The sequence below is a fragment of the Nerophis lumbriciformis genome, linkage group LG14, assembly GCF_033978685.3.
Source record: "Nerophis lumbriciformis linkage group LG14, RoL_Nlum_v2.1, whole genome shotgun sequence".
Classification (NCBI taxonomy): domain Eukaryota; kingdom Metazoa; phylum Chordata; class Actinopteri; order Syngnathiformes; family Syngnathidae; genus Nerophis; species Nerophis lumbriciformis.
Window position 1 is genome coordinate 42,261,643 of NC_084561.2, and position 144,179 is coordinate 42,405,821.

Sequence of the window (144,179 nt, forward strand, 5' to 3'; positions counted from 1 at the left end):
GCTTGTCAAGACTTTCCAAAACAAGTAAAATTAGCTAACCTTAATGAACCCCAAAATACCTTAAAATAAGTATATTCTCACTAAGTCATACTTGCCAACCTTGAGACCTCCGATTTCGGGAGGTGGGGGTGGGGGGCGTGGTCGGGGGTGGGGGGGGGGGGGGTCGTGGTTGGGGGCGTGGTTAAGATATATATACAGTGCCGGCCCAAGCCTCCATGGGGCCCTAAGCAAAATTTGATTTTGGGGCCCTCTATTTCTGCCAATAATATATAAATAATATATAAACTCATTGCGGCTCTGGCAGTGTTGTTTACATTATCCTATAGTCAGCCTGGCATGTCTTTACAAATGACATGTCATTTATAAAGATATGGGGGTGGCCCAGTTAAGAACATAAATAATACCAATGAATGAACGAATGATGTCCAGAGTGCCACATATGGTTCCTAATCTTAAAATGTAGAAAACATTCAGCTACAAGAGTGGCCTGGGGTTGAACAGTCCAAGTGATAAAGCTTTGTATTTACAGTAAAAGTGTCATCTTGTCTCATCAGTCTTGTACTTATTAGTCTTTAATTACTAGTTTATATTTTTAGTTAATTGTTCATATTTAATGTTTACTTTGTACTAAGAGAGCGCAGTCTACTGAAGTTAAATTCCATGTGTGTTAAACATAACTGGACAATAAAGCTGATTCTGATTCACTTTATTATTTTTGCTAACAAAAACCTGAAACAGCAAAGTGCAAAAATGTTGACCTAAAATTGTGTTTTTGTACAATAATATATCTTTGATCATTTAGAAATCATCAGTCAGACTCGTACATGCAAAAAATAATAATTTTTTGTTAATTGCTTTTGGGGGCCCCCTGGTGGCCGCGGGGCCCTAAGCAAGCGCTTAGTACACTTATACCTTGGGCCGGCTCTGTATATATATATATATATATATATATATATATATATATATATATCCATCCATCCATCCATTTTCTACCGCTTATTCCCTTTGGGGTCGCGGGGGGCGCTGGAGCCTATCTCAGCTACAATCGGGCGGAAGGCGGGGTACACCCTGGACAAGTCGCCACCTCATCGCAGGTGGCGACTTGAAAAAAAAAAATATATATATATATAAGAAATACTTGACTTTCAGTGAATTCTAGCTATATATATATATATATATATATATATATATATATTTATTTATTTTTTATTTATTTTTTTTTCATTATATATATACATATATATAAATAAATAAAATAAATACTTGCATTTCAGTGTTCATTTATTTACACATATACACACATATAACACTCCTCTACTCATTGTTGAGTTAAGAGTTGAATTGTCCATCCTTGTTCTATTCTCTGTCACTATTTCAGAACACACACATTATACAAATATACATTATACAATCAATAAGAAAACGGGAGCTCTAATTTGGGAGTCTGAATTAGGATCAGAAGTTCCTATATAAACATTGCGTACTCACGTCGCCATTTTGTATTGATTACTGCAGCTGTACACTGGATTCATTCACAAATACAAACTACAACTCACAAACACTTTAGATTTAGGCTCCACCATCAGAATGTGTACTTAAACTTATAAAGATCACATGGATATTATTCAGTGAGTTGATTCACCAAAACTAACCTGTTATACAGGAGGAAAAAGCACACAGGACGTTTCAGTTGTTCACAGACTGGTCGCGCTCATCAGAATGACAAGAAACTTCCGGTCTGCAGGTGATAGCATTCAATTGGGAAGAAACGCCCTACTGCCCCCTACTGACCAATGTGAAAACTGATAAATGTTTACGTTTACGGCAGACGAACTGCTTTACGTAGACGAAAACTTGACTGCTGTTGTTGTGTGTTGTTACCGCGCTTGGAGGACGTTAATGAAACTGCCTAACAATAAACCCACATAAGAAACCAAGAACTCGCCCTCGATCATTCTACAGTTATAACGTGATTGGGCAGGCATGCTGTTTATATTGTGGGAAAGCAGACATGAGAACAGGCTGTCAACACGTCACTCAGGTCCGCATGGAGCTGGAGGGGGCGTGGCCTCCAGCTCCGCCTGAATTTCGGGAGATTTTCGGGAGAAAATTTGTCCCGGGAGGTTTTCGGGAGAGGCACTGAATTTCGGGAGTCTCCCGGAAAATCCGGGAGGGTTGGCAAGTATGCACTAAGTGCACTTTTCTTGGTAGAAAAAAATAGACATTTTTTGCTCAATATGTTGAAAAATATTCTTAAATGAAGTAAATGCTAGTGCCATTATCTTGACATAATGATATGCGCTCGGCATTATTTCTAGAAACCAGCAAACTTATACTAAAAACTAATTTATTATTCTTAATGGAAAGGCAACAAGTCAACATCTTGTTACTCTCGGGGTCTCCTCGCCGCTCAGGCAAATCATATTGTCTAAAAATGCATTTTTCCATCGACAACATGACATCATCGCGCCAAGGGCGTGCTCTTTCAGTCAATTAGTGTGCATATATACAGCAGGGCACCAGCCAAAAAAGTTTTAATTGTAATTTTGAGGAATTTATCTGAATGTGCATGAACTATTTCTGTTCAAAATTGTTTGAAATGTCACATTTTAAATATTTAAGTATTAACTGTCAGCAGGGGCGCTGCTAGGGATTTTGGGCCCCATTAAAATAATCTTTACAGGGTCCTCAACACCATACTTGCCAACCCTCCCGAATTTTCCGGGAGACTCCCGAAATTCAGCGCCTCTCCCGAAAACCTGCCGGGACAAATATTCTCCCGAAAATCTTCCGATTTTCAACCGGAGCTGGAAGCCACGCCCCCTCCAGCTCCATGCGGACCTGAGTGAGGACAGCCTTTTTTCATGACAGGAGGACAACAGGGTGACAAGAACTAAATCATCCAGACTGGAGATAAATTGTATTATTATGGGATCTTTCTGTGTGGAATTTGCATGTTCTCCCCGTGACTGCGTGGGTTCCCTCCGGGTACTCCGGCTTCCCCCCACCTCCAAAGACATGCACCTGGGGATAGGTTGATTGGCAACACTAAATTGGCCCTAGTGTGTGAATGTGAGTGTGAATGTTGTCTGTCTATCTGTGTTGGCCCTGTGATGAGGTGGCGACTTGTCCAGGGTGTACCCCGCCTTCCGCCCGATTGTAGCTGAGATAGGCTCCAGCGCCCCCCGCGACCCCGAAGGGACTAAGCGGTAGAAAATGGATGGATGGATGGATGTTTATCTTACCTAAAAATATATATATTTATTAATTTACAAAAAAAACAACTAAATACATGTTTACTATATTTTGCTAAAAACATCAAAATTAATTGTATTTTTATTTGTATTTTTTCCTGACTCCTTATTACATCCAGCCATAGAATTATACATTAAAATAAACATATTTGAAATAATTGATTTTAAATTATCATAATAATTCATTTAAAATGACCATATTTAATTATTAAAATAATTGCTTGTTTATCAACAACTTTAGCATTTTATTTATTACATTTTGAAACTCTCAGAAGCCAAATTATGTTATATTCCGTAATATTTATTTATGCAAATTTGAAGTATCAATTATCTAAACACAGTTTTGTTTGCATATTTTCAGGATGTAGATATGTATGTATATATATATATATATATATATATATATATATATATATATATATATATATATATATATATATATGTATGTATGTATGAAGTACTTGACTTGGTGAATTCTAGCTGTCAATATACTCCTCCCCTCTTAACCACGCCCCCAACCACGCTCCGCCCCAACCCGACCACGCCCCCACCCCCCTCTTCCCGAAATCGGAGGTCTCAAGGTTGGCAAGTATGCCCAACACAGTGTCATTATTTTTTCTGTATTATAATTTCATCATCATTAGGAGCCTCTCTGGGCCCCCTCCATCACGGGCCCCTAGAATCCGTCTCCTTTACACCCCCCTTTTCGGCGCCCCTGACTGTCAGTTTACTGTACTGTGCCAACTGTACTACTATATGAGTACGTATGTTCTATTGTTTCGTTGAAAATGAAACTGCAAAGTCCATTTGGCTGTCATCTGTTTTAATTATGAGACACAATTGTGTCAAAATCATGATTTTTTTTTTTTTCACGCTTGAAGTAAGAAATTATTTCTTTAAAAAATTAGTTTTATACTTGTGAGTGTTGATGACACAGCTTTGCAACAGTTGATATTCTAGTTTCAAGCATGTTTTACTCAATATAGGTCATCAAATCTCAGCAACAAGCTGTAATATCTTACTGAGATCATTTAGGACCAAAACCCTTAAAACAAGTAAAACACTCTAACATAAAATCTGCTTAATGAGAATAATTATCGTATTAGACAGAAAATAAGCAAATATCACCCTTATTTGAGATATTTAATCTTAGATTTCAGTTTTTGTAGTGTATGTTTACCCTGCTGTTTTGTCTCATAAGATTTCTGATAATCCCCAGGTCTTTCCCCATCAAAATCCAACTCATTTTTGTGATTATTAACAATAAAAATGGTTAAATGAACTAAAGATATCAATATTACAAGTAGTATTGGCCACTAGTTTACACCAGAATACCAAACCAATTAAAGCACGCTGCCAATGGAACTGCTGCTTTACAGAGAGTAAATGGGACAATGAAAAAGGAGGATTACCTCCAAATTCTTCAGGAGAAGCTAAAATCATCAGCCCGGAGGTTGGGTCTTGGGCGCAGTTGGGTGTTCCAACAGGACAATGACCCCAAACACACCTCAAAAGTGGTAAAGGAATGGCTAAATCAGGCTAGAATGAAGGTTTTAGAATGGCCTTCCCAAAGTCCTGACTTAAACGTGTGGACAATGCTGAAGAAACAAGTCCATGTTAGAAAACCAACAAATTTAGCTGAACTGCACCAATTTTGTCAAGAGGAGTGGTCAAGTGGTCAAGCAGAAGCTTGTGGATGGCTACCAAAAGCGCCTTATTGCAGGTAAACTTGCCAAGGGACATGTAAGCAAATATTAGCATTGCTGTATGTATACTTTTGACTTGTGCTCACATTTTCAGTAGACCCATAATAAATTCATAAAAGAAGCAAACTTCATGAATGTTTTTTGTGACCAACAAGTATGTGCTCCAATCACTACATCACAAAAAAATAAGACTTGTAGAAATGATTGGAAACTCAAGACAGCCATGACATGATGTTCTTTACAAGTGTATGTACACTTTTGACCATGACTATGTGTGTGTATATATATATATATATATATATATATATATATATATATATATATATATATATATATATATATATATATATATATATATATATATATATATATATATATATATATGTATGTGTGGGGAAAAAAATCACAAGACTATTTCATCTCTACAGGCCTGTTTCATGAGGGGGGGTTCCCTCAATCATCAGGAGATTTTAATGGGAGCATTCACATACCATGGTTTATATAGGGCACAGAGTGGGTGGGTACAGGCTGGCGTAGGGGCGTGGTGATTGGCTCATGTGTTACCTAGGAGGTGTTTCCGTCTGTGGCGGCATGCTGTTACAATTTCGCTGCGCTTGTTGAGGGATGACAGGTCTGGACGGTAAATAATAAACAGTTTCTCTTTCAAGCATAGGTTGCATCTTTTATTACCACTATTGTAAGGTGTGCTGGATGCAAGAATTTGCCATGTTATTGAATATTCAACATTATTGTCTTTGAGGTCCCAAATGTGTTTGCTGAGTTCTGTGGTATTCCGCAGGTTTTGGTTCCTGAAAGAAGCCTTGTGATTGTTCCATCTGGTTTTGAATTCTCCCTCGGTTAATCCTACATATGTGTCGGATGTGTTAATGTCCTTGCGTGTTACCTTAGATTGGTAGACAACTGATGTTTGTAAGCACCCCCCGTTGAGAGGGCAATCAGGTTTCTTTCGACAGTTGCAGCCTTTGTTGGTTTTGGAGTCGCTCTGTCCGGGGGCCGACGGCTCATTTGCATTTGTTTTGTTGTGGTTTGAGATAATAACAGCATGCCGCCACAGACGGAAACACCTCCTAGGTAACACATGAGCCAATCACCACGCCCCTACGCCAGCCTGTACCCACCCACTCTGTGCCCTATATAAACCATGGTATGTGAATGCTCCCATTAAAATCTCCTGATGATTGAGGGAACCCCCCCTCATGAAACAGGCCTGTAGAGATGAAATAGTCTTGTGATTTTTTTTCCCACACATACATATATTGCGCTCTACTACGGTATCGAGCACTATTTTTTGGATAACCTTATTAAGACATATATATATATATATATATATACACTACCGTTCAAAAGTTTGGGGTCACATTGAAAAGCACTGTACTTTTCAATGAAGATAACGTTAAACTAGTCTTAACTTTAAAGAAATACACTCCATACATTGCTAATGTGGTAAATGACTATTCTAGCTGCAAATGTCTGGTTTTTGGTGCAATATCTACATAGGTGTATAGAGGCCCATTTCCAGCAACTATCACTCCAGTGTTCTAATGGTACAATGTGTTTGCTCATTGGCTCAGAAGGCTAATTGATGGTTAGAAAACCCTTGTGCAATCATGTTCACACATCTGAAAACAGTTTAGCTCGTTACAGAAGCTACAAAACTGACCTTCCTTTGAGCAGATTGAGTTTCTGGAGCATCACATTTGTGGGGTCAATTAAACGCTCAAAATGGCCAGAAAAAGAGAACTCTCATCTGAAACTCGACAGTCTATTCTTGTTCTTAGAAATGAAGGCTATTCCATGCGAGAAATTGCTAAGAAATTGAAGATTTCCTACAACGGTGTGTACTACTCCCTTCAGAGGACAGCACAAACAGGCTCTAACCAGAGTAGAAAAAGAAGTGGGAGGCCGCGTTGCACAACTGAGCAAGAAGATAAGTACATTAGAGTCTCTAGTTTGAGAAACAGACGCCTCACAGGTCCCCAACTGGCATCTTCATTAAATAGTACTAGCAAAACACCAGTGTCAACATCTACAGTGAAGAGGCGGCTGCAGTATTCTGGGCTTCTGGGACTGGCCAATAAAAGAAAAAGATTAAGATGGGCAAAAGAACACAGACATTGGACAGAGGAAGACTGGAAAAAAGTGTTGTGGACGGATGAATCCAAGTTTGAGGTGTTTGGATCACAAAGAAGAACGTTTGTGAGACGCAGAACAACTGAAAAGATGCTGGAAGAATGCCTGACGCCATCTGTTAAGCATGGTGGAGGTCATGTGATGGTCTGGGGTTGCTTTGGTGCTGGTAAGGTGGGAGATTTGTACAGGGTAAAAGGGATTCTGAATAAGGAAGGCTATCACTCCATTTTGCAACGCCATGCCATACCCAGTGGACAGCGCTTGATTGGAGCCAATTTCATCCCACAACAGGACAATGACCCAAAACACACCTCCAAATTGTGCAAGAACTATTTAGAGAAGAAGCAGGCAGCTGGTATTCTATCGGTAATGGAGTGGCCAGCGCAGTCACCATGCAGATCTGAACCCCATTGAGCTGTTGTGGGAGCAGCTTGACCGTATGGTACGCAAGAAGTGCCCATCCAACCAATCCAACTTGTGGGAGCTGCTTCTAGAAGCGTGGGGTGCAATTTCTCCAGATTACCTCAACAAATTAACAGCTAGAATGCCAAAGATCTGCAATGCTGTAATTGCTGCAAATGGAGGATTCTTTGACGAAAGCAAAGTTTAAAGTAAAAAAAAAATCTTATTTCAAATACAAATCATTATTTCTAACCTTGTCAATGTCTTGACTCTATTTTCTATTCATTTCACAACGTATGGTGGTGAATAAGTGTGACTTTTCATGGAAAACACAAAATTGTTTGGGTGACCCCAAACATTTGAACGGTAGTAATATATATATATATATATAATAATATATATATATATATATATATATATATATATATAAATAATAAATGGGTTATACATCTATAGCGCTTTTCTACCTTCAAGGTACTCAAAGTGCTTTGACAGTATTTCCACATTCACCCATTCACACACACATTCACACACTGATGGCGGGAGCTGCCATGCAAGGCGCTAACCAGCAGCCATCAGGAGCAAGGGTGAAGTGTCTTGCCCAAGGACACAACGGAAACCAGCAACCCTCCGATTACTGGCACGGCCACTCTACCAACTTCGCCACGCCGTCCCTATATATATATATATATATATATATACATATATATATATATTAGAGATGCGCGGATAGGCAATTATTTCATCCGCAACCGCATCAGAAAGTCGTCAACCATCCGCAATCCACCCGATCTAACATTTGATCAGAACCGCATCCGCCCGCCATCCGCCCGCACCCGCCCGTTGTTATATATCTAATATAGACGATGCAAGGCATTAGTGAGGTTATAAAGCTTTTGCCTGTTAAAGAAAGGAGACTGATCCAATGCAGCACATACATTCGCGTGCCACGCTGTCACGACCCAGATGCACACCAGTGCGCAATCATATGGGAGCCGCGCTGAGCGCACCTCCAAGCGCATGTCGCTGCCGGCGACGGCCGAGTATATGGGCCCGACGCTCCAGCGCCATCCATTTTCAGGGCTAGTTGATTCGGCAGGTGGGTTGTTACACACTCCTTAGTGGGTTCCGACTTCCATGGCCACCGTCCTAGCTGCTGTCTATATCAACCAGGGTGAGCCCCACCCCTTTCGTGAGCGCACTGCGCGCGGAGTGACCCCTGTTACGCGCCCCCGGCAACAGGGGTGGCGGGCAGGTAAGCTGCGCGGGCGGAGCGCGCGGAGTGACCCCTGTTACGAGCCCCCGGCCACGGGGGTGGCGGGCAGGTAAGCTGCTTACCTGCTGCGCGAAGGCGGACGAGGCGGGGTGTCGGTGCGGTGGGCGCGGTGGTGACCCTGGACGTGCGTCGGGCCCTTCTCGCGGATCGCCTCAGCTACGGCTCCCGGTGGGGCCCTCTCGGGGGAAGGGGCCTCGGTCCCGGACCCCGGCGAGGAGTCCCTTCTCCGCTCCGTAAAAGTGTCCATCTCTTTTTCTTTTTTTTCTTCTGTTGTGGCATATGCAGCAGGTGCCTGCTCGTTTTTCGTATGTGGGTAACAACATTTAACTATGTATATATATTTCCCAATTGGTTTAACTGCCACCCGCCTGAATCTATTTAAAATCAAATTTTTTTTTATTTCAATCACCCGACCCGACCCGACCCGCGGATAAAATCTAATTTTTTTTAATTTCATCCGCCCGATCCGCGGATAATCCGCGGACTCCGCGGTTGTGCCCGCAAACCGCGCATCTCTAAAATATATATATATATATATATATATATATATATACATATAGATGGATACTAGGGCTGTGAATCTTTGGGTGTCCCACGATTCGATTCAATATCGATTCTTGGGGTCACGATTCGATTCAAAATCGATTTTTTTTTTCAATTCAAAACGATTCTCGATTCAAAAACGATATTTTCCCGATTCAAAAGGATTCTCTGTTCATTCAACACGTAGGATTTCAGCAGGATCTACCCCAGTCTGCTGACATGCAAGCAGAGTAAAAAGCTTTTATAATTGTAAAGGACAATGTTTTATCAACTGATTGCAATAATGTAAATTTGTTTGAACTATTAAATGAACCAAAAATATGACTTGTTTTATCTTTGTGAAAATATTGGACACAGTGTGTTGTCAAGCTTATGAGATGCGATGCAAGTGTAAGCCACTGTGACAATATTGTTCTTTTTTTAATTTTTTATAAATGTCTAATGATAATGTCAATGAGGGATTTTTAATCACTGCTATGTTGAAATTGTAACTAATATTGATACTGTTGTTGATAATATTCATTTTTGTTTCACTACTTTTGCTTTGTTCTGTGTGGTGTTTGTGTCTCCTCTCAATTGCTCTGTTTATTGCAGTTCTGAGTGTTGCTTAGTTGGGTTGAGTTGAGTTGAGTTTGAGTTTATTTGGAACATGCAAGTATACAACATGATACATCACAATCTCCAGTTTCTCTTTTCAACATGTTCGAAAAGGAGTAGGAAGAAGCAGAGCTTATTTAATCCTACCCCTTTTCTTTTACATAACAGTTGCTAAAACTTTTGTTCACTTCCTGTTCTCAATTTATTCACAATATACTCCATAAGTAATCACAATAAAAATAAGTAAATAAATAATAATTGGTGAAGTAAGTTACATTTCATATGTTGAGATAAGTAAGATTATTTTGTGAGTGAAAGAATGAAAGAATGGATGAGTTAAATAAATTCAGAATGTTTATCTTCTTCTTTGTACTTTGTAAACACTTTAAGTTTGAAGAGTTTCTTGAAGTGGATCATATTAGTACATTGTTTGATTGCTTTGCTTAATCCATTCCATCATTTAATTCCACATACTGATATACTGAAGGTCTTAAGTGTTGTACGTGCATACAAATGTTTTTAAATTACATTTCTCCCTAAGATTATATTTCTCCTCTTTTTTTGAGAAGAATTGTTGTATATTCTTGGCTAGCAGGTTATAGTTTGCTTTGTGTATCATTTTAGCTGTTTGCAAATTCACTATGTCGTAGAATTTCAGAATCTTTGATTCAATAAATAAAGGATTTGTGTGTTCTCTATATCCAACATTATGTATTATTCTAACTGATCTTTTTTGTAACACCGTTAATGAATGAAGTGTACTTTTGTAATTATTTCCCCATATTTCTGCACAATAAGTCAGATATGGTAACACTAGTGAGCAGTAGAGAATATGAAGTGATTTTTTGTCTAGAACATGTTTTGCTTTATTCATTATTGACGTGTTTCTTGCTACTTTATGTTGTATATTTTTTACGTTGAGATTTCCAGTTCAATTTATCATCAATCATTATACCTAGAAATGTGGTTTCATTTACTCTTTCAATTTCTATTCCGTCTATTTGTATTTGTGTTTGACTTTCTCTTCTACTGTTACCAAATAGCATTATTTTAGTTTTACTGAGATTCAACGATAGTCTGTTTTTGTCAAACCATCTTTTTAATTTGTTCATTTCTTCTGTTATTATTTGTAGTATCTTCTGTGTGTTCTCTCCTGAACAAAACGCTGTTGTATCATCCGCAAATAATACTAACTTTAAATCTTTTGTACCTTTACAAATGTCATTTATATATAGATTGAATAATTTAGGTCCTAGTATTGATCCCTGAGGTACACCACAGGGATGGGTTTGCTTTTGGAATTGGTTTGCATTGTTATGGTATTGTTGTGTGTTTTGATTGATTCATTCCAGCATCGCGTGGACATCGGGGGCGGTACCTCTGGATTGGCAGACCGGGGTGGTGGTTCCTCTCTTTAAGAAGGGGAACCGGAGGGTGTGTTCTAACTATCGTGGGATCACACTCCTCAGCCTTCCCGGTAAGGTCTATTCAGGTGTACTGGAGAGGAGGCTACGCCGGATAGTCGAACCTCGGATTCAGGAGGAACAGTGTGGTTTTCGTCCTGGTCGTGGAACTGTGGACCAGCTCTATACTCTCGGCAGGGTCCTTGAGGGTGCATGGGAGTTTGCCCAACCAGTCTACATGTGTTTTGTGGACTTGGAGAAGGCATTCAACCGTGTCCCTCGGGAAGTCCTGTGGGGAGTGCTCAGAGAGTATGGGGTATCGGACTGTCTGATTTTGGCGGTCCGCTCCCTGTATGATCAGTGCCAGAGCTTGGTCCGCATTGCCGGCAGTAAGTCGGACACGTTTCCAGTGAGGGTTGGACTCCGCCAAGGCTGCCCTTTGTCACCGATTCTGTTCATAACTTTTATGGACAGAATTTCTAGGCGCAGTCAAGGCGTTGAGGGGATCCGGTTTGGTGGCTGCAGGATTAGGTCTCTGCTTTTTGCAGATGATGTGGTCCTGATGGCTTCATCTGGCCAGGATCTTCAGCTCTCGCTGGATCGGTTCGCAGCCGAGTGTGAAGCGACTGGGATGAGAATCAGCACCTCCAAGTCCGAGTCCATGGTTCTCGCCCGGAAAAGGGTGGAATGCCATCTTCGGGTTGGGGAGGAGACCCTGCCCCAAGTGGAGGAGTTCAAGTACCTCGGAGTCTTGTTCACGAGTGAGGGAAGAGTGGATGGTGAGATCGACAGGCGGATCGGTGCGGCGTCTTCAGTAATGCGGACGCTGTATCGATCCGTTGTGGTGAAGAAGGAGCTGAGCCGGAAGGCAAAGCTCTCAATTTACCGGTCGATCTACGTTCCCATCCTCACCTATGGTCATGAGCTTTGGGTTATGACCGAAAGGACAAGATCACGGGTACAAGCGGCCCAAATGAGTTTCCTCCGCCGGGTGGCGGGGCTCTCCCTTAGAGATAGGGTGAGAAGCTCTGTCATTCGGGGGGAGCTCAAAGTAAAGCCGCTGCTCCTCCACATAGAGAGGAGCCAGATGAGGTGGTTCGGGCATCTGGTCAGGATGCCACCCGATCGCCTCCCTCGGGAGGTGTTTAGGGCACGTCCGACCGGTAGGAGGCCACGGGGAAGACCCAGGACACGCTGGGAAGACTATGTCTTCCCGGCTGGCCTGGGAACGCCTCGGGATCCCCCGGGAGGAGCTGGACGAAGTGGCTGGGGAGAGGGAAGTCTGGGCTTCCCTGCTTAGGCTGCTGCCCCCGCGACCCGACCTCGGATAAGCGGAAGAAGATGGATGGATGGATGGCATTTAAAAATAAAAAAAATAATTAAAAAAAAATAAAAATAAAAAAATATATTTTTTAAAAATGAGAATCGATTCTGAATCGCACAACGTGAGAATTGCGTTTCGAATTCGAATCGATTTTTTTCCCACACCCCTAATATATATGTATATATGATGATCTTAAAAATGTTGAAAAAAAAGTATCTGCATCGACGCTGTATGTGTCATTGCCGCCCATGCACATTAACAGCAGTGGTATCGGTAATAGACTATACCATTATATACGAAAGGGGGTGCTGGTTCATTATCGACCGCGCGCGTCTCCGCTTTCCACCCGCATGCTGTCGTTTTTTTTAATGGACCCACCAACATGACCACGCGATGTTTGTTCCTTCCTCCCCGAGTGGACCCCTCCTCTCTCCCCTCAAGTCCCTCCGCCGGAGACTGCGACCCCTGCCGTGAACGCCGCCGTCTGTGAGGGAGTGGTGGCGGCTGTCAGACTTCGCCATCCCGCCCAGGTTTGTGGTGGACGAGAGCGGGGCCGCTGCTGCTGCCATGACGCTGCAGCTGAGGAACCAGGACGCAGCCTACTATCAGACTGCACACTATCGCAGGAATATTACCGGTGTCAGCAGCCATTATCTTCCCCCTTTGCCAGGTAAGGAGACCTCTTTTCTGCACCGCAGTGCACATCTATCTGTGGATGCTATGCAAGCATATGCATGATTGGTTTTTGTTGACATAAGTGCAACAAAATGTGCATGATTGGCTTTTGTTGACATACTAGGTGCAACAAAATGTGAATTATTGGCTTTTGTTGACATACTAGGTGCAACAAAATGTGAATTATTGGCTTTTGTTGACATACTAGGTGCAACAAAATGTGCATGATTGGCTTTTGTTGACATACTAGGTGGAACAAAATGTGCATAATTGGCTTTTGTTGACATACTAGGCGGAAAAACGAGTCTTTACTGACATGCAGCAGTCACACAGTACAGTACAGTACAGTAGAGAAGGTGTTCATGCATCATAGACCCCAGTCTCACACCAGTGTGCTGCAGCAAAAAAAAAAAAAAAAAAAAAAAAGGATGCATTGTCACATCAGCTGTTGTGAGAGAAATTGCAATCCCATCCGAACTCGCTGCTGCACGTCTGACATGTTTTATAACGCGGATTGGACATAACACGGCATATCATAGCAACCCCCCCGCCCCCCCACGGGAGACCATGCAATTTGCCACCGTATTCTTATCAATGGCAGAGCAGGAATGGGCTAGGGCATGGGTCGGCAACCCAAAAATGTTGAAAGAGCCACGTTGGACCCAAAAATACAAACAGCAAAAAAAAAAATCTGCCTGGAGCCGCAAAAAATTAAAAGCCTGATGTAAGTGTTATAATGAAGCCAACACGTGATGTGTCTATATTAGCCTACTATCAAAATGACTTTAAAAGCTTTACATAAGTGTTATAATGAAGCCAACACGTGATATGTCTATATTAGCCTACTATCAAAATGACTTATATAAGTGTTATAATGATAGCCTACTATCAAAATGACTTTAAAAGCCTTATATAAGTGTTACAATGATAGCCTACTATCAAAATGACTTTAAAAGCCTTATATAAGTGCTACAATGATAGCCTACTATCAAAATGACTTTAAAAGCCTTATATAAGTGTTATAATGATAGCCTACTATCAAAATGGCTTTAAAAGCCTTATACAAGTGCTATAATGATAGCCTACTATCAAAATGACTTTAAAAGCCTTATATAAGTGCTATAACGATAGCCTACTATCAAAATGACTTTAAAAGCCTTATACAAGTGCTATAATGATAGCCTACTATCAAAATGACTTTAAAAGCTTTATATAAGTGCTATAATGATATATATATATGTTTCTATGTTAGCCTACTATCAAAAATGACTTTTAATGTCTTATATATGTGTTATAATGAAGGCAACACATGATGTAAGTGTCTATATTAGCCTACTATCAAAATGACTTTAAAATCCCTATATAAGTGTTATAATGAAGGCAACACATGATGTGTCTATATTAGCCTACTATCAAAATGACTTTAAAAGCCTTATATAAGTGTTATAATGAAGGCAACACATGATGTATGTGTCTATATTAGCCTACTATCAAAATGACTTTAAAAGCCTTATATAAGTGTTATAATGAAGGCAACACATGATGTGTCTATATTAGCCTACTATCAAAATGACTTTAGAAGCCTTATATAAGTGTTATAATGAAGGCAGCACATGATGTAAGTGTCTATATTAGCCTACTATCAAAATGACTTTAAAATCCTTATATACGTGTTATAATGAAGACAACACATGATGTAAGTGTCTATATTAGCCTACTATCAAAATGACTTTAAAAGCCTTATATAAGTGTTATAATGAAGACAACACATGATGTAAGTGTCTATATTAGCCTACTATCAAAATGACTTTAGAAGCCTTATATAAGTGTTATAATGAAGACAACACATGATGTAAGTGTCTATATTAGCCTACTATCAAAATGACTTTAAAAGCCTTATATAAGTGTTATAATGAAGACAACACATGATGTAAGTGTCTATATTAGCCTACTATCAAAATGACTTTAAAAGCCTTATATACGTGTTATAATGATAGCCTACTATCAAAATTACTTTAAAAGTCTTTTATAAGTGTTATAATGTTTACAATATGAAATGTTGTCTGAATAAATGTTTGTAAACACTTCTTTAATTTGTCTTGGGCTGTTGGTTGCTTAACAGTCAACAAAGCATTAAATATACATCTACAGTGGGCATATTATTATATTTGATCTTACCAAGCAAAAGGCTTGAAAAACTCCACTGTGTACGATGGGAAGCGATGGGAAGCGACGTGAAGGCGCCAGTTTCTTTGATGTATTGTAATCCACAGAAAGATTTTGTCTTGACCCGAGATTTACAAAGCGGAGAGGAGGTAGGGCCTGACCTCCCTCCAGGCACCTTTTCTTCGAATTGTTCTATGACCGAGGACAACGGCTGTTTACGACCCCCCTCCCTTAGAAACAGCTGTTGCCATGTAATCAGGGAAAGTCCAAATAAAAGAGGAGGCGTACAATCTTTCGTCAGAGCGTGGTGGAACTGTACAAAGACTACAGTCCAGACGTTTCTCCTCAATCGAGCCAAATTGAATTCTGTCTCTTGTTTAATTCCTTGCTTCTTGTCTCGTTTAATAAATGTCATCAGCGTTTGAACCTGACAATGTTGTGTACAAGGTGTATTTATAATATGTTGTGCAAAGGAAATTTCATATTTTTCGGGAGCTCATCTTGTATTTGACATTGTTTATAGGGTTAGGCGCAATAAGTGTTCAACTTCAGCCTAAACCCTTTCGGTCTGCAACATTTTCAATTTATGAATGTACAACTGTTTGTCCATGTAAAACTATTTGTTTATTTTTTTGACCACTGACCGAAGAAACAAATAATAAACTAAACATATCAATTGCTTAAGTGAATACATTACTCATCCATTCACAATAAACTTCTTATTGAGTATTAATAAAAACTGCTAAAAAATAATTGTCATGCCATGAAAATGGTTGAAGAAACATGTAGAGACATTGAAATAACAATAAAATGGTAAAGTACATGTTAGGTTGTACAAAGCTGTAGTGCAGTAAGTGTAGCGTAAAGAGACATGTTTTGTCCATGATGCTTTCTCGGCTTTTTTTTCTCTTTTTTATTGCCCAGTGAAGCAGAATGAAGAAGCGCATGATGCATGTGCTTCTCATTGCTCCATAATTGATTGGAACTGTAGAAAAAAAAAGACACTTGGCCTATTTAGAGATCCTCAGTGGATCCCGGGCTCCCAAGAATGGAAGGAGGTTTTGTATGCTTGGTTTTCAAACTAAAAACAAGAGTTCAAAACAAGCAATGAAAACCAATTACAATTGAATCGGAATCACAACTGTCAGAATAATTGTATCTGAGTTCTCACAAAACGTTGTGCTTCAATGAGTTCCTGGCGAGCAGACAAAAGCTGTCTTTGATCTTACCAATCAAAAGGCTTGTAAAACTCCACTGTGTAGGATGGGAAGCGACATGAAGGTGTCGGTTTCTTTGATGTATTGTAATCCACGGGAAGATTTTGTCTTGACCCGAGATCTACAAAGCGGAGAGGAAGCAGGACCTGACCCCTCCTCCAGGCACATTTTCTTTGAACTGTTTTGTAACCAAAGGCAGCGGCTGTTTACGACCCCCCGCCCCTTTAGAAAAACAGCTGTTGCCATGTAATCATGAGAAGTCCAAATAAAAGGAGGCGTGCGACCTTTCGTCAGAGCGTGGTGGAAGACTGCCCAGATGTTTCTTCTCAATGAGCTAAATTGAATTCTGTCTCGGTTCAATTCCTTGCTTCTTGTCTGTTTAATAAATGCCATCAGTGTTTGAACGTGACAACAACACTAGGACGTTCTTCGGTTTTTAAGATCACAGTTTGGTCCTTTTTCAGGACAGTAATGAAATAAAAATACACCACGACAAACAATGTAGCTTTTTGTGTCAACAGCTGTAATGATTTTTAAAATGGAATATAAAATAATTGCAAACTGCTGGCAGGCAAAAAAGAAATCTATATACAGTATAGGCCAAAAGTGAGGACACACCTTCTCATTAAATGCATTTTCCTTATTTCATGACTTTTTACATTGTAGATTGTCACTGAAGGCATCAAAACTATGAATTAAACATGTGGAGTTATATACTTAAGAAACAAAGTTGAAATAACTGAAAACATGTTTTATACAGGTAAAAGCCAGTAAATTAGAATATTTTGAAAAACTTGATTTATTTCAGTAATTGCATTCAAAAGGTGTAACTTGTACATTATATTTATTCATTGCACACAGACTGATGCATTCAAATGTTTATTTCATTTAATTTTGATGATTTGAAGTGGCAACAAATGAAAATCCAAAATTCCGTGTGTCACAAAATTAGAATATTACTTAAGGCTAATACAAAAAAGAGATTTTTAGAAATGTTGGCCAACTGAAAAGTATGAAAATGAAAAATATGAGCATGTACAATACTCAATACTTGGTTGGAGCTCCTTTTGCCTCAATTACTGCGTTAATGCGGCGTGGCATGGAGTCGATGAGTTTCTGGCACTGCTCAGGTGTTATGAGAGCCCAGGTTGCTCTGATAGTGGCCTTCAACTCTTCTGCGTTTTTGGGTCTGGCATTCTGCATCTTCCTTTTCACAATACCCCACAGATTTTCTATGGGGCTAAGGTCAGGGGAGTTGGCGGGCCAATTTAGAACAGAAATACCATCACCAGCAGATGACATGGCACCCCAAACCATCACTGATGGTTTGGGTTGGTTTGGTTTGCATTTCCTTTGGAAATCGAGGTCCCAGAGTCTGGAGGAAGACAGGAGAGGCACAGGATCCACGTTGCCTGAAGTCTACTGTAAAGTTTCCACCATCAGTGATGGTTTGGGGTGCCATGTCATCTGCTGGTGTCGGTCCACTCTGTTTCCTGAGATCCAGGGTCAACGCAGCCGTCTACCAGCAAGTTTTAGAGCACTTCATGCTTCCTGCTGCTGACCTGCTCTATGGAGATGGAGATTTCAAGTTCCAACAGGACTTGGCGCCTGCACACAGCGCAAAATCTACCCGTGCCTGGTTTACGGACCATGGTATTTCTGTTCTAAATTGGCCCGCCAACTCCCCTGACCTTAGCCCCATAGAAAATCTGTGGGGTATTGTGAAAAGGAAGATGCAGAATGCCAGACCCAAAAACGCAGAAGAGTTGAAGGCCACTATCAGAGCAACCTGGGCTCTCATAACACCTGAGCAGTGCCAGAAACTCATCGACTCCATGCCACGCCGCATTAACGCAGTAATTGAGGCAAAAGGAGCTCCAACCAAGTATTGAGTATTGTACATGCTCATATTTTTTCTTTTTCATACTTTTCAGTTGGCCAACATTTCTAAAAATCCCTTTTTTGTATTAGCCTTAAGTAATATTCTAATTTTGTGACACACGGAATTTTGGATTTTCATTTGTTGCCACTTCAAATCATCAAAATTAAATGAAATAAACATTTGAATGCATCAGTCTGTGTGCAATGAATAAATATAATGTACAAGTTACACCTTTTGAATGCAATTACTGAAATAAATCAAGTTTTTCAAAATATTCTAATTTATTGGCTTTTACCTGTATTCTAGTTTCTTCAAAATAGCCACCCTTTGCTCTGATGACTGCTTTAAGTTAAGTACCACTGATAGTCACACACACACACACACACACACACACACACACACACACACACTAGGTGTGGTGAACACATTCTTGGCATTCTCTGGATGAGCTTCAAGCACACCTGTGAAATGAAAACCATTTGAGGTGACTACCTTTTGAAGCTCATCCAGAGAATGCCGAGAGTGTGCGAAAAAGTAATCAGAGCAAAGGGTGGCTATTTTGAAGAAACGAGAATACAAAACGTGTTTTCAGTTATTTCACCTTTTTTTCTTAAGTACATAACTCCACATGCGTTCATTGAATGAACACCAAAAACTATGTCACACCAAAACTATGAATGAACTTCATTCATAGTTTTGATGTGACAATCTACAATGTAAATAGTCATGAAAATAAAGAAAACACATTGAATGAGAAAGTGATTCCAAACTTTTGGCCTGTACTGTATAAAAAAATTGAAGAATGCAGAGGGCCCACTTTGATACCTTTTGCGCATTGAGGACGCTAAAATTAATAAAAAGTAGGTCAAAACATCAACTTCGTAGCTTTGTGTTATAGATCAGTGCTTCTCAACCATAGGACCAGGGCTGCAACCAAAACATAAAAGTTTTTCCAGTTGTAATATACTTTTCCAACACTTGTGGTAGTAATATAACAATATAATAATATAACTAGGTGAGGCAATCCCTGAAGGATTTGCGTGTGGATGCTCCAATTCTGAAGTTGAACTGAAATGCTGACAGAATGTAGTATGAATGTAAGAATAGTTTGAATGTTGGAATGGTTTGAATGTTGAAAAGCTGACGCTGAACTGAAATGCTAATGGAACATAGGATGAATGTAGAAACGGTTAAATGTTGAAATCGTTTAAACGCTGAAATAGTTTGAATGTGGGAATGGTTTGAACGTTGAAGAGTTTGAATTTCCAGGGAAACCGGAATTTGGTTCGGAACTTGGGAAAGTGTTAGTTTGAATGTCCAGGATGAGTGAAATGTGTTGATGTTGGAATGGTTTGAATACGTCGAAAAATGTGGGAATTGTGCAACTTGGAAAAATGCCCCATTCATTTCAATGGGATAATCCGGGAAATTTTGGAATTTTGGGAAACGCGGGATTTTTAAAAAATCATTAGGAGCATGAATGTCTTGAATGAGCTGAATTGGTTGGTGTTGGAATTGTTTAAATCGGGCAAGAAATGTTGAAATAGTAAGAGTTTTTAGTTGAAAAATTCCTGAAATTTCGGGAAAACAGGAAATTTTTCTTGTATCTTAACCAACTTGGTTTTTGTCCTGAATATGAGCAGTGTTTTGACGGTGGAACGGTTGGTATGGGTTGAAAAATGTTAAAGGAGTAGTCGAATTTAAGAAGGGTGGAAATAGGTTACCAAAAAACAGGAATTCCTGGAAATGTGTTGAATGCGGAAAATGGTAGTTGGAATGTCTAGGATGAGTTGAATGTGTTAAAGGTGGAATGGTTTGAATGGGTTGAAGAATGTGGGAATTGTGGAAGTTTGAAAAATAAATAGCCAATTCATTTTGAATGGGGAAAATTCCCAAAAAAAAAAAAAAAAAGGAATTACGGGAAATCCGGGAATTTATTTTAGAATTGTTGAAGTAGAGCACACCATTCCTGAAGAGGCTGAACATTTTGAAGTTGGAACGGTTTGAAACAGATGAAAAATGTGGGAATTGTGCAACTTGGAAAAATGTCCCATTCATTTCAATGGGAACTTCCTGGAAATTTGGGAATATTGGGAAAAGCGGGATTTTTAAAAAAAATAATTAGGAGCATGAATGTCCTGAATGAGCTGAATTGGTTGGTGTTGGAATTGTTTAAATTAGTCAACAAATGTTGAATTAGTAAGTTTTTAATTGAGAATTTCCTGAAATTTCGGGAAAACCGGGAATTTTTGTAGTTTCTTAACCAACTTGGTTTTTATCCTGAATATGAGGAGTGTTTTGACGGTGGAACGGTTTAAATGGGTTGAAAAATGTGAAAGGAGTAGTCGAACTTAAGAAGGGAAGGAATAGGTTACCAAAGAACGGGAATTCCTGGAAATGTGTTGAATGTGGAAAATTTGTAGTTTTAATGTTCAGGATGGGTTGAATGTGTTGATGTTGGAACGGTTTGAATAGTTTGAAAAATGTGGAAATTGTGCATCTTGGAAAAATGCCCCATTCATTTCAATGGGAAAATCCGGAAAATTTTGGAATTTGGGGAAACGCGGGATTTAAAAAAAAAAGATTAGAAGCATGAATGTCCTGAAAGAGCTGAATTGGTTGGTGTTGGAATTGTTTAAATCGGGGAAGAAATGTTGAATTAGTAAGAGTTTTTAATTGAGAAATTCCTGAAATTTCGTGAAAACCGGGAATTTTTCTAGTTCTTAACCAATTTGGTTTTTATCCTGAATATGAGGAGTGTTTTGACGGTGGAACGGTTTAAATGGGTTGAAAAATGTGAAAGGAGTAGTCGAACTTAAGAAGGGAGGAAATAGGTTACCAAAGAACGGGAATTCCTGGAAATGTGTTGAATGTGGAAAATTTTTAGTTTTAATGTTCAGGATGGGTTGAATGTGTTGATGTTGGAATGGTTTGAATGGGTTGAAAATTTGGAAATTGTGCAACTTGGAAAAATGTCCCATTCATTTCAATGGGAAAATCCGGGAAATTTTGGAATTTTGGGAAACGCGGGATTTAAAAAAAAAAAAAGATTAGGATTAGAATGTCCTGAAAGAGCTGAATTGGTTGGTGTTGGAATTGTTTAAATCGGTCAAGAAATGTTGAATTAGTGACAGTTTTTAATTGAGAAATTCCTGAAATTTCAGGAAAACCAGGAATTTTTCTAGTTCCTTAACCAACTTGGTTTTTGTCCTGAATATGAGGAGTGTTTTGACGGTGGAATGGTTGAAATGGGTTGAAAAATGTGAAAGGAGTAGTCGAACTTAAGTAGGGAAGAAATAGGTTACCAAAGAACGGGAATTCCTGGAAATGTGTTGAATGTGGAAAAATTGTAGTTTGAATGTTGAGGATAGGTTGAATGTGTTGATTTTGGAACGGTTTGAATAGGTTGAAAAATGTGGAAATTGTGCAACTTGGAAAAATGTCCCATTCATTTCAATGGGAACTTCCTGGAAATTTGGGAATATTGGGAAAAGCGGGATTTAAAAAAAAAAAATCATTAGGAGCATGAATGTCCTGAATGAGCTGAATTGGTTGGTGTTGGAATTGTTTAAAACGGTCAACAAATGTTGAATTAGTAAGGGTTTTTAATTGAGAAATTTCTGAAATTTCAGGAAAACCGGGAATTTTTCTAGTTTCTTAACCAACTTGGTTTTTGTCCTGGATATGAGGAGTGTTTTGACGGTGGAACGGTTGAAATGGGTTGAAAAATGTGAAAGGAGTAGTCGAACTTAAGAAGGGAGGAAATAGGTTACCAAAGAACGGGAATTCCTGGAAATGTGTTGAATGTGGAAACATTGTAGTTTGAATGTTGAGGATGGGTTGAATGTGTTGATGTTGGAATGGTTTGAATAGGTTGAAAAATGTGGAAATTGTGCAACTTGGAAAAATGTCCCATTCATTTCAATGGGAAAATCCGGGACATTTTGGAATTTTGGGAAACGCGGGATTTAAAAAAAAAAATGATTAGGAGCATGAATGTCCTGAATGAGCTGCATTGGTTGGTGTTGGAATTGTTTAAATCGGTCAACAAATGTTGAATTAGTAACAGTTTTTAATTAAGACATTTCTGAAATTTCAGGAAAACCGGGAATTTTTCTAGTTTCTTAACCAACTTGGTTTTTGTCCTGGATATGAGGAGTGTTTTGACGGTGGAACGGTTGAAATGGGTTGAAAAATGTGAAAGGAGTAGTCGAACTTAAGAAGAGAGGAAATAGGTTACCAAAGAACGGGAATTCCTGGAAATGTGTTGAATGTGGAAAAATGGTAGTTTGAATGTCTAGGCTGAGTTGAATGTGTTAAAGGTGGAATGGTTTGAATGGGTTGAAGAATGTGGGAATTGTGGAAGTTTGAAAAATGGCCAATTCATTTTGAATGGGGAAAATGCAAAAAAAAAAAAAAAAAAAGGAATTATGGGAAATCCGGGAATTTATTTTTGAATTGTTGAAGTAGAGCACACCATTCCTGAAGAGGCTGAATATTTTGAAGTTGGAACGGTTTGAAACAGATGAAAAATGTGGGAATTGTGCAACTTGGAAAAATGTCCCATTCATTTCAATGGGAACTTCCTGGAAATTTGGGAATATTGGGAAAAGCGGTATTTTAAAAAAAGAATCATTAGGAGCATGAATGTCCTGAATGAGCTGAATTGGTTGGTGTTGGAATTGTTTAAATCGGGCAAGAAATGTTGAATTAGTAACAGTTTTTAATTGATAATTTCCTGAAATTTCGGGAAAATCGGGAATTTTTGTAGTTCCTTAACCAACTTGGTTTTTGTCCTGAGTATGAGGAGTGTTTTGACGGTGGAACGGTTTAAATGGGTTGGAAAATGTGAAAGGAGTAGTCGAACTTAAGAAGGGAGGAAATAGGTTACCAAAGAACGGGAATTCCTGGAAATGTGTTGAATGTGGAAAATTTGTAGTTTTAATGTTCAGGATGGGTTGAATGTGTTGATTTTGGAATGGTTTGAATAGGTTGAAAAATGTGGAAATTGTGCAACTTGGAAAAATGCCCCATTCATTTCAATGGGAACTTCCTGGAAATTTGGGAATATTGGGAAAAGCGGGATTAAAAAAAAAAATCATTAGGAGCATGAATGTCCTGAATGAGCTGAATTGGTTGGTGTTGGAATTGTTTAAATCGGGCAAGAAATGTTGAATTAGTAACAGTTTTTAATTGAGAAATTCCTGAAATTTCGGGAAAATCGGGAATTTTTGTAGTTCCTTAACCAACTTGGTTTTTGTCCTGAGTATGAGGAGTGTTTTGACGGTGGAACGGTTGAAATGGGTTGAAAAATGTGAAAGGAGTAGTCAAACTTAAGAAGGGAAGAAATAGGTTACCAAAGAACGGGAATTCCTGGAAATGTGTTGAATGTGGAAAATTTGTAGTTTTAATGTTCAGGATGGGTTGAATGTGTTGATGTTGGAACGGTTTGAATAGGTTGAAAAATGTGGAAATTGTGCATCTTGGAAAAATGTCCCATTCATTTCAATGGGAACTTCCTGGAAATTTGGGAATATTGGGAAAAGCGGGATTTTAAAAAAAAAATCATTAGGAGCATGAATGTCCTGAATGAGCTGAATTGGTTGGTGTTGGAATTGTTTAAATCGGGCAAGAAATGTTGAATTAGTAACAGTTTTTAATTGAGAAATTCCTGAAATTTCGGGAAAATCGGGAATTTTTGTAGTTCCTTAACCAACTTGGTTTTTGTCCTGAATATGAGGAGTGTTTTGACGGTGGAACGGTTGAAATGGGTTGAAAAATGTGAAAGGAGTAGTCGAACTTAAGAAGGGAAGAAAAAGGTTACCAAAGAACGGGAATTCCTGGAAATGTGTTGAAATGTGGAAACATTGTAGTTTGAATGTTCAGGATGGGTTGAATGTGTTGATTTTGGAATGGTTTGAATAGGTTGAAAAATGTGGAAATTGTGCAACTTGGAAAAATGTCCCATTCATTTCAATGGGAAAATCCGGGAAATTTTGGAATTTTGGGAAACGCGGGATTTAAAAAAAAATGATTAGGAGCCTTAATGTCCTGAATGAGCTGAATTGGTTGGTGTTGGAATTGTTTAAATCGGGCAAGAAATGTTGAATTAGTAAGAGTTTTTAGTTGAGAAATTACTGAAATTTCGGGAAAATCGGGAATTTTTGTAGTTCCTTAACCAACTTGGTTTTTGTCCTGAGTATGAGCAGTGTTTTGACGGTGGAACGGTTTAAATGGGTTGAAAAATGTGAAAGGAGTAGTCAAACTTAAGAAGGGAGGAAATAGGTTACCAAAGAACGGGAATTCCTGGAAATGTGTTGAATGTGGAAAAATGGTAGTTTGAATGTTGAGGATGGGTTGAATGTGTTGATTTTGGAATGGTTTGAATAGGTTGAAAAATGTGGAAATTGTGCAACTTGGAAAAATGTCCCATTCATTTCAATGGGAACTTCCTGGAAATTTGGGAATATTGGGAAAAGCGGGATTTAAAAAAAAAATGATTAGGAGCATGAATGTCCTGAATGAACTGAATTGGTTGGTGTTGGAATTGTTTAAATCAGGCAAGAAATGTTGAATTAGTAACAGTTTTTAATTGAGAAATTCCTGAAATTTCGGGAAAACCGGGAATTTTTGTAGTTCCTTAACCAACTTGGTTTTTGTCCTGAATATGAGGAGTGTTTTGACGGTGGAACGGTTGAAATGGGTTGAAAAATGTGAAAGGAGTAGTCGAATTTAAGAAGGGAGGAAATAGGTTACCAAAGAACGGGAATTCCTGGAAATGTGTTGAATGTGGAAAAATTGTAGTTTGAATGTTGAGGATGGGTTGAATGTGTTGATTTTGGAATGGTTTGAATAGGTTGAAAAATGTGGAAATTGTGCAACTTGGAAAAATGTCACATTCATTTCAATGGGAACTTCCTGGAAATATGGGAATATTGGGAAAAGCGGTATTTAAAAAAAAAAATCATTAGGAGCATGAATGTCCTGAATGAGCTGAATTGGTTGGTGTTGGAATTGTTTAAATCGGTCAAGAAATGTTGAATTAGTAACAGTTTTTAATTGAGAAATTCCTGAAATTTCGGGAAAATCTGGAATTTTTGTAGTTCCTTAACCAACTTGGTTTTTATCCTGAATATGAGGAGTGTTTTGACAGTGGAACGGTTTAAATGGGTTGAAAAATGTGAAAGGAGTAGTCGAACTTAAGAAGGGAAGAAATAGGTTACCAAAGAACGAGAATTCCTGGAAATGTGTTGAATGTGGAAAATTGTAGTTTGAATGTTGAGGATGGGTTGAATGTGTTGATGTTGGAATGGTTTGAATGGGTTGAAAATTTGGAAATTGTGCAACTTGGAAAAATGTCCCATTCATTTCAATGGGAACTTCCTGGAAATTTGGGAATATTGGGAAAAGCGGGATTTTAAAAAAAATGATTAGGAACATGAATGTCCTGAATGAGCTGAATTGGTTGGTGTTGGAATTGTTTAAATCGGGCAAGAAATGTTGAATTAGTAACAGTTTTTAATTGAGAATTTCCTGAAATTTCGGGAAAACCGGGAATTTTTGTAGTTCCTTAACCAACTTGGTTTTTGTCCTGAGTATGAGAAGTGTTTTGACGGTGGAACGGTTTAAATGGGTTGAAAAATGTGAAAGGAGTAGTCGAACTTAAGAAGGGAAGAAATAGGTTACCAAAGAACGGGAATTCCTGGAAATGTGTTGAATGTGGAAAAATTTTAGTTTGAATGTTGAGGATGGGTTGAATGTGTTGATGTTGGAATGGTTTGAATAGGTTGAAAAATGTGGAAATTGTGCAACTTGGAAAAATGTCCCATTCATTTAAATGGGAAAATCCGGGAAATTTTTGAATTTTGGGAAACGCGGGATTTAAAAGAAAAAAAAAAGATTAGGATTAGAATGTCCTGAATGAGCTGAATTGGTTGGTGTTGGAATTGTTTAAATCGGGCAAGAAATGTTGAATTAGTAACAGTTTTCAATTGAGAATTTCCTGAAATTTCAGGAAAACCGGGAATTTTTCTAGTTCTTAACCAACTTGGTTTTTATCCTGAATATGAGGAGTGTTTTGACGGTGGAACGGTTGAAATGGGTTGAAAAATGTTAAAGGAGTAGTCGAACTTAAGAAGGGAGGAAATAGGTTACCAAAGAACAAGAATTCCTGGAAATGTGTTGAATGTGGAAAAATTGTAGTTTGAATGTTCAGGATGGGTTGAATGTGTTGATGTTGGAATGGTTTGAATGGGTTGAAAATTTGGAAATTGTGCAACTTGGAAAAATGTCCCATTCATTTCAATGGGAACTTCCTGGAAATTTGGGAATATTGGGAAAAGCGGGATTTAAAAAAAAAAATGATTAGGAGCATGAATGTCCTGAATGAGCTGAATTGGTTGGTGTTGGAATTGTTTAAATCGGGCAAGAAATGTTGAATTAGTAACAGTTTTTAATTGAGAAATTCCTGAAATTTCGGGAAAATCGGGAATTTTTGTAGTTCCTTAACCAACTTGGTTTTTGTCCTGAATATGAGGAGTGTTTTGACGGTGGAACGGTTGAAATGGGTTGAAAAATGTGAAAGGAGTAGTCGAACTTAAGAAGGGAAGAAAAAGGTTACCAAAGAACGGGAATTCCTGGAAATGTGTTGAAATGTGGAAACATTGTAGTTTGAATGTTCAGGATGGGTTGAATGTGTTGATTTTGGAATGGTTTGAATAGGTTGAAAAATGTGGAAATTGTGCAACTTGGAAAAATGTCCCATTCATTTCAATGGGAACTTCCTGGAAATTTGGGAATATTGGGAAAAGCGGTATTTAAAAAAAAATCATTAGGAGTATGAATGTCCTGAAAGAGCTGAATTGGTTGGTGTTGGAATTGTTTAAATTAGTCAAAAAATGTTGAATTAGTAACAGTTTTTAATTGAGAAATTCCTGAAATTTCGGGAAAACCAGGGATTTTTGTAGTTTCTTAACCAACTTGGTTTTTGTCCTGAGCATGAGCAGTGTTTTGACGGTGGAACGGTTGAAATGGGTTGAAAAATGTGAAAGGAGTAGTCGAACTTAAGAAGGGAGGAAATAGGTTACCAAAGAACGGGAATTCCTGGAAATGTGTTGAATGTGGAAACATTTTAGTTTTAATGTTCAGGATGGGTTGAATGTGTTGATGTTGGAATGGTTTGAATGGGTTGAAAAATGTGGAAATTGTGCAACTTGGAAAAATGTCCCAATCATTTAAATGGGAAAATCCGGGAAATTTTGGAATTTTGGGAAATGCGGGATTTAAAAAAAAATCATTAGGAACATGAATGTCCTGAATGAGCTGAATTGGTTGGTGTTGGAATTGTTTAAATCGGGGAAGAAATGTTGAATTAGTAACAGTTTTTAATTGAGAAATTCCTGAAATTTCGGGAAAATCAGGAATTTTTGTAGTTCCTTAACCAACATGGTTTTTGTCCTGAGTATGAGGAGTGTTTTGACGGTGGAACGGTTGAAATGGGTTGAAAAATGTGAAAGGAGTAGTCGAACTTAAGAAGGGAAGAAAAAGGTTACCAAAGAACGGGAATTCCTGGAAATGTGTTGAATGTGGAAAAATGGTAGTTTGAATGTTGAGGATGGGTTGAATGTGTTGATGTTGGAATGGTTTGAATAGGTTGAAAAATGTGGAAATTGTGCAACTTGGAAAAATGTCCCATTCATTTCAATGGGAAAATCCGGGAAATTTTGGAATTTTGGGAAAAGCGGGATTAAAAAAAAAAAAATCATTAGGAGCATGAATGTCCTGAATGAACTGAATTGGTTGGTGTTGGAATTGTTTAAATCAGGCAAGAAATGTTGAATTAGTAACAGTTTTTAATTGAGAAATTTCGTGAAAACCGGGAATTTTTCTAGTTCTTAACCAACTTGGTTTTTATCCTGAATATGAGGAGTGTTTTGACGGTGGAACGGTTGAAATGGGTTGAAAAATGTGAAAGGAGTAGTCGAACTTAAGAAGAGAGGAAATAGGTTACCAAAGAACGGGAATTCCTGGAAATGTGTTGAATGTGGAAAAATTGTAGTTTTAATGTTGAGGATGGGTTGAATGTGTTGATGTTGGAACGGTTTGAATAGGTTGAAAAATGTGGAAATTTTGCAACTTGGAAAAATGCCCCATTCATTTCAATGGGAAAATCCGGGAAATTTTGGAATTTTGGGAAACGCGGGATTTAAAAAAAAAAAAAAGATTAGGATTAGAATGTCCTGAAAGAGCTGAATTGGTTGGTGTTGGAATTGTTTAAATAGGTCAAGAAATGTTGAATTAGTAGCAGATTTTAATTGAGAAATTCCTGAAATTTCAGGAAAACCGGGAATTTTTCTGGTTCCTTAACCAACTTGGTTTTTGTCCTGAGTATGAGCAGTGTTTTGACGGTGGAACGGTTTAAATGGGTTGAAAAATGTGAAAGGAGTAGTCGAACTTAAGAAGGGAAGAAATAGGTTACCAAAGAACGGGAATTCCTGGAAATGTGTTGAATGTGGAAACATTTTAGTTTTAATTTTCAGGATGGGTTGAATGTGTTGATGTTGGAATGGTTTGAATAGGTTGAAAAATGTGGAAATTGTGCAACTTGGAAAAATGTCCCAATCATTTAAATGGGAAAATCCGGGAAATTTTGGAATTTTGGGAAATGCGGGATTTAAAAAAAAATCATTAGGAACATGAATGTCCTGAATGAGCTGAATTGGTTGGTGTTGGAATTGTTTAAATCGGGGAAGAAATGTTGAATTAGTAACAGTTTTTAATTGAGAAATTCCTGAAATTTCGGGAAAATCAGGAATTTTTGTAGTTCCTTAACCAACTTGGTTTTTGTCCTGAATATGAGGAGTGTTTTGACGGTGGAACTGTTGAAATGGGTTGAAAAATGTGAAAGGAGTAGTCGAACTTAAGTAGGGAAGAAATAGGTTACCAAAGAACGGGAATTCCTGGAAATGTGTTGAATGTGGAAACATTGTAGTTTGAATGTTCAGGATGGGTTGAATGTGTTGATTTTGGAATGGTTTGAATAGGTTGAAAAATGTGGAAATTGTGCAACTTGGAAAAATGTCCCATTCATTTCAATGGGAAAATCCGGGAAATTTTGGAATTTTGGGAAACGCGGGATTTAAAAAAAAAAAAAAGATTAGGATTAGAATGTCCTGAAAGAGCTGAATTGGTTGGTGTTGGAATTGTTTAAATCGGGCAAGAAATGTTGAATTAGTAACAGTTTTTAATTGAGAATTTCCTGAAATTTCGGGAAAATCGGGAATTTTTGTAGTTCCTTAACCAACTTGGTTTTTGTCCTGATGAGTATGAGGAGTGTTTTGACGGTGGAACGGTTTAAATGGGTTGGAAAATGGGAAAGGAGTAGTCGAACTTAAGAAGGGAAGAAATAGGTTACCAAAGAACGGGAATTCCTGGAAATGTGTTGAATGTGGAAACATTGTAGTTTGAATGTTCAGGATGGGTTGAATGTGTTGATGTTGGAATGGTTTGAATAGGTTGAAAAATGTGGAAATTGTGCAACTTGGAAAAATGTCCCATTCATTTCAATGGGAACTTCCTGGAAATTTGGGAATATTGGGAAAAGCGGGATTTAAAAAAAAAAATCATTAGGAGCATGAATGTCCTGAATGAGCTGAATTGGTTGGTGTTGGAATTGTTTAAATCGGGCAAGAAATGTTGAATTAGTAACAGTTTTTAATTGAGAATTTCCTGAAATTTCGGGAAAACCGGGAATTTTTGTAGTTCCTTAACCAACTTGGTTTTTGTCCTGAGTATGAGAAGTGTTTTGACGGTGGAACGGTTTAAATGGGTTGAAAAATGTGAAAGGAGTAGTCGAACTTAAGAAAGGAAGAAATAGGTTACCAAAGAACGAGAATTCCTGGAAATGTGTTGAATGTGGAAAATTGTAGTTTGAATGTTGAGGATGGGTTGAATGTGTTGATGTTGGAATGGTTTGAATAGGTTGAAAAATGTGGAAATTGTGCAACTTGGAAAAATGTCCCATTCATTTCAATGGGAACTTCCTGGAAATTTGGGAATATTGGGAAAAGCGGGATTTAAAAAAAAAAATCATTAGGAGCATGAATGTCCTGAATGAACTGAATTGGTTGGTGATGGAATTGTTTAAATCGGGCAAGAAATGTTGAATTAGTAACAGTTTTTAATTGAGAAATTTCGGGAAAATCGGGAATTTTTGTAGTTCCTTAACCAACTTGGTTTTTGTCCTGAGTATGAGGAGTGTTTTGACGGTGGAACGGTTTAAATGGGTTGAAAAATATGAAAGGAGTAGTCGAACTTAAGAAAGGAAGAAATAGGTTACCAAAGTACGGGAATTCCTGGAAATGTGTTGAATGTGGAAAAATTTTAGTTTTAATGTTCAGGATGGGTTGAATGTGTTGATGTTGGAATGGGTTGAATAGTTTGAAAAATGTGGAAATTGTGCAACTTGGAAAAATGTCCCATTCATTTCAATGGGAACTTCCTGGAAATTTGGGAATATTGGGAAAAGCGGGATTTAAAAAAGAAATCATTAGGAGCATGAATGTCCTGAATGAGCTGAATTGGTTGGTGTTGGAATTGTTTAAATTAGTCAAGAAATGTTGAATTAGTAACAGTTTTTAATTGAGAATTTCCTGAAATTTCAGGAAAACCGGGAATTTTTCTAGTTTCTTAACCAACTTGGTTTTTGTCCTGAGTATGAGGAGTGTTTTGACGGTGGAACGGTTTAAATGGGTTGAAAAATGTGAAAGGAGTAGTCGAACTTAAGAAGGGAGGAAATAGGTTACCAAAGTACGGGAATTCCTGGAAATGTGTTGAATGTGGAAAAATTTTAGTTTTAATGTTCAGGATGGGTTGAATGTGTTGATGTTGGAATGGGTTGAATAGTTTGAAAAATGTGGAAATTGTGCAACTTGGAAAAATGTCCCATTCATTTCAATGGGAACTTCCTGGAAATTTGGGAATATTGGGAAAAGCGGGATTTAAAAAAAAAATCATTAGGAGCATGAATGTCCTGAATGAACTGAATTGGTTGGTGTTGGAATTGTTTAAAACGGTCAACAAATGTTGAATTAGTAACAGTTTTTAATTGAGAAATTTCTGAAATTTCAGGAAAACCGGGAATTTTTCTAGTTTCTTAACCAACTTGGTTTTTGTCCTGGATATGAGGAGTGTTTTGACGGTGGAACGGTTGAAATGGGTTGAAAAATGTGAAAGGAGTAGTCGAACTTAAGAAGAGAGGAAATAGGTTACCAAAGAACGGGAATTCCTGGAAATGTGTTGAATGTGGAAAATTGTAGTTTGAATGTTGAGGACGGGTTGAATGTGTTGATGTTGGAATGGTTTGAATGGGTTGAAAATTTGGAAATTGTGCAACTTGGAAAAATGTCCCATTCATTTCAATGGGAACTTCCTGGAAATTTGGGAATATTGGGAAAAGCGGGATTTAAAAAAAAAAATGATTAGGAGCATGAATGTCCTGAATGAGCTGAATTGGTTGGTGTTGGAATTGTTTAAATCGGGCAAGAAATGTTGAATTAGTAACAGTTTTTAATTGAGAAATTCCTGAAATTTCGGGAAAATCGGGAATTTTTGTAGTTCCTTAACCAACTTGGTTTTTGTCCTGAGTATGAGAAGTGTTTTGACGGTGGAACGGTTTAAATGGGTTGAAAAATGTGAAAGGAGTAGTCGAACTTAAGAAAGGAAGAAATAGGTTACCAAAGAACGAGAATTCCTGGAAATGTGTTGAATGTGGAAAATTGTAGTTTGAATGTTGAGGATGGGTTGAATGTGTTGATGTTGGAATGGTTTGAATAGGTTGAAAAATGTGGAAATTGTGCAACTTGGAAAAATGTCCCATTCATTTCAATGGGAACTTCCTGGAAATTTGGGAATATTGGGAAAAGCGGGATTTAAAAAAAAAAAATCATTAGGAGCATGAATGTCCTGAATGAACTGAATTGGTTGGTGATGGAATTGTTTAAATCGGGCAAGAAATGTTGAATTAGTAACAGTTTTTAATTGAGAAATTTCGGGAAAATCGGGAATTTTTGTAGTTCCTTAACCAACTTGGTTTTTGTCCTGAGTATGAGGAGTGTTTTGACGGTGGAACGGTTTAAATGGGTTGAAAAATATGAAAGGAGTAGTCGAACTTAAGAAAGGAAGAAATAGGTTACCAAAGTACGGGAATTCCTGGAAATGTGTTGAATGTGGAAAAATTTTAGTTTTAATGTTCAGGATGGGTTGAATGTGTTGATGTTGGAATGGGTTGAATAGTTTGAAAAATGTGGAAATTGTGCAACTTGGAAAAATGTCCCATTCATTTCAATGGGAACTTCCTGGAAATTTGGGAATATTGGGAAAAGCGGGATTTAAAAAAGAAATCATTAGGAGCATGAATGTCCTGAATGAGCTGAATTGGTTGGTGTTGGAATTGTTTAAATTAGTCAAGAAATGTTGAATTAGTAACAGTTTTTAATTGAGAATTTCCTGAAATTTCAGGAAAACCGGGAATTTTTCTAGTTTCTTAACCAACTTGGTTTTTGTCCTGAGTATGAGGAGTGTTTTGACGGTGGAACGGTTTAAATGGGTTGAAAAATGTGAAAGGAGTAGTCGAACTTAAGAAGGGAGGAAATAGGTTACCAAAGTACGGGAATTCCTGGAAATGTGTTGAATGTGGAAAAATTTTAGTTTTAATGTTCAGGATGGGTTGAATGTGTTGATGTTGGAATGGTTTGAATAGGTTGAAAAATGTGGAAATTGTGCAACTTGGAAAAATGTCCCATTCATTTCAATGGGAAAATCCGGGAAATTTTGGAATTTGGGGAAACGCGGGATTTAAAAAAAAAAGATTAGGAGCATTAATGTCCTGAATGAGCTGAATTGGTTGGTGTTGGAATTGTTTAAATCGGGCAAGAAATGTTGAATTAGTAAGAGTTTTTAATTGAGAAATTCCTGAAATTTCGTGAAAAACGGGAATTTTTCTAGTTCCTTAACCAACTTGGTTTTTATCCTGAATATGAGGAGTGTTTTGACGGTGGAACGGTTGAAATGGGTTGAAAAATGTGAAAGGAGTAGTCGAACTTAAGAAGGGAGGAAATAGGTTACCAAAGAACGGGAATTCCTGGAAATGTGTTGAATGTGGAAAATTTGTAGTTTTAATGTTGAGGATGGGTTGAATGTGTTGATGTTGGAACGGTTTGAATAGGTTGAAAAATGTGGAAATTGTGCAACTTGGAAAAATGTCCCATTCATTTCAATGGGAACTTCCTGGAAATTTGGGAATATTGGGAAAAGCGGGATTTAAAAAAAAAATCATTAGGAGCATGAATGTCCTGAATGAGCTGAATTGGTTGGTGTTGGAATTGTTTAAATTAGTCAAAAAATGTTGAATTAGTAACAGTTTTTAATTGAGAAATTCCTGAAATTTCGGGAAAACCGGGAATTTTTCTAGTTCTTAACCAACTTGGTTTTTATCCTGAATATGAGGAGTGTTTTGACGGTGGAATGGTTGAAATGGGTTGAAAAATGTGAAAGGAGTAGTCAAACTTAAGAAGGGAGGAAATAGGTTACCAAAGAACGGGAATTCCTGGAAATGTGTTGAATGTGGAAACATGGTAGTTTGAATGTTGAGGATGGGTTGAATGTGTTGATTTTGGAATGGTTTGAATAGGTTGAAAAATGTGGAAATTGTGCAACTTGGAAAAATGTCCCATTCATTTCAATGGGAACTTCCTGGAAATTTGGGAATATTGGGAAAAGCGGGATTTAAAAAAAAAAATCATTAGGAGCATGAATGTCCTGAATGAGCTGAATTGGTTGGTGTTGGAATTGTTTAAATTAGTCAAGAAATGTTGAATTAGTAAGAGTTTTTAATTAAGAAATTCCTGAAATTTCGTGAAAACCGGGAATTTTTCTAGTTCTTAACCAACTTGGTTTTTATCCTGAATATGAGGAGTGTTTTGACGGTGTAACGGTTGAAATGGGTTGAAAAATGTGAAAGGAGTAGTCGAACTTAAGAAGGGAGGAAATAGGTTACCAAAGAACGGGAATTCCTGGAAATGTGTTGAATGTGGAAAAATGGTAGTTTGAATGTTGAGGATGGGTTGAATGTGTTGATTTTGGAATGGTTTGAATAGGTTGAAAAATGTGGAAATTGTGCAACTTGGAAAAATGTCCCATTCATTTCAATGGGAACTTCCTGGAAATTTGGGAATATTGGGAAAAGCGGGATTTAAAAAAAAAAAAATCATTAGGAGCATGAATGTCCTGAATGAGCTGAATTGGTTGGTGTTGGAATTGTTTAAATCAGGCAAGAAATGTTGAATTAGTAACAGTTTTTAATTGAGAAATTCCTGAAATTTCGGGAAAATCTGGAATTTTTGTAGTTCCTTAACCAACTCGGTTTTTGTCCTGAGTATGAGGAGTGTTTTGACGGTGGAACGGTTTAAATGGGTTGAAAAATGTGAAAGGAGTAGTCGAACTTAAGAAGAGAGGAAATAGGTTACCAAAGAACGGGAATTCCTGGAAATGTGTTGAATGTGGAAACATTGTAGTTTGAATTTTGAGGATGGGTTGAATGTGTTGATGTTGGAATGGTTTGAATAGGTTGAAAAATGTGGAAATTTTGCAACTTGGAAAAATGTCCCATTCATTTCAATGGGAAAATCCGGGAAATTTTGGAATATTGGGAAAAGTGGGATTTAAAAAAAAAAATCATTAGGAGCATGAATGTCCTGAATGAGCTGAATTGGTTGGTGTTGGAATTGTTTAAATTGGGCAAGAAATGTTGAATTAGTAACAGTTTTTAATTGAGAAATTCCTGAAATTTCGGGAAAATCGGGAATTTTTGTAGTTCCTTAACCAACTTGGTTTTTGTCCTGAATATGAGGAGTGTTTTGACCGTGGAACGGTTGAAATGGGTTGAAAAATGTGAAAGGAGTAGTCGAACTTAAGAAGGGAAGAAAAAGGTTACCAAAGAACGGGAATTCCTGGAAATGTGTTGAAATGTGGAAACATTGTAGTTTGAATGTTGAGGATGGGTTGAATGTGTTGATTTTGGAATGGTTTGAATAGGTTGAAAAATGTGGAAATTGTGCAACTTGGAAAAATGTCCCATTCATTTCAATGGGAAAATCCGGGAAATTTGGGAAACGCGGGATTTTTAAAAAAATTATTAGGAACTTGAATGTCCTGAATGAGCTGAATTGGTTGGTGTTGGAATTGTTTAAATCGGGCAAGAAATGTTGAATTAGTAACAGTTTTTAATTGAAAAATTCCTGAAATTTCGGGAAAATCGGGAATTTTTGTAGTTCCTTAACCAACTTGGTTTTTGTCCTGGATATGAGGAGTGTTTTGACGGTGGAACGGTTTAAATGGGTTGAAAAATGTGAAAGGAGTAGTCGAACTTAAGAAGGGAAGAAATAGGTTACCAAAGAACGAGAATTCCTGGAAATGTGTTGAATGTGGAAACATTGTAGTTTGAATGTTCAGGATGGGTTGAATGTGTTGATGTTGGAATGGTTTGAATAGGTTGAAAAATGTGGAAATTGTGCATCTTGGAAAAATGTCCCATTCATTTCAATGGGAAAATCCGGGAAATTTTGGAATTTTGGGAAACGCGGGATTTAAAAAAAAAAAAAGATTAGGATTAGAATGTCCTGAAAGAGCTGAATTGGTTGGTGTTGGAATTGTTTAAATCGGTCAAGAAATGTTGAATTAGTGACAGTTTTTAATTGAGAAATTCCTGAAATTTCAGGAAAACCGGGAATTTTTCTAGTTTCTTAACCAACTTGGTTTTTGTCCTGAATATGAGGAGTGTTTTGACGGTGGAACGGTTTAAATGGGTTGAAAAATGTGAAAGGAGTAGTCGAACTTAAGAAGGGAGGAAATAGGTTACCAAAGAACGGGAATTCCTGGAAATGTGTTGAATGTGGAAAAATTGTAGTTTGAATGTTGAGGATGGGTTGAATGTGTTGATTTTGGAATGGTTTGAATAGGTTGAAAAATGTGGAAATTGTGCAACTTGGAAAAATGTCCCATTCATTTCAATGGGAACTTCCTGGAAATTTGGGAATATTGGGAAACGCGGGATTAAAAAAAAAAAAAAGATTAGGATTAGAATGTCCTGAAAGAGCTGAATTGGTTGGTGTTGGAATTGCTTAAATCGGGCAAGAAATGTTGAATTAGTAACAGTTTTTAATTGAGAAATTCCTGAAATTTCAGGAAAACCGGGAATTTTTCTAGTTCCTTAACCAACTTGGTTTTTGTCCTGAGTATGAGGAGGTTTGTTTACCTCATGCTTTGGAGGTAATCCTCCTTTTTCATTGTCCCATTTACTTTCTGTAAAGCACCAGTTCCATTGGCAGCAAAACAGGTCCAGAGCATAATACTACCACCATGCTTGACGGTGGGTGTGGTGTTCCTGGGATTAAAGGCCTCACCTTTTCTCCTCCAAACATATTGCTGGGAGATGATCTAATTTCACCTAATTGGGCTATAATTATGTTTTGCAAACCAGTAATTATAGTCTGCAAATGATGTGTTGTTGTTGAGTGTCGGTGCTGTCTAGAGCTCGGCAGAGTAACCGTGTAATACTCTTCCATATCAGTAGGTGGCAGCAGGTAGCTAATTGTTTTGTAGATGTGGGAAATAGAGGTGTCTAATGCTTAAACCAAAAATAAACAAAAGGTGAGTGGCCCTAAGAAAAGGCATTGAAGCTTAGGGAAGGCTATGCAAAACGTAACTGGCTACAAATTAAACAAAAACAGAATGCTGGACGACAGCAAAGACTTACTGCGGAGCAAAGACGGCGTCCACAAAGTGCATCCCAACATGACATGACAATCAACAATGTCCCCACAAAGAAGGATAAAAACTACTGAAATATTCTTGATTGCTAAAACAAAGTAGATGCGGGAAATGTCGCTCAAAGGAAGACATGAAACTGCTACAGGAAAATACCAAAAAAAAGAGAAAAAGCCACCAAAATAGGAGCGCAAGACAAGAAGTAAAACACTACATACAGAAAAACAGCAAAAAAGTCCAAATAAGTCAGGGTGTGATGTGACAGGTGGTGACAGCACACCTACTTTGAGACAAGAGCTATATTGATGCATGTTTGGTTATGCTTTAAAGTCATATCCAACAATTGCGACAACGACTTTTTACTGTCAACTGAGTTTCGTTTTTTTTAATGATTTCTGCTGGAGGTGTGCCTCCGCATTTTTTCAACGCAAAAGTAGGTGGCAGCCGGCAGCTAATTGTTTTGTAGATGTCGGAAACAGCGGGAGGCAGGGTGCAGGTAAAAAGGTGTCTAATGCTTAAACCAAAAATAAACAAAAGGTGAGTGTCCCTAAGAAAAGGCATTGAAGCTTAGGGAAGGCTATGCAAAACGTAACTGGCTACAAAGTAAACAAAAACAGAATGCTGGACGACAGCAAAGACTTACTGCGGAGCAAAGACGGCGTCCACAAAGTACATCCCAACATGACATGACAATCAACAATGTCCCCACAAAGAAGGATAAAAACAACTGAAATATTCTTGATTGCTAAAACAAAGTAGATGCGGGAAATATCGCTCAAAAGAAGACATGAAACTGCTACAGGAAAATACCAAAAAAAGAGAAAAAGCCACCAAAATAGGAGCGCAAGACAAGAAGTAAAACACTACATACAGGAAAATAGCAAAAAAGTCCAAATAAGTCAGGGTGTGATGTGACAGGTGGTGACAGTACATCTACGGTACTTTGAGACAAGAGCTATAATGATGCATGCTTTGTTATTGTTCAAAGTCATATCCAACAATTGCGACAACGACTTTTTACTGTCAACTGAGTTTCGTTTTTTTAATGATTCCTGCTGGAGGTGTGCCTCCGCATTTTTTCAACACAAAAGTAGGTGGCAGCCGGCAGCTAATTGTTTTGTAGATGTCGGAAACAGCGTGCAGGTAAAAAGGTGTGTAATGCTTAAACCAAAAATAAACAAAAGGTGAGTGGCCCTAAGAAAAGGCATTGAAGCTTAGGGAAGGCTATGCAAAACGTAGCTGACTACAAAGTAAACAAAAACAGAATGCTGGACGACAGCAAAGACTTACTGTGGAGCAAAGACGGCGTCCACAAAGTACATCCAAATATGACTTGACAATCAACAATGTCCCCACAAAGAAGAATAAAAACAAGTGAAATATTCTTGATTGCTAAAACAAAGTAGATGCGGGAAATATCGCTCAAAGGAAGACATGAAACTGCTACAGGAAAATACCAAAAAAAAGACGAAAAACACCAAAATAGGAGCGCAAGACAAGAACTAAAACACTACATACAGGAAAACAGCAAAAAAAGTCCAAATAAGTCAGGGTGTGATGTGACAGGTGGTGACAGTACACCTACTTTGAGACAAGAGCTATATTGATGCATGTTTGGTTATGGTTTAAAGTCATACCCAACAATTGCGACAACGACTTTTTACTGTCAACTGAGTTTCGTTTTTTTTAATGATTTCTGCTGGAGGTGTGCCTCCGCATTTTTTCAACACAAAAGTAGTTGGCAGCCGGCAGCTAATTGCTTTGTAGATGTCGGAAACAGAGGGAGGCAGGGTGAAGGTAAAAAGGTGTCTAATGCTTAAACCAAAAATAAACAAAAGGTGAGTGGCCCTAAGAAAAGGCATTGAAGCTTAGGGAAGGCTATGCAAAACGTAACTGGCTACAAAGTAAACAAAAACAGAATGCTGGACGACAGCAAAGACTTACTGCGGAGCAAAGACGGCGTCCACAATGAACATGACATGACAATCAACAATGTCCCCACAAAGAAGGATAAAAACAACTGAAATATTCTTGATTGCTAAAACAAAGTAGATGCGGGAAATGTCGCTCAAAGGAAGACATGAAACTGCTACAGGAAAATACCAAAAAAAAGACGAAAAACACCAAAATAGGAGCGCAAGACAAGAACTAAAACACTACATACAGGAAAACAGCAAAAAAAGTCCAAATAAGTCAGGGTGTGATGTGACAGGTGGTGACAGTACACCTACTTTGAGACAAGAGCTATATTGATGCATGTTTGGTTATGGTTTAAAGTCATACCCAACAATTGCGACAACGACTTTTTACTGTCAACTGAGTTTCGTTTTTTTTAATGATTTCTGCTGGAGGTGTGCCTCCGCATTTTTTCAACACAAAAGTAGTTGGCAGCCGGCAGCTAATTGCTTTGTAGATGTCGGAAACAGAGGGAGGCAGGGTGAAGGTAAAAAGGTGTCTAATGCTTAAACCAAAAATAAACAAAAGGTGAGTGGCCCTAAGAATAGGCATTGAAGCTTAGGGAAGGCTATGCAAAACGTAACTGGCTACAAAGTAAACAAAAACAGAATGCTGGACGACAGCAAAGACTTACTGCGGAGCAAAGACGGCGTCCACAATGAACATGACATGACAATCAACAATGTCCCCACAAAGAAGGATAAATACAGCTGAAATATTCTTGATTGCTAAAACAAAGTAGATGCGGGAAATATCGCTCAAAGGAAGACATGAAACTGCTACAGGAAAATACCAAAAAAAAAGAGAAAAAGCCACCAAAATAGGAGCGCAAGACAAGAACTAAAACACTACATACAGGAAAACAGCAAAAAAGTCCAAATAAGTCAGGGTGTGATGTGACAGGTGGTGACAGTACACCTACTTTGAGACAAGAGCTATATTGATGCATGCTTGGTTATGCTTTAAAGTCATATCCAACAATTGCGACAACGACTTTTTACTGTCAACTGAGTTTCGTTTTTTTAATGATTTCTGCTGGAGGTGTGCCTCCGCATTTTTTCAACACAAAAGTAGGTGGCAGCCGGCAGCTAATTGCTTTGTAGATGTCGAAAACAGTGTGCAGGTAAAAATGTGTCTAATGCTTAAACCAAAAATAAACAAAAGGTGAGTGTCCCTAAGAAAAGGCATTGAAGCTTAGGGAAGGCTATGCAAAACGTAACTGGCTACAAAGTAAACAAAAACAGAATGCTGGACGACAGCAAAGACTTACTGCGGAGCAAAGACGGCGTCCACAATGAACATGACATGACAATCAACAATGTCCCCACAAAGAAGGATAAAAACAAGTGAAATATTCTTGATTGCTAAAACAAAGTAGATGCGGGAAATATCGCTCAAAGGAAGACATGAAACTGCTACAGGAAAATACCAAAAAAAAGAGAAAAAGCCACCAAAATAGGAGCGCAAGACAAGAACTAAAACACTACACACAGGAAAACAGCAAAAAAGTCCAAATAAGTCAGGGTGTGATGTGACAGGTGGTGACAGTACACCTACTTTGAGACAAGAGCTATATTGATGCATGCTTGGTTATGCTTTAAAGTCATATCCAACAATTGCGACAACGAACGAACGAACTAAAACACTACAACTGAGTTTCGTTTTTAATTATTTCTGCTGGTGGTGTGCCTCTGGATTTTTTCAATGTAAAAAATGTGCCTTGGCTCAAAAAAAGGTTGAAAAACACTGCACTAGGCTTATGTTTGTTTGAGAGACCAGACAACTGTACCAGAAAATGTCAACGTTGGTAAAAAAAAAAAAAAAGACACAAAGGAACATTTGGCCTTCAAGTAGTGCAATTCTCTGCACCTGGATACCAAAATACAGCCTGAAAGCACATCAGATAACAGTACCGTATTTTCCGCACTATTAGCCGCACCGAAAAACCACAAATTTACTCAAAAGCTGACAGTGCGGCTTATAACCCGGTGCGCTTTATATATGGATTAATATTAAGATTCATTTTCATAAAGTTTAGGTCTCGCAACTACGGTAAACAGCCGCCATCTTTTTTCCCCGTAGAACAGGAAGCGCTTCTTCTTCTACGCAAGCAACCGCCAAGGTAAGCACCCGCCCCCATAGAACAGGAAGCGCTTCTTCTTCTACTGTAAGCAACCACCCGCCCCCGTAGAAGAAGAAGAAGCGCGCGGATATTACGTTTCATTTCCTTTGTGTGTTTACATCTGTAAAGACCACAAAATGGCTCCTACTAAGCGACAGGTTTCCGGTTCATGAAAAGACGCAATCTCTCCATCCGCACACGGACTACTATTTCACAGCAACTGCCTAAAGACTTTCAAGAAAAGCTGGCTACTTTCCGTGCATATTGTAAAAACAAGATAGCTGAAAAAAAGATCCGGCCAGAGAACATTATCAACATGGACGAGGTTCCACTGACTTTTGATATTCCTGTGAACCGCACTGTGGATACAACGGGAGCACGTACGGTGAATATTCGCACCACAGGGAATGAGAAGTCATCCTTCACTGTGGTTCTAGCTTGCCATGCTAATGGCCAGAAACTTCCACCCATGGTGATATTCAAAAGGAAGACCTTGCCAAAAGAGACCTTTCCAGCCGGCGTCATCATAAAAGCTAACTCGAAGGGATGGATGGATGAAGAAAAGATGAGCGAGTGGTTAAGGGAAGTTTACGCGAAGAGGCCGGGTGGCTTTTTTCACGCAGCTCCGTCCATGTTGATATACGACTCCATGCACGCCCACATCACGCTGGTTTTTAATATATTATTAAAGTTTGACTGACCTATCTGACTGTTTCTTTGACATTCCCTTTAGCGCAGTTAGATGCGGCTTATAACACGGGGCGGCTTATAGGTGGACAAAGTTTTGAAATATGCCGTTCATTGAAGGCGCGGCTTATAACGTTCAAGTGAGACATTTCAAAACATTCCTGGATGACATCCTGACAATAAAATTGCACTGACGTAGAAATATTAGGCTCTTCTATTAAGCCTATTTCCATTATGCTAGCGAGTATTCACCCGTGATTAATCCAAAATGTGATGATGAGACATGGAGAAACGCTGTTGTTACATGTTAGTTACATAAGTATTCTTGCCTTTCTTTTGAGCGAAAAGTAGTACTGGTACTTCCAGTTTGAGAACATTTCGTTTGAATTTGTTGTGTCAGTCAAAGCGTGCGGTACGAAGCGTTTGCGAGGGCGTCATCGTGCCCACGCCTTCTCTCTGCGGGCACGCTCATGTACGCCGCAAACCCGTTCAACCAAACTGCACTTCACATTCTTACGAACTTGCAAACGGCGTTGCAACAATGACAACATTAATTACTTAGATCACTCAGAGTTGTTACAACTAGAGATGTCCGATAATGGCTTTTTTTGCCGATATCCGATATTGTCCAACTCTTAATTACCGATTCCGATATCAATCGATACCGATATATACAGCTAAAAGCCAGTAAATTAGAATATTTTGAAAAACTTGATTTATTTCAGTAATTGCATTCAAAAGGTGTAACTTGTACATTATATTTATTCATTGCACACAGACTGATGCATTCAAATGTTTATTTCATTTAATTTTGATGATTTGAAGTGGCAACAAATGAAAATCCAAAATTCCGTGTGTCACAAAATTAGAATATTACTTAAGGCTAATACAAAAAAGGGATTTTTAGAAATGTTGGCCAACTGAAAAGTATGAAAATGAAAAATATGAGCATGTACAATACTCAATACTTGGTTGGAGCTCCTTTTGCCTCAATTACTGCGTTAATGCGGCGTGGCATGGAGTCGATGAGTTTCTGGCACTGCTCAGGTGTTATGAGAGCCCAGGTTGCTCTGATAGTGGCCTTCAACTCTTCTGCGTTTTTGGGTCTGGCATTCTGCATCTTCCTTTTCACAATACCCCACAGATTTTCCATGGGGCTAAGGTCAGGGGAGTTGGCGGGCCAATTTAGAACAGAAATACCATGGTCCGTAAACCAGGCATGGGTAGATTTTGCGCTGTGTGAAGGCGCCAAGTCCTGTTGAAACTTGAAATCTCCATCTCCATAGAGCAGGTCAGCAGCAGGAAGCATGAAGTGCTCTAAAACTTGCTGGTAGACGGCTGCGTTGACCCTGGATCTCAGGAAACAGAGTGGACCGACACCAGCTGGACTGCTGCTGAGTGGTCCAAAGTCATGTTTTCTGACGAAAGCAAATTTTGCATTTCCTTTGGAAATCGAGGTCCCAGAGTCTGGAGGAAGACAGGAGAGGCACAGGATCCACGTTGCCTGAAGTCTAGTGTAAAGTTTCCACCATCAGTGATGGTTTGGGGTGCCATGTCATCTGCTGGTGTCGGTCCACTCTGTTTCCTGAGATCCAGGGTCAACGCAGCCGTCTACCAGCAAGTTTTAGAGCACTTCATGCTTCCTGCTGCTGACCTGCTCTATGGAGATGGAGATTTCAAGTTCCAACAGGACTTGGCGCCTGCACACAGCGCAAAATCTACCCGTGCCTGGTTTACGGACCATGGTATTTCTGTTCTAAATTGGCCCGCCAACTCCCCTGACCTTAGCCCCATAGAAAATCTGTGGGGTATTGTGAAAAGGAAGATGCAGAATGCCAGACCCAAAAACGCAGAAGAGTTGAAGGCCACTATCAGAGCAACCTGGGCTCTCATAACACCTGAGCAGTGCCAGAAACTCATCGACTCCATGCCACGCCGCATTAACGCAGTAATTGAGGCAAAAGGAGCTCCAACCAAGTATTGAGTATTGTACATGCTCATATTTTTCATTTTCATACTTTTCAGTTGGCCAACATTTCTAAAAATCCCTTTTTTGTATTAGCCTTAAGTAATATTCTAATTTTGTGACACACGGAATTTTGAATTTTCATTTGTTGCCACTTCAAATCATCAAAATTAAATGAAATAAACATTTGAATGCATCAGTCTGTGTGCAATGAATAAATATAATGTACAAGTTACACCTTTTGAATGCAATTACTGAAATAAATCAAGTTTTTCAAAATATTCTAATTTACTGGCTTTTACCTGTACAGTCGTGGAATTAAAGGCCTACTGAAATGAATTTTTTTTATTTAAACGGGGATAGCAGATCCATTCTATGTGTCATACTTGATCATTTCGCGATATTGCCATATTTTTGCTGAAAGGATTTAGTATAGAACAGGGGTCGGCAACCCGCGGCTCCGGAGGCGCATGCGGCTCTTTGATCACTCTGATGCGGCTCAGCGGCTTACTTGCCAGACCCCCATATTTTCCCGGGAAACTTCCAGATTTCCGTGCATCTCGCAGTAAACTCCCGGGATTAATATCCGCCGATTATCACCCTTGAAGTTATACTAAGGGTGCACCATGATGGTATAGCATTTGGCGCCCTTTACAATCTGCATTAACAGAGTGCCAGCTCAACCACTTGTTATGCAGTAGGCACTCGTACGTAACAGCAAGGCATACTTGGTCAACAGCCACACAGGTTACACTGACGGTGACCATATAAAACAACTTTAACACTCTTACTAATAATGCGCCACACTTTGAACCAAAACCAAACAAGAATGACAAACACATTTCGGGAGAACATCTGCACCTTAACACAACATAAACACAACAGAACAAATACCCAGAATCCCATGCAGCCCTGACTCTTCCGGGGTACATTATACACCCCTGCTACCACCAAACCCCGCCCCCACCCCAACCCTGGTCCCTCACACATCAACATGCCTCAAAACAGCAGCTTGGAATTTGGGAGAGAGCATGGGGAGGTTGAGGTGGGGCGGGTAACGGGGGGTGTATATTGTAGCGTCCCGGAAGGGTTAGTGCTGCAAGGGGTTCTGGGTATTTGTTCTGTTGTGTTATGGTGCGGATGTTCTCCCGAAATGTGTTTGTCATTCTTGTTTGGTGTGGGTTCACAGTGTGGCGCTTATTTGTAACAGTGTTAAAGTTGTTTATACGGCCACCGTCAGTGTGACCTGTATGGCTGTTGACCAAGTATGCCTTGCATTCACTTGTGTGTGTGAAAAGCCGTAGATATTATGTGATTGGGCAGTGCCTTTAAGGTTTATTGGCGCTCTGAACTTCTCCCTACGTCCGTGTACACAGCGGCGTTTTAGAAAGTCATACTGTTGGAATAATTGTTTGTAAGTTATCACAAAAGAAACGTTGTATTATGAATGCTGTCTTTCGAGGCCTAACAAGAGGAAGAATGCTTGTGAAACGCCACTGTGATTTCAACACGGACAGATGGCAGGATCTGCTCAACTCCCAGAGGAACTCTCTTTGAAGTGTTAAACGAACTCTCTCTGAAGTATTTCACAAACTCTCTTCCAACTATTTGGTAACCGAGGTCAACGCTATTTACGACCCGCTGCCCTCTTGAAGTCGCTGTGGTCAGGAGACGGGAGGGGTTATCCATTGTCCTCCAACACCTGCCCCAGCTGGATCCAGGAAGAGCCCAAGCCCGAGAAATCCTCTTCTTGGTCTTCAAAGCGACCGAAAACAATGACTGTTTTACATACTTCCCATTCCTGCTGTGACATGTGTTGGTGCGTGAACATTGAACATCTGAATAAATGAGGAGACGAAAACCTTCTTCGTCAGAGCGTGGTTCAGGACTGTACAGAGAGTGCAGTGGCCATGTCTCTCCTCAATATTGAGTCCAAATTGAATTCTGTCTCTGTTTGATTCCTTGCCTTTTGTCTTGTTTAATAGATGTCCTCAGTGTTTGAACGTGACACACACATTTTACTTTTTGAAACCGATACCGATAATTTCCGATACTACATTTTAAAGCATTTATCGGCCGATAATATCGACAGTCCGTTATTACCAACACGGGCAACTGAATGCTTTCTAATACGCTAAAAGCCTTGGAGACTCCGTATATGTAAGTACTATGCAACTACCGTATTTTTCGGACTATAATTCGCAGTTTTTTTCATAGTTTAGCCGGGCTCCAGTGCGACTTATATATGTTTTTTTCCTTCTTTATTATGCATTTTCGGCAGGTGCGACTTATACTCCGGTGCGACTTATACTCCGAAAAATACGGTACAATTATTTATATTGACAACTGTTGTGTTTAAGACTGCAATCTTGTTCAATTAAGGACATTTATTACAAAACCGAAAACCAGTGAAGTTGTCACGTTGTGCAAATGGTAAATAAAAAGAGAATACAATGATTTGCAAATTATTTTTAACTTATATTCAACTGAATAGTGTCATGTCTGTGTGATCATGTTTTGTTTTAGTAATGTTCGGTTTAAATTTTGGACTTTTTGTGCACTTTTGTTTTGTTTTGTCACCATAGCAACCATTAGTTTCACCTGTCACGTCACGCACCTGTTCCACGTTTGGACTCATTGTGCACTCTTGTCACCATAGCAACCATTAGTTTTCACCTGTCACGTCACGCACCTGTTTCACGTTTTGAGTCACGCACCTGCTTTCACTAATCATGTCCATAGTATTTAAGTTCATTCATTTTCTGTTGTTCGTCCTGACGACATCCCCGCATTTATGCTCCTGCACTCTCTCCACACCCTGATGACCCTTGCTACTCTTTTTTTCATGCCGGTTCCATGCCAAGTAAGTTATTGTTTGTTAAGCCACAGTTAGTGTTTTGTTTGATTGTTCCTAGTTTCTGCCAATGTGCAAGTTTTGTGTTTAAAGTCTAGTTTTGTACCTCCGACCCTGTGCGCGCTTTTCGTTTATTCCTTTTTTTTGATAGTTTAAATAAATCATGTATTTACCTTCACGCCATGACCAGTCCAGTTCATTTGCACCACGGGAGAACAAACCAAGCCAAAGTCCAAGTCGTGACAAATAGACTGCAAAGACAAGATATTTAATGTTAGAACTGGAAAACGTTATTTTTTGCAAATGTGAGCTCATTTGGAATTTGATGCCTGCGACAAGTTTAAAAAAAGCTGGCACAAGTGGCAAAAAAGACTGGGAAAGTTGAGGAACGCTCATCAAAGACTTATTTGGAACATCCCACAGGTGAACAGGCTAATTGGGAACAGGTGGGTGCCATGATTGGGTATAAAAGCAGCTTCCATGAAATGCTCAGTCGTTCACCAACAAGGACGGGGCGAGGGTCACTACTTTGTCAACAAATGTGTGAGCAAATTGTTTAAAAACAACGTTTTTCAACCAACTATTGCAAGGAATTTAGGGATTTCACCATCTACGCTCCGTAATATCAGAATCAGAATCAGCTTTATTGTCATTACGCAGGGTAACGAGATTGAGGCCGTTCCATACAGTGCGATGTGTGCATGCTAGAAAAACAATGTGTAAATATATAAAAATATAGAAGTGCAATGAATATAGGGTGAAATGAATATATACATGAAAAAAAAACAGGGTGGTTGGTGAAATGGGTTATTGCACCGAAGAGAAGGCAGTTATGAGGGACAATGGGGCAGTCCAGGGTGGGTGTTGTCCTTGATGATGGCACTGGCTCTGTTGAGGCAGCGGGAGGTGTAGATGTCCGTCAGAGAGGGGAAAGGTTCAGAGAATCTGGAGAAATCACTGCATGTAAGCGATGATATTACAGACCTTCAATCCCTCAGGCGGGTACTGCATCGAAAAGCGACATCAGTGTGTAAAGGATATCACCACGTGGGCTCAGGAACACTTCAGAAACCCACTGCATACCTGCCAACTACTCCGGTTTTCCCGTAATTCGTACGGTTTTCATCAACCTATTCCGGGTTACGGTTGCAGTGATAAAAAATACGGTTTTTCATTAATTAAAAAAAAAAAGGGTGAAAACTACGCGAATTGCACCTTGTGCAGACAAGATTTTTCGATCGGACACGGAGGAATTAGCGATGTAAAAGACCACGTTGGGACAAAAAAACACAAGTCTAATGCCGTTGCTAGCGATACAAGTGGAAAACTTTCAACGTTTTTCGTCGCCCAAACAGATTCTTTGGATGTGATAAATGCCGAAGTTTTATTTACGGAGGCAATAATTGAGCATGGATTTCCAATCGCACTGGCTGATCACATGGGACAGTTAAATGTTTGTAATGCAACCTTTAAAAATCATTACGCGGTGATCGCGGTCCCAAAAATAAACTTTTCTTGCATGATAATGTCCAGACAAATTCGCTTTATATTACTATAGAGTCCTTTTAACGAATGAGTTTGATGGTTTATCACAAACCTTAAATGAAAGAAGTCCTTTGTTCTCCTGCACCATGCATGCGCTTTGGCCTTGCTTCGTGTTTGGTGCGCAATCCTGTCGGCTGTATTTCACAGCACGACATACTGTTAAAAGTGTTTATACTATTTATGCTTTCAAGTCCAAGTTGAAGAAATCTTGTTAAATGTTGACAGCATAACTACCAAAATACAGAAGTATGTCCTTAATATTTTTGCAGTGCTATTTCTGTTGAAAAGTTCAAATGATTACATTAGAGATGTGATGTGCCACTTTTCAAGTGTCTGATGGCTTAAATTAATTTTCATTAATTTTTCATATTTTGAATTCTTTTGAAAGGCTTACAAAAAAACTACATTTGAATTGTAATTCCATGCTATTGACAGGACTATTAATTTTAATGAAGTTAGCTTACCATGTTTACAGTATGATAATTGTGATAGAAATGTGAATTTTAGGCACAGAATATTTTTTACAATTGAACAAGGCAGTAGATTATACAAGCTTGGACAGAAAGTTAATAATGACACCAATTTTTTTTTTAATGGAATTGTTTAGTACTGTTTTACCATTTGTTTACTGTAAAAAGTGTTTATACTGTTTATACTTTCAATTAACAAATTGAAGTCTTGTGAAAGGTTGACAGGATGACTGGCATTAACTGTCAAAATAATTTCAAACTATTGAAGTTAGCTTACAGAATAAACATGTCAATCAACCCATATGATTTTTGCTGTAATATTTTTGTTTTGAAAAGTCACTGTGACTGATAGAAAAGTGATGGTTTTAGCAACATTTTAACCTGTCTGAATGCAATCAATCATTTTGCGTCGGGGGGCGAAGCCCTGAACCCTCCACCAGGACTTTGTCCTGGACCTACCGGGGCCTGCGGCCCTTGGACCCTGGCTACTAGGTTTTTCTGATTTCAAAAGTATGCCACTGTCAGTAACTACAGTTGGTCGCTACATCTGTAGGTGCAAGTTAAAACTCTCCTATGCAAAGCAAAAGCTATTTATCAACAACACCCAGAAACGCCGCCGGCTTTGCGGGGTTCGAGCTCATCTCAGATGGACTGATGCAAAGTGGAAAAGTGTTCTTCGGTCTGACGAGTCCACATTTCAAATTGTTTTTGGAAATGGTGGACACGTCCGGACCAAAGAGGAAAAAAAAACATCCGGAGTGCAGGTACTAGACTGGCCTGTCTGTAGTCCAGACCTGTCTCCCATTGCACCCAAGATGATGATTTTAGCTTGTCCTGAAGAATTTGGAGGTAATCCTCCTTTTTTATTGTCCCATTTACTCTCTGTAAAGCACCAGTTCCATTGGCAGCAAAACAGGCCCAGAGCATAATACTACCACCACCATGCTTGACGGTAGGAATGGTGTTCCTGGGATTAAAGGCCTCATCTTTTCTCCTCCAAACATATTGCTGGGTATTGTGGTCAAACAGCTCCATTTTTGTTTCATCTGACCACAGAACTTTCCTCCAGAAGGTCTTATCTTTGTTCATGTGATGTCAGATGAAACAAAAATTGGGCTGTTTTGCCACATCATACCAACAAGCCTCTATCACAAAAAAATAAGAGTTGTAGAAATGATTGGAAACTCAAGACAGCCATGACATGATGTTCTTTACAAGTGTATGTAAACTTTGGACCACGACTGTATATTTTGGATGTGTTGTGTATTAAATCCCCTAATCTTCCACTTTGGAAGCCAGAACATTTTCCTCCACCTAAATGTTGCTGCTAAAAGAGGCTGGCAAATAAAATGGAAATAATGTTCTGATGCAAAAGGAGAGGCTTATGTCAGCGTACGAATGGACCGGACTATGTTTCGGGTTCAACTCCAGCATAGCTTCCTCCTGAGGTCAGGCGGGCCAGGTGACCACACACTGACAACACAAACAGCCCAGTGTGTTATTTTGGGTGCATGAAATGCTGCCATTGGGCACCCGATAGGATTCCAGATGAAAGCTACGACACAGCTGTTGGCTTATTACCAACATACACTATATTGCCAAAAGTATTTGGCCACCTGCCTTGACTCACATATGAACTTGAAGTGCCATCCCATTCCTAACCCATAGGGTTCTATATGACCTTTTGCGGCTATTACAGCTTCAACTCTTCTGGGAAGGCTGTCCACAAGGTTGCGGAGTGTGTTTATAGGAATTTCCCACCATTCTTCCAAAAGCGCATTGGTGAGGTCACACACTGATGTTGGTGAAGAAGGCCTGGCTCTCAGTCTCCAATCTAATTCATCCCAAAGGTGTTCTATCGGGTTCAGGTCAGGACTCTGTGCAGGCCAGTCAAGTTCATCCACACCGGACTCTGCCATCCATGTCTTTATGGACCTTGCTTTGTGCACTGGTGCACAGTCATGTTGGAAGAGGAAGGGGCCCGCTCCAAACTGTTCCCACAAGGTTGGGAGCGTGGAATTGTCCAAAATGTTTTGGTATCCTGGAGCATTCAAAGTTCCTTTCACTGGAACTAAGGGGCCAAGCCCAACTCCTAAAAAAAAACAACCCCACACCATAATTCCTCCTCCACCAAATTTCACACTCGGCACAATGCAATCCGAAATGTCCCGTTCTCCTGGCAACCTCCAAACCCAGACTGGTCCATCAGATTTCCAGATGGAAAAGCGTGATTCATCACTCCAGAGAAGGCGTCTCCACTGCTCTAGAGTCCAGTGGCGACGTGCTTTACACCACTGCATCCCACGCTTTGCATTGGACTTGGTTATGCATGGCTTAGATGCAGCTGCTCGGCCATGGAAACCCATTCCACGAAGCTCTCTGCGTACTGTACGTGGGCTAATTGGAAGGTCACATGAAGTTTGGAGCTCGGTAGCAACTGACTGTGCAGAAAGTCTTTGCACTATGTTAAAGTTAAAGTTAAAGTACCAATGATTGTCACACACACACTAGGTGTGGCGAGATTATTCTCTGCATTTAACCCATCACCCTTGATCACCCCCTGGGAGGTGAGGGGAGCAGTGGGCAGCAGCGGTGGCCGCGCCCGGGAATCATTTTTTGGTGATTTAACCCCCAATTCCAACCCTTGATACTGAGTGCCAAGCAGGGAGGTAATGGGTCCCATTTTTATAGTCTTTGGTATGACTCGGCCGGGGTTTGAACCCACAACCTACCGATCTCAGGGCGGACACTCTAACCACTAGGCCACTGAGTAGGTATGCTGACCCCTCTCTGTCAGTTTAGGGTTGGCTGAGTTGCTGTTGTTCCCAAACTCTTCCATCTTCTTATAATAAAGCCGACAGTTGACTTTGGAATATTTTGTAGCAAGGACATTTCACGACTGGATTTGTTGCATAGGTGGCATCCTATGACAGTTTCACGCTGGAAATCACTGAAAGTGGCCCATTCTTTCACTAATGTTTGTAGAAACAGTCTCCATGCCTAAGTGCTTGATTTGATACACCGGGCCAAGTGATTAGGACACCTGATTGTCATCATTTGGATGGGTGGCCAAATACTTTTGGCAATATAGTGTATGTGCACGAACACAATGCAGCGCTGAGTGTATGAATGCACTACTCCTTCTTTTCATGCATTTCCCTTCACTATCTCTCTCCAGCACTCACGCGCGACCTATTTGTGTAACACCCATCTTCAGCCGGTCATCTCCGTACGACGCAGGCTCGTCGCTATCTTTCCAATCCCCATTGGAGTGTGAAGTTGTGCGGGAATGTGCAACCATGTGCCCACATCATCACATGCTTACTGCCTCTGGGCTTTCTCCGTGCGTAATAGACACTGGTCTTAAAGCCAGGTTGGTTAGACTACGTAAAAAACTAGTCACTGTTACTACAAGCTGACTTACTTCAGCGTCAAAATTATGTATTATGTGTGCGTGTGTCTGATAGAAGAACCCTTGTATGTACCTTCTCATTCAATGCATTTTTCTATTTACATTGTAGATTGTCACTGAAGGCATCAAAACTATGAATGATCACATGTGGAGTTATGTACTTAACAAAAAAAAAAGGTGAAATAACTGAAAACATGTTTTATATTCAGCCTTCCCGGTAAGGTCTATTCAGGTGTACTGGAGAGGAGGCTACGCCGGATAGTCGAACCTCGGATTCAGGAGGAACAGTGTGGTTTTCGTCCTGGTCGTGGAACTGTGGACCAGCTCTATACTCTCGGCAGGGTCCTTGAGGGTGCATGGGAGTTTGCCCAACCAGTCTACATGTGTTTTGTGGACTTGGAGAAGGCATTCGACCGTGTCCCTCGGGAAGTCCTGTGGGGAGTGCTCGGAGAGTATGGGGTAACGGACTGTCTTATTGTGGCAGTTCGCTCCCTGTATGATCAGTGTCAGAGCTTGGTCCGCATTGCCGGCAGTAAGTCGGACACGTTTCCAGTGAGGGTTGGACTCCGCCAAGGCTGCCCTTTGTCACCGATTCTGTTCATAACCTTTATGGACAGAATTTCTAGGCGCAGTCAGGGCGTTGAGGGGATCTGGTTTGGTGGCTGCAGGATTAGGTCTCTGCTATTTGCAGATGATGTGGTCCTGATGGCTTCCTCCGGCCAAGATCTTCAGCTCTCACTGGATCGGTTCGCAGCCGAGTGTGAAGCGACTGGGATGGGAATCAGCACCTCCAAGTCCGAGTCCATGGTTCTCTCCCGGAAAAGGGTGGAGTGCCATCTCCGGGTTGGGGAGGAGATCTTGCCCCAAGTAGAGGAGTTCAAGTACCTTGGAGTCTTGTTCACGAGTGGGGGAAGAGTGGATCGTGAGATCGACAGGCGGATCGGTGCGGCGTCTTCAGTAATGCGGACGCTGTATCGATCCGTTGTGGTGAAGAAGGAGCTGAGCCGGAAGGCAAAGCTCTCGATTTACCGGTCGATCTACGTTCCCATCCTCACCTATGGTCATGAGCTTTGGGTTATGACCGAAAGGACAAGATCACGGGTACAAGCGGCCCAAATGAGTTTCCTCCGCTGGGTGGCGGGGCTCTCCCTTAGAGATAGGGTGAGAAGCTCTGTCATCCGGGAGCAGCTCAAAGTAAAGCCGCTGCTCCTCCACATGGAGAGGAGCCAGATGAGGTGGTTTGGGCATCTAATCAGGATGCCACCCGAACGCCTCCCTAGGGAGGTGTTTAGGGCACGTCCGACCGGTAGGAGGCCACGGGGAAGACCCAGGACACGTTGGGAAGACTATATATCCCGGCTGGCCTGGGAACGCCTCGGGATCCCCCGGGAGGAGCTGGACGAAGTGGCTGGGGAGAGGGAAGTCTGGGCTTTCCTGCTTAGGCTGCTGCCCCCGTGACCCGACCTCGGATAAACGGAAGAAGATGGATGGATGGATGAACTCGAAAAAAACAAGAGTTCTTAACAACTCTCAATCAGCCTCTTAGGTGACTGAACATGTCTCTTAGGTCTAGACAGTCTCTCAACAGCAGGTGACGCGGACACTGCTGTCAGTCCTTGGTCAGTAAGGTCAGGCTCCGTGTCAGCAAGTTCTGCAGGTCCAGCTGAGTCCTGTTGAGCCTTTTCCTGAGTAATAGCTGTAGTTAGTATGTTCCAATAGCTGTCGTTAGTATGTTCCAATAGCTGTCGTTAGTATGTACCAATAGCTGTAGTTACTATGTTCCAATAGCTGTAGTTAGTATGTTCCAATAGCTGTCGTTAGTATGTTCCAATAGCTGTCGTTAGTATGTTCCAATAGCTGTAGTTACTATGTTCCAATAGCTGTCGTTAGTATGTTCCAATAGCTGTAGTTAGTATGTTCCAATAGCTTTCGTTAGTATGTTCCAATAGCTGTCGTTACTATGTTCCAATAGCTGTAGTTAGTATGTTCCAATAGCTGTCGTTAGTATGTTCCAATAGCTGTAGTTAGTATGTTCCAATAGCTGTAGTTAGTATGTTCCAATAGCTGTAGTTAGTATGTTCCAATAGCTGTCGTTAGTATGTTCCAATAGCTGTAGTTAGTATGTTCCAATAGCTGTCGTTAGTATGTTCCAATAGCTGTCGTTAGTATGTTCCAATAGCTGTCGTTAGTATGTTCCAATAGCTGTCGTTAGTATGTTCCAATAGCTGTCGTTAGTATGTTTCAATAGCTGTCGTTAGTATGTTCCAATAGCTGTCGTTAGTATGTTCCAATAGCTGTCGTTAGTATGTTCCAATAGCTGTAGTTAGTATGTTCCAATAGCTGTCGTTAGTATGTTCCAATAGCTGTCGTTAGTATGTTCCAATAGCTGTCGTTAGTATGTTCCAATAGCTGTCGTTAGTATGTTCCAATAGCTGTCGTTAGTATGTTTCAATAGCTGTCGTTAGTATGTTCCAATAGCTGTAGTTAGTATGTTCCAATAGCTGTAGTTAGTATGTTCCAATAGCTGTAGTTAGTATGTTCCAATAGCTGTCGTTAGTATGTTCCAATAACTGTCGTTAGTCTGTTCCAATAGCTGTCGTTAGTATGTTCCAATAGCTGTCGTTAGTATGTTCCAATAGCTGTCGTTAGTATGTTCCAATAGCTGTAGTTAGTATGTTCCAATAGCTGTAGTTAGTATGTTCCAATAACTGTCGTTAGTCTGTTCCAATAGCTGTCGTTAGTATGTTCCAATAGCTGTCGTTAGTATGTTCCAATAGCTGTCGTTAGTATGTTCCAATAGCTGTCGTTAGTATGTTCCAATAGCTGTAGTTAGTATGTTCCAATAGCTGTAGTTAGTATGTTCCAATAGCTGTCGTTAGTATGTTCCAATAGCTGTCGTTAGTATGTTCCAATAGCTGTAGTTAGTATGTTCCAATAGCTGTCGTTAGTATGTTCCAATAGCTGTCGTTAGTATGTTCCAATAGCTGTAGTTAGTATGTTCCAATAGCTGTAGTTAGTATGTTCCAATAGCTGTCGTTAGTATGTTCCAATAGCTGTAGTTAGTATGTTTCAATAGCTGTCGTTAGTATGTTCCAATAGCTGTCGTTAGTATGTTCCAATAGCTGTCGTTAGTATATTCCAATAGCTGTAGTTAGTATGTTCCAATAGCTGTCGTTAGTATGTTCCAATAGCTGTCGTTAGTATGTTCCAATAGCTGTAGTTAGTATGTTCCAATAGCTGTAGTTAGTATGTTCCAATAGCTGTAGTTAGTATGTTCCAATAGCTGTAGTTAATATGTTCCAATAGCTGTAGTTAGTATGTTCCAATAGCTGTAGTTAGTATGTTCCAATAGCTGTCGTTAGTATGTTCCAATAGCTGTCGTTAGTATGTTCCAATAGCTGTCGTTAGTATGTACCAATAGCTGTAGTTAGTATGTTCCAATAGCTGTCGTTAGTATGTTCCAATAGCTGTCGTTAGTATGTTCCAATAGCAGCAGAAGTGCACTTTTTGGAGAGCTTAATTATTTTCTGTTTTGTGCCCAAGGGACTGATTTTATTTGACACTATATTATTATTTATACACCTTTAGTGATCACAGAGACGGGTTGTTTTTGTGTTACTGTATATATTTGTTTTTCTGAAAAATCCCACTTAATATACTTTGGGTAACAGTCAATATATATATATATATATATTTTTTTTTTTACTTTTTAGGGGGGTAACAGTCAATATTTATTTATTTATTAGATTTTATTGTTTTCTTATATAATAAAAGTGAGCTTTTGTTAAACCAAATATTGTGTGGTTTTTTTCCATATACAACAACCTATCTGGACTCGATAAGAGAATCGATAAGGAATCGGTTCGATAAGAGGATTCGATAATAGGCGGGGAGACGAGACGCACATCTCGTCACGCGGGAACTAGGGATGATACTCGAAACCGGTTTTCCCGGTTGTTCGATAAGAAAAGAAGGACTCGGATCCCTTTTTGAGAACGGGTACCCGTTATCGAGACCACTATAGTAAAGAAAAAGAGTTGGTTCTTTATTCGAATCCCTCGGAACGTATACCGTCCCGACCAGAAATGCCCCGTGGGACCATACTTGCCAACCTTGAGACCTCCGATTTCGGGAGGTGGGGGTTGGGGGCGGGTTAGGGCGTGGTTGGGGACGTGGTTAAGAGGGGAGGAGTATATTTACAGCTAGAATTCACCAAGTCAAGTATTTTATGTATATATATATATATATATATATATATATATATATATATATATATATATATATATATATATATATATATATAGGTATATATATATATATATATATATATATATATATATATATATAAATGTATATATATATATATATATATATATATATATATGTACATATATAAGTTAGTATGTTCCAATAGCTGTCGTTAGTATGTTCCAATAGCTGTTGTTAGTCTGTTCCAATAGCTGTCGTTAGTATGTTCCAATAGCTGTCGTTAGTATGTTCCAATAGCTGTAGTTAGTATGTTCCAATAGTTGTCGTTAGTATGTTCCAATAGCTGTAGTTAGTATGTTCCAATAGCAGCAGAAGTGCACTTTTTGGAGAGCTTAATTATTTTCTGTTTTGTGCCCAAGGGACTGATTTTATTTGACACTATATTATTATTTATACACCTTTAGTGATCACAGAGACGGGTTGTTTTTGTGTTACTGTATATATTTGTTTTTCTGAAAAATCCCACTTAATATACTTTGGGTAACAGTCAATATATATATATATATATTTTTTTTTTTTTACTTTTTAGGGGGGTAACAGTCAATATTTATTTATTTATTAGATTTTATTGTTTTCTTATATAATAAAAGTGAGCTTTTGTTAAACCAAATATTGTGTGGTTTTTTTCCATATACAACAACCTATCTGGACTCGATAAGAGAATCGATAAGGAATCGGTTCGATAAGAGGATTCGATAATAGGCGGGGAGACGAGACGCACATCTCGTCACGCGGGAACTAGGGATGATACTCGAAACCGGTTTTCCCGGTTGTTCGATAAGAAAAGAAGGACTCGGATCCCTTTTTGAGAACGGGTACCCGTTATCGAGACCACTATAGTAAAGAAAAAGAGTTGGTTCTTTATTCGAATCCCTCGGAACGTATACCGTCCCGACCAGAAATGCCCCGTGGGACCATACTTGCCAACCTTGAGACCTCCGATTTCGGGAGGTGGGGGTTGGGGGCGGGTTAGGGCGTGGTTGGGGACGTGGTTAAGAGGGGAGGAGTATATTTACAGCTAGAATTCACCAAGTCAAGTATTTTATGTATATATATATATATATATATATATATATATATATATATATATATATATATATATATATATATAGGTATATATATATATATATATAAATGTATATATATATATATATATATGTACATATATAAGTTAGTATGTTCCAATAGCTGTCGTTAGTATGTTCCAATAGCTGTTGTTAGTCTGTTCCAATAGCTGTCGTTAGTATGTTCCAATAGCAGCAGAAGTGCACTTTTTGGAGAGCTTAATTATTTTCTGTTTTGTGCCCAAGGGACTGATTTTATTTGACACTATATTATTATTTATACACCTTTAGTGATCACAGAGACGGGTTGTTTTTGTGTTACTGTATATATTTGTTTTTCTGAAAAATCCCACTTAATATACTTTGGGTAACAACAGTCAATATTTATTTATTTTATTTTATTTCTTTAGGTGGGTAACAGTCAATATTTATTTATTTATTAGATTTTATTGTTTTCTTATATAATAAAAGTGAGCTTTTGTTAAACCAAATATTGTGTGTTTTTTTCCATATACAACAACCTATCTGGACTCGATAAGAGAATCGATAAGGAATCGGTTCGATAAGAGGATTCGATAATAGGCGGGGAGACGAGACGCACATCTCGTCACGCGGGAACTAGGGATGATACTCGAAACCGGTTTTCCCGGTTGTTCGATAAGAAAAGAAGGACTCGGATCCCTTTTTGAGAACGGGTACCCGTTATCGAGACCACTATAGTAAAGAAAAAGAGTTGGTTCTTTATTCGAATCCCTCGGAACGTATACCGTCCCGACCAGAAATGCCCCGTGGGACCATACTTGCCAACCTTGAGACCTCCGATTTCGGGAGGTGGGGGTTGGGGGCGGGTTAGGGCGTGGTTGGGGACGTGGTTAAGAGGGGAGGAGTATATTTACAGCTAGAATTCACCAAGTCAAGTATTTTATGTATATATATATATATATATATATATATATATATATATATATATATATATATATATATATATATATATATATATATATATAGGTATATATATATATATATATATATATATATATATATATATAAATGTATATATATATATATATATATATATATATATATGTACATATATAAGTTAGTATGTTCCAATAGCTGTCGTTAGTATGTTCCAATAGCTGTTGTTAGTCTGTTCCAATAGCTGTCGTTAGTATGTTCCAATAGCTGTCGTTAGTATGTTCCAATAGCTGTAGTTAGTATGTTCCAATAGTTGTCGTTAGTATGTTCCAATAGCTGTAGTTAGTATGTTCCAATAGCAGCAGAAGTGCACTTTTTGGAGAGCTTAATTATTTTCTGTTTTGTGCCCAAGGGACTGATTTTATTTGACACTATATTATTATTTATACACCTTTAGTGATCACAGAGACGGGTTGTTTTTGTGTTACTGTATATATTTGTTTTTCTGAAAAATCCCACTTAATATACTTTGGGTAACAGTCAATATATATATATATATATTTTTTTTTTTTTACTTTTTAGGGGGGTAACAGTCAATATTTATTTATTTATTAGATTTTATTGTTTTCTTATATAATAAAAGTGAGCTTTTGTTAAACCAAATATTGTGTGGTTTTTTTCCATATACAACAACCTATCTGGACTCGATAAGAGAATCGATAAGGAATCGGTTCGATAAGAGGATTCGATAATAGGCGGGGAGACGAGACGCACATCTCGTCACGCGGGAACTAGGGATGATACTCGAAACCGGTTTTCCCGGTTGTTCGATAAGAAAAGAAGGACTCGGATCCCTTTTTGAGAACGGGTACCCGTTATCGAGACCACTATAGTAAAGAAAAAGAGTTGGTTCTTTATTCGAATCCCTCGGAACGTATACCGTCCCGACCAGAAATGCCCCGTGGGACCATACTTGCCAACCTTGAGACCTCCGATTTCGGGAGGTGGGGGTTGGGGGCGGGTTAGGGCGTGGTTGGGGACGTGGTTAAGAGGGGAGGAGTATATTTACAGCTAGAATTCACCAAGTCAAGTATTTTATGTATATATATATATATATATATATATATATATATATATATATATATATATATATATATATATAGGTATATATATATATATATATAAATGTATATATATATATATATATATATGTACATATATAAGTTAGTATGTTCCAATAGCTGTCGTTAGTATGTTCCAATAGCTGTTGTTAGTCTGTTCCAATAGCTGTCGTTAGTATGTTCCAATAGCAGCAGAAGTGCACTTTTTGGAGAGCTTAATTATTTTCTGTTTTGTGCCCAAGGGACTGATTTTATTTGACACTATATTATTATTTATACACCTTTAGTGATCACAGAGACGGGTTGTTTTTGTGTTACTGTATATATTTGTTTTTCTGAAAAATCCCACTTAATATACTTTGGGTAACAACAGTCAATATTTATTTATTTTATTTTATTTCTTTAGGTGGGTAACAGTCAATATTTATTTATTTATTAGATTTTATTGTTTTCTTATATAATAAAAGTGAGCTTTTGTTAAACCAAATATTGTGTGTTTTTTTCCATATACAACAACCTATCTGGACTCGATAAGAGAATCGATAAGGAATCGGTTCGATAAGAGGATTCGATAATAGGCTCAAACTGGATCATTTCTTATCAAACATCCTCCCTAGCGGGAACAAAAGGTGTAGCTGCCAGGACCGACAAGGGTAGAACACAAGACCAATCAACACGGAGAGAGAAATGCATAGAGCTTCGTTAGTTGGATAGCAGGTTGTGCAGGTTTATGAAGGCGGGTCCTCTGATCAGCCACAGGTGCGCTGATGGCTGGCGACTGATTGCAGCTGTGCAGTGGCACGCGCAGGTGCGCTCTTGGAGGCGCCATCAGCAGAGCGCACGGATGAGTGCACATTGGAATGCGCCCTGGCCGTGACGCCGCAAATGCCTTTGTTCATGCAACCAACCATTATTTCTGTTTTTTTCTGACCAAAAAAAATATACATTTATCGAACGCATTTTATATTGATATTGATTACATGTCTGTCACGATATATATTGATATCGTTTTACTGGCCCAGCCCTGGATTAGCTGCACCTTTGTGCAAGACGCAGGGTTCAAAGTTTGGGGAAAAAAAGTAGTGGCTGATATGTGACGATCCGTCACTTCACGTCTTGTTATGCTTCCTTACTTTGTGTTTATTTCCTGTGTAGCGCTCTTATTTTGGGTTCCTTTTTTCCTGCATGTCTCCCTAAGCGCTCTTTGCACTCACCTGGCGCTGATTGGCAGCCTGGCCACACCTGGTAGTGGTTGGCAATCAGCTGGCTTATATTAATGCCTGCATCTTGGGGTTTCCATATGAGTTGGGAAATTGTGTTAGATGTAAATATAAACGGAATACAATGATTTGCAAATCATTTTCAACCCATATTCAGTTGAATATGCTACAAAGACAACATATTTGATGTTCAAACTGATAAAGTTTTTTTTTTTTTTGCAAATAATCATTAACTTTAGAATTTGATGCCAGCAACACGTGACAAAGAAGTTGGGAAAGGTGGCAATAAATACTGATAAAGTGGAGGAATGCTCATCAAACACTTATTTGGAACATCCCACAGGTGAACAGGCAAATTGGGAACAGGTGGGTGCCATGATTGGGTATAAAAGTAGATTCCATGAAAATGCTCAGTTATTCACAAACAATTGTTGAACAGTTTAAGAAAAACCTTTCTCAACCAGCTATTGCAAGGAATTTAGGGATTTCACCATCTACGGTCCGTAATATCATCAACGGGTTCAGAGAATCTGGAGACATCACCGCACGTAAGCAGCTAAGCCCGTGACCTTCGATCCCTCAGGCTGTACTGCATCAACAAGCGACATCAGTGTGTAAAGGATATCACCACATGGGCTCAGGAACACTTCAGAAACCCACTGTCAGTAACTACAGTTGGTCGCTACATCTGTAAGTGCAAGTTAAAACTCTCCGATGCAAGGCGAAAACCGTTTATCAACAACACCCAGAAACGCCGTCGGCTTCCCTGGGCCTGAGCTCATCTAAGATGGACTGATACAAAGTGGAAAAGTGTTCTGTGGTCTGACGAGTCCACATTTCAAATTGTTTTTGGAAAACTATGGACGTCGTGTCCTCCGGAACAAAGAGGAAAAGAACCATCCGGATTGTTATAGGCGCAAAGTATAAAAGGCAGCATGTGTGATGGTATGGGGGTGTATTAGTGCCCAAGACATGGGTAACTTACACATCTGTGAAGGCACCATTAATGTTGAAAGGTACATACAGGTTTTGGAGCAACATATGTTGCCATCAAAGCAACGTTACCATGGACGCCCCTGCTTATTTCAGCAAGACAATGCCAAGTCACGTGTTACATCAACGTGGCTTCATAGTAAAAGAGTGCGGGTACTAGACTGGCCTGCCTGTAGTCCAGACCTGTCTCCCATTGAAAATGTGTGGCGCATTATGAAGCCTAAAATAGCACAACGGAGACCCCCGGACTGTTGAACGACTTAAGCTGTACATCAAGCAAGAATGGGAAAGAATTCCACCTGAGATGCTTCAAAAATGTGTCTCCTCAGTTCCCAAACGTTTACTGAGTGTTGTTAAAAGGAAAGGCCATGTAACACAGTGGTGAACATGCCCTTTCCCAACTACTTTGGCACGTGTTGCAGCCTTGAAATTCTAAGTTAATTATTTGCAAATAAAAAATAAAGTTTATGAGTTTGAACATCAAATATGTTGTCTTTGTAGTGTATTCAATTGAATATGGGTTGAAAAGGATTTGCAAATCATTGTATTCCGTTTATATTTACATCTAACACAATTTCCCAACTCATATGGAAACGGGGTTTGTACCTCAGCCGTGCTAGTCCGTGACATTATAGTAAAAATATCTTCTCCAAGTCAACAATAATCTCCTCTTTTATGGCAAGTAAAGTGCATTTCTTAATATCTTGGTTATGATTATGAAGTATCATTATCAATCTTTCCCGTTATTTAGTATTATTGACTTTGTTTTTCTCAAATAATTGTATGAAACAAAACATCATAAGAGCTAGTTAAAAAATATTGTTCTGATATTTTTAAACAGTCAGTAAATACATTGGAAAATGTAGTTAATACCTGTGATCGGTATCAGTATTGCTATCGGTCGATCTCACTTGTGGACGATCGGAATCGGTAGCATAAAACCTTATCGAAACATCACTAATTACTAATACTACATTTACTACAATTACTAATACCGACAAACATCAGACTGTATAATGCATACGTTCCTTTTGACTGTACATGTACTGTAAATGTATAATGTATTTATGTTATTCACATGTGAATAATGCTGTATAATAGACTGTATTTGTTATTCACACGTGAATAATGCTGTATAATATACTGTATTTATATTATTCACATGTTAATAATGCTGTATAATAGACTGTATTTATATTATTCACATGTGAATAATGCTGTATAATAGATTGTTTTTATATTATTCACATGTGAATAATGCTGTATAAGACTGTATTTATGTTATTCACATGTGAATAATGCTGTATAATTAACTGTATTTATGTTATTCACATGTGAATAATGCTGTGTAATAGACTGCATTTATATTATTCACATGTGAATAATGCTGTGTAATAGACTGCATTTATATTATTCACATGTGAATAATGCTGTGTAATAGACTGTATTTATATTATTCACATGTGAATAATGCTGTATAATTAACTGTATTTATGTTATTCACATGTGAATATTGCTGTATAATAGACTGCATTTATATTATTCACATGTGAATAATGCTGTATAATAGACTGTATTTATATTATTCACATGTGATTAATCCTGTATAATAGACTGTATTTATGTTATTCACATGTGAATAATGCTGTATAATAGACTGCATTTATATTATTCACATGTGAATAATGCTGTATAATAGACTGTGTTTATGTTATTCACATGTGAATAATGCTGTATAATAGACTGCATTTATGTTATTCACATGTGAATAATGCTGTATAATAGACTGTATTTATGTTATTCACATGTGAATAATGCTGTATAATAGACTGAATTTATATTATTCACATGTGAATAATCCTGTATAATAGATTTTATTTATATTATTCCACATGTGAATAATGCTGTATAATAGACTGTATTTATATTATTCACATGTGAATAATGCTGTATAATAGACTGTATTTATATTATTCACATGTGAATAATGCTGTATAATAGATTGTTTTTATATTATTCACATGTGAATAATGCTGTATAATAGATTGTTTTTATATTATTCACATGTGAATAATGCTGTATAAGACTGTATTTATGTTATTCACATGTGAATAATGCTGTATAATAGACTGTATTTATGTTATTCACATGTGAATAATGCTGTATAATAGACTGTATTTATATTATTCACATGTGAATAATGCTGTATAATAGACTGTATTTATATTATTCACATGTGAATAATGCTGTATAATAGATTGTTTTTATATTATTCACATGTGAATAATGCTGTATAAGACTGTATTTATGTTATTCACATGTGAATAATGCTGTATAATAGACTGTATTTATGTTATTCACATGTGAATAATGCTGTATAATAGACTGTATTTATATTATTCACATGTGAATAATGCTGTATAATAGACTGTATTTATGTTATTCACATGTGAATAATGCTGTATAATAGACTGTATTTATGTTATTCACATGTGAATAATGCTGTATTATAGACTGTATTTATGTTATTCACATGTGAAAAATGCTGTATAATAGACTGTATTTATATTATTCACATGTGAATAATGCTGTATAATATACTGTATTTATGTTATTCACATGTGAATAATGCTGTATAATATACTGTATTTATGTTATTCACATGTGAATAATGCTGTATAATAGACTGTATTTATGTTATTCACATGTGAATAATGCTGTGTAATAGACTGTATTTATATTATTCACATGTGAATAATGCTGTATTATAGACTGTATTTATGTTATTCACATGTGAATAATGCTGTATAATAGACTGCATTTATATTATTCACATGTGAATAATGCTGTATAATAGACTGCATTTATATTATTCACATGTGAATAATGCTGTATAATAGATTGTATTTGTATTATTCACATGTGATTAATCCTGTATAATAGACTGTATTTATGGTATTCACATGTGAATAATGCTGTGTAATAGACTGTATTTATGTTATTCACATGTGAATAATGTTGTGTAATAGACTGTATTTATATTATTCACATGTGAATAATGCTGTATAATAGACTGTATTTATGTTATTCACATGTGAATAATGCTATATAATAGATTGTATTTATATTATTCACATGTGATTAATCCTGTATAATAGACTGTGTTTATGTTATTCACATGTGAATAATGCTGTATAATAGACTGCATTTATATTATTCACATGTGAATAATGCTGTATAATAGACTGTATTTATATTATTCACATGTGAATAATGCTGTATTATAGACTGTATTTATATTATTCACATGTGAATAATGCTGTATAATAGACTGTATTTATATTATTCACATGTGAATAATGCTGTATTATAGACTGTATTTATGTTATTCACATGTGAAAAATGCTGTATAATAGACTGTATTTATATTATTCACATGTGAATAATGCTGTATTATAGACTGTATTTATATTATTCACATGTGAATAATGCTGTATAATAGACTGTATTTATGTTATTCACATGTGAATAATGTTGCGTAATAGACTGTATTTATATTATTCACATGTGAATAATGCTGTATAATAGACTGTATTTATGGTATTCACATGTGAATAATGCTGTATAATAGACTGCATTCATATTATTCACATGTGAATAATGCTGTATAATAGACTGTATTTATGTTATTCACATGTGAATAATGCTGTATATTAGACTGCGTTTATGTTATTCACATGTGAATAATGCTGTATAATAGATTGTATTTATATTATTCACATGTGAATAATGCTGTATAATAGACTGCATTTATATTATTCACATGTAAAAATACCCAAGTGTTTATTGTCTATTGTGAGCGAACTGTGGTGCTGAATTTCCCCCAGAGATCAATAAAGTACTTTCTATTCTATTTTATTCTAGATGTACTTGCAAGCCACATTATTTATTATTCGTCAGGACAGACCACCAATCATTGGTATCAAATGATTGTGAACGTGTTTTAAAAGTGCATGTTCTCCTCTATCCAGGTCCAGAGACCATGTTGAAGCCTGCCCTCCGCCTCTTTAGCCATCCACAGCAGCCTTTTCAACACATGGACTCTTTGCACCAGCTGGGACCTCCACCAATGTTGCCTACACAGACTCTCTGCCCTCCACCAGTCGGCCCTACCCCTGCAATTGGACCGCCAAATATCCCTCCCAACCAGACTCTGGGGCCCCCTCTCATCACTGCTACTCACACCTTGAGGCCTCCTGCACACAGCCTAGTGGTTCCTGCTCAGCCACTGGGGCCCCTTTCTATGATGCAAAACTTGGGTCCTCTGTGTCTGGACCATGCAATGGTGCCTCCCTCCTTAGAGCTCACACAACCACCTCTGAACAATGCACATGCATTGGTGACCCCAGTGCCTGCTGGAGCTAACAGATTCCCCTTGCCCTCCCCTCTTACTTCTAGCCCAGAATCCACACAACTGCACCTAAGATCTGGACCTCCGCTGATCCCATCCCCCGTGTGCGGCCTTATTCAATGCCCTCCTCGGGGTCAGACGGCCCCAGACTGCGAGCAGTCCCAGGATGAGGGCTCTCCTCTGGCTGGGGAAGAACAGGAAGACACTTTTGGCCTGGAAGAACTTTGTAAACCATTGTACTGTAAACTTTGCAATGTTACCCTCAACTCAGCTCAGCAGGCACAGGCTCACTACCAGGTTAGCAACACTCAAAATTTGCACATTTGTGTAGCATCGACACTGTCAATAATCGGCCGTCAATCGATTGTTGGGGGGTTGAATCATTTGGAACTGCAATGCTCTTTTCTCCCTGCAGGGGAAGAACCACAGTAAGAAGTTGCGGAATTTCTACGCCGGCAGCCAACAGCCTCCAGCCATCAGGATCCCAGAGGTCCTGGAGGTGGCTGGCCAGACAAACCTCATCTCAGGATCCAATGAGAGCGATACCGCAAGGCTGGTAAGACACGATAACAACGTACCGAGTGACCCACTTTTGAAGTAGACAATCTGCCAACAGAAGTTAGATTTCTCTGAGGAGGCGGTTAGGTAATAACACTGTCAGTGGACCATATACAGTACCTGCCTGATGGCATTCTAGAAATAGCACTATAGAACAGGGATTCTCCAACTTTGGTACGGGCTTCATCTAGTGCAGGGGTCAGCAACACCAAACTGTTCAAAGAGCCATATTGGACCAAAAATACAAAAAAATAAATCTGTCTGGAGCCGGGATGAGAATCAGCACCTCCAAGTCCGAGTCCATGGTTCTCGCCCGGAAAAGGGTGGAGTGCCATCTCCGGGTTGGGGAGGAGATCTTGCCCCAAGTGGAGGAGTTCAAGTACCTCGGAGTCTTGTTCACGAGTGAGGGAAGAGTGGATCGTGAGATCGACAGGCGGATCGGTGCGGCGTCTTCAGTAATGCGGACGCTGTATCGATCCGTTGTCTTGAAGAAGGAGCTGAGCCGGAAGGCAAAGCTCTCAATTTACCGGTCGATCTACGTTCCCATCCTCACCTATGGTCATGAGCTTTGGGTTATGACCGAAAGGACAAGATCACGGGTACAAGCGGCCCAAATGAGTTTCCTCCGCCGGGTGGCGGGTCTCTCCCTTAGAGATAGGGTGAGAAGCTCTGTCATCCGGGGGGAGCTCAAAGTAAAGCCGCTGCTCCTCCACATCGAGAGGAGCCAGATGAGGTGGTTCAGGATGCCACCCGAGCGCCTCCCTAGGGAGGTGTTTAGGGCACGTCCGACCGGTAGGAGGCCACGAGGAAGACCCAGGACACGTTGGGAAGACTATGTCTCCCGCCTGGCCTGGGAACGCCTCGGGATCCCCCGGGAGGAGCTGGACGAAGTGGCTGGGGAGAGGAAAGTCTGGGCTTCCCTGCTTAGGCTGCTGCCCCCGCGACCCGACCTCGGATAAGCGGATGAAGATGGATGGATGGATGGATGGATGGATGGATGTCTGGAGCCGCTAAAAATAAAAGCCTAATATAAGTGTTATAATGAAGGCAACACATGATGTAAGTATCTATCCATCCATCCATCCATCCATTATATGACCTATAATAGCCTACTATCAAAATGACTGTGTCGAAGGCTGACTGAAGACTTACGTTGACAGAAATGTTGGAATGTAATATTTATTCTACACGTTTTTTTTTACAACATTGGAAAACATTAGTAAAACGGAGGCTTCTCAAGAGGAAATCAATCAATCAATCAATCAATGTTTATTTATATAGCCCTAAATCACAAGTGTCTCAAAGGGCTGCACAAGCCACAACGACATCCTCGGTACAAAGCCCACATAAGGGCAAGGAAAAACTCACCCCAGTGGGACGTCGATGTGAATGACTATGAGAAACCTTGGAGAGGACCGCATATGTGGGTAACCCCCCCCCCCCCCTCTAGGGGAGACCGAAAGCAATGGATGTCGAGTGGGTCTGACATAATATTGTGAGAGTCCAGTCCATAGTGGATCCAACATAATAGTAAGAGTCCAGTCCATAGTGGATCTAACATAATAGTGTGAGAGTCCAGTCCATAGTGGATCTAACATAATAGTGAGAGTCCAGTCCATAGTGGATCTAACATAATAGTGAGAGTCCAGTCCATAGTGGATCTAACATAATAGTGTGAGAGTCCAGTCCATAGTGGATCTAACATAATAGTGAGAGTCCAGTCCATAGTGGATCTAACATAGTAGTGAGAGTCCAGTCCATAGTGGATCTAACATAATAGTGAGAGTCCAGTCCATAGTGGATCTAACATAATAGTAAGAGTCCAGTCCATAGTGGATCTAACATAAGAGTGAGAGTCCAGTCCATAGTGGATCCAACATAATAGTGAGAGTCCAGTCCATAGTGGATCTAACATAATAGTGAGAGTCCAGTCCATAGTGGATCTAACATAAGAGTGAGAGTCCAGTCCATAGTGGATCTAACATAGTAGTGAGAGTCCAGTCCATAGTGGATCTAACATAAGAGTGAGAGTCCAGTCCATAGTGGATCTAACATAATAGTGTGAGAGTCCAGTCCATAGTGGATCTAACATAATAGTGAGAGTCCAGTCCATAGTGGATCTAACATAATAGTGAGAGTCCAGTCCATAGTGGATCTAACATAAGAGTGAGAGTCCAGTCCATAGTGGATCTAACATAATAGTGTGAGAGTCCAGTCCATAGTGGATCTAACATAATAGTGAGAGTCCAGTCCATAGTGGATCTAACATAATAGTGAGAGTCCAGTCCATAGTGGATCTAACATAAGAGTGAGAGTCCAGTCCATAGTGGATCTAACATAATAGTGTGAGAGTCCAGTCCATAGTGGATCTAACATAATAGTGAGAGTCCAGTCCATAGTGGATCTAACATAAGAGTGAGAGTCCAGTCCATAGTGGATCTAACATAATAGTGTGAGAGTCCAGTCCATAGTGGATCTAACATAATAGTGAGAGTCCAGTCCATAGTGGATCTAACATAATAGTGAGAGTCCAGTCCATAGTGGATCTAACATAAGAGTGAGAGTCCAGTCCATAGTGGATCTAACATAATAGTGAGAGTCCAGTCCATAGTGGGGCCAGCAGGACACCATCCCGAGCGGAGACGGGTCAGCAGCGTAGAGATGTTCCCAGCCGATGCACAGGCGAGCGGTCCACCCCGGGTCCCGACTCTGGACAGCCAGCACTTCATCCATGGCCACCGGACCTGTGCCCCCCCCCCCCCCCCCTCCACAAGGAAAAGGGGAGCAGAGGAGAAAAGAAAAGAAACGGCAGATCAACTGGTCTAACAGGGGGGTCTATTTAAAGGCTAGAGTATACAAATGAGTTTTAAGATGGGACTTAAATGCTTCTACTGAGGTAGCATCTCTAATTGTTACCGGGAGGGCATTCCATAGTACTGGAGCCCCAATAGAAAACGCTCTATAGCCCGCAGACTTTTTTTGGGCTCTGGGAATCACTAATAAGCCGGAGTTCTTTGAAGGCTGATTTCTTGCCGGGACATATGGTACAATACAATCGACAAGATAGGACGGAGCTAGACCGTGTAGTATTTTATACGTAAGTAGTAAAATCTTAAAGTCACATCTTAAGTGCACAGGAAGCCAGTGCAGGTGAGCCAGTATAGGTATATATATAAGTATATATGCATGTAAAGGTATATACAGTATAGGCGTAATATGATCAAACTTTCTTGTTCTTGTCAAAAGTCTAGCAGCAGCATTTTGTACCAATTGTAGTCTTTTAATGCTAGACATAGGGAGACCCGAAAATAATACGTTACAGTAGTCGAGACGAGACGTAACGAACGCATGAATAATGATCTCAGCGTCGCTAGTGGATAAAATAGAACGAATTTTAGCGATATTACGGAGATGAAAGAAGGCCGTTTTAGTAACACTCTTAATGTGTGATTCAAAGGAGAGAGTTGGGTGGAAGATAATACCCAGATTCTTTACTGATTCGCCTTGTGTAATTGTTTGGTTGTCAAATGTTAAGGTGGTATTATTAAATAAATGTCGGTGTTTAGCAGGACCGATAATCAGCATTTCCGTTTTCTTGGCGTTGAGTTGCAAGAAGTTAGTGGACATCCATTGTTTAAAATCGAAAATGATTGGCTTAGACTGGCAAAAGTTATAAATGTGTGTGTCCAAGTTAAAGGGGAACATTATCACCAGACTAGGGATGTCCCGATCCAGGTTTTTGCACTTCCGATCCGATACCGATACTGACCGATACTGGCCTATCCGAGCATGTATTAAAGTTTAAAGTTATTTAGCCTACTTAGTTGTCAGAATCATGTTGAAAAGGGTTTTAGTACTCTTGATAACAACTAGCCAGCTGAATTAGGGGAGTTTGAATAATACACAATGGTTGGTAACAAGAAACTGACCTGTTTATTCAAGGATAAACACAAAATAGACAAAATTATACATGACAAACAGAAATGGCATCATTGAACTAGGGCTGGGCGATACGGCCTTTTTTAAATTTTGCGATATTTTAAGGCCATATTGCGATACACGATATATATCTCGATATTTTGCCTTAGCCTTGAATGAACACTTGATGCATATAATCACAGCAGTATGATGATTCTATGTGTTTTGATTGATTGATTGAGACTTTTATTAGTAGGTTGCACAGTGAAGTACATATTCCGTACAATTGACCACTAAATGGTAACACCCCAATAAGTTTTTCAACTTGTTTAAGTCGGGGTCCACTTAAATTGATTCATGATACAGATATATACTATCAGATATATACTATCATCATAATACAGTCATCACACAAGATAATCACATTGAATTATTTACATTATTTATAATCCAGGGTGTGGAGGGGGGCGCCGGATGTAAGTGTCAAAAAGACAGCCAAAAGAGTTTGATATGAGAATAAATCTAAAGTTAAAATATAGGGTAGAAATGCACCCATTTGCAGGAAATGTAGTCTTGATTTTCAACATTTTCTTTCAAGGCTTGCATGTCTACATTAAAACATTCTTCTTCATACTGCATTAATATATGCTACTTTTAAACTTTCATGCAGAGAAGGAAATCACAACTAAAAAAATCACTAATTTTTTCATACGGTGTTGATGTGGAAATGTTTGCCTCGGCATTTTGATGGTGTGGACGTGTGGCACCGAATGGAGATAAGCGTCTCGACAGACGTCACAATATTTGAACAATGATGACGAAAACGGTTTTCTCTGTCGTGTCCGTGTGTCAAAAATTGTTATGCGCTTATTTTTTTTATTTGATTTCGTGCGTGGCATATAATTGCTATGCGCACAGGTGCGCACCTTAGAGGGAACATTGGTCACACGGCTGCGCTAGCATCACAGCTAACGTTAGCCATGCTGCTACCTCTCTGCTCGGGGAGGACGTATACGTATGTGACGTATGACGTGACAGTATGTGACGTATGACGTGACAGTATGTGACGTGTGTAAGAAGGTGCGCTTGCTGTCTGTGAGAGGGAGACACAGAAAAGAGTGAGAAGAGCCTGTCGTGTAATGCCAGCAGCTAAAAGCAACTGCGTGAGAATCCACAGACCTGTGGATGTGTTGAAGGTGTGCTGGAAAATGCGGAACGGAAATTAGGGAGCAGCAGAAAAGTGGTATGTATTATTTAAATCGGTGCATTAGAAAACACGGACCGGAGTTTTTTTTTTAAACTGGATCTGGATCGGCATTTTCCCATGCCTTGCCAATACGCATTTTTTGGCAAATATCAGCGGACATCCCTACACCAGACCTATGTAAGCGTCAATATATACCTTGATGTTGCAGAAAAAAGACCATATATTTTTTTAACCGATTTCCGAACTCTAAATGGGTGAATTTTGGCGAATTAAACGCCTTTCTATTATTCGCTCTCGGAGCGATGACGTCACGTTGTGGCGTCACATCGGGAAGCAATCCGCCATTTTCTCAAACACCGAGTCAAATCAGCTCTGTTATTTTCCGTTTTTTTCGACTGTTTTCCGTACCTTGGAGACATCATGCCTCGTCGGTGTGTTGTCGGAGGGTGTAACAACACGAACAGGGACGGATTCAAGTTGCACCAGTGGCCCAAAGATGCGAAAGTGGCAAGAAATTGGACGTTTGTTCCGCACACTTTACCGACGAAAGCTATGCTACGACAGAGATGGCAAGAATGTGTGGATATCCTGCGACACTCAAAGCAGATGCATTTCCAACCATAAAGTCAAAGAAATCTGCCGCCAGACCCCCATTGAATCTGCCGGAGTGTGTGAGCAATTCAGGGACAAAGGACCTCGCTAGCACGGCAAGCAATGGCGGCAGTTTGTTCCCGCAGACGAGCGAGCTAAACCCCCTGGATGTCTTGGCTCACACCGTCCCTTATGCCACCGAAGATGATCAAGAGAAGAATATCGACCCTAGCATCCTTGGCCTGCTGACATCAACTCCAAAACTGGACAAATCAGCTTTCAGGAAAAGAGAGCGGATGAGGGTATGTCTACAGAATATATTAATTGATGAAAATTGGGCTGTCTGCACTCTCAAAGTGCATGTTGTTGCCAAATGTATTTCATATGCTGTAAACCTAGTTCATAGTTGTTAGTTTCCTTTAATGCCAAACAAACACATACCAATCGTTGGTTAGAAGGCGATCGCCGAATTCGTCCTCGCTTTCTCCCGTGTCGCTGGCTGTCGTGTCGTTTTCGTCGGTTTCGCTTGCATACGGTTCAAACCCATCCATCCATCCATCCATCTTCTTCCGCTTATCCGAGGTGGGGTCGCGGGGGCAGCAGCCTAAGCAGGGAAGCCCAGACTTCCCTCTCCCCAGCCACTTCGTCCAGCTCCTCCCGAGGGATCCCGAGGCGTTCCCAGGCCAGCCGGGAGACATAGTCTTCCCAACGTGTCCTGGGTCTTCCCCGTGGCCTCCTACCGGTCGGACGTGCCCTAAACACCTCCCGAGGGAGGCGATCGGGTGGCATCCTGACCAGATGCCCGAACCACCTCATCTGGCTCCTCTCCATGTGGAGGAGCAGCGGCTTTACTTTGAGCTCCCCCCGGATGACAGAGCTTCTCACCCTATCTCTAGGGGAGAGACCCGCCACCCATAGGTGAGGATGGGAACGTAGATCGACCGGTAAATTGAGAGCTTTGCCTTCCGGCTTAGCTCCTTCTTCACCACAACGGATCGATACAGCGTCCGCATTACTGAAGATGCCGCACCGATCCGCCTGTCGATCTCACGATCCACTCTTCCCTCACTCATGAACTCCTCTACTTGGGGCAGGGTATCCTCCCCAACCCGGAGATGGCACTCCACCCTTTTCCGGGCGAGAACCATGGACTCGGACTTGGAGGTGCTGATTCTCATCCCAGTCGCTTCACACTCGGCTGCGAACCGATCCAGTGAGAGCTGAAGATCCTGGCCAGATGAAGCCATCAGGACCACATCATCTGCAAAAAGCAGAGACCTAATCCTGCAGCCACCAAACCAGATCCCCTCAACGCCTTGACTGCGCCTAGAAATTCTGTCCATAAAAGTTATGAACAGAATGGGTGACAAAGGGCAGCCTTGGCGGAGTCCAACCCTCACTGGAAACGTGTCCGACTTACTGCCGGCAATGCGGACCAAGCTCTGACACTGATCATACAGGGAGCGGACCGCCACAATCAGACAGTCCGATACCCCATACTCTCTGAGCACTCCCCACAGGACTTCCCAAGGGACACGGTCGAATGCCTTCTCCAAGTCCACAAAACACATGTAGACTGGTTGGGCAAACTCCCATGCACCCTCAAGGACCCTGCCGAGAGTATAGAGCTGGTCCACAGTTCCACGACCAGGACGAAAACCACACTGTTCCTCCTGAATCCGAGGTTCGACTATCCGGCGTAGCCTCCTCTCCAGTACACCTGAATAGACCTTACCGGGAAGGCTGAGGAGTGTGATCCCACGATAATTAGAACACACCCTCCGGTTCCCCTTCTTAAAGAGAGGAACCACCACCCCGGTCTGCCAATCCAGAGGTACCGCCCCCGATGTCCACGCGATGCTGCAGAGTCTTGTCAACCAGACAGGTTCAAACCGATATGGCTCAATAGCTTCAGTTTCTTCTTCAATTTTGTTTTCGCTACCTGCCTCCACACTACAACCATCCGTTTCAATGCATGCGTAATCTGTTGAATCGCTTAAGCCGCTGAAATCCGAGTCTGAATCCGAGCTAATGTCGCTATAGCTTGCTGTTCTATGCGCCATGTTTGTTTGTGTTGGCATCACTATGTGACGTCACAGGAAAATGGACGGGTGTATATAACGATGGTTAAAATCAGGCACTTTGAAGCTTTTTTTTAGGGATATTGCGTGATGGGTAAAATTTTGAAAAAAACTTCGAAAAATAAAATAAGCCACTGGGAACTGATTTTTAATGGTTTTAACCCTTCTGAAATTGTGATAATGTTCCCCTTTAAAGTAAACCACAGGCTTCTTCTAACGAGCTGGGTAACGTTTGCTGTGGTCTGGAACAACTTGGGCACACAAACAACCATCAGACATGCAGCCAATATTACATACAGATAATGTGTCATGAGACATGCAAATTTAAATGAAATACACAGAGGACATTCATCCATCCATCCATTTTCTACCTATCTCAGCTGCATTTGGGCGGAAGGCGGGGTACACCCCGGACAAGTCGCCACCTCATCGCAGGGCCAAAACAGCATTCACACACTAGGGCCAATTTAGTGTTGCCAATAAGTAAATGAAATTAAATTATCTCAAATATACCTACAAAATGATGCCATATGTACATACAGCTAGCCTAGATGGCATGTGGGTGAGTTTTTCCTTGCCCTTATGTGGGCTCTGTACCGAGGATGTCGTTGTGGCTGGTGCAGCCCTTTGAGACACTTCTGATTTAGGGCTATATAAATAAACATTGATTGATTGATGTTAGCATCGAATATGCCTGATTAGCACTCCAACAAGTCAATAACAGTAACAAAGCTCACCTTTGTGCAATCACGCACAGCATAAAAAGTTTGGTGGGCAAAATGAGACAACGGAGTGGCTTAAAAGACGTCTTTCTGTGGCAGCGTCGGAGAAAGTTGTACATGTAAACAAACTACGATGAGTTCAAGGTCCGTCGAAATTAGTAGGACATAGCATTTTTAATTCAAACAGTGGGATTTCTAACAATTAGGAAGGTTTGTGTCATGTTTGTCCTCCTACAGAAATAATTTTAAAACAAAAAACATATATTTTCCCCTATCTTCTTCCATTTTAACCCTTTTTTTAAACAAAAAAAGCTCCAGGGAGCTACTATGGCGGCGCTAAAGAGCCGCATGCGGTTGCCGAACCCGGATCTAGCGGTTTGCCAAAGAATCACTTCATTAAATATTCAAACACAGTGTTACCGTTCAAACTGTGTGTAATGTCAATGTGGCCAAAACATTCAATATACTGTACTGGTTGACATAGGGCTTGAAAGTGTGATGTGGAAGTGTAAAGCAGCAGTTCCATTGGCAGCAAAACAGGCCCAGAGCATAATACTACCACCACCATGCTTGACGGTGGGGATGGTGTTCCTGGGATTAAAGGCCTCACCTTTTCTCCTCCAAACAAATTGCTGGGTGTTGTGGCCAAACAGCTAAACTTTTGTTTTAATTGACCTCCAGAAGGTCTTATCTTTGTCCATGTGATGTCAGATGAAACAATATTTGGTCACAATACCCAGCAACATGTTTGGAGGAGAAAAGGTGAGGCCTTTAATCCCAGGAACACCATCCCTACCGTCAAGCATAGTGGTGGTAGTATTATAATCTGGGCCTGTTTTGCTGCCAATGGAACTGCTGCTTTACAGAGAGTAAATGGGACAATGAAAAAGGAGGATTACCTCCAAATTCTTCAGGACAAGCTAAAATCATCAGCCCGGAGGTTGGGTCTTGGGCGCAGTTGGGTGTTCCAACAGGACAATGACCCCAAACACACCTCAAAAGTGGTAAAGGAATGGCTAAATCTGTCAAGACTTGGTCCGGGGTGTGTGCTTTTCCAGGATGCAACGGAAAGTTGGCACGGGCGAGACGGGAATTAAGGTACATGATTGATTTATTAACTATAAATACAAAAAAAAAGGATCAAACAAAAGGCGCGCACAGTGGCGGAGAATAAACTATGAACAATTAAACAAAACTTGCAAATTATGGCTTGAATAAAGAAAACTTACTTGGCATGGACAAAAAAGGAGCAGCGTGAACATGGACATGAAACAATGGACAGAGCATAAATGTGGTGTGAGGTCGTCAGGACGAACAACAGAAAATGAATGAACTTAAATACTATGGACATGATTAGTGAAAGCAGGTGCGTGACTCAAAAACGTGAAACAGGTGCGTGACGTGACAGGTGAAAACTAATGGTTGCTATGGTGACCAGACAAGGGAGTGAAAAGACAGAAACTAAACAAAACATGACTTAAAACAAAACGTGATAATACAGACGTGACAAAATCAGGCTAGAATGAAGGTTTTAGAATGGCCTTCCCAAAGACCAGACTTAAATGTGTGGACAATGCTGAAGAAACAAGTCCATGTCAGAAAAGCAACACATTTAGCTGAACTGCACCAATTTTGTCGAGAAGAGTGGTCAACAATTCAAGCAGAAGCTTGTGGATGGCTACCAAAAGCGCCTTATTGCAGGTAAACTTGCCAAGGGACATGAAAGAAAATATTAACATTGCTGTATGTATACTTTTGACCCATTTTCAGTAGAGCCATAATAAATTCGTAAAAGAACTAAACTTCATGAATGTATTTTGTGACCAACAAGTATGTGCTCCAATCACTCTATCACAAAAAAATAAGAGTTGTAGACATACTTGCCAACCCTCCCGGATTTTCCGGGAGACTCCCGAAATTCGGCGCCCCTCCCGAAAACCTCCCGGGACAAATTTTCTCCCGAAAATCTCCCGAAATTCCGGCGGAGCTGGGGGCCACGCCCCCTCCAGCTCCATGCGGACCTGAGTCCGCTTTCCCACAATATAAAGAACGTCTACAATAAAGCAGCCCCGTCTGCTGTAAACAGCAATGTTGTGACACTCTTAAACAGGACAATACTGCCATCTAGTGCATTTGATGAAAGCACTTTTGTGCGTGCCACACAGCAATGCATCATCAGAGAGGGTGTTCAGCATGGTTAGAAAAATAGTGACAGAGAATAGAACAAGGATGGACAATTCAACCCTTAACTCAACAATGAGTAGATGAGTGTTATGTGTGTGTATATGTGTAAATAAATGAACACTGAAATAAAAGTATTTATTTTATATATATATATAGCTACAATTCACTGAAAGTCAATTATTTCTTATATATATATATATATATATATATATATATATATATATATATAAGAAATAATTGACTTTCAGTGAATTGTAGCTATATATATATATATATATATATATATATATATATATATATACATAAATCCATCCATCCATCCATTTTCTACCGCTTATTCCCTTCGGGGTCGCGGGGATGGATATATATATATATATATATATATATATATATATATATATATATATATATATATATATATATATATATATATATATGAAATACTTGACTTGGTGAATTCTAGCTGTAAATATACTCCTCCCCTCTTAATCACGCCCCCGCCCCAACCACGTCCCCCGCACCCACCCCCCAACCCCCACCTCCCGAAATTGGAGGTCTCAAGGTTGGCAAGTATGGTTGTAGAAATGATTGGAAACTCAAGACAGCCATGACATTATGTTCTTTACAAGTGTATGTAAACCTTTGAATTGGTTTTGACAATTAAAAATGTAAAAATGGCCCCCGAAAAAGCTTGGCCACCCCTGCTCTATGGAGTAGTCTGACTCATTGCATTTGTGTCACGTCATCTGTCTTCTAGATTGTTCTTCCTGCAGTTTTAGTTTGCTCTGTCCCGTGTCTGCAGGCTCTGTACAAGGGGCCCACCCGGGTCATTTTGGCCACAGAGAATGATTACTGCAAGCTGTGTGACGCCTCCTTCAGCTCGCAGTCCGTCGCGCAGGCTCACTACCAGGGCAAGAACCATGCAAAGAAACTGCGTCTCGCCGAGGCTCAGCAGAGCATCAACATGTACGTCCACACTATGCTGTTTTGTTCGTGACGGACAATAACGGGGCGTGTTTACACCACGGACATTGGCAGGTCTGCAATGGGGATGTGACGATGAGAACATTTCATAACACAACTATCTTCACACACATTCAACGCGGTATTGTTGAATGTGTTCAAAATGTGTCAGAGCTTGGTTTCCAGTGAGGGTTGGACTCCGCCAAGGCTGCCCTTTGTCACCGATTCTGTTCATAACTTTTATGGACAGAATTTCTAGGCGCAGTCAAGGCGTTGAGGGGATCTGGTTTGGTGGCTGCAGGATTAGGTCTCTGCTTTTTGCAGATGATGTGGTCCTGATGGCTTCATCTGGCCAGGATCTTCAGCTCTCACTGGATCGGTTCGCAGCCGAGTGTGAAGCGACTGGGATGAGAATCAGCACCTCCAAGTCCGAGTCCATGGTTCTCGCCCGGAAAAGGGTGGAATGCCATCTCCGGGTTGGGGAGGAGATCTTTCCCCAAGTGGAGGAGTTCAAGTACCTCGGAGTCTTGTTCACGAGTGAGGGAAGAGTGGATGGTGAGATCGACAGGCGGATCGGTGCCGCGTCTTCAGTAATGCGGACGCTGTATCGATCCGTTGTGGTGAAGAAGGAGCTGAGCCGGAAGGCAAAGCTCTCAATTTACCGGTCGATCTACGTTCCCATCCTCACCTATGGTCATGAGCTTTGGGTTATGACCGAAAGGACAAGATCACGGGTACAAGCGGCTGAATTGAGTTTCCTCCGCCGGGTGGCGGGTCTCTCCCTTAGAGATAGGGTGAGAAGCTCTGTCATCCGAGAGGAGCCAGATGAGGTGGTTCGGGCATCTGGTCAGGATGCCACCCGAGCGCCTCCCTAGGGAGGTGTTTAGGGCACGTCCGACCGGTAGGAGGCCACGGGGAAGACCCAGGACACGTTGGGAAGACTATGTCTCCCGGCTGGCCTGGGAACGCCTCGGGATCCCCCGGGAGGAGCTGGACGAAGTGGCTGGGGAGAGGGAAGTCTGGGCTTCCCTGCTTAGGCTGCTGCCCCCGCGACCCGACCTCGGATAAGCGGAAGAAGATGGATGGATACACTGGGAACCGGTTCTGAACAGGAACAGGTTTTCGATTCCCATCCCTACTTGTGCATCAAAAATGGAGAATTACGTCACTGCTGGCAACACATTTTATGGGTTTTTTTTCCCCCCTTCGACAGTCGACTCAAGAGACCGAACTCGAAACCGAAAGCGGCCAAATGCAACAAATTGAGTACAGGGTATGAAAAATGCGTCTGCCGTGGGGTTTTGGTACATGCATCGATGTACCACTCCCACCATAACTCCTTTCATTTGTATCTTGTCATGTCCACGGGACGGCTAAAGCATCACTATGGATGTTTTGTTTTTAGGGACGGGAGTAGCGAAGTGACCCCAAGACGGAACAGGAAAGACAGCAGCGAGTACCGACTGGTGAAAAGTCGTCGTAGCCCTCAGCTTCTTACCTCCTTGCAAGGTAAAAACCCACCACTGCCTCTCGCCATGACTCGGTCATATGTTCCATGCTTTGTATTCCATCCAACTGTTGACTATTGAACTCCTGAGACTGCTGTATGACAATATTGACCATGCAAGAACACATCTTTCTGTGTGGAGTTTGCATGTTCTCCCCGTGACTGCGTGGGTTCCCTCCGGGTTCTCCGGCTTCCTCCCACCTCCAAAGACATGCACCTGGGGATAGGTTGATTGGCAACACTAAATTGGCCCTAGTGTGTGAATGTGAGTGTGAATGTTGTCTGTCTATCTGTGTTGGCTCTGTGATGAGGTGGTGACTTGCAGAGGTGGGACCAAGTCATTGTTTTGCAAGTCACAAGTAAGTCTCAAGTCTTTGCCCTCAAGTCCGAGTCAAGTCCCGAGTCAAGACAGGCAAGCCCCGAGTCAAGTCCAAAGTCAAGACTGGAAAGTCTCAAGTCAAGTCCTAAGTCCTGCATTTTGAGTTTCGAGTTCTTTCAAGTCCTTTTAACCACAGACTAATATATTAACACAGATTGTGTATGCTTTTCAAACGCTGTATTTATTTATTAAAACAAGTGCATTTTAAATTGCAGGAAAGAAAATTGTGCTGACATTGCACTTTATAATAGCACTATTAACCAGTCATTTTAAACATTAACTCATTCCTTTACAGAACAAACACATTGAAAAATAAAGTGCAAATGTACTTATTTGTACAAAAGTGTTAACATTGAAAAAACATGACATATACGTGAACATAACAAAAAAGTTGTACTTTTTATATGTCAGGGCCCTATGCTGCATTGCATTTGCAAAAGACCAAATTAGCCAAGAGTCTGTCAGTCATTTGTGCACGATGGGGGCGTAGTATGATGCCACCATGGCTGAAAACTCGCTCCACTGGAGCACTGGAGGCAGGCACTGCCAAGACTCTCATGGCCACTCGGAACAGTGAAGGAAGAGTCTTCATGTTCAATGCCCAGAACAAAAGGGGGGAGAGAGTTGTTTTGGGTTGGTGCACTACTTGTAAGTGTATCTTGTGTTTTTTATGTTGATTTAATTAAAAAAAGAAAAGAAAAAAAAAATATTTCTTGTGCGGCCCGATACCAATCGATCCACGGACCAGTACCGGGCTGCGGCCCGGTGGTTGGGGACCACTGAGGTAAACAACCAACAGTATGTCAGAAAGCTAGCTAAAACGGTACACATATTCATAATATAGTATACATTTTAACTGACCTTTATTTTACTATTTTTGTCTTTTTTTAGGTGGCTAAAATACGCGGTGCTGCTGACCGCCGTCTAACGTTACGTGTGATATATTGACTAACGTAACCCTGCTTGAAAAAAATCACTGAACAAAAAGTATGAATAAGGTAGTGAACTGCAACAGATTCCCGTGTTTGCAATAACGTTATAACGTTAGCAGTGAGTTTACAGCCTCACTGATTTAACTACACAGCAAATAAAAGTCACGTTACTTAGCCAATAAACGTTATCTTACATTCAAAACTTACCGTTCTTTGTGCAACTTCAAATGCCGGACGAAGTTGGAAGTTGTTGCCTCTCCATCAGTAATTTTGGAACCGCATGTGTTGCATACTGCAAACCGTTTTGTGTTGACCACCTCGTAATTTTTATACCCAAACAAAATTATTTTAGGTATCATTTTTTGTTCACTGGCGTGTGGTTTGGACATGTCTTCTTCGTTGGTTGTCCTGCAATTTGATTGGATGAATGCTGTGTGATGAAAACAAAGTAGATCTAATTTGATTGGCTGTTGTACTGAGACCACACCAGCTGACACACGCAACGCTGATAGACAAGTACACAATGAAAAATACGGAGCGCTCCCGAATAACTTTTTCATCTTTGGGTTTTGGGGAAAGTAGCAAGTCATGTCAAGTCATGTCAATTCAAAAGGCTCAAGTCCAAGTGAAGTCACAAGTCATTGATGTTAAAGTCTAAGTCGAGTTGCAAGTCTTTTTACATTTTGTCAAGTCGAGTCTAAAGTCATCAAATTCATGACTCGAGTCTGACTCGAGTCCAAGTCATGTGACTCGAGTCCACACCTCTGGTGACTTGTCCAGATTGTACCCTGCCTTCCGCCCGATTGTAGCTGAGATAGGCTCCAGCGCCCCCCGCAACCCCAAAAGGGAATAAGCGGTAGAAAATGGATGGATGGATGGAAGAACACAAAGGACCAATTCACTAATGGTTTGCGTGTACTAGAGATGCGCGGATAGGCAATTATTTCATCCGCAACCGCATCACAAAAGTCGTCAACCATCCGCCATCCACCCGAACCAACATTTTATCAAAACCACACCCGCCCGCACCCGCCCGTTGGTTTATATCTAATATAGACGATGCAAGCATATTAGTGAGGTTAGAAAGCTTTTGCCTGTTAAAGAAAGGAGACTGATCCAATGGAGCAGAGACATTCAATGCGTGCCGCGCATTAATATCTCTTGGCCACGCATTAGTGGCTAAGATATATTAATGCGTGATAATATTATTTATCATTATTATAATATTATTGTCATTTCCATTAAGAAAGTGTTGACTATTGTTGCCAATGCCCTCAGATCAGGAGTGCGTTCCTCACACTTTGTGTGGGCAGTTGCAGCAAGCAGAACGAGGCTTATAAGAAGTTAAAAAAATGTTTTAGAAAGACTAGGCCTATATTTTCGTTAGGTAAAAAAAATGTTCTGAATTTATTTCAATGAATATTAACTTGTTAACGTTATAATGCTCAAATAGGGACGAGCGCGGGGGTGCACAGTGAAGCAGTGAACAATTTCGCGACAAAGATGAACCTTTATTGATTGATCTGCAGCCATGACAAAATATCAGACAATCTCCATTGTCAACGACAGGCAGGAAAATAAAGATAAACACATAGCCTATGTTCTAGGCATATAGGCTCATACGTTTTTAAGTTGAAATAAAAAAATAGATAAAAAACGTGCCTCATAAGCCTTAGGCTGTCAATCACGCGCACAAACTTAAATTATACAATAACATATGTATGTCATCCCTATTTAAACAAAAATAAATTAAATAAATAATAATAACAAATTACCTGCAACTTATTGGCCAAGGCAAATAGCTGAAGGGGGGAAATCAAACCCATCAGACTGCACTTGATCATCAAACTTGAATTATAATGAAAATAGACGGTCGCGACAAACAAAGCAGGCTAAATAGTCTTACATTGTCGCCAATCGGAGATGCGCTTCACTTGAAAGCGAGGCCAAATAATTATTCACACATAGTAGTATATCTCCAATAGAAAAAACCACAATAAACAACGCAATTGCCTTAATTCCTTTGCATTGTAGTGCGCCCAAACAACACGTAACCATCAAAATTATTTAGCTGACCGAACTCAATATAGGTTAGACATGGGCTTATTTGGTATAGCCTATAGGTAACGTAGACTAATTCCTTTAACATATCCAACCGTATGTCTACTTACTTTTTTTTTTGTTAGCACTATACAGGAATAAAATGGCATCTACAGTGCCAGGATTCATGCGAGAGCGCCTGGCCTCTAAAATGCGCCCTGCTGCGCTGAAGGAGCGCTCACTTGCGCCACTTGTTGCTGGGACGCGGTGCCTGGTGAATAATTGACTGTTTCAAAGAGTGCTGCTCGTTTTTCGTATGTGGGTAACAACATTTAACTATGTATATATATTTCCGAATTGGTTCAACCGCCAACCGCCCGCATCTATTTAAAATCTATTTTTACCCGCCCGACCCGCGGTTTATCCGCGGACTCCGCGGTTGTGTCCGCACACCGCGCATCTCTAGCGTGCACTAAAACACGTGCAAACTTTATAGCACACGCAGAGCTGATTTACTAAACGTGTGCAAAGTGGATTAAGTCTGTTATGGCGTGCAGTACCTTTTGCGTCTGTCTTCAGTAATATGCACAATATATGCGGATCTTGAAAACGGCCACAATACTGGGAGGAGAAAATGCAAATATAATTATTTACAGTGTTGGGTTAGTTACTGAAAACCAGTAACTAGTTACAGTTACTTTTTTTCAAAAGTAACTCAGTTACTAACTCAGTTACTTTACTTTAAGGCTCCCATTAATGCCCTTTTAGCCTTCATTTCAGTACTGTTATTGCACTGGAGAATAATACAATGTGTTGATCAACTTGACATGCATTTGCATCACTCAACTCTGCTCAAAGACAAAGATATGTTTCAAAGGGCCAATTTGTTTCAGGTTAGAACAAATTGACAAAACTATTTTAAATAGCTGCGACATAACATACATAAGTAACAAACAGCATAATAACAACATAGCTGTAAACCAAGGAAGAACTTTAACTTTAACTTTACATACACAATTTTTTTTCTCTCAAGGAATTGTGAAATAAAATCATGTCTTCATGAGATCAACACTGTACTGAAGCCCAGAACACTCTACGCATTTCCCCAGTTTTAGTTTAGAGATAAGGAAAGATTGGCCTGGCCCACTAGCATCCCTCTTTATGTTTTTTAACTTTATAGTCTATACATTTAGAGTGATGTGATAATCAAACACTCTAGAAGTCTAGAATGAAAGAGTATAAAAGAGAATTGACAGCGTGTGTACCTTTAGTGCTGAATGATGAGTAGAGGCAGAGTTTGGAGTGTTTTCTTTAGCTTGCTTTCCACGTTTGACGCCCGCTATCATGCTAATTAGCTGCCTGAAATTGGGTGACTCCCCTGTAGAAATAGCCTGCATGTCTTCTCGCACATACGCTGCAATGTCTATATCAATGTTGTCCTGGCTAGCAGTGCCTCTGTTAAAATCCAGCCGCTGTTGGAGGTGGAGGTGAAGTGTTTCTCTCTTTACTTTAAGCTAAATTATTGGTAAACACAGTTTATGTATGATAATTTAAGTAAAACCGCGAGTAATGAATAAAGTTTTCATCAATTAATATATTCTGTAGACATACCCTCATCCGCTCTTTTTTCCTGAAAGCTGATCTGTCCAGTTTTGGAGTTGATGTCAGCAGGCCAGGGAAGCTAGGGTCGATATTCTTCTCTTGCCATCTCTGTCGTAGCATAGCTTTCGTCGGTAAAGTGTGCGGAACAAACGACTGACCATTTCGTCGGCTTTCCCCACGGCCTCGTACTTTGAACAAATTTCGTCCAATTTCCTGCCACTTTCGCACCTTTGGGCCACTGGTGCAACTTGAATCCGTCCCTGTTCGTGTTGTTACACCCTCCGACAACACACCGACGAAAGTGAGAAAATGGCGGATTGCTTCCCGATGTGACGCCAATAATAGAAAGGCGTTTAATTCGCCAAAATTCACCCATTTAGAGTTCGGAAATCGGTTAAAAAAATATATGGTCTTTTTTTCTGCAACATCAAGGTATATATTGACGCTTACATAGGTCTGGTGATAATGTTCCCCTTTAAACAAGTTGAAAAACTTATTGGGGTGTTACCATTTAGTGGTCAATTGTACGGAGTATGTACTGTACTGTGCAATCTACTAATAAAAGTTTCAATCAAATCAATCAATCAAAGTCGAAGCATGTTGCTTTTGTAGCTGTTTCAGCAGATTTGAATCGCTTTTTTGGGCAGTAGACGGGATCTTTGATCCAAGACAACTTACATTTAACTAAAATTTTATTTTCTTTGTGCTCGACAAAAGAAAAGTAGTGAGAATAGAGATGCGCGGTTTGCGGACACAACCGCGGAGTCCGCGGGTCGGGCGGTTGAAATAAAAAAAAATTAGATTTTATCCGCGGGTCGGGTCGGGCGGTTGAAATAAAAAAAAATTAGATTTTATCCGCGGGTCGGGTCGGGCGGTTGAAATAAAAAAAAATGAGATTTTAAATAGATTCAGGCGGGTGGCAGTTAAACCAATTGGGAAATATATATACATAGTTAAATGTTGTTACCCACATACGAACAACGAGCAGGCACCTGCAGCATATGCCACAACAGAAGAAGAAGAAAAAAAAGAGATGGACACTTTTACGGAGCGGAGAAGGGACGCCTCGCCGGGGTCCGGGACCGAGGCCCCTTCCCCCGAGAGGGCCCCACCGGGAGCCGTAGCTGAGGTGATCCGCGAGAAGGACCCGACGCACGTCCAGGGTCACCACCGCGCCCACCGCACCGACACCCCGCCTCGTCCGCCTTCGCCGCGGCCGGCATCACACGCAGCAGGTAAGCGGCTTACATGCCCGCCACCCCCGTGGCCGGGGGCTCGTAACAGGGGTCATTCCGCGCGCTCCGCCCGTGCAGCTTACCTGCCCGCCACCCCCGTTGCCGGGGGTTCGTAACAGGGGTCACTCCGCGCGCTCCGCCCGCGCAGCTTACCTGCCCGCCACCCCCGTTGCCGGGGGCGCGTAACAGGGGTCACTCCGCGCGCAGTGCGCTCACGAAAGGGGTGGGGCTCACCCTGGTGAGCCGAGTGGGCCACTTTTGGTAAGCAGAACTGGCGCTGCGGGATGAACCGAACGCCGGGTTAAGGCGCCCGATGCTGACGCTCATCAGACCCCAGAAAAGGTGTTGGTTGATATAGACAGCAGGACGGTGGCCATGGAAGTCGGAACCCGCTAAGGAGTGTGTAACAACCCACCTGCCGAATCAACTAGCCCTGAAAATGGATGGCGCTGGAGCGTCGGGCCCATACCCGGCCGTCGCCGGCAGCGAGAGCCGCGAGGGCTAGGCCGCGACGAGTAGGATGGCCGCCGCGGTGCGCCCTGAAGCCTCGGGCAGATGATTGCGCACTGGTGTGCGTCTGGGCCGTGACAGCGTGGCACGCATTGAATGTCTCTGCTACATTGGATCAGTCTCCTTTCTTTAACAGGCAAAAGCTTTATAACCTCACTAATGCCTTGCATCGTCTATATTAGATATATAACAACGGGCGGGTGCGGTTTTGATTAAATGTTAGAACCGGGTGGATGGCGGATGGTTGACGACTTTTGTGATGCGGTTGCGGATGAAATAATTGCCTATCCGCGCATCTCTAAGTGAGAATATCTCCATGTTAAGAAACTCGACTGCGGCTCCGTTGTTAGTAAACACAGACACGCCCACCCGCCTCCCCTCCCCATACCCACACACACACACACACACACAGAGCGCGCGGCGTGCCTCTTCTCCGGCTTGTGACACAAGAACATTCAGAAGGACGACACTGCAGCGCTCCAATAAAACGCACTCAGATCTTCAGTTTCCAGCCGATACTACATAAAAAATTACGTAAAATAACGCAGTAACGCATCATGTAGTAACGATAACTGAGTTACTGAATACAAAAATATATAAAATAACGCGTTAGATTACTAATTAGCTAGTCCCAACACTGGTTATTTAGCACGCGCAATGTGATTTATCAACACTCATAACTGCTTACCAATTTCTAACGTTCCTTCATTCTGTATCTTGTCTAGGGCCATATTACAACCCAAGACCGAGGCAGCGGATCCCTCGAGATTTAGCCATGTGTGTGACCCCCAGCGGACAGTTCTACTGCTCCATGTGCAACTGCGGTGCAGAACAGGAAACGGACTTCAGACAACATCTGGAAAGCAAGCAACACAAAGCAAAAGTGTCCGAGTTAAGGTACCGCAACGAGATGGAGAACCTGGGCTACAGCTAAGAAGAAAATAGGCCGAGGGACAACGTGCGACCAAATTAGGGGCATTTTTCCTGAGGGGTGTTGTAACACCGTAGCATTTTTGGGGTCCACCAAGAAAATTGACATCTAAATTATTCAAGTGAAATATTATATTTCTGGTCTGTTTTTTTTTTTGGTTTTTTTAAATTCTAACTCAGGATGGAGGTGAATAAAAAAAAAAAGGTATTTCAGAAGACGAGGAGGACGAATGCATGCGGATGCAGACTGCGCTCATCTTGTGCACCAATCAGATCAAATCCAAAGCACAACCAATCACGCGGCAGGAATACGACCCATGTGACGTGAATCTGTCGGCCTTCGCTGACCCTCAGCGGTTCTTTGACGCGTCACCTTGACTGATCTTGTCTGTGCCTTCTTTGGAATCAAGAGTCATCTTCAGGCAGTGTAGTTCAAATTGTTTTCTATATTCTTGCTCTATTCTGCACAGAACAAGGTTCAAGTCAATAGTATTACAACTTATTAAGAGATATAGTGCAGGAGAAATGACATTATACTGTAAATATCACAAGGTCAAAATGTGACAGTTACACAAGAAAGTGGTAAAAGAAGTTAGTCACAATAATGCAACATAGTCAGAGATTATTCTTCATCCCAGGCCCGGCCCTAACCAATCTGGCGCCCTAGGCAAGATTTTAGGTGGCGCCCCCCCCCACATTTTTTTTTTTACTTACAACTATACCTAATATATAAAGGGGTGGAAAAGTGACTATTACCTGCAGGGCAAACATTAGCTAACCAGAAGGCAATAACAATGTAAACAAAAAACACCTGCTTAAAAGATCTAATACAAATGTCCCTGAGGAATGTAAGGGTGGGAGTACTGTAATTACCTAACGTTACATTATTATTTTCCATAACAATTTAGCCCCCTCCACAATATTAACCCGACGTTAAAACAGAACTAGCTATTTATTGATTAGCAATTGCCGAATCATGTAACATTAGCTTAATGCTAAAAAGCCAGGTTACTATCACATTCTGTAACAGACAAATAATTTCATGTTCGGCTCACCTACCTGCTACCTCTGTCTTTTTCTCGTTTCTCCTCTTCTTTTCTCTTTTTTCTTCCCTGGGCACCTGACAGTTTTGGCCGTTTTGACATCTTGTGTTGATTTTTTGATGTGGTGACGTCCAAAAAGAGTCATGATACGGGAAGGGTGGGGGCGCACCGTATTAAATAGGCTTTACTTTGCATTTTAATTAACGTGGGATTATTTTTTGTATTTAGAAATAATAGTAACAACTTTTTTTTTTTCTTTTTTTTTCTCTCCAACATTTGTGGCACTGGCGTGGCGCCCCCTGATGGACGGCGCCCTTAGCATTTGCCTATACGGCCTATGCCACGGGCCGGCCCTGCTTCATCCTGATCTTATTGGACCATTTTAAAAGTACTGACATTATTCCATCCAATATTAACTTATTGACGAGCTCAGCCAGAATCAATCAGTGTTTACTTATATAGCCCGAAATCATGAGGGTCTCAAAGGGCTGCACGAGCCACGACCACATCCTCGGCTCGGATCCCACATCAGGGCAAGGAAAAACTCAACCCAATGAAACATGATGAGTTTAATACTTGGTATGTTTGACACCACTGATTTTGAGTTAAAGTTAAAGGGGAACATTATCACAATTTCAGAAGGGTTAAAACCATTAAAAATCAGTTCCCAGTGGCTTATTTTATTTTTCGAAGTTTTTTTCAAAATTTTACCCATCACGCAATATCCCTAAAAAAAAGCTTCAAAGTGCCTGATTTTAACCACCCGTCCATTTTCCTGTGACGTCACATAGTGAAGCCGACACAAACAAACATGGCGCATAGAACAGTAAGCTATAGCGACATTAGCTCGGATTCAGACTCGGATTTCAGCGGCTTAAGCGAAATTGAAGAAGAAACTGAAGCTATCGGTTTGAACCGTATGCAAGCGAAACCGAGGAAAACGACACGACAGCCAGCGACACGGGAGAAAGCGAGGACCAATTCGGCGATCGCCTTCTAACCGACGATTGGTATGTGTTTGTTTTTAAGTGTTGTAATGTTTTTAAGCTAAATTATTGGTAAACACAGTTTATGTATAACAATTTACGTAAAACCGCGAGTAATGAATAAAGTTTTCATCAATTAATATATTCTGTAGACATACCTCTTTTCCTGAAAGCTGATCTGTCCAGTTTTGGAGTTGATGTCAGCAGGCTAGGGTCGATATTCTTCTCTTGATCATCTTCAGTGGCATAATAATAACTGGGATTTATATAGCGCTTTTCTAAGTACCCAAAGTCGCTTTACATGTAGAACCCATCAATCATTCACACCTGGTGGTGGTAAGCTACTTTCATAGCCACAGCTGCCCTGGGGTAGACTGACGGAAGCGTGGCTGCAATTTTGCGCCAACGGCCCCTCCGACCACCACCTATCATTCAATTCACCGGTGTGAGTGGCACCGGGGGCGAAGGGTGAAGTGTCCCGCCCAAGGACACAACGGCAGCGATTTTTTGGATGGTAAGAGGCGGGGAGCGAACCTGCAACCCTCAGGTTTCTGGCACGGTTGCTCTACCCACTACGCCATGCCGCCCCTTATGCCGCCCCGGCATAAGGGACGGTGTGAGCCAAGACATCCAGGGGGTTTAGCTCGCTCGTCTGCGGGAACAAACTGCCGCCATTGCTTGCCGTGCTACCGAGGTCCTTTGTCCCTGAATAGCTCACACGCTCCGGCAGAAAGTGTGCGGAACAAACGACTGACCATTTTCGTCGGCTTTCCCCACACCCTCGTATTTTGAACAAATTCCGTCCAATTTCTTGCCACTTTGGCATCTTTGGGCCACTGGTGCAACTTGAATCCGTCCCTGTTCGTGTTGTTACACCCTCCGACAACACACCGACGAGGCATGATGTCTCCAAGGTACGGAAAACAGTCGAAAAAACGGAAAATAACAGAGCTGATTTGACTCGGTGTTTGAGTACCGTATTTTCCGCACCATAAGCCGCCCTGGGTTATAAGCCGCGCCTTCAATGAACGGCATATTTCAAAACTTTGTCCACCTATAAGCCGCCCCGTGTTGTAAGCCGCATCTAACTGCGCTAAAGGGAATGTCAAAAAAACAGTCAGATAGGTCAGTCAAACTTTAATAATATATTAAAAACCAGCGTGATGTGGGCGCGCATGGAGTCGTATATCAACATGGACGGAGCTGCGTGAAAAAAGCCACCCGGCCTCTTCGCGTAAACTTCCCTTAACCACTCGCTCATCTTTTCTTCATCCATCCCTTCGAGTTAGCTTTTATGATGGAAAGGTCTCTTTTGGCTAGGTCTTCCTTTTGAATATCACCATGGGTGGAAGTTTCTGGCCATTAGCATGGCAAGCTAGAACCACAGTGAAGGATGACTTGTCATTCCCTGTGGTGCGAATATTCACCGTACGTGCTCCCGTTGTATCCACAGTGCGGTTCACAGGAATATCAAAAGTCAGTGGAACCTCGTCCATGTTGATAATGTTCTCTGGCCGGATCTTTTTTTCAGCTATCTTGTTTTTACAATATGCACAGAAAGTAGCCAGCTTTTCTTGAAAGTCTTTAGGCAGTTGCTGTTAAATAGTAGTCCGTGTGCGGATGGAGAGATTGCGTCTTTTCATGAACCGGAAACCTGTCGCTTAGTAGGAACCATTTTGTGGTCTTTACAGATGTAAACACACAAAGGAAATGAAACGTAATATCCGCGCGCTTCTTCTTCTTCTACAGGGGCGGGTGGTTGCTTACAGTAGAAGAAGAAGCGCTTCCTCTTCTATGGGGGCGGGTGCTTACCTTGGCGGTTGCTTGCGTAGAAGAAGAAGCACTTCCTCTTCTACGGGGAAAAAAGATGGCGATTGTTTACCGTAGTTGCGAGACCGAAACTTTATGAAAATGAATCTTAATATTAATCCATATATAAAGCGCACCGGGTTATAAGCCGCACTGTCAGCTTTTGAGTAAATTTGTGGTTTTTAGGTGCGGCTAATAGTGCGGAAAATACGGTATATATATATATATATATATATATATATATGAAATACTTGACGTTCAGTGAATTCTAGATATATATATATTTATTTTAATATATATATATTTTATTTTATATATATATATAAATACGGTAAATGGCGGATTGCTTCCCGATGTGACGTCACGTTGTGACGTCATCGCTCCGAGAGCGAATAATAGAAAGGCGTTTAATTTGCCAAAATTCACCCATTTAGAGTTCGGAAATCGGTTAAAAAAATATATGGTCTTTTTTCTGCAACATCAAGGTATATATTGACGCTTACATAGGTCTGGTGATAATGTTCCCCTTTAATGATACATTGTAGAATCATTTTAAGTGAATATGACTTCGTGATAAGTGCATGTGAACTTGTGAGCGCAACTGTACTTGGGTTGAGAAAAACAAACAAAAAACAACCAATTATAATGAACCTCTTAAGGCCCAAGCTGTTTGTTTACATGCTTTATTTATTTCTCTTTGCTATTTGGGCTTATTGGACCCTAATTAGAATAAAAACTAAGAATCATCTTTTGATATGATGTACTTAGTCCATGAGTACACAAACGTGTACTTCATGATTAGTGACATAATAATTCTTCATTTTTTTCCAAATTCCATTGTATGTTATACTCTTCTGACACCACCAGATGGCAGTATAAGTGTCCACATAAGTGGCCATAAGACCTCAATTCAGTAGTGTACACTATATTGGAAATAAGAGCTAAAAGGTGCTGTCCACGCATGTGGCCACTAAGCCTTTAGAGGTTGAAAGAGACAGAAAATGGATTGCGCGCCTTGTCTGCTCTCTTAACAGACACAATCCACTTTGCACACGCATGATAGATCAGGTTTGTGTGTGCTATCAAGTTTGCACGCGTTTTAGTATACAAAAACCTTCAGTAAACCAGGCCCTATGTTTTTAATTTTTTTGCAAACATAAATACAAAAAAAAGATTCTTGATTACTTCCTAAAATACCTCTTAAGGCCCAAGCTGTTTGTTTACATGCTTTTTTTAAATTTCTCTTTGCTATTTGGGCTTATTGGACCCTAATTAGAATAAAAACTAAGAATCATCTTTTGATATGATGTCCTTAGTCCATAAGTACACAAACGTGTACTTCATGTTTAGTGACATAATAATTCTTCATTTTTTCTAAATTCCATTGTATGTTATACTCTTCTGACACCACCAGATGGCAGTATAAGTGTCCACATAAGTGGCCATAAGACCCCAATTCAGTAGTGTACACAATTTTGGAAATAAGAGCTAAAAGGTGCTGTCCACGCATGTGGCCACTAAGCCTTTAGAGGTTGAAAGAGACAGAAAATGGATTGCGCGCCTTTTCTGCTCACTTAACAGACACAATCCACTTTGCACACGCACGATAGATCAGGTTTGTGTGTGCTATCAAGTTTGCACGCGTTTTAGTATACAAAAACCTTCAGTAAATCAGGCCCTATGTTTTTAATTTTTTTGCAAACATAAATACAAAAAAAAGATTCTTGATTACTTCCTAAAATACCTCTTAAGGCCCAAGCTGTTTGTTTACATGCTTTTTTTTTTATTTCTCTTTGCTATTTGGGCTTATTGGACCCTAATTAGAATAAAAACTAAGAATCATCTTTTGATATGATGTACTTAGTCCATGAGTACACAAACGTGTACTTCATGTTTAGTGACATAATAATTCTTCATTTTTTTCCAAATTCCATTGTATGTTATACTTTCTGACACCACCAGATGGCAGTATAAGTGTCCACATAAGTGGCCATAAGACCCCAATTCAGTAGTGTACACAATTTTGGAAATAAGAGCTAAAAGGTGCTGTCCACGCATGTGGCCACTAAGCCTTTAGAGGTTGAAAGAGACAGAAAATGGATTGCGCGCCTTGTCTGCTCACTTAACAGACACAATCCACTTTGCACACGCATGATAGATCAGCTTTGTGTGTGCTATCAAGTTTGCACGCGTTTTAGTATACAAAAACCTTCAGTAAATCAGGCCCTATGTTTTTAATTTTTTTGCAAACATAAATACAAAAAAAAGATTCTTGATTACTTCCTAAAATACCTCTTAAGGCCCAAGCTGTTTGTTTACATGCTTTTTTTTTTATTTCTCTTTGCTATTTGGGCTTATTGGACCCTAATTAGAATAAAAACTAAGAATCATGTTTTGATATGATGTACTTAGTCCGTGAGTACACAAACGTGTACTTCATGTTTAGTGACATAATAATTCTTCATTTTTTTCTAAATTCCATTGTATGTTATACTCTTCTGACACCACCAGATGGCCGTATAAGTGTCCACATAAGTGGCCATAAGACCCCAATTCAGTAGTGTACACAATTTTGGAAATAAGAGCTAAAAGGTGCTGTCCACACATGTGGCCACTAAGCCTTTAGAGGTTGAAAGAGACAGAAAATGGATTGCGCGCCTTGTCTGCTCACTTAACAGACACAATCCACTTTGCACACGCATGATAGATCAGGTTTGTGTGTGCTATCAAGTTTGCACGCGTTTTAGTATACAAAAACCTTCAGTAAATCAGGCCCTATGTTTTTAATTTTTTTGCAAACATAAATACAAAAAAAAGATTCTTGATTACTTCCTAAAATACCTCTTAAGGCCCAAGCTGTTTGTTTACATGCTTTTTTTTTTATTTCTCTTTGCTATTTGGGCTTATTGGACCCTAATTAGAATAAAAACTAAGAATCATCTTTTGATATGATGTACTTAGTCCATAAGTACACACACGTGTACTTCATGTTTAGTGACATGCTAATTCTTATTTTTACACTTTTTTCCCCCCAAATTCCATTGTATGTTATACTCTTCTGACACCACCAGATGGCAGTATAAGTGTCCACATAAGTGGCCATAAGACCCCAATTCAGTAGTGTACACAATTTTGGAAATAAGAGCTAAAAGGTGCTGTCCACGCATGTGGCCACTAAGCCTTTAGAGGTTGAAAGAGACGGAAAATGGATTGCGCGCCTTGTCTGCTCACTTAACAGACACAATCCACTTTGCACACGCATGATAGATCAGGTTTGTGTGTGCTATCAAGTTTGCACGCGTTTTAGTATACAAAAACCTTCAGTAAATCAGGCCCTATGTTTTTAATTTTTTTGCAAACATAAATACAAAAAAAAGATTCTTGATTACTTCCTAAAATACCTCTTAAGGCCCAAGCTGTTTGTTTACATGCTTTTTTTTTAATTTCTCTTTGCTATTTGGGCTTATTGGACCCTAATTAGAATAAAAACTAAGAATCATCTTTTGATATGATGTACTTATAGTCCATGAGTACACAAACGTGTACTTCATGTTTAGTGACATAATAATTCTTCATTTTTACACTTTTTTTTTTCCAAATTCCATTGTATGTTATACTCTTCTGACACCACCAGATGGCAGTATAAGTGTCCACATAAGTGGCCATAAGACCCCAATTCAGTAGTGTACACAATTTTGGATATAAGAGCTAAAAAGTGCTGTCCACGCACGTGGCCACTAAGACTTTAGTTAATGGTGTTTAGTCTTTTGCCACTTTACTGTGTTATTTACAGCTAAAACAGCATCAGCATTCTCAGTTTGCTTCTTTGCTCAAGGGCCAGTCAAATGATTTTAACCATTTCAGCATTTTAGTGTAGAATGGTAAATGGGTTATACTTGTATAGCGCTTTTCTACCTTCAAGGTACTCAAAGCGCTTTGACACTATATCCACATTCACACACACATTCACACACTGATGGAGGGAGCTGCCATGCGAGGCCCTAACCAACATCAGGAGCAAGGGGTGAAGTGTCTTGCTCAAGGACACAACGGACGTGACGAAAGTTGGGTATTGAACCAGGAACCCTGGTCCCCAGAAGAAGTAGAAGATACAAGAAAATACACAATAACTGCTGTGAGGATGTCTTAGGTCAATATGAGGGACTTTAAGGACCGAGGCGCTGCAGATGAGCAGTGGAGGGAGAAGAAGCCGCTGAGCTGTTGTTATACTCACTGAGCACGGAGGACTGCGAGGGAACAAGCAAGCATTTCTTCCAGGAGTTGGCAGCATGTCGGAGGGCCAGAGGTGTTAGAAACGCTGTGTGGAAAAAGGCCACAGATGTGGTTCTTTATTGGTTCTTGTGAAGACTTGACACTGCATGAGGCCGCAACGGTACTTACCTCCTTTGCATGAGAGCCGGGCCACGGAATTGGAGCCATTTGCGTGCCAAGAAGGAATGGTGTAATAAATATTAGCTTTTGTTTATTTTTTATTGCTAAGCAAAGTGTCTTGCACATTGATCTGGTTGCATATTTAATTAAAACCATGAATTTAAACCACTTTGAATACTGGAAAATAGTTTGTGTTTCCTGTCTCCTTTCCTGAAATTAAGACTTTACCGTGAAGTAGTCATTTATTCATATTTAAATTAATATTTTTATTCTGATCAAGTGAAATTACTCAAATAGAAAACAATGCTAGGTATGAACAAACTAATGGACTTATACTGGCTTTAATTAACAGGGGACCTATTATGCAAAAGTGATTATTTTGGCCTGTGTTGGTACCTTTTTTTGGTCTATGTTGGTACCTTTTTTTTTTCCTATATTGGTACCTTTTTTTGTCTATGGTGCTACCTTTTTTTTTTTTGCCTGTGTTGGTACCTTTTTTTGTCTATGTTGGTACCTTATTTTGTCTAAATTGCTACCTTTTTTTTGCCTGTGTTGCTACCTTTTTTTGTCTGTGTTGGTACTTTTTTTTGTCTAGGTTGGTACCTTTTTTTGTCTATGTTGGTACTGTTTTTTGGTATATGTTGGTTCCTTTTTTTGCCTGTGTTGGTACCATTTTTTTGTCTATGTTGCTACCTTTTTTTTGCCTGTGTTGGTACCTTTTTTTTGTCTTTGTTGGTACCTTTTTTGTTTGTGTTGGTACCTTTTTTGTCTAGGTTGGTACCTCATTTTTGCCTGTGTTGCTACCTTTTTTTGTCTGTGTTGGTCCTTTTTTTTGTCTAGGTTGGTACCTTTTTTTGTCTATGTTGGTACTGTTTTTGGTATATGTTGGTTCCTTTTTTTGCCTGTGTTGGTACCATTTTTTTGTCTATGTTGATACCTTTTTTTTTGCCTGTGTTGGTACCTTTTTTTTGTCTTTGTTGGTACCTTTTTTGTTTGTGTTGGTACCTTTTTTTTTATGTTGGTACCTCATTTTTGCCTGTGTTGCTACCTTTTTTTTGTCTGTGTTGGTACCTTTTTTTGTCTAGGTTGGTACCTTTTTTTTGCCTGCGTTGGTACCTTTTTTTGTCTGTGTTGGTACCTTTTTTTGCCTGTGTTGGTACCTTTTTTTGACTATGTTGCAACTTTTTTTTGCGTGTGTTGGTACCTTTTTTGTCTGTGGTTGTACCTTTTTTTTTCCTGTGTTGCCACCTTTTTTTGTCCATGTTGCTACCTTTCTTTTTGCCTGTGTTGGTATCTTTTTTTTGCCTGTGTTGGTACCTTTTTTGTCTGTGGTTGTACCTTTTTTTGCCTGTGTTGCTACCTTTTTTGTCTATGTTGGTACCTATTTTTTGCCTGGGTTAGTACCTTTTTATTGCCAGGGTTGGTACAATTTTTTTGTCTAAATTGATACCTTTTTCTTGGTCCATGTTGGTACCTTTTTTTTGTGATCCGCATAGTGTAAGTCCTGAAACTTTGAAATCAAACCATGGAGGCATGGTGGAAATATTTCTAAAACAACCTTGCTTTCCTTCATACTTCCTCCGAATGAGCCGTTTGGATTTAGCCTATTTTGTGTTGTTTTTCCCCACACGTGCCAGATATCTCTATGCAGTCGTGGTCGAAAGTTGACATACACTTGTAAAGCAAGCATTTCTTCCAGGAGTTGGCAGCATGTCGGAGGGCCAGAGGTGTTAGAAACGCCGTGTGGAAAAAGGCCACAGATGTGGTTCTTTATTGGTTCTTGTGAAGACTTGACACTGCATGAGGCCGCAACGGTACTTACCTCCTTTGCATGAGAGCCGGGCCACGGAATTGGAGCCATTTGCGTGCCAAGAAGGAATGGTGTAATAAATATTAGCTTTTGTTGATTTTTTATTGCTAAGCAAAGTGTCTTGCACATTGATCTGGTTGCATATTTAATTAAAACCATGAATTTAAACCACTTTGAATACTGGAAAATAGTTTGTGTTTCCTGTCTCGTTTCCTGAAATTAAGACTTTACCGTGAAGTAGTCCTCCAGAAATGTTATTTATTCATATTAAAATGTATATTTTTATTTTGATCAAGTGAAATTACTCAAATAGAAAACAATGATAGGTATGAACAAACTAATGGACTTATACTGGCTTTAATTAACGGGGGACCTATTATGCAAAACGGAAATTTTTTTGGCCTATGTTGGTACCTATTATTTTGCCTGTGTTGGTACCTTTTTTTGGTCTATGTTGGTACCTTTTTTTTCCTGTATTGGTACCTTTTTTTTGTCTATGGTGCTACCTTTTTTTGTCTATGTTGGTACCTTTTTTTGTCTAAGTTGCTACCTTTTTTTTGCTTGTGTTGCTACCTTTTTGTGTCTGTATTGGTACTTTTTTTTGTCTTTGTTGGTACCTTTTTTGTCTGTGTTGGTACCTTTTTTTGTCTATGTTGGTACCTCATTTTTGCCTGTGTTGCTACCTTTTTTTTGTCTGTGTTGGTACCTTTTTTTGCCTGTGTTGGTACCTTTTTTGTGCCTGTGTTGGTACATTTTTTTGTCTGTGTTGGTACCTTTTTTTGCCTGTATTGTTACTTTTTTTTGTATATGTTGCAACTTTTTTTTGCATGTTGGTACCTTTTTTGTCTGTGTTGGTATCTTTTTTGCCTGTGTTGGTATATTTTCTTTGTCTTTGTTGGTACCTTTTTTTCTATGTTGCTACCTTTTTTTGTGCCTGTGTTGGTACATTTTTTTGTCTGTGTTGGTACCTTTTGTTTGCCTGTATTGTTACCTTTTTTTGTCTATGTTGCAACTTTTTTGTGTGTGTGTTGGTACCTTTTTTTGTCTATGTTGCAACTTTTTTTTGCGTGTTGGTACCTTTTTTTGTCTGTGTTGGTATCTTTTTTGCCTGTGTTGGTATATTTTCTTTGTCTTTGTTGGTACCTTTTTTCTATGTTGCTACCTTTTTTTTGCCTGAGTTGGTACATTTTTTTTGTATGTGTTGGTACCTTTTTTTGTCTTTGTTGGTACCTTTTTTTGTCCATGTTGCTACCTTTTTTTTTTGCCTGTGTTGGTACCTTTTTTTGTCGATGGTTGTACCTTTTTTTGCCTGTGTTGCTATCTTTTTTTGTCTAGGTTGGTACCTTTTTTTGTTTTATTTTGCTACCTTTTTTTGTCTAGGTTGGTACCTTTTTTTGTTCTATTTTGCTACCTTTTTTTGTCTATGTTGGTACCTTTTTTTTGCCTGGGTTGGTACCTTTTTTTTTTTGTGTTGGTACCTTTTTCTTGGTCTAGGTTGGTACCTTTTTTTTGTGATCCGCATAGTGTAAGTCCTGAAACTTTGAAATCAAACCATGGAGGCATGGTGGAAATATTTCTAAAACAACCTTGCTTTCCTTCTTACTTCATCCGAATGAGCCGTTTGGATTTTGCCTATTTTGTGTTGTTTTTCCCCACACGTGCCAGATATCTCTATGCAGTCGTGGTCCAAAGTTGACATACACTTGTAAAGCAAGCATTTCTTCCAGGAGTTGGCAGCATGTCGGAGGGCCAGAGGTGTTAGAAACGCTGTGTGGAAAAAGGCCACAGATGTGGTTCTTTATTGGTTCTTGTGAAGACTTGACACTGCATGAGGCCGCAACGGTACTTACCTCCTTTGCATGAGAGCCGGGCCACGGAATTGGAGCCATTTGCGTGCCAAGAAGGAATGGTGTAATAAATATTAGCTTTTGTTTATTTTTTATTGCTAAGCAAAGTGTCTTGCACATTGATCTGGTTGCATATTTAATTAAAACCATGAATTTAAACCACTTTGAATACTGGAAAATAGTTTGTGTTTCCTGTCTCGTTTCCTGAAATGAAGACTTTACCGTGAAGTAGTCCTCCAGAAATGTTATTTATTCATATTAAAATGTATATTCTTATTTTGATCAAGTGAAATTACTCAAAAAGAAAACAATGCTAGGTATGAACAAACTAATGGACTTATACTGGCTTTATTATGCAAAACTAAAAAAAATTTGGCCTATGTTGGTACCTTTTCTTTGCCTGTGTTGGTACCTTTTTTTGGTCTATGTTGGTACTTTTTTTTGTGCCTGTATTGGTACCTTTTTTTTTTGTCTATGTTGCTACCTTTTTTTGTCTATGTTGCTACCTATTTTCTTTTGCCTGTGTTAGTACCTTTTTTGTCTATGTTGGTACCTTTTTTTGTCTGTGTTGCTACCTTTTTTTGCCTGTGTTGCTACCTTTTTTTTGTCTGTTTGGTACCTTTTTTTGTCTATGTTGGTACCGTTTCTTGGTATATGTTGGTTCCTTTTTTTGCCTGTGTTGGTACCATTTTTTTGTCTATGTTGCTACCTTTTTTTTGCCTGTGTTGGTACCTTTTTTTTGTCTTTGTTGGTACCTTTTTTTGTCTATGTTGGTACCTAATTTTTGCCTGTGTTTGTACCTTTTTTTTGTGCCTGTGTTCGTACCTTTTTTTGTGCCTGTTTTGGTACCTTTTTTTTGCCTGTGTTGGGATCTTTTTTGTCTATGTTGCAACTTTTTTTTTCGTGTGTTGGTACCTTTTTTTGTCTATGTTGGTATCTTTTTTGCCTGTGTTGGTATCTTTTCTTTGTATTTGTTGGTACCTTTTTTTCTATGTTGGTACCTTTTTTTTGCCTGTGTTGGTACCTTTTTTTTCCTGTGTTGGTACCTGTTTTGTCAATGTTGCAACTTTTTTTTGCGTGTGTTAGTACCTTTTTTTGTCTGTGTTGGTACCTTCTTTGCCTGTGTTGGTATCTTTTCTTTGTATTTTTTGGTACCTTTTTTTCTATGTTGCTACCTTTTTTTTTGCCTGTGTTGGTACCTTTTTTTTGTCTTAGTTGGTACCTTTTTTTGTCCATGTTGCTACCTTTTTTTTGCCTGTGTTGGTATCTTTTTTTTTTGCTTGTGTTGGTACCTTTTTTAATGTCTATGTTGGTACCTTTTTTTTGTCTGTGTTGGTACCTTTTTTTGTCTGTGTTTGTACCTTTATTTTGCCTGTGTTGCTACCTTTTTTTGTCTAGGTTGGTACCTTTTTTGTTCTATGTTGGTACCTTTTTATTGTCTATGATGGTGCCTTTTTTTCTGTCTGTGTTGGTACCTTTTTTTGTCTATGTTGGTATCTTTTTTGCCTGTGTTGGTATCTTTTCTTTGTATTTGTTGGTACCTTTTTTTCTATGTTGCTACCTTTTTTTGCCTGTGTTGGTACCTTTTTTTGCCTGTGTTGGTACCTTTTTTGTCTATGTTGCAACTTTTTTTTACGTGTGTTGGTACCTTTTTTTGTCTGTGTTGGTACCTTCTTTGCCTGTGTTGGTATCTTTTCTTTGTATTTTTTGGTACCTTTTTTTCTATGTTTCTACCTTTTTTTTGCCTGTGTTGGTACCTTTTTTTTGTCTTAGTTGGTACCTTTTTTTGTCCATGTTGCTACCTTTTTTTTGCCTGTGTTGGTATCTTTTTTTTTTTGCTTGTGTTGGTACCTTTTTTTATGTCTATGTTGGTACCTTTTTTTGTCTGTGTTGGTACCTTTTTTTGTCTGTGTTTGTACCTTTATTTTGCCTGTGTTGCTACGTTTTTTTGTCTAGGTTGGTACCTTTTTTGTTCTATGTTGGTACCTTTTTATTGTCTATGATGGTACCTTTTTTTCTGTCTGTGTTGGTACTGTTTTTTTTTTTTATATGTTGGTTCCTTTTTTTTGCCTGTGTTGGTACCTTTTTTTGTCTATGTTGCTACTGTCAGGAGTTGTAGGTGACGAACCCCAAGATGCAGAGAAGGCGGAAGGCATTGTGCGGGAAAACATGATTTAATGTTCAAAAGTAAAAATAAAGAAAAGACACAAACCAGGAACTAGGAGGACAAACTGGAAACAGGGAACAGGAATCCAGCAAACAGGGACTATGAACAAAAAGATAGTAAGCTACAAACAGCTACAGAATACAGCTTACCGCTACCGCATACAGCTACACTGACATGGACACGACAGGTAGGAACGACAATAATCCAGCAGTGACTGGAGGGCAGGGCAGGTTTAAATAGCAGCTGGCTGATTGACACCAGGTGTGGCCAGGTGCCAATCAGCCACAGCTGAGGGGACAGCACTCAGAGAGAACAACAGGAAACTGAACCAAAATAAGTGCTGACAGGAAATAAAACAGGAAAAACTAAAACGTAACCAAACTGTCAGGGAAAAGCCCGACAGCTACCTTTTTTTGCCTGTGTTGGTACTGTCCCATGACACAGACCTCCCTACCAGGGGAGGTCTGTCATGGGAGACCCACTTTTGCAATGCCGGCCATTCAAGTACCTCGGAAGCACAGTGACAGAAAATGCCAAGCTTGATGATGAGATCAAACTGAGGATGGGGAGAGCGAGTGCTGTGTTTGGGAAATGAAGGGAAAGACTCTGGAACAACAGGCATGTCTCTATTTGCGTCAAGTGCAAGGTGTACAGAGCAACTGTGCTAGCTACACTTTTGTACGGTGCTGAAACCTGGACCCTCTACAGGTTGCAAGTCAGAAAACTTCACGCCTACATGATGCGCCACCTTCGGACCATCATGGACATCTCCTGGAGAGACAAAATCCCGAACACAGAGGTCCTAAGTCGTGCTGGACTGCCATCGATGGATGACATCTTAACCCAAACAAACCTGAGATGGGTCGGGCATGTAGAGAGAATGAGTCACGAGCGGCTCCCTCGGCATCTGCTCTACTCACAGCTGGAGGAAGGGAAACGAAACAGAGGGAGGCCAAGGCTACGGTACAAGGACACCGTTAAACGGAATTTGAGGGAACTGAAGATCGACACTGCAACCTGGCAGCTGAAGGCAAAAGACCGGGCTGAGTGGAGGACTATGATCCGACCGAAATGAAACAGTCATTGTCGCGCCCGACAGACTGCTATGATGATGATGGTACCTTTTTTTTTGTCTTTGTTGGTACCCTTTTTGTCTGTGTTGGTAGCATTTTTTTTTGTCTAGGTTGGTACCTTTTTTTTTGCCTGTGTTGGTACCTTTTTTTGTGCCTGTATTGGTACCTTTTTTTGTCCGTGTTGGTACCTTTTTTTTGCCTGTGTTGGTACCTTTTTTTGTCTTTGTTGCAACTTTTTTTTTTGCGTGTGTTGGTACCTTTTTTGTCTGTGTTGGTATCTTTTCTTTGTCTGTGTTGGTATCTTTTTTGCCTGTGTTGGTATCTTTTCTTTGTCTTTGTTGGTACCTTTTTTTCTATGTTGCTACCTTTTTTTTGCCTGTGTTGGTACATTTTTTTGTCTGTGTTGGTACCTTTTTTTTTGTCTTTGTTTGTACCTTTTTTTGTCCATGTTGCTACCTTTTTTTTGCCTGTTTTGGTATCTTATTTTTGCCTGTGTTGGTACCTTTTTTTTGTCTGTGGTTGTACCTTTTTTTGCCTGTGTTGCTACCTTTTTTTGTCTATGTTGGTACCTTTTTTGTTCTATGTTGCTACCTTTTTTTGTCTGTGTTGGTACCTTTTTTTGCCTGTGTTGGTACCTTTTTTTTGCCTGGATTGGTACCTTTTTTTGCCTGGGTTGGTACCTTTTTTTTGTCTGTGTTGGTACCTTTTTTTGTGATCCGCATACTGTAAGTCCTGAAACTTTGAAATCAAACCATGGAGGCATGGTGGAAATATTTCTAAAACAACCTTGCTTTCCTTCATACTTCAGCAATATGTTTGGAGGAGAAAAGGTGAGGCCTTTAATCCCAGGAACACCATACCTACCATCAAGCATGGTGGTGGTAGTATTATGCTCTGGGCCTGTTTTGCTGCCAATGGAACTGGTGCTTTACAGAGAGTAAATGGGACAATGAAAAAGGAGGATTACCTCCAAATTCTTCAGGACAAGCTAAAATCATCAGCCGGGAGGTTGGGTCTTGGGCGCAGTTGGGTGTTCCAACAGGACAATGACCCCAAACACACATCAAAAGTGGTAAAATAATGGCTAAATCAGGCTAGAATGAAGGTTTTAGAATGGCTTTCCCAAAGTCCTGACTTAAACGTGTGGACAATGCTGAAGAAACAAGTCCATGTCAGAAAAACAACAAATTTAGCTGAACTGCACCAATTTTGTCAAGAGTGGTCAAAAATTAGACCGTAGTTGAGGAGCGCAGGGGAGACGTTCCTCCAGGGCCTATGTACTTCAGGGCTAACACCCTTCACTTTACCCGGCAGTGGGTCTTTACAGCTCCGGACTCGAGGGTGAATGACGAGGCCGGCGGTTTGTTGCAACTTTGTGACTTTATTGGTGTCTTGCACGCACCCATCCACCAAGCTACTCACTGTTGCCGCTCCCTCACTTCTCTCGCCCACTCACTCACTGACCTCACTCATCTCACATGCTGTCATGTCTTAAAGGGTCACACACACACACACACGCTACTCTCATAACAACTAACAAGACATCATGGCGGAGTCAGAAGTCGAGTTTCTTAACATGGAGACATTCTCAATACTTTTCTTTTGTGGAGCACAAAGAAAATAACATTTTAGTTAAAAGTTGTGTCTTGGATCAAAGATCCCATATACTTAAAGTTAAAGTTAAAGTGCCAATGATTGTCACACACAAACTAGGTGTGGCGAAATTATTCTCTGCATTTGACCCATCACCCTTGATCACCCCCTGGGAGGTGAGGGGAGCAGTGAGCAGCAGCGGGGGACCGCGCCGGGGAATACTGCCCAAAACAGCAATTCAAATCTGCTGAAACAGCTACAAAAGCAACATGCTTCGACGGAGAGAGAGAGACACAGACTTTGATGCCACTTCAGCTCCACTTAAGGATTTTAACGGAGGCACTGCTAGCCAGGACAACATTGATAGAGTCATTGCAGCGTATGTGCAAGAGCAGTGGTTCTCAAATGGGGGTATGCGTACCCCTGGGGGTACTTGAAGGTATGCCAAAGGGGTACGTGAGATTTTTTTTTAAATATTCTAAAAATATTTTTTGTGGACATGTTCCATAAATATTGATGTTTTTTGTGAAGAAATGTTTAGAATTAAGTTGATGAATCCAGATGGATCTCTATTACAATCCCCAAAGAGGGCACTTTAAGTTGATTAAATCTTTATTTATAATTGAATCACTTGTTTATTTTTCAACAAGTTTTGAGTTATTTTTATATCTTTTTTTTCCCAAATTGTTCAAGAAAGACCACTACAAATGAGCAATATTTTGCACTGTTATACAATTTAATACATCAGAAACTGATGACATAGTGCTGTATTTTACTTCTTTATCTCTTTTTTTCAACCAAAAATGCTTTGCTCTGATTAGGGGGTACTTGAATTAAAAAAATGTTCACAGGGGGTACATCACTGAAAAAAGGTTGAGAAAAACTGTGCTAGAAGACATGCAGGCTATTTCTACAGTGGAGTCGCCCGCTTTCAGGCAGCTAATTAGCACGATACCGACGGAGGCAGATAATTACATATATACATATTTGTGTGTTACTTCTTTATTTTCATAGTCATATTACAAAACAGCTAGTGTTCTTTATTTGTTATCTTTTGGTTGTCTGCAAGTACTGTGTGCCAACTTTGAATTTTAGGAATGTGAGGGGGGATCTTCTCTGCTTCTCGCCTAAAGCCGACTTTAGATAAGAGACACAATGGACATGTGTTGAGGTGAGAGAGGGGGCGGGGGGGGGAATTATAGGAGAGGAGAGTGTTTTTCCATTTCTTTCCTTCTCTGGTTATCCTCAAGTCCAAGGGGAGTAGCAATAAATCCTTTCTCTTATCTGTTCCTGTGCCCAGCTGTGGAGGAAGGGACAATGAGGGTGGGGGCAAGGGAGACGTTATAGAAGAGTGTTTTCCGTGATATTAGATTAGACCATTTTAGCTGCGCTAGTGGGCGCTTCTGTACTGGATCTGGTCTCACGTTTATTTCCAAAGGCTTTGGAAATAAATGACAAAATACCTATTCTGTCTCTGGTGGTCCTTCTTACTCAGCTTCTGTGTCATCAAAAGAGCTTGGGAGTGACCAGCAACTTGAATTCCCTGAGAGGAACAACTGGTCGAAACGCAATAATACCGGCGTCAAACCGCAAATGGCACGGAAAACATGTACTTGGACAGTGAGTGCATAAACATGGAAAGCAAGCTCAAGAATGATAAATGATAAATGGGTTGTACTTGTATCGCGCTTTTCTACCTTCAAGGTACTCAAAGCGCTTTGACACTACTTCCACATTTACCCATTCACACACACATTCACACACTGATGGAGGGAGCTGCCATGCAAGGCGCTAACCAGCACCCATCAGGAGCAAGGGTGAAGTGTCTTGCTCAGGACACAACGGACGGTTGGTACTAGGTGGGGATTGAACCAGGGACCCTCGGGTCGCGCACGGCCACTCTTCCACTGCGCCACGCCGTCCCAAAGACACTCCAAACTCTGCCTCTGCTCATCATTCAGCACTGAAGATACACACGCTGTCAATTCTCTTATATATTCTTTCATTCTAGACTTCTAGTGTTTGATTATCACATCACTCTTAATGTATAGACTATAAAGTTCACAAACCTAAAGAGGGATGCTAGTGGGCCAGGCCAATCTTTCCTTATCTCTAAACTAAAACTGGGGAAATGCGTAGAGTGTTCTGGGCTTCAGTAGAGTGTTGATCTCACGAAGACATGATTTTATTTCACAATTCCTTGAGAGAGAAAAAATGCCTGGTTAGGCTTTGTGTATGTAGTGTGTGCCTTCTTTGGTTTACAGCTATGTTGTTATTATGCTGTTTGTTACTTATGTATGTTATGTTGCAGTTATTTAAAATAGTTTTGTCAATTTGTTCTGGCCTTTGAAACATATCTTTGTTTTTGTGTGTTATATGTAGAGCACATTGCTTAGCAGAGTTCAGTGATGCAAATGCATGTCAAGTTGATCAACACATTGTATTATTCTCCAGTGCAATAACAGCACTGGAATGAAGGCTAAAAGGGCATTAATGGGAGCCTTAAAAAAAAAAGAACAAAAAAAAAAAGTAACAAAATAGTTACTTTTCACAGTAACGCATTACTTTTTGGTGTAAGTAACTGAGTTACTTTTGAAATAGAGTAACTACCCTATTTTCCGCACTATAAGGCGCACCTAAAAACCACAAATTTTCTCAAAAGCTGACAGTGCGCCTTATAACCCGGTGCGCTTTATATATGGATTAATATTAAGATTCATTTTCATAAAGTTTCGGTCTCGTAACTACGGTAAACAGCCGCCATCTTTTTTCCCCGTAGAAGAGGAAGTGCTTCTTCTGCTACGCAAGCAACCGCCAAGGTAAGCACCCGCCCCCATAGAAGAGGAAGCGCTTCTTCTTCTACTGTAAGCAACCACCCGCCCCCGTAGAAGAAGAAGAAGTGCGCGGATATTACGTTTCATTTCCTTTGTGTGTTTACATCTGTAAAGACCACAAAATGGCTCCTACTAAGCGACAGGTTTCCGGTTCATGAAAAGACGCAATCTCTCCATCCGCACACGGACTACTATTTCACAGCAACTGCCTAAAGACTTTCAAGAAAAGCTGGCTACTTTCCGTGCATATTGTAAAAACAAGATAGCTGAAAAAAAGATCCGTCCAGAGAACATTATCAACATGGACGAGGTTCCACTGACTTTTGATATTCCTGTGAACCGCACTGTGGATACAACGGGAGCACGTACGGTGAATATTCGCACCACAGGGAATGAGAAGTCATCCTTCACTGTGGTTCTAGCTTGCCATGCTAATGGCCAGAAACTTCCACCCATGGTGATATTCAAAAGGAAGACCTTGCCAAAAGAGACCTTTCCAGCCGGCGTCATCATAAAAGCTAACTCGAAGGGATGGATGAAGAAAAGATGAGCGAGTGGTTAAGGTAAGTTTACGCGAAGAGGCCGGGTGGCTTTTTTCACGCAGCTCCGTCCATGTTGATATACGACTCCATGCGCGCCCACATCACGCTGGTTTTTAATATATTATTAAAGTTTGACTGACCTATCTGACTGTTTTTTTGACATTCCCTTTAGCGCAGTTAGATGCGGCTTATAACACGGGGCGGCTTATAGGTGGACAAAGTTTTGAAATATGCCGTTCATTGAAGGCGCGGCTTATAACCCAGGGCGCCTTACGGTGCGGAAAATACGGTAGTTACTGGTTTTCAGTACCTAACCCAACACTGGTTATGGCCTACCTGTGTCCTTTCTGAGACTGTGGGTCAGACGTTGTACTGGTACAGCGTACATGCGCCCTGCTCAAAGTGTTTGCCAATATTTTGATAGGAAAGCTTGCCCAAGCAGGCCCAGCAGAACAATCGCTGGCACCTCGTGCACGTCATCACATTGCACCCTTTGTCTTTCTGCAACACAAAAACACAAATACTTTAAAAAAAAAATTGTTTGTTTTAGATGAAACACAGAGCTCAAGTACAGTACCTGTATTGTGCAGAAGCAGTACGGACAGTTTTTGCTGTTGAAAGCGATCCAGTCCTCGGAGAGGAAGTCCTCTAGAGTGCCACGCAGAATTTTCCGACCGTATTTGCTCTCCAGCTGGCGCTGCCTTCGTTTGCTACCACTGGCATAGTCATCCCAGAGAGCCGTCATACCCACTGACACACATGACATCATTACCAATGCTGTATATACTTAGTAAGTTATGTACGTTGATCTAAAAGCTGGAGGTACAAAAATGATGCAAAGAAGAAAATAAAAATCTCCCGAGGACCAGCATCCTATGCAGTGGATATACACTATATTGACAAAAGTATTTGGCCACCCATCCAAATGATGAGAATCAGGTGTCCTAATCACTTGGCCCGGTGTATCAAATCAAGCACTTAGGCATGGAGACTGTTTCTACAAACATTTGTGAAAGAATGGGCCGCTTTCAGTGATTTCCAGCGTGGAACTGTCATAGGATGCCACCTGTGCAACAAATCCAGTCTTGAAAGTTCCTCGCTCTTAAATATTCCAAAGTCAACTTTATTATAAGAAAATGGAAGAGTTTGGGAACAACAGCAACTCAGCCACCAAGTGGTAGGCCACGTAAACTGACAGAGAGGGGTCATCGGATGCTGAAGCGCATAGTGCAAAGACTTTCTGCACAGTCAGTTGCTACAGAGCTCCAAAATACATGTGACCTTCCAATTAGCCCACGTACAGTACGCAGAGAGCGTCATTCAATGGGTTTCCATGGCCGAGCAGCTGTATCTAAGCCATACATCACCAAGTCCAATGCAAAGCGTGGGATGCAGTGGTGTAAAGCACGTCGCCACTGGACTCTAGAGCAGTGGAGACGCCTTCTCTGGACTGATGAATCACACTTTTCCATCCGGCAATCTGATGGACCAGTTTGGGTTTGGAGGTTGCCAGGAAAACGCTACATTTCGGACTGCATTGTGAAGAGTGTGAAATTCGGTGGAGGACGAATTATGGTGTGGGGTAGTTTTATCCAGGAGTTGGGCTTGGCCCCTTAGTTCCAGTGAAAGGAACTTTGAATGCTCCAGGATACCAAAAAGTTTTGGACAATTCCATGCTCCCAACATTGTGGGAACAGTTTGGAGCGAGGCCCCTTCCTCTTCCAACATGACTGTGCACCAGTGCACAGAGCAAGGTCCATAAAGACATGGATGACAGAGTCTGGTGTGGATGGACTTGACTGGCCTGCACAGAGTCCTGACCTGAAGGCCTTTGGGATGAATTAGAACGGAGACTGAGAGCCAGGCCTTCTCCACCAACATCAGTGTGTGACCTCACCAATGCACTGTCTAAAATTCCTATAAACACACTCCGCAACCTTGTGGACAGCCTTCCCAGAAGAGTTGAAGCTGTAATAGCTGCAAAAGGTCATATTGAACCCTATGGGTTAGGAATGGGATGGCACTTCAAGTTCATATGTGAGTCAAGGCAGGTGGCCAAATACTTTTGGCAATATAGTGTATCTGTATTGCTCAATCGTGTTATTTTATTTTATTTTTTTCAAAAACTATAATATAAGACCTACCAACTGACTGGGGGAGGTCTGCACCGCCTTGCTGTGGGTCCTCTGTTTGAGGCTTCGCCCTCACCCTGCAGTCATCTCTTCCATGGTAAGTCTTCTTGCAGGTAACACAGAAGGCAAAGCCACAGACAGAGCAGAGCGCCACCCTGCTGGCTTCTTCCAGAATGACCGGCGATCCACAGGTGGTCCGTGGACAGTAAATGACATCTGAAGAAACACCACATGACACATACAAGTTACAACTTACTCGCTTTATCTGCTTATCATCTGCAACAAAAACAACCTGCCAGATGTGCACGTCTGCAGCTTATAAGGCTGACATCATTCTGGAAGATGAACGCTTGACCTTCCAGTTATAGTGGAAACAATTACTACAGTAATGAGAAATAAAAGTTTATTGCATTTGAACACAACACATTAAATATCGTGCAAAACTTCATTCAATTTAACTTCGAACGTTAAACTAATATTTGATACTGTATAAACTCATTACAAACATAGTGAAATATGTCAAGACCTTGGTATAATAATATCGATGTACAGTTTTTAAAACCCCAGACTTTCCAAAATGTTCCATTTAAGTTTACATGAAATGTAATCCACAGTCATCAAAATTACATCAAAAGAAGGCTTGAAATAACTTAAGTTGCATGTTAGACTTTGTCATATTACAACTCATTTGTATACTCTAGCCTTTAAATAGACCCCCCTTTTAGGCCAGTTGATCTGCCGTTTCTTTTCTGCTCCTTCGTGGAGAGGGGGACACACAGATTCGGTGACCGCAGACCTATGGACTGGACTCTCACAATATTATGTTAGATCCACTCTGGACTGGACTGTCGCTATTATGTTAGATCCACTATGGACTGGACTCTCACTATTATGTTAGATCCACTATGGACTGGACTCTCACACTATTATGTTAGATCCACTATGGACTGGACTCTCATAATATTATGTTGGATCCACTATGGACTGGACTCTCACTATTATGTTAGATCCACTATGGACTGGACTCTCACTATTATGTTAGATCCACTATGGACTGGACTCTCACTATTATGTTAGATCTACTATGGACTGGACTCTCACACTATTATGTTAGATCCACTATGGACTGGACTCATACTATTATGTTAGATCCACTATGGACTGGACTCTCACACTATTATGTTAGATCCACTATGGACTGGACTCTCACACTATTATGTTAGATCCACTATGGACTGCACTCTCACACTATTATGTTAGATCCACTATGGACTGGACTCTCACACTATTATGTTAGATCCACTATGGACTGGACTCTCACTATAATGTTAGATCCACTATGGACTGGACTCTCACTATTATGTTAGATCCACTATGGATTGGACTCTCACACTATTATGTAGATCCACTATGGACTGGACTCTCACACTATTATGTTAGATCCACTATGGACTGCACTCTCACACTATTATGTTAGATCCACTATGGACTGGACTCTTACTATTATGTTAGATCCACTATGAACTGGACTCTTACTATTATGTTAGATCCACTATGGACTGGACTTTCACTATTATGTTACATCCACTATGGACTGGACTCTCACACTTTTATGTTAGATCCACTATGGACTGGACTCTCACACTATTATGTTAGATCCACTATGGACTGGACTCTCACACTATTATGTTAGATCCACTATGGACTGCACTCCCACTATTATGTTAGACCCACTATGGATTGGACTCTCACTATTATGTTAGATCCACTATGGACTGGACTCTCACACTATTATGTTAGATCCATTATGGACTAGACTCTCACACTAGTATGTTAGATCCACTATGGACTGGACTCTCACTATTATGTTAGATCCACTATGGACTGGACTCTCACACTATTATGCTAGATCCACTATGGACTGGACTCTCACACTATTATGTTAGATCCACTATGGACTGGACTCTCACTATTATGTTAGATCCACTATGGACTGGACTCTCACACTATTATGTTAGATCCACTATGGACTGGACTCTCACACTATTATGTTAGATCTACTATGGACTGGACTCTCACTATTATGTTGGATCCACTATGGACTGGACTCTCACTATTATGTTAGATCCACTATGGACTGGACTCTCACACTATTATGTTAGATCCACTATGGACTGGACTCTCACACTATTATGTTAGATCCACTATGGACTGGACTCTCACACTATTATGTTAGATCCACTATAGACTAGACTCTCACACTATTATGTTAGATCCACTATAGACTGGACTCTCACTATTATGCTAGATCCACTATTGACTGGACTCTCACACTATTATGTTAGATCCACTATGGACTGGACTCTCACTATTATGCTAGATCCACTATGGACTGGACTCTCACGCTATTATGCTAGATCCAGTATGGACTGGACTCTCACACTATTATGTTAGATCCACTATGGACTGGACTCTCACACTATTATGTTAGATCCACTATGGACTGGACTCTCACACTATTATGTTAAGTCCACTATGGACTGGACTCTCACACTATTATGCTAGATCCACTCGACGTCCATTGCACCGGTCGCCCGGGTGGTCCCCACATCTGCGGTCCCCTCCATGTTTCTCATTGTCCCACTGGGTTGAGTTTTTTCTTGCCCTGATGTGGGATCTGAGCCGAGGATGTCGTTGTGGCTTGTACAGCCCTTTGAGACACTCGGGATTTAGGGCTATATAAGTAAACATTGATTGATGTCAGGTTCACCTTTTAGATCTAATTGCCGCAAACAAACTTTTGCACGATATTCTAACTTTTTGAGGTTCACATGTAGTGCTGAAACTAATTAGTTGAAATGATCAATAAAGGAGGAACAGAATACATCCTATTAAGTCGAGTTTTTTTTTATCTTAATGAGAAGTTTTGCCCAAAACCTTTGCATCAGTCATGCATTTTTTTTTACTTTAGTTTAATTATTGACATTATATGTCAGAGGTGGGACCAAGTCATTGTTTTGCAAGTCACAAGTAAGTCTCAAGTCTTTGCCCTCAAGTCCGAGTCAAGTCCCGAGTCAAGACAGGCAAGCCCCGAGTCAAGTCCAAAGTCAAGACTGGAAAGTCTCAAGTCAAGTCCTAAGTCCTGCATTTTGAGTTTCGAGTCCTTTCAAGTCCTTTTAACCACAGACTAATATATTAACACAGATTGTGTATGCTTTTCAAACGCTGTATTTATTTATTAAAACAAGTGCATTTTAAATTGCAGGAAAGAAAATTGTGCTGACATTGCACTTTATAATAGCACTATTAACCAGTCATTTTAAACATTAACTCATTCCTTTACAGAACAAACACATTGAAAAATAAAGTGCAAATGTACTTATTTGTACAAAAGTGTTAACATTGAAAAAACATGACATATACGTGCACATAACAAAAAAGTTGTACTTTTTATATGTCAGGGCCCTATGCTGCATTGCATCTGCAAAAGACCAAATTAGCCAAGAGTCTGTCAGTCATTTATGCACGATGGGGGCGTAGTATGATGCCACCATGGCTGAAAACTCGCTCCACTGGAGCACTGGAGGCAGGCACTGCCAAGACTCTCATGGCCACTCGGAACAGTGAAGGAAGAGTCTTCATGTTCAATGCCCAGAACAAAAGGGGGGAGAGAGTTGTTTTGGGTTGGTGCACTACTTGTAAGTGTATCTTGTGTTTTTTATGTTGATTTAATTAAAAAAAAAAAAAAAAAAATATTTCTTGTGCGGCCCGATACCAATCGATCCACGGACCAGTACCGGGCCGCGGCCCGGTGGTTGGGGACCACTGAGGTAAACAACCAACAGTATGTCAGAAAGCTAGCTAAAACGGTACACATATTCATAATATAGTATACATTTTAACTGACCTTTATTTGACTATTTTTGTCTTTTTTTAGGTGGCTAAAATACGCGGTGCTGCTGACCGCCGTCTAACGTTACGTGTGATATATTGACTAACGTAACCCTGCTTAAAAAAAATCACTGAACAAAAAGTATGAATAAGGTAGTGAACTGCAACAGATTCCCGTGTTTGCAATAACGTTATAACGTTAGCAGTGAGTTTACAGCCTCACTGATTTAACTACACAGCAAATAAAAGTCACGTTACTTAGCCAATAAACGTTATCTTACATTCAAAACTTACCGTTCTTTGTGCAACTTCAAATGCCGGATGAAGTTGGAAGTTGTTGCCTCTCCATCAGTAATTTTCGAACCGCATGTGTTGCATACTGCAAACCGTTTTGTGTTGACCACCTCGTAATTTTTATACCCAAACAAAATTATTTTAGGTATCATTTTTTGTTCACTGGCGTGTGGTTTGGACATGTCTTCTTCGTTGGTTGTCCTGCAATTTGATTGGATGAATGCTGTGTGATAAAAACAAAGTAGATCTAATTTGATTGGCTGTTGTACTGAGACCACACCAGCTGACACACGCAACGCTGATAGACAAGTACACAATGAAAAATACGGAGCGCTCCCGAATAACTTTTTCATCTTTGGGTTTTGGGTTATATGTATGTAAAATACTGGTTGTACAGATCCTGTAATGCCGTGTTTTTCAACCTTTTTGGAGCCAAGGCACATTTTGTATATATATTTTTTTAACAAATGACACTCAGTAGCATATATTGACAAAATATGACAAAATATGACAAAATATGACGCAATTGCACCAGTAAATCTTCAAAGTAGACCTACACTGCAACTAGCTACCTGCTGCCACCTGCTGATATGGAGGAGTATTACATGGTCACTCTGCAGACATTCAACAACGGCACATTTCTAGTAAAATATAATTATTGGTTTGCATTAAATACTTTTTTAGGCCAATTAGGTGAAATTCCCCCGGCACACCAGACAGTATCTCGCGGTGGTTGAACAACACTGCTGTAATTGTTCCATTTAATGTTCATTATTTGATATGGTAAAATGTGATTGGTTTCTCTGTATTTGTCTACTTTAATGTTGATCACAGTTCAAACTTCATGTATTTTTTTTATTATATGATTGAATAGCTATTCAACAAGGCCTAGATTTTGTGTATTCTTTGAATCCACACACCTGCCATACAGTCCAGAGTAGACTGCAGAAGAAGTCGGTCATAGCGTCTAAACAGTTCCTCCCCCACCAGACTCTCCACCTTCCCAATGAAAATAGAAGATAATCAAATATGTCAGAGTAATACTTAAAGGGGAAAATTATCACAATTTCAGGAGGGTTGAAACCATTAAAAATCAGTTCCCAGTGGTTTATTATATTTTTCGAAGTTTTTTTCAAAATTTTACCCATCACGCAATATCCCTAAAAAAAAGCTTCAAAGTGCCTGATTTTAACCATCGTTATATACACCCGTCCATTTTCCTGTGACGTCACATAGTGAAGCCAACACAAACAAACATGGCGGAAAGAACAGCAAGCTATAGCGACATTAGCTCGGATTCAGACTCGGATTTCAGCGGCTTAAGCGATTCAACAGATTACGAATGTATTGAAACGGATGGTTGTAGTGTGGAGGCAGGTAGCGAAAACCAAATTGAAGAAGAAACTGAAGCTATTGAGCCATATCGGTTTGAACCGTATGCAAGCGAAACCGAGGAAAACGACACGACAGCCAGCGACACGGGAGAAAGCGAGGACGAATTCGGCGATCGCCTTCTAACCAACGATTGGTATGTGTTTGTTTGGCATTAAAGGAAACTAACAACTATGAACTAGGTTTACAGCATATGAAATACATTTGGCAACAACATGCACTTTGAGAGTGCAGACAGCCCAGTTTTCATCAATTAATATATTCTGTAGACATACCCTCATCCGCTCTCTTTTCCTGAAAGCTAAACTGTCCAGTTTTGGAGTTGATGTTAGCAGGCCAGGGAAGCTAGGGTCGATATTCTTCTCTTGATCATCTTCGGTGGCATAAGGGACGGTGTGAGCCAAGACATCCAGGGGGTTTAGCTCGCTCGTCTGCGGGAACAAACTGCCGCCATTGCTTGCCGTGCTACCGAGGTCCTTTGTCCCTGAATTGCTCACACACTCCGGCAGATTCAATGGGGGTCTGGCGGCAGATTTCTTTGACTTTATGGTTGGAAATGCATCTGCTTTGAGTGTCGCAGGATATCCACACATTCTTGCCATCTCTGTCGTAGCATAGCTTTCGTGGGTAAAGTGTGCGGAACAAACGTCCAATTTCTTGCCACTTTCGCATCTTTGGGCCACTGGTGCAACTTGAATCCGTCCCTGTTCGTGTTGTTACACCCTCCGACAACACACCGACGAGGCATGATGTCTCCAAGGTACGGAAAACAGTCGAAAAAAACGGAAAATAACAGAGCTGATTTGACTCGGTGTTTGAGAAAATGGCGGATTGCTTCCCGATGCGACGTCACGAGAGCGAATATTAGAAAGGCGTTTAATTCGCCAAAATTCACCCATTTAGAGTTCGGAAATCGGTTAAAAAATATATGGTCTTTTTTCTGCAACATCAAGGTATATATTGACGCTTACATAAGTCTGGTGATAATGTTCCCCTTTAAGAAATAAGGATGGGATCTTACCTGGTCAGGTGTGGGGAAAGCTTTGCAGCCTGCCTGAGCGCAGGTGACGCCAAGGACATTTCCCTCGGTTATCTGGAGCTTACAGAACTCAGCCAGACAGGCCTGGCAGAAGACATGGCCACACTCTTGTATCCGTACACACTCGGAACCCAGGTAGCTCAGAAAACACACTGAGCAATCAAAAACTGTGCTTTGGAAAACCTTGTGTGTCTGAGCTGCATCGTGGACCAATATCTCAGACATAAGAGCTTGTGCTGGAGTCAGGGAGAGATCAAAGACTGGTTGGTTGGAAGCAGAAGCATTTCCAGCTCCTTTTCCACTTGCTTCTTCTTCACCAAGCGGGATGGAAGAATCCTTACGGGATTTGAAGGACCTGGCGGCTACGGCTCCTTGAGAGTCTTCATGACTATTGTCCATCAAATTATCTGAAAGGTGACAACGTTCGGCGTCTTTGGACCCTGAGTTGAGTGGGATTTGATTGGTTTCCGGGATGGAGGCGGAAATTGTGTCCTCGCTGTTGTACGGGCTGCTGCGTTCATTGGGGAGTTCCAGCAGAGAACGGATGTTGAGGAATCCGAGAGTATCCTCCCTTAGAAACTGCACCCAGGAGAAGAGCACCACGTCACCTCCAGTGGCTTGATAGAGATCAATGAGGTGAGCCTCCAAAGAAGCAAGCTGGAGAGACGCAGGGGAAATGGCTGATGTGATCCATGTAAACAAATCCACACACACACACACACACACACAGGTGTGTAATGCTGCTTACCTGTTTGTGTGTCAGCCAGATACAGCAGAGAGTGAAGGAGGGAGGGGATGAGGAGGGATAATCCTCCGGGAACTCAAAGGCCAGATGCAACGCTGGAAGGAATGATATCCTGTGCTGTGTCAGGGTGTCACCTTAGACAAAGCAAACATGACACATGTTCTTGGGAAATCTGATTCACTGTCGTACTGTCTGCAAACCAAGAAACACGAGACCTGATCTACATGTCCTCACATTACAGGAAGTCAATAACTTTTGAACGAGAATGATTTGTTTACCTTCTCCGAGTGCCACCAGGAAGCCAGAGGGCAGTTCAGTCAACACTCTTATTTCCCCGGCAGTCCTAAGTCCGTGCCGGACAAACTCCTCTGAACTCAGAATGCTATGAATAGCAAGTAGCTCGTTTTCTTGCTCCTCCAGATCCATACCTGCAGTGGAAATGACTGGAAACACCTTGCAATACCTCCTCTCTGCAAGGCATTTAGTCCAAAACAATAACAACAATGCTTCCTGCTCCAGTTGTCCGTCCCACCAGTGACTCATCAGTCTGATGCAAGAAGCAGGAAGCCTCAGCAACTACTAACATCAGCAGGACTGCAAGTCATACATTCATGAGCCACACTGGTGCCATTATCAAAACAATTTTGATTATTAGCTTTTGTTGTAAAAACAAGAGAATCATATAATGATATTCATCTCAAGTTTCATTATCTGTATGAGAATAAAAGACACTATCACTATGTAATTCATGCTGCTGTCTCAAGCCGTTTCCTAGATTCAAACTCTAGTAATGTTCCTGGTATAAAACTTGATGAATAACATACATTGCGTTCTAAAGTCTCTATTGCGCACAAAGCAAATCATTTCAAGATCCCCATCATATTAATTCCTAGATGTGATCGAAATTATTTAAGGCGCACTACACAGATTAAACGTAACGTTTTTAATGTCAGCACTACGGATACCATTAACAAAAATTCCTCAAAACAGCCCACTACCTATAATATGGGCTTTTTAAATATCAGATCATTGTTTCCTAAAACGTCGTTAGTTAATCAGGTCAATAGTGACTACAATCTTAAAGTCATTGGTCTGAGCAAAACTTGGCTAAAACCAGATGAATTTTTCTCGCTTAACGAGGCATCTGCCCCTAACTACACGAGTGCACATATTGCCCGTCCCCTTAAAAGCTTTAAGCAGCGGCAACATTAATGCTCTTGCAACTATGACTCTTGCTGGTCTACTGCCTTCGGTAATGGCACCATTTCCAAATTATGTGGGCTCTAGCGATAACCTCACCATTGATAGTATAGCACCGCTAAAGCTAAATAAAGGCCCCTAACTCACTGGTTCAGAAGAAATCTTGTGGAAAGCTGGAACGCAAACGGCATGCGACTAAACTTGAGGTGTTTCATCAAACATGGAGTGATAGTTTATTAACTTATAGAGTCACGATTTCCTTAGTTACTACTCCAATCTCATCCGCTTGACCTTAGCGCTGCTTTCGATAACTTCGATCATAACATTCTATTAAAATGTATCAAAACACGTATTGGTATGTCAGACTTAGCCTTTTCTTGGTTTAACTGACAGGAAGCAGTGAGTCTCCCATAACAATGTGACCTCAGAGTATGTTAAGGTAACGTGCGGAGTGGAGTTCCACAGCGTTCGGTTCTTGGCCCTGCACTCTTCAGTACCTACATGCTGCCGCTAGGTGACATCATACGCAAATACGGTGTTAGCTTTCACTGTTATGCTGATGACACCCAACTCTACATGCCCCTAAAGCTGACCAACACGCCGGATTGTAGTCACCTGGAGGCATACTTGCCAACCCTCCCGGATTTTCCGGGAGACTCCCGAAATTCAGCGCCTCTCCCGAAAACCTCCTGGGACAAATTTTCTCCTGAAAATCTCCCGAAATTTAGGCGGACCTGAGTGACGTGTCGACAGCCTGTTTTCACGTCCGCTTTCCCACAATATAAACAGCGTGCCTGGCCAACGACGTTATAACTGTAGAATGATCGAGGGCGAGTTCTTGGTTTCTTATGTGGGTTTATTGTTAGGCAGTTTCATTAACGTCCTCCCAGCGCGGCAACAACACACAACAACAGCAGTCACGTTTTCGTCTACCGTAAAGCAGTTCGTCTGCCGTAAACAGCAATGTTGTGACACTCTTAAACAGGACAATACTGCCATCTACTGTACATGCATATGTGACATTAACATCTAGGGCTCTTAGAGAGTGCAGTGCACAACTGCGCACACAACAAGGAGACGAAGCAGAATGCATCATCAGAGAGGGTGTTCAGCATGGTTAGAAAAATAGTGACAGAGAATAGAACAAGGATGGACAATTCAACCCTTAACTCAACAATGAGTAGATGAGTGTTATGTGTGTGTATATGTGTAAATAAATGAACACTGAAATTCAAGTATTTCTCTTATATATATATATATATATATATATATATATATATATATATATATATATATATATATATATATATATATATATATATATATATATCATCAGAGAGGGTGTTCAGCATGGTTAGAAAAATAGTGACAGAGAATAGAACAAGGATGGACAATTCAACCCTTAACTCAACAATGAGTAGATGAGTGTTATGTGTGTGTATGTGTGTAAATAAATGAACACTGAAATTCAAGTATTTCTCTTATTTATATATATATATATATATATATATATATATATCATCAGAGAGGGTGTTCAGCATGGTTAGAAAAATAGTGACAGAGAATAGAACAAGGATGGACAATTCAACCCTTAACTCAACAATGAGTAGATGAGTGTTATGTGTGTGTATATGTGTAAATAAATGAACACTGAAATTCAAGTATTTCTCTTATTTATATATATATATATATATATATATATATATATATATATATATATATATATATATATATATATATATCATCAGAGAGGGTGTTCAGCATGGTTAGAAAAATAGTGACAGAGAATAGAACAAGGATGGACAATTCAACCCTTAACTCAACAATGAGTAGATGAGTGTTATGTGTGTGTATATGTGTAAATAAATGAACACTGAAATTCAAGGATTTCTCTTATTTATATATATATATATATATATATATATATATATATATATATATATATATATATATATATATAGAGAGAGAGAGAGAGAAATACTTGAATTTCAGTGTTCATTTATTTACACATATACTTAGTCAAGTATTTCATATATATATATAAGATATACTTGACTTTCAGTGAATTTTAGCATTTTAGCTGTTTATATATATATATATATATATATATATTTATTTTATTATATATATATATATATATATATATACATATATATATATATAATAAAATAAATATATATATACATATATAATAAGATAAATATATATATATATATATATATATATATATATTAAAAAAAAAAAAATTATAAAAAAAAAATATATATATATATATATATATATATATATATATACATATATATAATAAAATAAATATATATATATATATATATACAGCTAAAATTAACTGAAAGTCAAGTATATCTTATATATATATATATATATATATATATATATATATATATATATATATATATATATATAGATGAAATACTTGACTTGGTGAATTCTAGCTGTAAATATACTCCTCCCCTCTTAACCACGCCCCCGCCCCAACCACGCCCCCTCCCCCCCCACCTCCCGAAATCGGAGGTCTCAAGGTTGGCAAGTATGCCTGGAGGCGTGTCTTAATGAAATTAAAGAATGGATGTCCAGCAACTTTTTGCATCTTAACGCTAAGAAAACTGAAATGCTGATTATTGGTCCTGCTAGACACTATTTAATAAAGCCACCTTAACATCTGACAAAGAAACAATTACACATCTGCGGTCCCTTCCAAGGTTTCTCGTTGTTCCCATTGGGTTGAGTTTTTCCTTGCCCTGATGTGGGATCTGTACCGAGGATGTCGTTGTGGCTTGTGCAGCCCTTTGAGACACTCGTGATTAAGGGCTATATAAGTCAACTTTGAATGATTTGGATTGGGTTGTATAAGTAAATGATGTGCTTGAAATTTCAAGTAACCCGAGTTTCTCACATTGTCCTCAAGATGGTGATAACTTGCTACCTATCAGACCCATGAGTATTTAAATTGAACATGAAGACACCAGCACAGTCAGACTGATTGCTTACTGAAATTGATTTTGTGCTGCATTCAAGGGTTTGGTCATCCCTGATGTAGATTGTCAGTCATCAGGTCATATATTCCAAAAAGGTTTCATGGATGCGAATGGACTCTTCTGAATGAGGTCCAGTTGACTTTATTCAGCGTTTGCAGATAGTATAAAACTCCTTTCACACAAATAACATAAGAAATCAGGTCTACTTGCCTTACAAGGTGTCCCTTATTGTTCTTTTCAGGGAGTTGGCAAGGCTATTTATGGCCTACTTTGTGAGCAAAAACGTGTCCCTCCTGAGACTGTTGGTCAGAGGTGGTACTGGAACTGTACACACTCCGCAAAGTGATGGCTAATATTGCGAAACGAAAGCTTTCCCAAGCAGGCCCAGCAGAACGATCGCTGGCACTTGGCGCACGTCATCACATTGCACCCTTTGTCTTTCTGCAACACAAACACACGCGTGATTTAAAATGTGTTTTCTTTTTTTGGGATAAAAGACACAGGACAGGAAGGTACAACATGAACAGTACCTGTATTTTGCAGAAGCAGTACGGACATTGTTTGCTGTTGGCAGCAATCCAGTCCTCGGAAAGGGAGTTCTCCAAATGGCCCAAAATACTTCTTCGACCATACCTGCTCTCGAGCAGGCGCTTTCTTTGTTTACTTCCACTGGTATAGTCATCCCAGAGAGCCGTCTTACCCGCTGAGACACACACAATATTACAAATACATACCTGCCAACATTTGAAATCAGAAAAACCTAGTAGCCAGGGTCCAAGGGCCGCAGGCCCCGGTAGGTCCAGGACAAAGTCCTGGTGGGGGGTTCAGGGTTCGCCCCCCGACGCAAAATGATTGATTGCATTCAGACAGGTTAAAATGTTGCTAAAACCATCACTTTTCTATCAGTCACAGTGACTTTTCAAAACAAAAATATTACAGCAAAAATCATATGGGTTGATTGACATGTTTATTCTGTAAGCTAACTTCAATAGTTTGAAATTATTTTGACAGTTAATGCCAGTTATCCTGTCAACCTTTCACAAGACTTCAATTTGTTAATTGAAAGTATAAACACTTTTTACAGTAAACAAATGGTAAAACAGTACTAAACAATTCCATTAAAAAAAAAATTGGTGTCATTATTAACTTTCTGTCCAAGCTTGTATAATCTACTGCCTTGTTCAATTGTAAAATATATTCTGTGCCTAAAATTCACATTTCTATCACAATTATCATACTGTAAACATGGTAAGCTAACTTCATTAAAATTAATAGTCCTGTCAATAGCATGGAATTACAATTCAAATGTAGTTTTTTTGTAAGCCTTTCAAAAGAATTCAAAATATGAAAAATTCATGAAAATTAATTTAAGCCATCAGACACTTGAAAAGTGGCACATCACATCTCTAATGTAATCATTTTAACTTTTCAGCAGAAATAGCACTGCAAAAATATTAAGGACATACTTCTGTATTTTGGTAGTTATGCTGTCAACATTTAACAAGATTTCTTCAACTTGGACTTGTTTTAAATGTTTTATGCCACTTCAAGTTGTCAAAGACGTGCTGTGAAATACAGCCGACAAGATTGCGCACCAAACACGAAGCAAGGCCAAAGCGCATGCATGGTGCAGAAGAACAAAGGACTTCTTTCATTTAAGGTTTGTGATAAACCATCAAACTCATTCGTTAAAAGGACTCTATAGTAATATAAAGCGAGTTTTTCTGGACATTATCATGCAAGAAAAGTTTATTTTTGGGACCGCGATCACCGCGTAATGATTTTTAAAGGTTGCATTACAAACATTTAACTGTCCCATGTGATCAGCCAGTGCGATTGGAAGTCCATGCTCAATTATTGCCTCCGTAAATAAAACTTCGGCATTTATCACATCCAAAGAATCTGTTTGGGCGACGAAAAACGTTGAAAGTTTTCCACTTGTATCGCTAGCAACGGCATTAGACTTGTGTTTTTTTGTCCCAACGTGGTCTTTTACATCGCTAATTCCTCCGTGTCCGATCGAAAAATCTTGTCTGCACAAGGTGCAATTCGCGTAGTTTTCACCCTTTTTGGAACGGATAATTATTCCCGGATAAGCTTTTGAATATTCTTCACGGAATGACTGCAGTTTTCTTTTCGGTTTAAGACTCGTTTGCGATTTTTTTCCGGCTGATTCCATGATCGTTCGCTCGTTTGGAAACTCGTGCTTGGCAGCGGTGCTATAAATAGCCTCGCGCATGGCATTCGGAATGGCTCGATAGGAAGTTACGGGAAGCAGTGTCGATTGTCATTGTTGTTACGCGATTTCGTGAATAAAACTTTAAAAAAAAAAAAAATTTTAATTAATGAAAAACCGTATTTTTTATCACTGCAACCGTAACCCGGAATAGGTTGATGAAAACCGTACTAATTACGGGAAAACCGGAGTAGTTGGCAGGTATGCAAATACTATATAGAAAGAGGTGCGGACAGACAATAGCTGGTCATTATGCCTGGTCATGAACCATGAAATCCATCATCTTGACTTTGAACACACTTCACTCGAGTGAATGAAGGGCATACTTACTCAACAGCCATACATGTCACACTAAGGGAGGCTGTATGAACAATGCCAACACTGTCATAAACATGTGCCATATAGTGAAATCACACTAAACAACAATGACAAACACAATTTGGGAGAATATTTGAACATTCCTCCAGAAGGTCTTATCATCGTCCATGTGAAAATTAAGCTGTTTGGCCACAATACCATCAATACGTTTGGAGGATCCCAGGAACACAACTCCTACCGTCAAGCATGGTGGTGGTAGTATTATGCTCTGGGCCTGTTTTGCTGCCAATGGAACTGGTGCTTTACAGAGAGTAAATGGGACAATGAAAAAGGAGGATTAGCTCCAAATTCTTCAGGACAAGCTAAAATCATCAGCCCGGAGGTTGGGTCTTGGGCGCAGTTGGGTGTTCCAACAGGACAATGACCCCAAGCACACGTCAAAAGTGGTAAAGGAATGGCTAAATCAGGCTGGAATGAAGGTTTTAGAATGGCCTTCCCAAAGTCCTGACTTAAACGTGTGGACAATGCTGAAGAAACAAGTCCATGTCAGAAAACCAACACATTTAGCTGAACTGCACCAATTTTGTCAAGAGGAGTGGTCAAAAATTCAAGCAGAAGCTTGTGGATGGCTACCAAAAGCGCCTTATTGCAGGTAAACTTGCCAAGGGACATGTAAGCAAATATTAACATTGCTGTATGTATACTTTTGACCCATTTTCAGTAGACCCATAATAAATTCATAAAAGAAGCAAACTTCATGAATGTTTTTTGTGACCTGATTTAGCCATTCCTTTACCACTTTTGATGTGTGTTTGGGGTCATTGCGCCCAAGACCCAACCTCCGGGATTATAGGTTGTCTTGAAGAATTTGGAGCTAATCTTCCTTTTTCATTGTCCCATTTACTCTCTGTAAAGCACCAGTTCCATTGGCAGCAAAACAGGCCCAGAGCATAATACTACCACCACCATGCTTAACGGTAGGAATGGTGTTCCTGGGATTAAAGACCTCCCCTTTTCTCCTCCAAACATATTGCTGGGTATTGTGGCCAAACAGTTACATTTTTGTTTCATTGTAAGCAAATATTAACATTGCTGTATGTATACTTTTGACCCTCACATTTTCAGTAGACCCATAATAAGTTCATAAAAGAAGCAAACTTCATGAATGTTTTTTGTGACCAACAAGTATGTGCTCCAATCACTACATCACACAAAAATAAGGGTTGTAGAAATGATTGGAAACTCAAGACAGCCATGACAAGTGTATGTAAACTTTTGACCACGACTGTACATTCGACACTGTTATTTACACTATTTGTTATATACGCAATTTTTTTCTCGGAATGTGTACTCTCAAAAAACCAACACCCACTGCAAAGGACACGTTGAGTTGTGGACTATTTGCTACTTGCAGGCTTGACACTATAAAATAAACAATTACAGGTAAAAGCCAGTAAATTAGAATATTTTGAAAAACTTGATTTATTTCAGTAATTGCATTCAAAAGGTGTAACTTGTACATTATATTTATTCATTGCACACAGACTGATGCATTCAAATGTTTATTTCATTTAATTTTGATGATTTGAAGTGGCAACAAATGAAAATCCAAAATTCCGTGTGTCACAAAATTAGAATATTACTTAAGGCTAATACAAAAAAGGGATTTTTAGAAATGTTGGCCAACTGAAAAGTATGAAAATGAAAAATATGAGCATGTACATGTACGTGGACCGACACCAGCAGATGACATGGCAACCCAAACCATCACCCAACCATGCAAATTTTGCATTTCCTTTGGAAATCGAGGTCCCAGAGTCTGGAGGAAGACAGGAGAGGCACAGGATCCACGTTGCCTGAAGTCTAGTGTAAAGTTTCCACCATCAGTGATGGTTTGGGGTGCCATGTCATCTGCTGGTGTCGGTCCACTCTGTTTCCTGAGATCCAGGGTCAACGCAGCCGTCTACCAGCAAGTTTTAGAGCACTTCATGCTTCCTGCTGCTGACCTGCTCTATGGAGATGGAGATTTCAAGTTCCAACAGGACTTGGCGCCTGCACACAGCGCAAAATCTACCCGTGCCTGGTTTACGGACCATGGTATTTCTGTTCTAAATTGGCCCGCCAACTCCCCTGACCTTAGCCCCATAGAAAATCTGTGGGGTATTGTGAAAAGGAAGATGCAGAATGCCAGACCCAAAAACGCAGAAGAGTTGAAGGCCACTATCAGAGCAACCTGGGCTCTCATAACACCTGAGCAGTGCCAGAAACTCATCGACTCCATGCCACGCCGCATTAACGCAGTAATTGAGGCAAAAGGAGCTCCAACCAAGTATTGAGTATTGTACATGCTCATATTTTTCATTTTCATACTTTTCAGTTGGCCAACATTTCTAAAAATCCCTTTTTTGTATTAGCCTTAAGTAATATTCTAATCTTGTGACACACGGAATTTTGGATTTTCATTTGTTGCCACTTCAAATCATCAAAATTAAATGAAATAAACATTTGAATGCATCAGTCTGTGTGCAATGAATAAATATAATGTACAAGTTACACCTTTTGAATGCAATTACTGAAATAAATCAAGTTTTTCAAAATATTCTAATTTACTGGCTTTTACCTGTATCTGCTGTGGAAAAGGTCCGCTGTTAGTTCTAGTCACAGTATAAAAATGGAATTATAAAAACTGAAACTTCCCAAAAATAGTCTAGAACCTACCAACTGACTGGGGGAGGTCTACATCGCCTTGCTGTGGGTCCTCTGTTTTAGGCTTCCCCCTCACCCTGCAGTCATATCTTCCATGGTAAGTCTTCTTGCAGGTAACACAGAAGGAAAAGCCACAGACAGAGCAGAGCGCCACCCTGCTGGCTTCTTCCAGAATGACCGGCGATCCACAGGTGGTCCGTGGACAGTAAATGACATCTGAAGAAACACCACATGACACATACAAGTTACGACTTACTTGCTTATCTGCTCATCATCTGCAACAAAAACAACCTGCCAGATGTGCACGTCTGCAGATTATAAGGCTGATATCATTCTGGAAGATGAACACATGCATTTGGTACATTTGTGTTTTTACTCAATGCCAGCAGGCCTGGTCAATAAATCAATGAATCAAATGGTAAATGACAATTAACTTGATAACTTTGCTGGCATCGATACATTTCCATGTCTGTGTGTTTGTTTTCTTTGTATCGCGCTTTTAGACAGCTGCGTTTAATTGTGGGTCTGGTCTAATTTCACCTATTTGGGTTAAAAATATTTTTTGCAAACCAGTAATTATAGTCTGCAAACAGGGCCGGCCCGTGGCATAGGCCGTATAGGCAAATGCTAAGGGCGCCGTCCATCAGGGGGCGCCACGCCAGTGCCACAAATGTTGGAGAAAAAAAAAAAAAAAAAAGAAAAAATAAGTTGGTACTATTATTTCTAAATACAAAAAATAATCCCACGTTAATTAAAATGCAAAGTAAAGCCTATTTAATAGAAATATTATTTGTTACAACATTACGCCCCCCCCCCCCCCCCCCCCCCCTCCCTTCCTGTATCATGACTCTTTTTGGACGTCACCACATCAAAAAATCAACACAAGATGCCAAAACTGTCAGGTGCCCAGGGTAGAAAAAAGAGAAAAGAAGAGGAGGAGAAACGAGAAAAGACAGAGGTAGCAGGTAGGTAACGTTAGCCTACATGAAATTATTTGTCTGTTACAGAATGTGATAGTAACCTGGCTTTTTAGCATTAAGCTAATGCTACATGATTCGGCAATTGCTAATCAATAAATAGCTAGTTCCGTTTTAACGTCGGGTTAATATTGTGGAGGGGGCTAAATTGTTATGGAAAATAATAATGTAACGTTAGCCTACATGAAATTATTTGTCTGTTACAGAATGTGATAGTAACCTGGCTTTTTAGCATTAAGCTAATGCTACATGATTCGGCAATTGCTAATCAATAAATAGCTAGTTCTGTTTTAACGTCGGGTTAATATTGTGGAGGGGGCTAAATTGTTATGGAAAATAATAATGTAACGTTAGGTAATTACAGTACTCCCACCTTACATTCCTCAGGGACATTTCTTTCTTTTTTTTTAGTTTATTTCGAACATGAACACACTTACATCATAATACATCACACAATTTCATATCATTTCATTTGACATCATGCCCGAAAAGGAGTAGGAAGAAGCAAAGCTTATTTAATCCTACCCCTTTCCCACTTCAAAGCGTTTACAAATATATATAATCATTTACTGACCTTTTTATATGATAAAATAACATCTATGAATTAGTATACAACAGTTTTGTAATATGTAATTAATTAATTAATTCAGTCATTATTAACATACTGAGATGAAGAATATCTTATTTTCAATAAGGTTGAAAGTATTTCTCATAGTTCTCCTTCTTTGTACTCTGTAAGCACTATTATTTTGAACAACCTCTTAAACTGGATCATATCAGTACAATTTTTAACTTCTTTACTTAATCCATTCCATCATTTAATTCCACATACTGATATGCTAAAAGTTCTAAGTGTTGTACGTGCATATAAATGTTTGCATTAGATCTTTTAAGCAGGTGTTTTTTGTTTACATTGTTATTGCCTTCTGGTTAGCTAATGTTTGCCCTGCAGGTAATAGTCACTTTTCCACCCCTTTATATATTAGGTATAGTTGTAAGTAAAAAAAAAAAAGGTCAAAGACAAAGCTATTCGGGTTCTTGTGAGTATATACACTTCACTGCCGATGTGGGGAGGGGCGCCATCTAAAATCTTGCCTAGGGCGCCAGATTGGTTAGGGCCGGGCCTGTCTGCAAATGATGTGTTGTTGTTGAGTGTCGGTGCTGTCTAGAGCTCGGCAGAGTAACCGTGTAATACTCTTCCATATCAGTAGGTGGCGGCCGGTAGCTAATTGCTTTGTAGATGTCAGGAACAGCGGGAGGCAGTGTGCAGGTGTCGGAGGCAGATATTTACATATATCCGTATTTAAGTGTTACTTCTTTATTTTCCTAATCATATTACCCTGCGATGAGGTGGCGACTTGTCCAGGGTGTACCCCGCCTTCCGCCCGATTGTAGCTGAGCTAGGCTCCAGCGCCCCCCGCGACCCCAAAGGGAATAAGCGGTAGAAAATGGATGGATGGATATTACAAAACAGCTAGTGCTTTTCTTCCAATTGTGGTCTTTTGGTTGTCTGCAAATACTGTGTGCTAACCTTGACTTTGGAATGTAAGGAGGAGAGATACTCCTTCTCCTTATCTGTTCTTGTGTCCAGCTGCGGAGGACAATGGGCATGTGTTTGGGCTGGAAAGACAAGACAACGAGGGTGGGAGGGAGAGAGACTTGATAGAAGAGAAGGTTTCTATATTTTAGATCAGACCATTTTAGCTGCGCGATTGAATGTTCTATGCTGGACTAGTCTCATTATATTTCCAGAGCTTTGGAGATAAAATTACAAAATACCTATTCTGTCTCTGGTGGTTCTTCTACTCAGCTGTACTGTCATAAAGAGCTTGGGAGCGACCAGCCGCTTGAATTCCCTGGGAGGAACAACTGGTCCGAACGCAACTAAGGTAAAAAGGTGTCTAAAGCTTAAACCAAAAATAAACAAAAGGTGAGTGCACCTAAGAAAAGGCATTGAAGCTTAGGAAAGGCTGTTACAGAATCAAACGAAAACTGAACTGACGACAAAGCAAACAAAAACAGAATGCTGGACAACTGCAAAGACTTACTCTGGAGCAAAGACGGCGTCCACAATGTACATGACATGACATGACAATCAACAACGTCCCCACAACGAAGGATAAAAACAACTGAAATATTCTTGACGGCTAAAACAAAGTATATGCGGGAAATATCGCTCAAAGGAAGACATGAAACTGCTACAGGAAAATACCATAAAAAGAGAAAAAGCCACCAAAATAGGAGCACAAGACAAGATATAAAACACTACACACAGGAGAACAGCAAAACAAGTCAAAATAAGTCACGGCGTGATGTGACAGGTGGTGACAGTACACCTACTTTGAGACAAGAGCTATAGTCATGCATGGTTAGTTATGGTTTAAAGTCATATCCAACAATTGCGACAACGACTTTTTACTGTCAACTGAGTTTCGTTTTTTAATGATTTCTGCTGGTGGTGTGCCTCCGCATTTTTTCAACGCAAAAAATGTGCCTTGGCTCAAATAAGGTTGAAAAACACTGAGTTAGCTTATACACACACAGGATGCACTGACAGAGCCTCGCTACAGTCACAACTTGCTAGTAACAAGCGCCACTAAGTAACAGAAACATGGAGGAATAGATAATATTGCAAAGCCAGATGTCCGTCATGAGAATAAGCACGTCTAATTTGTTGGAACGTGATGGCAACAAAAAAACAACAAAACAAACCACCCAAATCAGTTTTCCCAACCAAGGTAAATACTTCATTTCCATATGTTCAATAATAAGTGCGGTTTTTGCTAACAGAGATTGAAAGTCCATTTTACTGGCAGTTTGTTTACTTACTTAGGACAAATACGAGTTCTTGACCATCCAATTACAACGGTAAAAATACGACAATGCGAAATAAAAGTTTGAATGGAATACTTGCATTATTAGTAATACATATTATGACGACAATAATGATTATTTTGACCTCAAAGTGATGCTTACAATAATATTGTTTTTTGGCGATAATGTAGAAATGTAGCTTACCACCGTTTTGTCGCGTAAATGAATGATGGGTTCTCAGTTTTTACTGTAAAGTGCTTTGAGTGTCTTAAAAAGCGCAAGATAATTCTGTTCCATCATCCTGACAATGAGTGGACATTTGTGGGGGTTTTTTGCATAGCCCAGACCCCAAAACTGCGAATATGACATTTGAGTAAACAACCTCAAAGTGCTACAGTGTATTAAAAAAAATAAAATAAAAATAAAAAATAAAAATAAAAACTGGAACAGTCAAATAGCTAGAACTAGTATGCATATATCTTTAAAAAAGAGGCTTTTTTTTTAAACAACCTCAAAGTGCTACAGTGTATTAAAAAAATAAAAATAAAAATAAAAATAAAAATAAAAATAAAAATAAAAATAAAAATAAAAATAAAAATAAAAATAAAAATAAAAATAAAAAATAAATAAATAAATAAAACAGCCAAATAGCTAGAACTAGTATGCATACATCTAAAAAAAAAGGCTTTAAAAAAAAAGAAAAGGTTTTTTAAGCCTTTTTTAAAAGCATCCACAGTCTGTGGTGCCCTCAGGTGGTCAGGGAGAGCGTTCCACAGACTGGGAGCGGCGGAGCAGAAAGCCCGGTTTCCCATTGTTCGTAGCATATATGGTATTAATTGGTAACATGTGATCCAAACTCAGGTTGATTACTCAGTAATTGTCCAATTTGCTGTTATTACATTTAACCGTGGCGTGGGTGGAAGAGTGGCCGTGCCAGCAACCTGAGGGTTCCTGGTTCGATCCCCACTTTCTACCAACCTCGTCACGTCCGTTGTGTCCTTGAGCAAGACACTTCACCCTTGCTCCTGATGGGTCGTGTTTCGGGCCTTGCATGGCAGCCCCGGCCATCAGTGTGTGAATGGGTGAATGTGGAAATAGTGTCAAAACGCTTTGAGTACCTTGAAGGTAGAAAAGCGCTATACAAGTAGAACCCATTTACCATTTAAATCACACACCTGCCATACAGTCCAGAGTAGACTGCAGAAGAAGTCGGTCATAGCGTCTAAACAGTTCCTCCCCCACCAGACTCTCCACCTTCCAAATGAAAGTTGTTCAGAATAATACAACATCATTAGAAAATAAGCAAATTATTTTACCTGGTCAGGTGTGGGGAAAGCTTTGCAGCCTGCCTGAGCGCAGGTGACGCCATGGACATTTCCCTCGGTTATCCGGAGCTTACAGAACTCAGCCAGACAGGCCTGGCAGAAGACATGGCCACACTCTTGTATCCGTACACACTCGGAACCCAGGTAGCTCAGAAAACACACTGAGCAATCAAAAACTGTGCTTTGGAAAACCTTGTGTGTCTGAGCTGCATCGTGGACCAATATCTCAGACATAAGAGCTTGTGCTGGAGTCAGGGAGAGATCAAAGACTGGTTGGTTGGAAGAAGAAGCGTTTCCAGCTCCTTTTAAACTTGCTTCTTCTTCACCAAGCAGGATGGAAGAATCCTTACGGGATTTGCAGGACTCGGGGGCTACCGCTCCTCGAGAGTCTTCATGACTATTGTCCATCAAATTATCTGAAAGGTGACAACGTTCGACGTCTTTGGACCCTGAGATGAGTGGGATTTGATTGGTTTCCGGGATGGAGGCGGAAATTGTGTCCTCGCTGTTGTAGGGGCTGCTGCGTTCATTGGGGAGTTCCAGCAGAGAACAAATGTTGAGGAATCCGAGAGTATCCTCCCTTAGAAACTGTACCCAGGAAAAGAGCACCACGTCACCTCCAGTGGCTTGATAGAGATCAATGAGGTGAGCCCCCAAAGAAGCAAGCTGGAGAGACGCAGGGGAAATGGCTGATGTGATCCATGTAAACAAATCCACACACACACACACACACAGGTGTGTAATGCTGCTTACCTGGTTGTGTGTCAGCCAGATACAGCAGAGAGTGAAGGAGGGAGGGGATGAGGAGGGATAATCCTCCGGGAACTCAAAGGCCAGATGCAACGCTGGAAGGAATGATATCTCGTGCTGCTTCAGGGTGTCACCTTTGACAAAGCAAACATGACACATGTTCTTGGGAAATCTGATTCACTGTTTTTTTTTTACTGAGTCGTACTGTCTGCAAACCAAGAAACACGAGACCTGATACTTCATGTCCTCACATTACAGGAAGTCAATAACTTTTGAACGAGAATGATTTGTTTACCTTCTCCGAGTGCCACCAGGAAGCCAGAGGGCAGTTCAGTCAACACTCTTATTTCCCCGGCAGTCCTAAGTCCGTGCCGGACAAACTCCTCTGAACTCAGAATGCTATGAATAGCAAGTAGCTCGTTTTCTTGCTCCTCCAGATCCATACCTGCAGTGGAAATGACTGGCAAACACCTTGCAATACCTCCTCTCTGCAAGGCATTTAGTCCAAAACAATAACAACAATGTGGCCTGCTCCAGTTGTCCGTCCTACCAGTGACTCATCAGTCTGATGCAAGAAGCAGGAAGCCTCAGCAACTACTGGCAATGACTTCAAATCATACATTCATGAGCCACACTGGTGCCATTATCAAAACATTTTTTGTTATTAGCTTTTGTTGTAAAAACCAGAGAATCATATAATGATATTTATCTCAAGTTTCATTATCTGTATGAGAATAAAAGACACTATCACTATGCAATTCATGCTGCTGTCTCAAGCCGTTTCCTAGATTCAGTAATGTTCCTGGTATAAAACTTGATGAATAACATTGATTGCTTTCTAAAGTGCTGCCATTCCACAGTAGCTCGTCAAAGCAGAACCTTATAAAATCTATTGATCTGATTTTTAAATTAGAATAATTAAGGATAACATCTGCAACAACTTAAAACAATATCCAAGTTAAATCCATCCATCTTCTTCCGCTTATCCGAGGTCGGGTCGCAGGGCTTAGCAGCCTAAGCAGGGAAGCCCAGACTTCCCTCTCCCCAGCCACTTTGTCCAGCTCCTCTCGGGGGATCCCGAAGCGTTCCCAGGCCAGCCGGGAGACATAGTCTTCCCAACGTGTCCTGGGTCTTCCCCGTGGCCTCCTACCGGTCGGACGTGCCCTTAACACCTCCCGAGGGAGGCGTTCGGGTGGCATCCTGACCAGATGCCTGAAACACCTCATCTGGCTCCTCTCCATGTAGAGGAGCACCGGCTTTACTTTGAGTTCCTCCCGGAGGCAGAGCTTCTCACCCTATCTCTAAGGGAGAGACCCGCCCCCCGGCGGAGGAAACTAATTTCGGTCGCTTGTACCCGTGATCTTGTCCTTTCAGTCATAACCCAAAGCTCATGACCATAGGTGAGGATGGGAACGTAGATCGACCAGTAAATTGAGAGCTTTGCCTTCCGGCTCAGCTCCTTCTTCACCACAATGGATCGATACAGCGTCCGCATTACTGAAGACGCCGCACCGATCCGCCTGTCGATCTCACGATCCACTCTTCCCCCTTATAAAATCTATTGATCAAAAAACCACTGTGCGTTCTGCGCAAAACACCTGATTTTTAAATTAGAATAATTAAGGATAACATCTGCAACAACTTAAAACAATATCCAAGTTAAATCCATCCATCTTCTTCCGCTTATCCGAGGTCGGGTCGCAGGGCTTAGCAGCCTAAGCAGGGAAGCCCAGACTTCCCTCTCCCCAGCCACTTTGTCCAGCTCCTCTCGGGGGATCCCGAAGCGTTCCCAGGCCAGCCGGGAGACATAGTCTTCCCAACGTGTCCTGGGTCTTCCCCGTGGCCTCCTACCGGTCGGACGTGCCCTAAACACCTCCCGAGGGAGGCGTTCGGGTGGCATCCTGACCAGATGCCTGAAACACCTCATCTGGCTCCTCTCCATGTAGAGGAGCACCGGCTTTACTTTGAGTTCCTCCCGGAGGCAGAGCTTCTCACCCTATCTCTAAGGGAGAGACCCGCCACCCGGCGGAGGAAACTAATTTCGGTCGCTTGTACCCGTGATCTTGTCCTTTCAGTCATAACCCAAAGCTCATGACCATAGGTGAGGATGGGAACGTAGATCGGCCGGTAAATTGAGAGCTTTGCCTTCCGGCTCAGCTCCTTCTTCACCACAACGGACCGATACAGCGTCCGCATTACTGAAGACGCCGCACCGATCCGCCTGTCGATCTCACCATCCACTCTTCCCTCACTCGTGAACAAGACTCCGAGGTACTTGAACTCCTCCACTTGAGGCAGGGTCTCCTCCCCAACCCGGAGATGGCACTCCACCCTTTTCCGGGCGAGAACCATGGACTCGGACTTGGAGGTGCTGATTCTCATCCCAGTCGCGAACCGATCCAGTGAGAGCTGAAGATCCTGGCCAGATGAAGCCATCAGGACCACATCATCTGCAAAAAGCATAGACCTAATCCTGCAGCCACCAAACCGGATCCCCTCAACGCCTTGACTGCGCCTACAAATTCTGTCCGTAAAAGTTATGAACAGAATGGGTGACAAAGGGCAGCCTTGGCGGAGTCCAACCCTCACTGGAAACGTGTCCGACTTACTGCCGGCAATGCGGACCAAGCTCTGACACTGATCATACAGGGAGCGGACCGCCACAATCAGACAGTCCGATACCCCATACTCTCTGAGCACTCTCCACAGGACTTCCCGAGGGACACGGTCGAATGCCTTCTCCAAGTCCACAAAACACATGTAGACTGGTTGGGCAAACTCCCATGCACCCTCAAGGACCCTGCCGAGAGTATAGAGCTGGTCTACAGTTCCACGACCAGGATGAATTTATAAACCTTATTGTGTAATATTCTAACTTGGGCTCACACAAATTATGTTGACTGCATGCAACTTTACCTTAGCTGCGGATGGCTACCTGTCGTTATCTGGTTAGTGATCAGGTCAATGCAAAGATGAATGATTGAGAAAGACTCTGACTGATGCGCTCGCTGAAAAATGTATCTTCAAAACACGCCCTGACTCCACTTTAAATAAAACTGTGAGCAAGTTCTGAGCAAATAAAGTACGTACACTCAAGTAAAACAGCTTAAAAACGTTCCTGGATGACATTCTGCATTTGAGTCCAGATTTTGGGGTCTTTTTTAAGTTTGATTTCAATTATGCAAGCCAATAATAACCTGTTATTAGTCATGAATAATCAAAATTCAAAAGTGTGATTAATCTAAATAAAATACACTATATTGCCAAAAGTATTTGGCCCCCCATCCAAATGATGAGAATCAGGTGTCCTAATCACTTGGCCCGGTGTATCAAATCAAGCACTTAGGCATGGAGACTGTTTCTACAAACATTTGTGAAAGAATGGGCCGCTTTCAGTGATTTCCAGCGTGGAACTGTCATAGGATGCCACCTGTGCAACAAATCCGGTCGTGAAATTTCCTCGCTCCTAAATATTTCAAAGTCAACTGCCGGCTTTATTATAAGAAAAAAGAAGCGTTTGGGAACAACAGCAACTCAGCCACCAAGTAGTAGGCCACGTAAACTGACAGAGAGGGGTCTGCGGATGCTGAAGCGCATAGTGCAAAGACTTTCTGCAGTCAGTTGCTACAGAGCTCCAAACGTCACGTGACCTTCCAATTAGCCCACGTGCAGTACGCAGAGAGCTTCATGGAATGGGTTTCAATGGCCGAGCAGCTGCATCTAAGCCATACATCGCCGAGTCCAATGCAAAGTGTCGGTTGCAGTGGTGTAAAGCACGTCGCCACTGGACTCTAGAGCAGTGGAGACGCCTTCTCTGGACTGATGAATCACGCTTTTCCATCTGGCAATCTGATGGACCAGTCTGGGTTTGGAGGTTGCCAGGAGAACGCTACATTTCGGACTGCATTGTGCCAAATGTGAAATTTGGTGGAGGAGGAATTATGGTGTGTGGTTGTTTTTCAGGAGTTGGGCTTGGCCCCTTAGTTCCAGTGAAAGGAACTGTGAATGCTCCAGGATACCAAAACATTTTGGACAATTCCATGCTCCCAACTTTGTGGGAACAGTTTGGAGCGGGGCCCCTTCCTCTTCCAACATGACTGTGCACCAGTGCACAAAGCAAGGTCCACGAAGACATGGTGTGGATGAACTTGACTGGCCTGCACAGAGTCCTGACCTGAACCCGATAGAACACCTTTGGGATGAATTAGAACGGAGACTGAGAGCCAGGCCTTCTCCACCAACATCAGTGTGTGACCTCACCAATGCGCTTTTGAAAAAATGGTCGGAAATTCCTATAAACACACTCTGCAATCTTGTGGACAGCCTTCCCAGAAGAGTTGAAGCTGTAATAGCTGCAAAAGGTGGACAGACATCATATTGAACCCTATGGGTTAGGAATGGGATGGCACTTCAAGTTCATATGTGAGTCAAGGCAGGTGGCCAAATACTTTTGGCAATATAGTGTATAAATGATTTGACAGCACTAATTTAAACATGGCTGCTTAGTCTGTGTGAGTCCCAAAACAGAAAAAAAGTGCAAATCATTTTTATAGACTTAACACAGCACCGTTCAAAACTCGTAACACTGTAAACTTGATCAACTTCATCGGTGCATTCCTTACATGTATCCTCCTTTCTTACCATACAATCCCAAATGTGTCCTTTCATTCCCGAAAGCCTTGACACGTTCTCTGTACTTCATCTCGTGCATCCCTTTTTTGTCATCGCAGTTTGTCCTCCTGGTAGTACGTGCAAGTGTGAAGACGGGTAAGATGAACTTTCCCAGTTGTAAAGAAGGGGAGTCGCAACTACACACACTTTTCCCCCGAGGAAGTCTATTCCAGAGTCTCCCGGACACACTCCTCCTTGTGTCCTTTATTCCACGCTTTCAGTTTGCAGTGTGTCGAGCAGTAAAGCACCTTGTGGCAGCGAGTACAAGCGGTCAGCGTCACAGCTGCGGAGCGACCGCAATGGTAACAGAACTTAAAGGGTTTCCTGGAGAAAGATTTGAAGTTAGATATGCGCCGTTTTGAAAAGTATTTGCGCGTTACCTTTGTTTCGCCGCCGTGGGAGATTTGTTGTCATTGGAAACGACCGCACCTTCACCTATGAGGAGAGGCGTCTCTTTGAATGCGGATTGTCAAACACAATTTTGGTTGATGACCATATTGAAATGAAAACAGACAAAAACCTGTAAACTTAGAAGTCTGCAAAATGCGCTTTTCTTTCTCAATTTGCTCTTTCTCCCTCTGAACCGCCGTGTGTCTCAGCAGATCTCCCATGATGCTCAGCAGGTGGCGACGTGTTTTGAACGTTTCCCTCTCCCCCATGTTGAGAGTGTGGAAGGGTGTGTTGGCAATACGCAGGTCCTGGACAGGAGTATTACAAACAACTGTTAGGCAATGCCACGGTCATACTTGCCAACCTTGAGACCTCCGATTTTGGGAGGTGGGGGGCGTGATATCATTCTGGAAGATGAACACATGCATTTGGTATATTGCTTGACCTTCCAGTTATAATGGTAACAATTACTACGGTAAAGAGAAATAAAAGTTTATAACTATAAGTCGGGGTGGGGCGGGGACGTGGTTGGGGCCGTGGCTAAGAGGGGAGGAGTATATTTACAGCTAGAATTCACCAAGTCAAGTATTTCATATATATATTTATATAAGAAATACTTGACTTTCAGTGAATTCTAGCTATATATATATTTATTTTATTATATATATATATATCTCTGCAGCATCGCGTGGACATCGGGGGCGGTACCACTGGATTGGCAGACCGGGGTGGTGGTTCCTCTCTTTAAGAAGGGGAACCGGAGGGTGTGTTCTAACTATCGTGGGATCACACTCCTCAGCCTTCCCGGTAAGGTCTATTCAGGTGTACTGGAGAGGAGGCTACGCCGGATAGTCCAACCTCGGATTCAGGAGGAACAGTGTGGTTTTCGTCCTGGTCGTGGAACTGTGGACCAGCTCTATACTCTCGGCAGGGTCCTTGAGGGTGCATGGGAGTTTGCCCAACCAGTCTACATGTGTTTTGTGGACTTGGAGAAGGCATTCGACCGTGTCCCTCGGGAAGTTCTGTGGGGAGTGCTCAGAGAGTACGGGGTATCGGACTGTCTGATTGTGGCAGTCCGCTCCCTGTATGATCAGTGCCAGAGCTTGGTCCGCATTGCCGGTAGTAAGTCGGACACGTTTCCAGTGAGGGTTGGACTCCGCCAAGGCTGCCCTTTGTCACCGATTCTGTTCATAACTTTTATGGACAGAATTTCTAGGCGCAGTCAAGGCGTTGAGGGGATCTGGTTTGGTGGCTGCAGGATTAGGTCTCTGCTTTTTGCAGATGATGTGGTCCTGATGGCTTCATCTGGCCAGGATCTTCAGCTCTCACTGGATCGGTTCGCAGCTGAGTGTGAAGCGACTGGGATGAGAATCAGCACCTCCAAGTCCGAGTCCATGGTTCTCGCCCGGAAAAGGGTGGAGTGCCATCTCCGGGTTGGGGAGGAGATCTTGCCCCAAGTGGAGGAGTTCAAGTACCTCGGAGTCTTGTTCACGAGTGAGGGAAGAGTGGATCGTGAGATCGACAGGCGGATCGGTGCGGCGTCTTCAGTAATGCGGACGCTGTATCGATCCGTTGTGGTGAAGAAGGAGCTCAGCCGGAAGGCAAAGCTCTCAATTTACCGGTCGATCTACGTTCCCATCCTCACCTATGGTAATGAGCTTTGGGTTATGACCGAAAGGACAAGATCACGGGTACAAGCGGCCGAAATGAGTTTCCTCCGCCGGGTGGTGGGGCTCTCCCTTAGAGATAGGGTGAGAAGCTCTGCCATCCGGGAGGAGCTCAAAGTAAAGCCGCTGCTCCTCCACATCGAGAGGAGCCAGATGAGGTGGGTCGGGCATCTGGTCAGGATGCCACCCGAACGCCTCCCTAGGGAGGTGTTTACGGCACGTCCGACCGGTAGGAGGCCGCGGGGAAGACCCAGGACACGTTGGGAAGACTATGTCTCCCGGCTGGCCTGGGAACGCCTCGGGGTCCCACAGGAAGAGCTGGATGAAGTGGCTGGGGAGAGGGAAGTCTGGGCTTCCCTGCTTAGGCTGCTGCCCCCGCGACCCGACCTCGGATAAGAGGAAGAAGATGGATGGATGGATGGATGGATATATATATATATATATATACATATATATATATATTTATTTTGTTATATATATATATATATATATATATATATATATATTATAATATATATATATAGATATATGTATATAGATATATATATATATATATATATATATATATAAATAAATAAAAGAAATACTTGAATTTCAATGTTCATTTATTTACACATATACACACACATAACACTCATCTACTCATTGTTGAGTTAAGGGTTGAATTGTTCATCCTTGTTCTATTCTCTGTCACTATTTTTCTAACCATGCTGAACACCCTTTCGCAGGTACACAGAAAGGTTTCGAGTACCACCAAAAAAACGGAATCTCTGAAGACAGTATAAAAATCTGTGTTAAAGGTGTACAAATACTGTTTGTATAATAAGCATGTTATTGTTTACAAATGAGGGTTAAGAGTTCAGTACTAAAAGAAAAAAAAAGAATGTGGCTTAAGTACAGTTTTTTAATTGAGCTGCTGCATTTTTTTGGTTGGTTGTTTATTTATTTTGAGTAACTTCTACATTTCTAAAAGGGGAGGAATGTAATAGAGTGATCTATGTTTGTCTGTTGCCATCTCCTGGTGAATGTTGGCTATAGCGTACTGGGGTTACTTTTTGGTTGGCCAACGATTTACGTGGTGTTGCGCACCCGACGTCAAGTGTGTTGAGTCTGTTCTGAAGTCTACAGCAAAGAGACGTACTTCATCACTTTGCCTGGTTATTGTTTCCAACTCAATATATTACAACAACATTGCTGTTTACGGCAGACGAACTGCTTTACGGTAGAATAAAACATGACTGCTGTTGTTGTGTGTTGTTACCGCGCTTTTTCCCCATCTTTTACGGGGCGCCTTGTGGCGACCCATCAGCGTTCCTGTTCTGTAACCTTGTACACTGTTTGTTTGTCTCATCTTGAACGGGTTTGTGTTGAAAACAAAGTTTTGTTGTACTTGTGCAATGACAATAAAGACATACCTATCTAGGAGCGACACAATAGCTAAGCGCACAATAACACACAAGCTAGACATACATATTAAGTGTTCTTAAATGAACAATATTGCATTTTAAAACACGGCATTTGTCAATACAAAGAAGTATAAAATAATTATAGTTGAATATTTCATACAGATTAAGTACCAAGTATCAAAGGCAGAAGCGTATGAGAAAGGATCCAGTAACAAACGTTTCCGAATCATTTAATTTACGGTGTCATTAGCTTGATGAAATGAATTATCGTGGCCACTGTGTCTCCAAAAAGTTACCAATATACTTCAACTTAAATTTAAACAGCACTAGTTCATTCCAAATACTAATAAATAGGTTAGTGTTTTCCAAACCTGCCATTGCTCTCTGAGTAATTTCATTTGAGCAGGCATTTTCTAACAATCCACATTACAAAACACTAACAGTACCAGTGACCTGCAGTCACGAGAGGCAGGTGAGGACGGGGCCTCACCTGCCATCATGGAAAGAAAAAAAAAATATATATATATATTAAATCGTTAAATGTATCCAGTGATTATACTATAAAGTTATTTTCCATTTAACTTCACCAGTTTTAGATTATTTTTATTCAAAATCGCTGAATTTTCACATTTGCCGTTCAAATACTGAGAAGAGACGGTGCGGTGAACAGCAGCCAGTCGAGGCACGTCACTCAGTGCCTCAACATGGATTGCGGACTCGGCTAACTGCTGGCCTGCTGTGCAGTGAGACTGTATTGCTATATGAACTATATTATACATTTCCATAGTTTAGTTAGCTGAGGTATATAATGTACAGTATATTTTGTCAACGACTGTATGTGTGTAACGTATTTCTTGTGCTGAGCGATCATAAAACGGCTGAGGCTCGCCTCCTGCATCCCCGCCGTAGAATGCACGGCAACCCCTGACGGGAGTGTTATACTAAAGCCCACACTTAAACTTTCCACGTGCAAGATTGAATCTATTTAAAAAAGTTATTTCATAAGAAGCCAAAAAGTGCAAAAACAATAATGTTGGTGTTGGAGGAGTTGTGAATGACTGCAGGGCCACAACATTAGGTACACCTGCAGACTGCAGGTGTACCTAATTCACAACTCCTCCAACACGAACATTATTGTTTTTGCACTTTTTGGCTTCTTATTAAATAACTTTTGTAACCTATTTTTATGGGCTTTCCTCTTTGTGATGTTAAGTTCCTGTTATGCGCTGTTGTTATACAGTATATGCCTTGAGCTCTTATTTTGAAGGCGCTAAGAGCGGAATTTTGACACGTTGGAGTGGAGCGGAAGTTTTTGAAAGAAGGTAACTAAAGTGGTCCTCGTGTAAACTGGAGCCTCCGTGTTTGTTATTTTGTAGTTTCATACAGTATAGGCGACATTTATAAACCCTCGGTTACACTTTTTTTAAATAGATTCAATCTTGCACGTGGAAAGTTTAAGTGAGGGCTTTAGTTGCGGTGCATGGACTTAATTTCTAAGTAAAGGTAAGACCATAATAACGCTTTTTTTTATTAAATGTGCTTTTTTGTGTGCTACAGTTTGTATGTGTAAAGTTAAAGTTAAGTTAAAGTACCAATGATTGTCACACACACACTAGGTGTAATGAAATTTGTCCTCTGCATTTGACCCATCCCCTTGATCACCCCCTGGGAGGTGAGGGGAGCAGTGGGCAGCAGCGGTGCCGCGCCTGGGAATCATTGTTGGTGATTTAACCCCCAATTCCAAGCCTTGATGCTGAGTGCCAAGCAGGGAAGAATGCTGGTATGAGCTTTTAAACATAACCCGTTAACTGCTGCCAATCAAATGGTGAATAAGATACTCTTTAGGGTTCATATGTTTGTAAATCTGACTGTGATGAAGTCAGTGCCTCACCAGCCATCAACCTCACCGCACGTCACCGAACAGTACGTATGTATGATTCATGCCACTACTCAAGGCTCCAATATCGAAAACGCAAGCGAAAGAGTTTGTATCAGGACACACCAAAGTTGGTGTACGTGGATAAGCCAATGTTTGCTGGGCTAATGTTTCATGTTCAAATGAGACAAATATTGAGCTATATAGCAGTGGTCACCAACCTTTTTTGCACCAAGGACCGGTTTAATAAAGGCATTATTAGTTCCATGGACCGGCTTTCCACTTGTGCCAGATAAATGCAGCAAAAATAAGTGTGTGAAAAATACAACTCACCGTAACGCTGAATTAGTGGGAGCCCTGTGGGCTTGTTTCTTTGCAATGAGATGCAGATGCAAATCAGCCTTTGGCTACATCCATCCATCCATCCATCTTCTTCCGCTTATCCGAGGTCGGGTCGCGGGGGCAGCAGCTTAAGCAGGGAAGCCCAGACTTCCCTCTCCCCAGCCACTTCGTCCAGCTCCTCCCGGGGGATCCCGAGGCGTTCCCAGGCCAGCCGGGAGACATAGTCTTCCCAGCGTGTCCTGGGTCTTCCCCGTGGCCTCCTACCGGTCGGACGTGCCCGAAACACCTTCCTAGGGAGGAGTTCGGGTGGCATCCTGACCAGATGCCCAAACCACCTCATCTGGCTCCTCTCGATGTGGAGGAGCAGCGGCTTTACTTTGAGCTCCCCCCGAATGACAGAGCTTCTCACCCTATCTCTAAGGGAGAGCCCCGCCACTCGGCGGAGGAAACTCATTTGGGCCGCTTGTACCCGTGATCTTGTCCTTTCGGTCATGACCCAAAGCTCATGACCATAGGTGAGGATGGGAACGTAGATCGACCGGTAAATCGAGAGCTTTGCCTTCCGGCTCAGCTCCTTCTTCACCACAACGGATCGATACAGCGTCCGCATTACTGAAGACGCCGCACCGATCCGCCTGTCGATCTCACGATCCACTCTTCCCCCACTCGTGAACAAGACTCCGAGGTACTTGAACTCCTCCACTTGGGGCAAGATCTCCTCCCCAACCCGGAGATGGCACTCCACCCTTTTCCGGGAGAGAACCATGGACTCGGACTTGGAGGTGCTGATTCCCATCCCAGTCGCTACAATCTGTCACATTTATATTTTCTATGTTCATTAATGTGCACAAAGTTATAACAAATGGCAACTTCCAAAGAGGAGTTTTATCGTACATCTATAAACAAGATTATTGGTGTGTCTAGTGGGACAGGCGAAAGTTAAGTCGACGAAAATGCAGTCGTTTATAAATTATTGGTAACACTTTAGTATGGGGAACATATTCACCATTAATTAGTTGCGTATTAACATGCAAATTAGTAACATATTGGCTCTTAATTAGTCATTATTAAGTACTTATTAATGCCTTATTCTGCATGGCCTTATTATACAACCAATAACCCTAACCCCAA

The 144,179-nt window shown here is 40.6% G+C and overlaps 4 protein-coding genes across 4 annotated transcripts in view; 1 reads left to right on the forward strand and 3 right to left on the reverse strand.

The window, feature by feature from the left end:
- Positions 1–13,040: 13,040 nt before the first annotated feature.
- Positions 13,041–88,563, forward strand: zmat3 (zinc finger, matrin-type 3). Its single transcript, XM_061975511.2, has 6 exons — positions 13,041–13,326; positions 66,047–66,723; positions 66,842–66,982; positions 78,490–78,653; positions 80,056–80,159; positions 87,581–88,563. The coding sequence occupies exons 1-6, from the start codon at positions 13,224–13,226 to the stop codon at positions 87,787–87,789; spliced, it is 1,398 nt and encodes a 465-aa protein (XP_061831495.2). The 5' UTR covers positions 13,041–13,223; the 3' UTR covers positions 87,790–88,563.
- An 18,998-nt stretch (positions 88,564–107,561) lies between these two features.
- LOC133616746 (E3 ubiquitin-protein ligase RNF14-like) lies at positions 107,562–118,647 on the reverse strand. Its single transcript, XM_072914731.1, has 7 exons — positions 117,653–118,647; positions 117,378–117,469; positions 116,612–117,286; positions 115,119–115,197; positions 110,026–110,229; positions 108,459–108,631; positions 107,562–108,382 (listed from the first exon to the last, which is right to left on the reverse strand). The coding sequence occupies exons 1-7, from the start codon at positions 117,915–117,917 to the stop codon at positions 108,242–108,244; spliced, it is 1,629 nt and encodes a 542-aa protein (XP_072770832.1). The 5' UTR covers positions 117,918–118,647; the 3' UTR covers positions 107,562–108,241.
- Positions 118,648–121,141: 2,494 nt separating this feature from the next.
- Positions 121,142–133,208, reverse strand: LOC133616745 (E3 ubiquitin-protein ligase RNF14-like). Its single transcript, XM_061976330.2, has 7 exons — positions 132,992–133,208; positions 132,700–132,830; positions 131,938–132,612; positions 131,797–131,875; positions 126,843–127,046; positions 122,101–122,273; positions 121,142–122,011 (listed from the first exon to the last, which is right to left on the reverse strand). Exons 1-7 carry the CDS (start codon positions 133,137–133,139, stop codon positions 121,877–121,879), a joined length of 1,545 nt encoding a protein of 514 aa, XP_061832314.2. The 5' UTR covers positions 133,140–133,208; the 3' UTR covers positions 121,142–121,876.
- Positions 133,209–137,078: 3,870 nt separating this feature from the next.
- LOC133616355 (ankyrin repeat and MYND domain-containing protein 1-like) overlaps positions 137,079–144,179 on the reverse strand; it is a 61,531-nt gene continuing 54,430 nt past the window's right edge. The window contains exons 15-17 of the mRNA XM_061975510.2: positions 137,888–138,065; positions 137,748–137,802; positions 137,079–137,691 (exon numbers count right to left, since the gene is read on the reverse strand). Of these exons, the coding sequence (XP_061831494.2) occupies positions 137,532–137,691; positions 137,748–137,802; positions 137,888–138,065 (393 nt within the window). The 3' untranslated portion in view covers positions 137,079–137,531. The remainder of the gene's footprint in view (positions 137,692–137,747; positions 137,803–137,887; positions 138,066–144,179) is intronic.

What these genes read in the sequence shown, in the direction of transcription:
- zmat3 (XM_061975511.2), top strand. Translation starts at nt 13,224, where the DNA reads ATGACGCTGCAGCTGAGGAACCAGGACGCAGCCTACTATCAGACTGCA. An exon ending in TTATCTTCCCCCTTTGCCAG is followed by an intron (nt 13,327 to 66,046) that starts GTAAGGAGACCT and finishes TCCTCTATCCAG; the next exon opens with GTCCAGAGACCATGTTGAAG. An exon ending in AGAGCGATACCGCAAGGCTG is followed by an intron (nt 66,983 to 78,489) that starts GTAAGACACGAT and finishes CCGTGTCTGCAG; the next exon opens with GCTCTGTACAAGGGGCCCAC.
- LOC133616746 (XM_072914731.1), bottom strand. Translation starts at nt 117,917, where the DNA reads ATGAGTCACTGGTGGGACGGACAACTGGAGCAGGAAGCATTGTTGTTA. An exon ending in TCTGGCTGACACACAAACAG is followed by an intron (nt 117,287 to 117,377) that starts GTAAGCAGCATT and finishes GCGTCTCTCCAG; the next exon opens with CTTGCTTCTTTGGAGGCTCA. An exon ending in AGACCTCCCCCAGTCAGTTG is followed by an intron (nt 108,632 to 110,025) that starts GTAGGTCTTATA and finishes CATGTGTGTCAG; the next exon opens with TGGGTATGACGGCTCTCTGG.
- LOC133616745 (XM_061976330.2), bottom strand. Translation starts at nt 133,139, where the DNA reads ATGGATCTGGAGGAGCAAGAAAACGAGCTACTTGCTATTCATAGCATT. An exon ending in TCTGGCTGACACACAACCAG is followed by an intron (nt 132,613 to 132,699) that starts GTAAGCAGCATT and finishes GCGTCTCTCCAG; the next exon opens with CTTGCTTCTTTGGGGGCTCA. An exon ending in AGACCTCCCCCAGTCAGTTG is followed by an intron (nt 122,274 to 126,842) that starts GTAGGTTCTAGA and finishes TGTGTGTCTCAG; the next exon opens with CGGGTAAGACGGCTCTCTGG.